This window comes from Mesoplodon bidens, assembly GCF_964165515.1.
Source record: "Mesoplodon bidens genome assembly, chromosome: 16".
Lineage (NCBI taxonomy): Eukaryota > Metazoa > Chordata > Mammalia > Artiodactyla > Ziphiidae > Mesoplodon > Mesoplodon bidens.
This window is the reverse complement of record NC_138173.1, coordinates 45,961,380-46,096,022: the sequence shown is the minus strand read 5'-3', so window position 1 is coordinate 46,096,022 and position 134,643 is coordinate 45,961,380. Positions and strand designations below refer to the sequence as shown.

Genomic DNA, 134,643 nt, shown 5'->3' with positions numbered 1-134,643 from the left:
AAAATAAAATAAATTTTTTAAATAGATAAATAAATAATAAAAAGAAAAAAAAAGTGTGGTACTCCCCCAAGTGTGTCAATGTCACCGCTGATGGATGGGGCTATCAGGGTGCTGACCAACTTGCTGAGTCTTAGCAGAAGTGCCGCTTCATCAGGAGAAATATTAACTTTAATATCTAACACTGGTTCCTTACACATGCATAATCCAATTTAAAGAATTTAATGGGCATGTCTGAGTTAAAATCAAGGACTGACTACATTGAGATTTCATGGTTTACTTTCCTCCCTCCATGCTTGATTTAGCAAATTAGTGACCTTAGAATTGAGAGTATGTCTGCCATCTCTTTTCTACCTTACATAGTGAATTAATTTTTTAAGGCTTAAATAAAAGTTCAAAAGGAATGGTTTTGAAGTTGATTTCTTTGAAGATATGTGAGAATTTGAAGACTCCTTTCTTCTAGATTGTGTTTAAACCTCTTAGTACGGCAGGACCTGGGTCTCTGGTTCTAGCAATCTTCGCGAGGCTCAGGTGATTTTACTGTGTCTAGTGTTTCAATTTGTAATCTTTTACGGTGAGATATAGTACTGGGGGAGACTAGTTAGACCACAGAAAGATCACCATGAGTTTAAAGCCTGTTTATTTCCATCTGTTAGAGAATCAGATTTTGCTTTTGTTGTATACAGAGTTAGAGCCAGGCTTATTGTTCTGAGAGGAGGATGACGTCATTTCTCTGCTGACTGCAGTAATTGTTCAGGAATGTATTGATATGGTTTTCTATAGCTGAATTTATAAGTGTTTTGTAAATGGCAGAGGTGTACAAGGGCATCTTTGCCTAGACAGGCCTTTGCACCCATGGGAAATCTCTGCTTTTCTTTCTCTCCTGGTCCCTGAGTTGTGCACAAACTCTTTTCCCCCTTCCTTTACCATTTCTTAAGCCCTGTGATCCGATGTCCTGGGATTTATCAGTCAGCATTTAGTTACAGATAACAGAACACTCTTTCACTGGTTTTAGCAGAAAGGGATTTACCATAAAAAATTAGGTTCTTATAGAACTTCTGGAAGGGCTGGAGGGGCAGGGTCTAGGCTAAGCCCCCCAGGGATGAGCTCTAGTTCAGAGCTGACTTGGCCAGGGAATTGCTGTAAAGCAAGAGGAGAAAAAGTTAAGCTCTTGGTCAAAGCTTTTCCCATGAGTTTGTCATTGATTAAATATATGGATCAACATCATTGCTTTACTATGGTAACGCTGGGGAAAAAACGGACCTATCTCTTAGGTAGTACAACATGGTCCATAGACCTGTAGCATCAGATCCCTGGGAGCTTGCCACAAATGCAAAATCTTGGGGCTCCACCCCCATCCCTACTGAGTTAGAAGCTCTGGGGTAGCCCAAGAATCTTGCTTAACAAGTCCTCCAGGTGATTCTGATGCAAGGGTGACCCACTGTCCTGGTTTCCCTGGGACTACTGAAAGGATTCTTGGGACACAGGACTTGTATTGCTAAAACTTGAAGAGCCCTGGGCAAGCCAGGACAAACTGGTCACCTCAGATGCAGCTCAGATTTGGGAACTACATCTTAGGCCATCTATGGAGCCGCTTGTAGGCAGGGAATGGGGAGGGTGTTTGTGAGTCATAGATATGAGGCACAATATTATTGAAGCAACGTGACAGCGAAATTCTGCTCTCTCAAAATAACTTCAGTTGAAGCAGCAAAACGCTCATTTGTCACTCCTTTTCAGACACAATTGAAGAAAGGTGTCAAAATTCTGAGCTGAATGACTTCCGAGTGTGAGATCTGACAAACTGAGAACGTGTGTGTTGCAGATAAATTTTCTCAAGTCATACACTCCTTTTCCTATAACTGAGCTTAATTTTCATCTCAGGTCCCCATTCTGCCTGATGGCAGACTGTAATCCTCGCCATTCTGAAGAAAACTTAGTCAAATCAGAGTTTTCTCATTCAAAGCAGGTGGTTTTTTTGCAGTCAGTTCATGGTTTTCTCCACCACCCCCCATTATCTGGATTAGGTCTAAATTACGGGGAGCATTCACAGAGCCACAGTGTTGAAGGAGGGGGAGGCATCTGTCCCTGCCGGCATCTAGAGAGATGTACCTCATCCCTGCAGGAAATTTCTAGGACATCTGGGTTCTCCATGTGGTCTCTGGTGGTTGGTCCAGGAAGTTCACCCTGCATCCCTCTCATCTCAATCTCAAAGCCTCTTCAGGCCTGTGGGCCTCTCTCGGCTGTTCCTCCCCTCATCAGCCAGTCCAAAGGATGCTTATCTCATCTGGGGTGAGAAAATTTGCTCTTGTATAACCCTATTCTCGATATTTATGGTTTCAACTTTACACCTTGAGTTCTTCAGGAATGTGGCAGAGATTGCTATTTGCAACATATTCATTCTCCCTTTCTACTTCCCTAACACAGTATTGATTTTATTTAGATCAGTTTTGTGCCCTACAAAAGATTATATTTTCTAGGCTCCCTTGCAGCTAAGCATGACCATGTGACTAAATTATGGCAAATGAAATGTAAGTCTAAGTGTTGTGTGGGACTTCTAAAATGGCCATGTAAGTGAGTTGACTCAATGGGAAGGGATACTCTTTGCCTTTCCCTAGTTCCTATTTCTTCAGATGTGGATATAATGGTTGGAGCTCTAGCAACCGTCTTGTACCAGGAGGTAATCTTGCAACTGCAAGGAACAAGGACTAGGAGGGAACTGAAATATAGAGGAAGTCTGAGGATCTGATGACAATACCAGCTTTACACTACCAGACTGCTTTCATAAGAAAGAAATAAACTTCTATATTTACTATATTTATGCCTTTTCCATTTTTGTTTTTCTGTTTTCTGTTTCACGCAGCTTAACTAACTCTAACAAGGGATTTGGCTTTTGTTCTTGAAAACCCTTTTCTCTCAAGCTACTTTCTCTGTCATTCATTTCAAAGGTCTACATTGAAACTTAAAAGCGAAAATTGGATTCCCTTTGTTTCTTTGCATTTATATTGTAACAACCCTTTCCATGAGGAGGACATCTTCCTGCTGCCTGAAGGAGTAGAGAGAAAGAAGCAAATGTTAATGCTTCCAAATGTTATTATCTTCACACATGAAATTTATCCAAACTGTCACCATGTCTCGGATTAAAGCCTGTAATTTAGAGCTTTACAGATCTAAGAGAAAACACAGAGAGAAATGAAAGATTTTCAATAAATTTGACGAGGTCCAAAATTTTCTCAATAAATTTGACAATGTCCAGCTCTACAGGAGTTTGTTTGAAAACAGTGGCTGCAGATGGCATACTCTGATCTGTCACTCCCAGCCGCTGCTACTCAAGCCTAAGAGTTCTCCCCTCAACAGTTGAGGAGTCAACATCTGTATCATATTTCTCTGTATCTCCTGCTGAATTTCACAGTGAGCCCTTAGTTCACATTTCCTTATTGATCTGGGGCTTGTCAGTTTGCCCCTTTGATGAGTGGCACAGATAACCAACCTCATGAATAACTGCAGCTCCTCTGTGTTGACGAATGTAGCAAATATTCTATTCCTTCTTAAGGAAGTAATGGTTATTCAACCATGGTTAACTAAATTCAGTTTCCTGAAATAGATATGTATCACAGGGCATGTCTATCATTCTTAATTTTATTTTTCTGCAAGGTTGTGATGAATTTGGTTACCTAAGTTGATGGAATGGATGCTGATATAGCTCTGGAATCTAGAGAAATAGAATTAATTCCAGTAAATATTCAGTTTGTATTAGAACATAGTAAAATAAAAGTAAAGATATTTATGTTTCATCTCCAAGATTATATTCCCCCTTTGAAGGTCTACTCCCCTTCCTTTTTCAGATATTTATATGACCTAACTTCAAGTTTTACAGTATCAATTTACATGAATTAACTTGATTCTTTGATCATGCACCAGCAGCACGACCATGTAGACAAGGAGGCCCTGTGACATTTTTTCAGGACAGTCTTGATTTTTGTTTAATTATTTTGTACTCCACCCCATTCCACAAAGAATACGACACCACTCACAAGAGCGTACACAATACTACCAATAAAATTCAAATACAGAATCAGGACCAAGGGAAATCAAGATCAGAACAAAGAAAACTAAAACATATAAAACCCAGGAATCTGAGCCAGCAATTGTCCCATTTGTCTTTGAGCTTCCGGAAAGCCAAAGCAAAAGAGAAGGCACAGTAAGTCACATAATTCTCATTATTAGAAAAAAGGAAGCAGACAACTTCCTCAGGAGGTGCATATTTTGTCCTGGAACCAAATTCTCAGAGAAATTTATCTTTTTATTTATTTATTTATTTATTTATTGACTGCATTGGGTCTTCATTGCTGCGCAGGCTTTCTCTAGTTGTGGCGAGCAGGGGTTACTCTTCATTGCAGCGTGAGGGCTTCTCATTTTGGTGGCTTCTCTTTTTTTTTAATTTTTTTTTATTTTTTTTTATTTTTTGCTTTATAACATTAATCAGTTATACATATACATATGTTCCCATATCCCCTCCCGTCACAAAGCACCGAGCTGATCTCCCTGTGCTATGCGGCTGCTTCCCACTAGCTATCTACCTTACGTTTGGTAGTGTATATATGTCCATGCCGCTCTTTCACTTTGTCACAGCTTACCCTTCCCCCTCCCCATATCCTCAAGTCCATTCTCTAGTAGGTCTGTGTCTTTATTCCTGTCTTACCCCTATGTTCTTCATGACATTTTTTTTCTTAAATTCCATATATATGTGTCAGCATGCAGTATTTGTCTTTCTCTTTCTGACTTACTTCACTCTGTATGACAGACCCTAGGTCCATCCACCTCATTACAAATAGCTCAATTTCATTTCTTTTTATGGCTGAGTAATATTCCATTGTATATATGTGCCACATCTTCTTTACCCATTCATCCTATGATGGACACTTAGGTTGTTAAGTTGTGGAGCACAGGCTCTAGGCACTCAGGCTTCAGTAGTTGTGGCGCATAGGCTTATTTGCTCTGCGGCATGTGGGATCTTCCCGGACCAGGGCTTGAACCCGTGTCCCCTGCATCGGCAGGTGGATTCTTAATCACTGCGCCACCAGGGAAGCCCTGAGAAATTTTTCTTCTGGGACTTTATAAGGGGCCCCAAGTCGCACGGTGGACAAAATCCTCAACAATATTCACAAAGTAGCAAATTGTTTGTGACTCATTTTGTTTTACTTTAAAACAAAGCTGAGAAAATAACAGTTAAAATTCTGTGAATGACCTCTCAAATTGATATTCTAGGGAACAATGTTCTGAGAATATTAGTATGAGTGTAACTTAAAAAAAATGTGCCCTATGCTCAATTAAGTTTAGGAACTACTGAGTTAATCAAAGTCAAGCAGATTTCTTTGTTGCAGGATTTCTCACAAGCTTTGAGGCGTAGATGTGCATTGTGGTTCTCAAAAAAAAAAAAAAAAAAAGGACTACACAATGCAGTGGCTCTTATTTTACCACGGAAGCTTTTCTTCTGAGATTCACCTAAGAATAATCCCCAAGTTCTGTGACACATAGTTTGGAAAGGATGAGCCATGGTAAACTGATAGAAATACAATGATGCAAGGGTAGGGCAGCTGCTTTTTTGATTAAGAGCATGTGCATTGGTGTTGGGTAGATTTGGGTACAGATCCTGTCTCTGACACCTACTGGTTGCATGACTTTGAAAAAGTTACCCAAACTCACTGAGTTTTAGTTTCCCATTTATAAAATGAAGTGCATTAATTAGAGATAGGTTTGGCTACAGGAACAAAAAAATCTCAGAGTTACTGGGGATTTATTTTTCTGATATAAAAAGTCCAGGATTGGTCCATCCAAGAGCCAATGAAGCTATTAATGAATGTTGTCTTGCTCCAGGTTCACTCCGTCTTTCTGCTTTGATGTCCTTAGCATGAAGGTCTCTGTCTTCATGCTTATTGCCTCATGGTTGCAAAATGGCTGCTGTACCCTCATTCTCAAACCAGCATTTCAGTCACGAAAGAGGAAAGGGATGTAAATTACTTTTGAGTAGCCATTCTACAGGGTCAGCCATAAGGAAATAATAAAAGACTCTCCCTCAAAGAATTATTTTGAGAATTAAGTGAGATAATGAGTATAGAGTGCTTACATAGTGCCTGGAACTAGTTAGTGCTCAATAAACATCAGTTATTAATATTCATATATAGCTTTGGATTCAGTGTGATACAACTCTAGCAATTAGAGTTGTGAGAAGACTGAAGAACACATTCTTCAGCCAGTGACCAGGGACCATCTCTTTTCTCAGTGGGGCTTAATTAGAAGCAAAAGATCAGACTGACACTATCTCTTCTTATAAGGCTCTGGAATACTGGCAGGTAGAGATGCTGTCTGAGAGCAGGTACTCTAGGAACTAGACAAGCAGGAGGAAAGCTGGCATCCTATTGTACAAACAAGGAACCTACCAGGACTCTCCTTGAGATGAGACCCATCCATCTTTAAATAGAGGCATGCTATGGGGTTCCTAGGTCAGAATTTGATTAGGAAGCGATTTTGATGACAAAGCTTGGTCAAGTCCAATAAATATCTATAGCACAGTATGTAGTCAGGATGATTTGGGGACGTCTCAATTCTAAATGTTCTGTCCCATTGTCAGACCATGGATATAATGATGAATCCTGACTTTTGGGTCACAAAATAAAGTAACTGTATACAGAGATAACATTTTGAAATATTAACTAACAAATACGTATTGAGCATTTACCGTGAACCCAGTATTGTCTCACGGTCATGGGGAACTGATTAACACTTTTTTGAGCCATTTTGGGAAATATTGGGATAAATACAGTACATATTAGGAGAAATTCATTGGCAATTAGAGGGAAAAGAAAGAAAAGTATTACAAAAATAGCTTAACTTGGGGCCAAACATTGTCATAGGTAATGAAATTCAGGCTAGTATGGTGATGAGGAGGAAGAGGGTGATGACATTGATCATAGCTGAGGCTTAATCAGCACCTATTATGTTCCAGACACTATTCTAAGTGCTTTGCAGACCATATGTCATCAATTCTAAATATGCAATTTTTCTCATATTTTTAACATCGATGGCTCGCTTGGAGTTTCCACCACCAGCATTTCATCTTCACATCAAATGTATGATGTGGATTTGCACTATTATTATTCTCATCCCATGGAGGCAGAAACAGGCGTAGCATGATAGCAACATAACTGGTAACTGGGGAGCTGGGATTTGAACAGACATCCATCCTCCTCCTGAGCCCAAACTCTTAGACCGTACTCTATGACATAAAATATATACTTTTATGGGCATAGCTTTTATAAGACAATTTTAACCTCTTTGTCTTAAAAAATACAAATCAGGGATTTATTTCTCATGAAATGAACATTGCTCCTCTGAGAGACACAGTCTGGACTAAATAACCCATGTTCCCTTCATCTACGTGATTTTTCTTCATCGTAGTACCTAATAACTACATCCTTTAAAAAGGGGGAGGGAGGGCTTCCCTGGTGGCGCAGTGGTTGAGAATCTGCCTGCCGATGCAGGAGACACGGGTTTGTGCCCCGGTTCAGGAAGATCCCATATGCCGTGGAGCGGCTTGGCCCGTGAGCCATGGCCACTGAGCCTGCACATCCAGAGCCTGTGCTCCGCAACGGGAGAGGCCACAACAGTGAGAGGCCCGCATACGGCAAAAAAAAAAAAAAAAAAAAAAAAAAAAAAAGGCGGGGGGGGAGGGAAAGCAATGCAACGATGAGTCATCCCCTGTGCTAGGCTGGCTCCTCATTCTTTGGTGCTGAGAGGAAAAAGATCTTTTTTTTTTTTTTTTTTTTAAATGTTGGCCGTATTCCCGGTGCTGTACAATATATCCTTGTAACTTATTTATTGTGCATAGAATTTATACCTCTTTTTTTTCTTTTAAGAAGATGTTGGGGGTAGGAGTTTATTAATTAATTAATTTATTTTTGCTGTGTTGGGTCTTCGTTTCTGTGCGAGGGCTTTCTCTAGTTGGGGCAAGCGGGGGCCACTCTTCATCGCGGTGCGCGGGCCTCTCACTATCGTGGCCTCTCCTATTGCGGAGCACAGGCTCCAGACGCGCAGGCTCAGTAGTTGTGGCTCACGGGCCTAGTCGCTCTGCGGCATGTGGGATCCTCACAGAGCAGGGCTCGAACCTGTGTCCCCTGCATTAGCAGGCAGACTCTCAACCACTGCACCACCAGGGAAGCCCAGGAAAAAGATCTGACCCAGAATCACCAACATGTTTGACTCTCAGATCAACTGATGTCCAACAAAGTTTCTACGGGGTTATTACAAAAACAGTGGGTGGGGCCACGTTCCACGTGACCTGATTTACCTCAAGCATTGGACTGTCCCCTTTCTTTCCACCTCTCTCTCCAGACCCACTCTTCCTTACTCCTCTGCCCTTTGAATTCCTTGTCCCTACCGCCCTCCGCTTGTCCAGGTTTTTTCCCAGCATCTTGAGTTCATTGCCAGAGAAGGTCACATTGAGCCCTCAAAGACGTATGTATCGTGGAGCATGAGTCATGCTCTAGCTTGCAAGGGCTTTTGTTGCTTCCTGGTGGCCGGGGTGGCAGCATCTTCCTTCACAGCTTTCACATCAAGACATTTAGGGAGCAATTGCAGGGCTGTTTCCACTTAGGTGGACAAAACAGCAGCTTAGAGCAATAAGGAATAGCTGGACTATTTCGGATAAATTATCTTTTCCTAAAATGAAAGAATAAAAGTTACCTTGTTCTACTTGGTATTTTCAAATATTGTTTTGTTCTTTAAAGTTGTAAACTTCCTACTGATAGCCACCATCGGAGAACAAGCAAATCAAAAAGTACATGGAACAGAAAATCCAAGTAATTTGTGGTATCTAAAAACACCTCAAAAGAATGTTGTTAGATATTTAATCTAAAATATGGATTCTATAGGATGGTGCCACATATAGAATGTTCAACAGAGTGTGTTCTATGAAGCTGAGTCCCTTACAATAAAGTAAGTACCCAGATCACTTCACAAACAAGCAAAAGAACATCTCTAACATGAATAGACTTGTTCCCGAAGCTACAGAAGTAAAACTGAGGCGTTCAGGGCAGAGAGGGATTACACTGGTTTAAGAGGATTAAGAAATTTTCATTGAGGAATGAGGTAGCACTGGAACGGACCCTCAGAAGATGAATAAGATTCCAAAAGCAGTGGAGAGGGATGCTCCAGTGGAGACGTGGGCCAAGGGCAGAAGTGTGATAGGCATTCAGAGGGCTGCAAGCAGCCTAGTTGGAGGCCTAAAATATGTGCAAGTTGGTCAGAGCTGCAGAGACAGGGAGGGCTCTGAAAACCAGCCAGACTCAGAAATTAGTTAAGTCAGGCAATGAGAGCTACTGGAAATTTAGAGTAGGGACTGTTCAGATTTAATTAATGTTTATTGAGTGTCTCCATTTTACAGGTGAGGCAAATGAGCTTCAGACAGATGAAATGACTTGCCCACAATCGAACGGACTGCAAGCGGCAGACACAGAATTGTACCAAGGTCCCTCGACTCAGTACTCCCAGCAGACCCCAGCCACACCCCTGGGACATTCAATGTGCCGAGGTAAGCAGGACTGGAGTGAGCGAGACGGAAGCCAGGGGCGCCACCTGAGAGAAAATGAGGGCTGTTTCCTCTGCATTCATCCACTGAGTCACTCCCAAAAAGAAAGCATCTCACACATAAGATCATCTCCCATCTTCCCAATGAGAAGATGAAGAAAGATTTTCTCTTTTTTTTTTTTTTGTGGTACACAGGCTTCTCACTGTTGTGGCCTCTCCCATTGCGGAGCACAGGCTCTGGACGCACAGGCTCAGTGGCCATGGCTCACGGGCCCAGCCGCTCCGCGGCACGTGGGATCTTCCTGGACCAGGGCATGAACCCATGTCCCCTGCATCAGCAGGCAGACTCTCAACCACTGCGCCATCAGGGAAGCCCAAAGGTTTTCTGATCTGCATGTAGAAACTGACTGAAGATGATGGAAGGAGCCAGATGTTCAAGCAACTATTTAGTCAGCTAGTTTTATTAGAGTCCAAATCTTGAGGGCAGCAAGTGCTCTGATCAGATTTGCATTTTTGAAAGATAATTTTGTCAGCAGTGTGGAATCTGGATTAGAGGCAAAGTGGGAGGCAGAGAGGTGAGGAGACTTGGGCAGAAATCCAGATTTGGTGGCTTGGGGCTAAGGAGGTGGCTGTGAGACTGAGAGTAGAAAAGACAGATGTGAGAGGCAGGTGGGAAGTGTATGAAACCGAATTTGACAACAGAGGGAGAGGGAATAGTCTAAGGTAACTCCAGAGTTTCTGATTTGAGCAGTTTGGTGAAGAGTCAGCCATTGATTGCCAGACGCAAGGCACACTGATGAGGACACATTTATAGAACTAGGAAATGGTATTAGGAAGGGGGAGATCAAAACAAAAGGATGGGGGGCTTCCCTGGTGGCGCAGTGGTTGAGAGTCCGCCTGCCGATGCAGGGGACATGGGTTCGTGCCCCGGTCCGGGAAGATCCCACATGCCGCGGAGCGGCTAGGTCCGTGAGCCATGGCCGCTGGGCCTGCGCGTCCGGAGCCTGTGCTCCACAACGGGAGAGGCCACAACAGTGAGAGGCCTGCGTACTGCAAAAAAAAAAAAAAACACCTAGGAACCCAACCTAAGGAGGTAAAAGACCTGTATTCAGAAAACTATAAGACACTGATGAAAGAATTCAAATCTGACACAAACAGATTGAGAAATATACCATGTTGTTGGTTTGGAAGAATCAATATTGTGAAAATGACTATAATACCCAAAGCAATCTACAGATTCAGTGCAATCCCTATCAAATTACCAATGGCATTTTTTACAGAACTAGAACAAAAGGTATTAAAATTTGTATGGAGACACAAAAGACCCCAAATAGCCAAAGCAATCTTGAGGGAAAACAATGGAGCTGGAGGAATCAGACTCCCTGACTTCATACTATACTACAAAAGCTACAGTAATCAAGACAATATGGTACTGGCACAAAAACAGAAACAGATCAATGGAACAAGATAGAAAGCCCAGAGATAAACCCACGCACCTATGGTCAACTAATCTATGACAAAGGAGGCAAGGATATACAGTGGAGAAAAGACAGTCTCTGCAATAAGTGGTGCTGGGAAAACTGGACAGCTACATGTAAAAGAATGAAATTAGAACACTCCCTAACATCATACACAAAAATAAACTCAAAATGGATTAAAGACCCAAATGTAACGCCAGACACTATAAAACTCTTCGAGGAAAACATAGGAAGAACACTCTTTGACATAAACCACAGCAAGATCTTTTTTGACCCACCTCCTAGAGAAATGGAAATAAAAACAAAAATAAACAAATGGGAACTAATGAAACCTAAAAGCTTTTGCACAGCAAAGGAAACCATAAACAAGACCAAAAGACAACCCTCAGAATGGGAGAAAATATTTGCAAACGAATCAATGGTCAAAGGATTAATCTCCAAAATATATAAACAGCCCATGAAGCTCAATATTAAAAAAACAAACAACCCAATCCAAAAATGGGCAGAAGCTCTAAATAGACATTTCTCCAAAGAAGACACACAGATGGCCAAGAGGCACATGAAAAGCTTCTCAACATCACTAATTATTAGAGAAAAGCAAATCAAAACTGCAATGAAGTATCACCTCACACCAGTTAGAATGGGCATCATCAGAAAATCTACAAACAATAAATGCTGGAGAGGGTGTGGAGAAAAGGGAACCCTCTTGCACTGTTGGTGGGAATGTAAATTGATACAGCCACTATGGAGAACAGTGTGGAGGTTCTTTAAAAAACTAAAAATAGAATTACCATTTGACCCAGCAATCCCACTACTGGTCATATACCCATAGAAAACCATAATTCCAAAAGACACATGCACCCCAATATTAATTGCAGCTCTATTTACAATAGCCAGGCTGTGGAAGCAACCTAAATGCCCATCGACAGACAAATGTATAAAAAAGATTTGGTACATATATAGAATGGAATATTAGCCATAAAAAGGAACGAAATTGGGTCATTTGTAGAGACGTAGAGACATGGATGGACCTAGAGACTGTCATACACAGTGAAGTAAGTCAGAAAGAGAAAAACAAATATGTATATTAACACATATATGTGGAATCTAGAAAAATGGTACAGATGAACCGGTTTGCAGGGCAGAAATAGAGACACAGATGTAGAGAACAAACATATGGACACCAAGGGGGGAAAGCGGTGGGGGTGGTGGTGGTGGTGGTGTGATGAACTGGGAGATTGGGATTGACATATATATGCTAATATATATAAAATCGATAACAAATAAGAACCTGCTGTATAAAAAAATAAAATTCCAAAAAAAAGAAGTTAGCCTTGATTTTGCTCAAGAAGTAGTAGGTGAACTGTCCCTTTTCTTCTTTTAGAGTTCTCAAAGCTGTTTTAGAAGGATCTTTTCTTTTAAAGGATTAATTTTCTGTGCTCATTCAAGTGATATATTTGAATATACATATTTAGTTGAATCTTTCCTGGTTGTGACAGCCAGGGAGAAAGCTGGGATGTCTTAAGAACAGACAGAACCAAACAGGTCTGCACAGGATCTGCAGGGGTGTTGCCAGCTTTGTCCAATATGCTGGAATGGGGCATTCTGTCTTTCTAGAGAACAGCATCACACATTTGATGCCAGCGGCTGGACATTATTAGTGCCAAGGAAAACTGTGGAAACCCCAAATCCATGGCTGTATCACTCCTCACACGGGACTCCTTTACATCTAAAATCATGTCTCACTTGCTAGTTACCAATCTGGGGATGACTACCCTCCGGAGAACTTACCAATGAAAGCTCAGACAAGTTTAAAGGGACAGCATAAAGTTTCCAGAACCCAAAACTAACGAAGCAAGCTTTCTTTCTCTGCATTATCCTGGGTCAGTTCTTCTGCCCAGAGTAAAGCACAGGCTCCTTAGGAAGATTTCTTGAAGATGGTTGCTGTCTTCATCTCATGATGCCCAAGGTACATTTTGTATTGGATAAGAAGTATTTATTTTGGGCTTCCCTGGTGGCGCAGTGGTTGAGAATCTGCCTGCCAATGCAGGGGACACGGGTTCGAGCCTTGGTCTGGGAAGATCCCACATGCCGCAGAGCAACTAGGCCCGTGAGCCAAAACTACTGAGCCTGCGTGTCTGGAGCCTGTGCTCCACAACAAGAGAGGCCGCGATAGTGCGCGGCCCACGCACCGCGATGAAGAGTGGCCCCCGCTCGCCGCAACTAGAGAAAGCCCTCGCACAGAAACGAAGGTCCAACAAAAGAAGTACTTACTTGGGAAAAAGGTACATTTGTGGTTCACGAGAAGAAACAAAGTACTTAAGTAAGGAGCCAGCTCTCTGGTACATTTACCTTTAAGAGCTGAATTTTATATGTCAGGCCTTGCCCATGTCCTGGAATTTTCAGGGCTGGATAACAGTTCAACAGTAAACAACCTTGTGTTTATCCTCATATGCTGGGCACTGTGCTAAGAGCTTTACATGTATCAATACATCCTTACTAAATCCTCCTGCTATCACTGAGACAGGTTGGGACCTGAAACATGGGACCTGGGACCATTTGCTGCAGTGCTTGCACCTGAACAAACGTCTGCTGGAGCAACAAAATACCGAGAAACTATAAGGGACTAAAAATAACTGCGTGCATGCTCAGTTGGGATAAATTATGAACAACAAGATACAAAACGACCAAAGACTTGACTGCCACTTCTGAGGAGCTGGGAGCAAAAGCAGGGGACTGTGCATGCACCCTGTATACAGCACCACCAAGGAGGGGGTGGGCAGACCACCTAAGCTGCCCCTCCCACTGACCAACCAATCAGCTCCCATCCTCACCCCATTTAAGGGACCAGCTCGCCCCCCCCACACTTCAGGGAGGAAGCAGGGGAACCTGTTACTTGTTCTGGCTCCACCCTGCTGAAGCAGGAGCCCCAGTAAAGCCTGGCCTGAATTTCTTGTCTGGTCTCTTATCAATTTCTATTGTTTAAGGAGGCCAAGAACCCTGGTCAGTAACACCATGAGATACTCTTAGCTTCATTTTATAAACAGGCAAACAGAAACATGAAGAGCGTAAATGACTTACCCAAGGTCATAAACCTAGTAAGCGGTGAAACCAGGATCCAAATCCAGGGAGTCTGATTTAAGACCCTCTCAGAGAGTTTTGGAGACACTTAATTCTGTCTGTGATCTGCTAAGGCGCTGGTTCTAAATTCTAAATGCGCATTAGAACCCTCTTGGGAGTTTTGAAACGCCTTGATATATTGGTTGCACCCTAGACCAATTAAATCAGAATCTCTGGGGGAGGGAACAGGCCTGAATAGTCGTTAAAGCTTCCCAGGTGATTCCAATGTGCAGCCATATTGCAAACCGTCAGTGCTAAGCAATCATAATTCTTTCCACCTGCTAATTTTTTTTTTCCACTAGAAACTAATTCTATTCCATTTCATCCCTTTCTATAAGACACAGTGCTGCCCTTTCTCCTGGGGGACCCAGCTAGCCCAGGCCTTCATCTTCCTATTCTAGAACAAAGAGGAAGGAGTGATTACTATGATAGATCTATAATACTTAGGTTTGCAATACGTTTTAGAAAGACCCCCAAATTTACTAGTATTACCTTCAGAGGAATTTTAATATTGTGGCACAACCAAAAGATGGCTACTGCCTTTGCTGCTGTTAAGAAAAAAGTTTAAAAGAAACAAAGATGAAATTTCACAGATTTGTATCCAGGGTGCTCTCACTGATCCTGGCATGAACACGGACAACTTGGAGGTGCTGAGACACCGATGCTATAAAAAGGGCTGTGAAGTCACTTGCCATCCATCATGACAGGAAGATTAACACATTCTAGGTACTTACTCATGGTGCAGTGGCCAGAGCAGGGGTTTTCCCAGACAGGCAGACATAGGTTCAAATCCCAGCTCTGCCGTTTAGTAGCTGCGTGGCCTCTGATCTTCTAGTCTCCATTCCTTTTATCTGTAAAGGGGGGCTAACAAGGCTCATGTGGCGGGGCAGCTTTATTGATTACAGATCGTGTGTGTGACACACCAAGCACTGTACCTGGCACAGGGCCGTGATTATTATTACGTGGCACACAGTATGTTATCTACATGTGTTATCTCACTTAATCCTCACAACACACTCTCAGAAAGATGCTATTATTTCCCCTGAGAGGCTCCACCATTTGCCCCAGGGCACAAAGCTGTTAGATGCCAGGTTAGGATTTGTCTCCTGCACCTGAAGCCTGTCTTCTCTGCTTTTCCTGGCTGTCTGGCTGCAGCCCCTTGTTTCAGAGGCCATCCCATGGTTGATTTATCTATTAGAACAGAGGGAGACTTTCTCTGGATAATAAAATTTAAAAAGCAAACAAATTCAGCCACCTCGCTGGCACACGGTGATGTTATGAAAACAGCTATTTGGATCAGAAAGGGCAATATTATTTTCCTTTTAACATGAAGTCCTACCTGGAGAAGGTCTAGTTAAGAAATTAAAACTGCAATGCTCACTCTGGCAATACGTGCCCAGACTTAGCTCTCTGCTGGGTTGCAATCTGGGTGATCCATTGTCTGATAATGTCAGGATCATTTCACTGTTCCATATTCCCAAGAGAATTAAGTATATGTCCCTTCTGATGCTGGCTTTTATGGTCTTCCATCGGGGTGGACTTAAGGAACAATTTGAAGTACTTTAAGGAGAATTAAATATTGCTGAAGTAGTTTAGCAACTCACAGCAAGGCAGGCTGGTAAACGTGGCCCAGCTGAGAGAGCCACCCGCCCTGTCAAAAAACCCAAACAAGTTTTTTCACTTCGTCTTATACTAACTTACCGAGAACCTTGTTGATCAAAAAAAAAAAAAAAAAAAAAACTTAGGAATCACATTGGTTTGTCCCTTCTCTTCATTTCCTACAACCAATCCATGAGCAAATCTTAATGTTTCTATTTCCAAAATGTACTCAGCATCCATCCACTTCTACCCATCTTCACAGCCATTATTCTGTTCCCTATATCTCTCCCCAGGGCTGCTGCGGTGGCCTCCTAAATGGCCCCTGCTTCCATTCCTGCCTCCCTCCAATCCATCCTCCTGTTAACATTTTTTTTTTCAGCATTCATCACCACCTTAACTTATCGTAATAATTTCTTTATGTCGTTATTGTCTGTTTTCTCCACTAGAACACCAGCTCCACGAGGGCAGGGTACAAGTCTATTTTATTCCTCACCATATTCTACCTTCTGACACATTGAACTTCTTGATAAATACATATGGAGTAAGTGAAAGGGGAAGTGAATATAGAATGTTAACCATTAAATCATGTTTGTAGTTTGCCTACACAGAAAATTCTCCTGAGATTGACTTTCCAGAATGTGGAATGGGGTAAAAGGACCTTCTATATTTTGATGACTCCTAAAAAGAACATGAAAACAATATATTGGGAACACAGTTTGGAGCAGGGGTTGCAAACACAAATGTCTCAGGGCTCCAGCAGGTAACAAATGGGGAGGCTGCTGTGTGTCAGCCAAAGTGAGTAGCGGGGGCCCTCATGAGCTGGAGACCCCCAACTTCGGCTAACACTACCTCATCAGCTCCGGCTTACTGTATGTGAGTGACAACAAGGGCCCAAGGATGAAAGATCTTCCACTTTCTCAAAGAATCACAAAATGACAAAGGTTTGGGAAAGTGTAGTTTTGTGCACAGTAAAGGCCTGGACAGTGATTAGGAGAATGTCCAGATCTGGAGTTTAGGACAGAAACCTATCCTGGCTATAAAATTAAGATTACACTGCAGAGCAGTTCACACCATACACTATACCCCAGCGTCTAAGCCAGGCCCCTAGTTATTAAGTTCACTGTCAAATTCAGGATATACAACCGTGACTGGCCAGACTCCAAAACTCTCAGCATCTGCACGGTGCCTGACACAGGGCTGGCATTTAATGTTTACTGAATAAATATACAATCCATGGAAGGAAGGAAGGAAGGAAGGAAGGAAGGGACGGACATTGCCCACTTGTGTCTGAGGAATAACCGAGTTGGCAGGTACAGAGGCCAAGTATCTGAATTTTTAACCTTCTCTGGACTATGATAGATAAACACACACCATCAGACTACCTATTTCTGCTAAACATGGAGTTTATTGGTATCATTCGGTACAACTTTAGTCCTACCTTTCCCAAGTCCAGGCATGTTAACAGTCCTTTAAAAATCATGCTACATTACTTCGGAGGAAAATACTTCCACCTTAACATGTCTAAAGAAATGCTAGAAGATTTTATTCCTACCGATTTTGTTTTGTTTACTGCCTCCGCTACAGATGTCTAACACAGTGCATGTGGATCTAATGTCCATGTGAACGCACACCAACTGGTTACTGACTTTTTAAAGCGATTCCCTTAAATAACACAGTCCTGGGCTGTGCAGAGAGGCCAAAGGGAGGTCAACATGTTCCAGATTTTCTCCTTCTTGTGAGCCTGGTCTTTGATTAACAACTGCAAATGGCCTTACTGGAGAGAAAAAGCACTCAAGAACACAAGCAAAGGGAAGTGGAAAGCTGGAAAAATGCAATGTCTGCTGAGCCTTGAGGACTCCGAGGTGACCACTACCACGATATTATGGTTCAGAAGCTGACGTGGACCCTGGCCCGGGGGGATGCTGAAGGCAGATGGGAGAGAAATGGGTGTGACTGTATCACAGAGGCCCTCCCTGGGACACACCATGGGTGTTGGTGGGGTTAGTTTGTGTAAAATTGGATCTGAATCCGTCTCATCCTGAGCTAAGGAAACAAGAGTAACAGAGAGTTTTCCTGTTTCTTGATTCCTCATACATGTCGGTTTAGAGTTGGGTGAAAGCCAACTTTTAAGTGAACACGGTAAGCTTTGTGATGGTGGTATATCAAAAAGGAAGAATGAAGGAATAAGCCTGTCTGAAACAGTGCACAGGAGCATGGCCAGGAGAGCTCAGAACCGACTGTGACGCTTTCAGCCAGGAACCCACCCCTTCTACTCTTCCGTTTCCTAAACTGGCCCGTGCTTTTGCTTGCCACTTTTCCATCAGACCACACTGCAGCAGTTGCAAGGGGCAAACTGAACATACATTTGCAGTTTATTACCCTATGGGAGTACTCTGTCAATACATTTACGTGATAAATAGGAGGCTGAGAACATCCCAACAGGCTAAGACAGTCTCCCAAGGCACTCAGCAGCGTTCCCACACAGCAAGGGCCACCCACGTCTTCAAGGTTCCGCGACGGGGTCCAGGATGTGAAGGGCACCAGAGAAGCCCCTCTGCCCTTCAACTGGCTGAACACTCTGCTAGTTGACGCAGTTCTTTGTGATTCTTCGACTTCTGTCCACCTGTCGGATGCTGTCTGCGACGTTAATGGTGACTTCTTTTCCAGACGTCCGCTTAGCGTCTCTTTTAGCCTGTTAAAAAGTTTAAACACAGTGAAGTGAGTTACTAGGAAATATCCAAAGGTCCTGACATTTGCATTAATCTCTTGAAATTGTTACACACACACACACACACACACACACACACACACACACAGATGCAGGAAGAACGACCCACAAGGACACATGCACATATACGCCTTTTCATAGGCTGCTCTGTTGAATCTCTAAGACCAAGCTAGTGCAGAGCTTGGCATAGAAATGCTCGGTAAAGCACCGTTGAATGAATGGATGAATGAACTGGCGAAGGTCCATCAAAGGGCAGTGTGATTCCATATATGAGTCAGCACACGGTATTTGTTTTTCTCTTTCTGACGTACTTCACTCTGTATGACAGACTCTAGGTCCATCCACCTCACTACAAATAACTCAATTTCGTTTCTTTGTATGGCTGAGTAATATTCCATTGTATCTATGTGCCACACCTTCTTTATCAGGAATAGAGAGGTAGACATAGAAAATGGACGTGAGGACACGGGGTGGGAGGGCGAAGCGGGGTGAAGTGAGCGTAGCATCGATATATATACACACTATGGAACGTAAAACAGATGGCCGGTGGGAAGCAGCCGCAGAGCACAGGGAGATCAGCTCGCTGCTCTGTGACCGCCTGGAGGGGTGGGGTAGGGAGGGTGGGAGGGAGGGAGACGCAAGAGGGAGGGGATATGGGGACGTGTGTATGCATACGGCTGGTTCGCTTTGTTGTGCAACAGAAACTAACACGGTATTGTGAAGCAATTATACTCCAATAAAAATCTATTTAAAAAAAGGGCAATGTGAGAGGTTTCACAGCTGGCTTTGGTAGAGCAGCTAAGGGTTTGAGCTTTGGAGTCAGACAGACTTTGGTGTGAACACTGACTATATAATTTCACTGTGGGTAAGTTTTTTCTAACCTCTCTAACCCTTAGACGAGTTTCCTCATCCGTAAGATGGAGGATAATAATAGTACCTAACGCATAATGTTATTATAAGGATTACCTAAGGTCATGAATGTAAAGTACTTAGCACAATGCCTGTCATTAACTAAAAATGAGGGGAAAAAAGACTTGACAAGTATAATAAGTAAAAAGTAGGATATATTATCCATTTCTTTTTTTCAATTTTTTTTTTTTCAATTTTTTTTTGCAGTACGCGGGCCTCTCACTGCTGTGGCCTCTCCCTTTGCGGAGCACAGGCTCCGGATGCGCAGGCTCAGCGGCCATGGCTCACGGGCCCAGCCGCTCCGCGGCATGTGGGAGCTTCCCGGACTGGGGCACGAACCCGTGTCCCCTGCATCGGCAGGCAGACTCTCAACCACTGCGCCACCAGGGAAGCCCTTCAATTTTTTTATTGAATGAAAGATTCTTTTAATTCCATAGTGCCTTGCAATTTTCAGAAGTTTCACACACATGATTTCATGTAATCCCATAATAACCCTTTTTTCCCCCAACCTTATATTGCCCCTCCCTCCTTACCCCCCCAACTGGTAACCGCTAGTTTGTTCTCTAAATCTGTAGATTATCCACTTATAAGTGAAGATAAGTGAGGAAAGTCCAGAATCTATATTAAATACCAAAGTATTAACTAAATTGCAGGTTCTTCAAGCATACGTGCACAATCCTCCCATTCCCCCTCAAGAGAAGACAGCTGGACCACTGGGGAGTCATTCTGTGCCCGTTCCACTCAGTGATATGTGCTCGGAGTGAGCCTGAGACTGGCCTCACGAGTTGTCTCCATCAGGGATGGACAGAGATGTGTGCCCCCAGCCCCACTCCAGGAAGGCCCTCTGCCCAGCTGCAGGGGGTGCAGCAGGCAAATAGCCTCCAGCTGTCCCTTCGGGGTTGGCTCAGGTGCAGAGAGACCCCTCACCCAGGGCCTTCCCTTCCTAGGTGGCCCAATGCAGGGGTACAAACGCCTGGCCATTTGACCCAAAGCTGGACAGCTCTGACCTGCCATTTAGCTTCAGAGCTTCGATGGGGTGGGGTCAGCCCAGGCTGTGGGCCGGCCTGCATTGTGGCTCCACTTCTCCCTCTGCCCGCTCCTGCTTCCGGCCCTCCCTCCCGCAGTGTTGACAGGGCACTTCCCAAAGAACATCTCATATAATGACATCTCAGAGTCAGCTTCCTGGAAAACAGTCAGTCTCAGATCTGTGGGAGCATCTCCCACAGGGTGAGCATCTCCCCATTCTGGATATGAGTCTAGTGTTGATAGATGCAGATTTTTCATACAGCATGGTCCCTGCACATATGCACATAAGCCAAGTGTCAATACTTCATCTGTAGTGCATCCCAAGAAATGGTGATCTATCACACCACTGGAGAAAAATAAATTGCTCTGTTGTATTTATTAGCAAATGATATGCAGGTTTCTAACAGGGCACATATATCCTGTGTAGTAGCCACTGCTGATGCCCCTTTCACATTCTGTTTACTTGGCTGGTGAAACCATCCCTCAGGTGCTTTGAGTTTTGGCTGCTAACCACTCAGAGCTGCACCTATTTTTTTTTTTTTTTTTTTTTTGCGGTATGCGGGCCTCTCACTGTTGTGGTCTTTTCCGCTGCGGAGCACAGGCCCCGGACGCGCAGGCCCAGCGGCCATGGCTCACGGGCCCAGCCGCTCCGCGGCATGTGGGATCTTCCCGGATGGAGGCACGAACCCGCGTCCCCTGCATCGGCAGGTGGACTCCCAACCACTGCGCCACCAGGGAAGCCCTGCACCCTTCTTTTGAGACTTGCCCTCATCTGATCAGAGTCACCTCATCCAGAAATACCAAAGAGGTTATACCCTAATTTCCAGAGACAATCTAAAGCTAATGCCTGATTATTGGGAATATAAAAGCTGGTCCTCACAGGGAGATCAGATCGGTGTTTTGTGACCGCCTGGAGGGGTGGGATAGGGAGGGTGGGAGGGAGGGAGACGCAAGAGGGAAGGGATATGGGAACAGATGTATATGTATGGCTGATTCACTTTGTTGTAAAGCAGAAACTAATACACCATTGTGAAGCAATTATACTCCAATAAAGTTGTAAAAAATATTTAAAAATAAATAAATAAAAGCTGGTCCTTTTGCCTCAAGGGGGTATAAATCTATGATGCCATTCATGCTCTGGAGTTCCCTTTGGGATCAGGCTGAGGCTACACTACAGCTGTTCAGTTGAGCTCACATATTTGCTGAACTCGGTCCTCTGCCCTACCCTGTGTCCCACTACCTTAAGGGTTTCTTTCACCTGAGACTATGCTTTCACTCACTTGCTTGCACAAGAATCCTCATCTCAGGCTCTGCTTCCAGGGACCCTGACCTAAGATAACACTCTATGGGTAATTTGAGGAATGTTTAAGGATCATTTTGACTATATGCAACTTTAGCCTTATCCATTGATTTCATGAGATAGTATTTCATTGTTTTCCTCTTCAAGTTCCCAGTGCCTAGCACAGTCTGAGACCTAAGAGGCCCTCCATTTAACTTTGGTTGAATAAACGGATGAATGAATGAATAAACACCATGCATTTCTTTTTTTTTTTTTTTGCGGTACGCGGGCCTCTCACTGTTGTGGCGTCTCCTGTTGCGGAGCACAGGCTCCGGACGCGCAGGCTCAGCGGCCATGGCTCACAGGCCCAGCCGCTCCGCAGCATGTGGGATCTTCCCGGACCGGGGCACAAACCCGTGTCCCCTGCATCGGCAGGCGGACTCTCAACCACTGCTCCACCAGGGAAGCCCATGCATTTCTTTATGTACCCCTGCTTTAACAATCAGAAGTCAATGCTGTCTAAGGACTTAGTCTTAATGCTCAGCTCCTCCAAGCCTGAACCGGCACTAGGGCCTAGCAGTGACTTTCATGGGTTTATTTCCTCCTAAAAGCAGAGAACTCATAAAGTCCCATAACCAATTTTGTTTCTGAAAGAAAACGGTGGCAATTATGAGGCTAATTCCATCTGATTTCCATTTCGGGTGTTATTGCATAAAAGCTTCGAGGACTGGGACATGGAATAGAGACACAGAGGCCTTATTTGAAATGAGCCAAGTTGAGGGCAGCATTCCCCTCAAACCGGTGGGCAGTAAGAGAGCTTTCCAGAATGGAAATGTAAACTTTCTGAACTGCATAGCTGCTTTTCTTTAGAGTTACTGGCGAGATTTCACAAGAAGTTATGAAAGATTCTACACAGAAGGCACTCTGCTCGAAGTTCCAGTCTGCCTTCATAAGCTTAAAAGTTCAAGCAGACATTCAATAGTTGGACGATGCTTAATTTTTCAGCCTGTTTAAGAATCAAAGGCTACAAAATAGTCATTCCCAGAACAGCCAGAGAATATGTATGGTTTGCATCTCAAGTATAGTGGGGCAATCTCTTAAATCTGTGTAGCAAAAGCCTGACAATGGAGATGTTCAGAGGACAAGCTTCGGGGCCAGGCAGACCTGGATTTGGCACAAGGCTTTGCCATCAGTTAGCTGCATGAGACATTGCTTTAACCTCTGAATCTCAGTTTCCTTATCCAAAAGTGGGAATAATGCCTACTTCTTAGTGGGTTTGTTTGTTTGTTTGTTTGTTTCTGGTGGGGAGAGAATTAAGCATGTCACTTAGCATTAATAGGGTGATCAACTTCTGGCTTGCCCAAGACTGTCCCGTTTTCAAACGGAAAGTCCCACATTCCAGGAACCGCCTCAGGCCCCTGAAAACCAGGACAGTTAGTTGCCCCAATTATACAGCTTTTGACGTTAATTGTATTCGCAAAATAATGTCAGTCAAACATACCAAATTTAAATCAAAAACTTTCTTGTTCTACTGAAACCATGACTAATGCTACGACTACTTCTAAATACCAATAATAATAATAACTCTACAAGATCCACATTTGGATAAAGAACAAACTGGAGTTCTGTATTCTAATGATGGGCACAGAAGGTTCCAAGCCATAAACAAATCCACTTTCAAATAATTACACTGTATTTAATTTGGCAAATTAAACAATCAGAACAACAATGCATTGACTTGAAAGTGTTTTATAAACGAGAAACTTCCGAGTCTGAGACCTCAGAGAGGCACCCATCCTTTTTAAAGCAGCACGATTATCTAGGAGGGTGGTAGTTGCTGAAATCTAGTCACAGCTTGGAAACCTCAGATTTGAAGCCCAAATGAGAGGGACAAAGATGAATGAGAAAGAGAACCACAATGCCAGATAGTTTCTCTAGAAGTTCCAAGAAAGAAGTTGCTTTGCCCTCCTCTGAAAAAACAGCTATATAGATACACGGAACAATTACACCATTTGTACCTCTGGGACTATGACATTTTGTATGACATAGATATTTTCCCCTGTGATGTGGTTTTTAGCCAGCCAAAGCTTTTAATTTAACAGCCAACCCTCTTTATTCAATGACAGGAAAAGAAAATGTGTCCCTATTGCAACTACTGGCTTAAAAAAAAATCTTATACTTCCCAACTCAATGCTGAGAGAAGCCTATTTAGTACCTTTTCCTTTTGCAGCTGTCTGCTAATTTCACTTCTGAAATTCTTGTTTTGTGAGTTTTATCACCGTTGATTTTTGTTAATGGGCCACACTCTTGTTTCTCACCTGGTTTTACAGCTTTTCTATTCTTCCCTTGCCTCATTGTAACTTCTGCAGGTTTAGAATCATAGAGTTTAGTCCTCTTGATACTGCCTCTTTAATTAGAAGTCATTTATTTGCTGCCATTTCTCAAAGGTAACCAGACTGACTGTGATAACTTCCTGGCAGATGGACGCGTTTCTCTTGGGGTTTAGAAGTCAACAGCCCAGCTCACTCTCGTGGAAGGAGGCCCGGACCCAAGAGGGCAGCTAAGTCAGCTCACCTTTTCTCATTTTCTCCCAAATGGAAAGAGCGATGTTCTCTGCTTTAATCTGACTGCACAATATACCTAACACAGGCCTGCACCAACCTTTTCACAGTTCCTTTTAGACAACAAAGAAAAAAGGCTTACTTGAGTTCATGATTTATCAGACACCAATTTTCTGCATAACTAGTATTTTTTAATTATAGAAATGATACACAATTATGGTAAAAGAAATTCAAAGAGTAGAGAAAAAGCACAGTGAGAAGTAACACTTGTTCCCATGCTCTGGCCACGCTGTGTTTTCCCCAGAGGTAATCACGGCCAGTCATTTCCTAGGGAGCGTTGCGGGGATTTTCTAAGCAGACACAGTATGGGGCCGCCTTATTCTCTCTCCCGGTATTCTGTGCTTTCTTCTTGGCCTTTAACCAGACTTTGGATTATATATTTATTTGCTTGTTTACTTGCTTATTTCTACATCTTCATCAGATTAAAACTTCAAGGACGGAGGGACCCAGTCTGTTGTGTTCACCACAGTGTCCTCAGCATCTAACTTAGCACTCATCACATAATAGACCTCTGACAAATAATTTGATGAAGAACATGTGTGTGAAGATACATCTTCAGAAAGAAAGAGAAAAAAATCCTGGGGAACAGAACCTATCCGCATTGCCCTGCCTAAACATTCTAGAACTTTCCTAGGATTTCAATCATGCTCGTGATTGATTGTTCCTTGCACCATCCCTGAGACACGGCCAGGAAGGCAGTTGTGTTCACTTTTCCCGAGGAGGCAACTGAAGTCACTCAGGCTAAAGCAATTTGCTTGAGGCCAATGTCAGCAGAGGTGGTGAGTTGAACTAAAGATGGTGGGAGGCTGGACGTGGGCTGTGGGCCTCACACCCAGCCTCCCACAACTGCCAGTGCTCACACAAAATTCTCCACCATTTTGCTTCCGGAAATAAGAAGGAAGATCATGAGGTTTAGAGGCAGACAGATCTGGGTTTGAACTCCAACACAGCCAAGTCACTACTCCCTCTGCCACGCTGGCCAACTACTTAACCTTCCGGAGCCGGTTTTCCCAGCTGGGGAATGACGCTACTTACCACTCAGAGCTGTGAGGGTTAAAGAGGATGCCATCTATACAGGGTGTCTGGCTCACAGCAGACACTGACAATGTTAGTTCCTTCCTCTCTGCCTTCCTAAAAGATTAAAGCCTGAGCCTTGTCAGCTGCAACTCAAGACATTTTTCTTCTTTTCAGTCAAGTCCTATTAAAAGGAGACACACAATAACAGACTTCGAGCTGTTCCCAAATTCCATCAATTTATTTGCTGCTGCTTTATTGGCATTAGAGAGGTCATTCAGGAAACATTTGATCTTAGCAACTCCACCAAGGGCCAGGATGCTAGCCTCCAGAAGCAGGGATCAGACTATGCCTCGGGCAAAACTCTCAAGAACTCCCCACACCTCAAGCAAATCCTGTGCAGACCACAGCCACTTGTACGAATTCAGGCTAACTCAGTCTAGGGGTTTTTATTTATCAGGTATCGGACGCCAAAGGGAGCTGTTGCTTTCCAACTTAAACCTCAGATAGATCAAACAATAGGAGGGCAGTAGAACCTGCTTTAGAAGAGCAGTTGGGCTCCAACAGAACAGTCATCAATCACTAAAGGTGGGGAAGGGGGTGAGTGGGGCGTGGAGCCATGGGAAGTTTTTCTAATCTTTCTTTTTTGGCTGCGTCCAAAAAAAAAAAGTTGTGGCATGCGGGAATCTTCGTTGAGGCCTGTAGGATCTTTCGCTGCGACACATGGGCTCTTCGCTGCAGTGCACGGGCTTCTCTCTAGTTGTGGCGCCCGGGCTCCAGGGTGCATGGGCTCAATAGTTTGTGGCACTCAGGCACTCTAGTTGAGGTGCAAGCTCAGTAGTTGTGGCGTGCGGGCTTAGTTGCCCCAGGGCATGTGGGATCTTAGTTCTCTGACCAGGGATGGAACCCGCAGGTGGATTCTTAACCACTGGACCACCAGGGAAGTCCCAATTTTTCTGATCTTAATGAAGTCCTAGGCCGACCTCATTCAAGCAGCAATCAGTGAGTACATACTAGGTGCACACCCCTGAAGCAGGCTCCGGGGGCAAGGGAAGAGTACAAAGAAGAAGGTCTCTGCCCTGAGAGTCTTCTAATCGAATTGGGTTTTCTGCAGACCCTCAGGTGAATACTGAGTTTTCCAATTCTTCGTCTACATAAGGTAACAGCTGATATACAGATGCATTGTGGAAATCACCATACACACACACACAAACGCATCCCTATGCTGCTACATTGCTTCCTTTCCCCAGGCTTAAACTAGAATATGCATCAAAGTGTCCTTCTAAGAGGTTTCCCTCTCTGGTTGTCCTCAATGGCTTCTTTTTTTCGCTCTCCTTTTAATGTCATGTTTTTGTTTCCCTAGGAGAAACTCATATTTACCTTCCAAACTCTCCTCACGGATCTCGTATTACCACCAACCAGGAGAAATTCTGGGCTGGTCCCATCCTCCTTTCTGGATTAGGCCTCCCTCTTTGGTCACATCCACGTCTCTGAGGCTTCACCTACCTTTCCTGGACCACACCAAGCCTTGCTGACAGTCAGACACTGGAGGGGGTGAGGGGGAGGGGTGGGCAGGAGGCGCAGAAGGACGAGGCTACTTAGCTGAGAATCAGTCCAGGCATCAGCTAATTTCTTTGGCAAGGTCCGGCCACTTTGCCAAGAGTAATAAAGCAACTAAAAAAGATGCAACTTCTGAAGACGTGAAGGCTCACTGGGAGGCCAGCCACAGACTCAGAGCTTCGTCTGCCCCGAGCTACATCCACCATCCAATTTTCTACCTTAGCTGAACACTTGAGGCGATACCTCTGGAGAAGAAATACAAGAGTCCTAAGCCTGAAGAAACGGCACATTCACGGTGGAGAGTAAATGTCTGGAGGCAGCCCAGAGTTCCTGAGCAATTAATTAGGAGAGAACAAGCAGCTACAGAGCTTCACCTTGCGTTGTTTGTTGAGCTCAGGGAAGGCTGGGGGAGGAGAGAGTCGATGATTTATCAGATGCTGCACAGTCAGAAAGGTCCCAAGTGACTGGAGCAAATCAAGGTTTACTAGAGAAAGAGCGCCCCACGGAGACAGTTCCAATTTGTAAGACATCATTTTTGCCACAATCTTTCTGCCAGTTAGCACCTATTAACACTGGGCATGAGACAGGGGCCAGAGGGAGTTGAAAGAAGAAGATGTGGTTTGTTTGGTGAGACAGAGTGGAGAAGGGCCCCGAACGCCGCTGCTCCCAGCTGCTCACAGGCATCAGCAACGTCAGCTGCCCCTCGTGGCCCTTTGGAAAGTGATCTGAACCGTGGACCACATCTATGTTGAGTAGTTGCTATCCCCTTCCAGGGGCCTTTTCTTTCCTTCGCAGCACCATCTCAAATCTATCTTCATTTATTCTGTATTATCTGCCTCCCCAGGCTCAGCGCCATTAAAATTGGCAGCTGCTGGCTTTGCAGGAGCAAAGGGTGTGTACTGAGAAGACTGCAGAAAACAGGGAGACTAAGCACGGTGGAACCAGATGACAGGCAGCATCAAAAAGGACAGACAGGGCTTCCCTGGTGGCGCAGTGGTTGAGAGTCCGCCTGCCGATGCAGGGGACGCGGGTTCGTGCCCCGGTCCGGGAAGATCCCACATGCCGCGGAGCAGCTGGGCCCGTGAGCCATGGCCGCTGAGCCTGCGCGTCCGGAGCCTGTGCTCCGCAACGGGAGAGGCCACAGCACTGAGAGGCCCGCGTACCGCAAAAAAAAAAAAAAGGACAGGCAGAGATACCTGGATTCCGAGAAGTAGCACCACATTGCTCAACTCCAAAGGCAGCATCTGCATTGCAGGCTGTGACTGTCCTGTGCACACAATGCAAAGGAGTGGTAGAAGCTGCTTCCTGAAGTTGTACAACAGAGGCCTGAATAGAAGACCCTACAGGGTCCCCGTGGTTTCACTGAGCACCTACCATGCACAACATCCTGAGCTGGGCACATGCTCCAGAACCTGGGAGCGTTCGAGGCACACGCTGCTGCTCTATCACGTGCCCATTCGTCCCAGCCCTGGTCCACCACCTTCACCTGGCTGGCCCTCCCCGTTCCTTCTCCTGCTCTCAGATATGGCTCCTCTTCCCCCAGAAAGCTTTCTCTGACATCCAGGTTATTCATTCAATCCCTTGACAGACTTTTGTTGCTCCTCTGCTAAGTGCCAGGCACTGTACTGAGCACACAAGAGGTGCCCCTCCTGGGGGCTCCCTCAGCATCACATGACCCCCTGTATAACAGCACTTACCACACTGTGTTATAATAGTGTATTCACTGCTATGTCTCTTCTACTATACTGTGAACTCCTTGAGACCAAGGACTCTATTTTATTAAACTGTGCCTTTCTAGAACATCAAAAAAGAAAAACAATTGGCAACTGCTTCAGAGCAAAGGGCACGTGTGCCTGTTCCACTCTTGGATCCTTGGCATCAGAACAGTGCCTGGCACCCCAATGGCACTCAGTGGATGAACATCAGATGAAGGAATCCAAAGAGTGCTTATAGGACCTGATGAGGAAATTTTCCCGGCCCAGTGACTGGACAAACTTGGTCTATAAATCTGAACGGGAACACTGTGTAGACACATGCATGAGGATGCATGTTTTATGAAGAGGTTCTTCTGGAGAAGGAAAGCTTTCTAAAAAGTGCCCAAGAACCATCAGCCGGTGGCCCGATGGTGTCCAGGGGAACGCGGTGAGGTGCTAATAGTTCATCTTGAGGGAGCAAAGGCAGGTCAGAAGAGGTGAGCCACACAGTGCCTGAGCCAGGCACAGAAAACGCAGGAAGCTCTAACCTGGAGTACGGAACAAGCTAGGGAGAGACAGTATGTCAAAGGCCCTGGACGCAATAGGAAGAAAATTATTTTCCTTAGGCAGATTCTAGGCAGCTGAGATCTGTGTTGGCGCGAGATAGCTCTGCTGACAGAAGCTTCAATCAGAGGTTGACTTATCTTGTAAGCTGCCACCTTAAGTAGAAACCTTTGCCTTTGAGGAAGTCAGGATGCCTGGTGGCTGGTGAGGTCTCAGGACAGGAAGACCCCTGATGCATTTCAGCAATTGTCTGAATGCTTAAAACTGAAGCTATCCGCTCCCTGATCTTATTTTGGAAATACTTACAACACAGCATTGTTCACTGAATCGTGAAAACAAAATTTCACAATTTTGTTTTGTGGCCAGCTTATCAGTGTGTGACATCTGCCCCCTGGTGCTGTGTTGGTCAGGTGCGTGGTCCTCACTCCCCTGCGACACAGTTTTCACTGTGGCCGGAGCCCGGGGTGGGCTGGCTCCACCCGGCCCCATTTTAACTACCACACAAGCTCCTAGAGTGCATGCGTGTGTGGTGTGTGGAGAGCTTGCCTGAGCTGCCTAAGTCTCCATTCTTATCTGTGAACTGGAGACAAAAATATCAACACTGTAGAGTCATTGTGAGGATCCAGTGAGATAATACAAGGAAGTGCTTAGCACCCTAGGCGGCACCTAGAAGGCTGCCCTCACGGGCCTAAGAAAGACAGGGCTAAGCACGACTTACTGGCCTTAAACTCTTATGGTCCATAACTGGAACTTATCTGCTGCCGGTTAGCATGTAAAGTGGTATAACCACTTCGGAAAACTGTGTCAGTATCTATTAAAGTCAAATATATCCCCATCCTATGAGCCAGGAATTCTACTCCTGGGTAGATACCCCAGAGAAGTGAATGTCCACCAAAGGGTACAAGAATGCTAACAGCTATATTGTTCACAATAGCCCCAAACTGGAAACAACCCAAATGTCCTTCAAGTAGAAGGGTTAAATTGTGGTATATTCATTTAATGAAATATACATAACAATGAAAATGAGGAAATGTTTGCAACTCACAACAACATGGATGATTCTCACTAGCAGAATGTTGAACAAAAGAAGCTGGACACAAAAGAGAAAATACTGTATGATGCCATCTATAAAAGTCAAACATAAACAAAAGTGGTCTATAATGCTAGATGTCAGAACAGTGGTTATATTGTTGGGGTGTGGATAGTGACTGGCACATCCAAGCACCTCACCGGGGTGAGGGGCACACAGGGGATTTTTTTTTTTTTTTTTTTTTTTGCGGTACGCGGGCCTCTCAGTGCTGTGGCCTCTCCCGTTGCGGAGCACAGGCTCCGGACGCGCAGGCTCAGTGGCCATGGCTCACGGGCCCAGCCGCTCCGCGGCATGTGGGATCTTCCCGGACCGGGGCGCGAACCCGTGTCCCCTGCATCGGCATGCGGACTCCCAACCACTGCGCCACCAGGGAAGCCCCACACAGGGGATATTTGGAGTGTTCTGTGTCTCCATATGGAAGATGGTTACATGGGTGTGTCACCTTATTAAAATTTATTGAACTTATGACAGACTTGTACATTTTTCTATATATATGTTATATGTGATAGATTGCACTATTGCCCCTAATCCTTTGCTGTCTCTCTACTGGGGACAGAGTACACTTCCTTGTCCTACTGATGTTGGGTTTGGCCAATAGGAGGTTAGATGGTATGGTGTGAGCAGAGACATGAAATGTGTTTGCCCTCTTGGGTTTCTGCCATAGCCATGGTAATATACCTCAGAGAGCTGCTGCTCTTTTAGCCTGATTCACAGAATAAAACACACAGAACAGACTGAGCTAGATCTGGAGCCTGAAGTCAGGCCTAGCCATTCAAATTGTGGCTGATTGTGAGGAGAAAAAGATGGTTGTTTTAAGCCACTGAATGTTGATTTGCTTTGTCATGCAGGATTATTGTGGCATTAGCTGACTAATACATTATTCTCTGACAAAAAAGTACTTTAAGATCTCTACGCTCCACTTTTCTAATAGTCACCTGTTTCAATTTAAAGTTACCAACACCCATCTCTAGCACTTATATGACCTATTCATGTCATCAGTCAAGTGTATCTCAGTTTCCTTGTCTCTGAAATGGGATGATGCTTACTTTACATGCTCTTGGGAGGATTCAATGAGCCAGTAGAACTAAAAGCACTTTGTAAATTGCAGAACACAACTTTAAAGTGATGGATGATGGAAGTGAGGTTGGAAAGCAAGCATGTGACAGGCAAAGCCACTTCCTCCCATTCATGGAATATCTTGGCTCAAAAGGTGAGGGCACAGTGTGGGGAGGAGGTTAGGGTACAAAAGTCAGGGCCTGCCCTAGAGCAATGACCAAGCTTCTGAGCATAGTTCTGTGGGGCCCAGACTGCCTTGGGAGATGGCAATGTTGCTTGGGCCTCTAGAAGACCAGCTTATGCAGACAAAGCAGGCAACACAGGACACCAGGAAGGCCACTGCTGCCCTCAGATCTACTCCCCACCCATGACCTTCTACATGTCTGAGGAGCCACCATCAGTGTTTCCTTTAATTGGTTGTGGTGCTGGGTGCCTTACTGCCTTTGTCACGGCACCTCTCAGTTCACAAAGAACAGGCCCATCTGTTCTCTCATCTTGGTACTATTTCCATTGTGTGGATAAAAAACCTGAGACTCTGGGAGACTGAGTGATTCCCGCAAAGCTACTTACTTCATTGAATTTGCAACAGGTTTTCTGACCAAAGCTTAGAAAGGGAACTCACTGATGTGGGCAAGAATTCCATCATTAGATAACCCAGTTGGATCCTCAGAAAATAGACGGCGCTGGCCTGAGGGACAGGACCAGTAAGTCTTGACAGGGGAGAGGGGAAAAATGGATTTGGAGTATTGGGTAAAGTAGTGGACTTTGACGGTGGGAGCTAGAGGGGATGGGGGAGATGAGGAAGTGAGAGGGAGGAACGGCAGACCGCTGCGCTGGTCTGCCAAGGAGCGGTCAGGGGCAGCAGGAGAGAAGAGAAAGCAGCAGGCAGGATGCCAGCGAGGTCCAGGCACTCCGTAGCCCTGCGTCATCTCCAACAGCAGCAGTGTGGGGTGAGGCTGTCACCACATTCTGCAACAAGAACCCCCTTGCAGACCCTCCCACTGCCCACCTGGTTGGAGGGTGTGAGGTACAACACCGGGTTTGTCCCCTACCACGCCGGTCTTCTTCCCTGCCAACCCCTGAGATGGCCAACTGCCTGGCCTGAGACTCGTTCCCGTAGCCAGTACAGACCTCACTATCAAGATGCTGAGAGCTGCGACAGCAACGGAGGTCCTTGAACAAAGCTGTACTTAAACAAACACACACTTCCTTCAGAGCGCAAATATCAAGGAGCCGTTTCCGCTGATTCAACAAAACACAGCAACCCTCAAGGCAGGGGGTGGGAGGTGGAGCCTTGCTATTTTCTTTGCAACACTTCTCACACGGCGGGGGGGTGGGGTGGAGAATTTCCCTCGGCGAGTTGAGCTGCCACTGCTCCTTCCCTGGGTGCTCTCTCAGCTTAGCTCTGCCCTGAAGCAACCTTCTCCCCCCGTCTCCGGTCCCAAGTCTGTTCTGTGGCTGCGACCTACCTCTGTGGTCCGGAGGCCATTCTGTTTCTGGGTCAGGGGGCCTGAGCTGAGGCCCTGGGGATTTGGGCACTGGGTCCCACAGCTCATCTTCTTTTCTGGGTTGGATATTCCACTTGGGGCTGTCGATCGGGGCACACTGTTGGAGGCCACGCCATCTTCCAGCCCACCTGGGGGAGGGAAGCAGAGGACGCGACTAGAGTCTTGCACAAAAGCAGTTACTGAAAACAGTCTCCAAGAGTGTGGGAAAAAAGACAGCCAAGGAGAAGAAAAAAAGTCAAGCAGAAATCCCACCATGCAGAGCTACCATTTTCTATAAGAACATGTGTGGTGTTTTTTGTTTTTTTTTTTTTTACAAAAATGAGACTTTAAAATAATTTTGTAACCTGAAATTTCTACTTAATAATACATCAATGACATTTTTCCATACCCGTAAATATTCTGCCATATGATTTTTCACATACTTACTCTGTCATTGTATGGATGTGTCACCATTTAACTAAACCCCTCTAATTGGATATCTGTTTTCACTATTTCATATCAAATGTTACTGTGATGAAACTCCTTGGGGTTAAAGCTTTATTCTTAATTACTTCCTTAGGATAAATTCCTAGAAGTGGGTTACCGGTTTGAAGGTTATATATCGTTTTTTACATAATTCCACCTCAAGGTATTGGACTGAGCATGTATTCCTTCCATGAAATGCCAAGAAATGATAGAATGAAGTTTAAATATAGCCTCATTGAAAAGCAAGAGGAGGGAATTCCCTGGCAGTCCAGTGGTTAGGACTCTGCACTTACAATGCCAAGGGCACGGGTTCACCCCTGGTCTGGTCAAGGAACTGAGATCCCACAAGCCATGTGGCATGGCCAAAAAAAAAAAAAAAAGAAAGAAAAGCAAGAGGAGGACTACAGAGAGAAATTCATGGATAAAGAGTATCTGATTGAAAAGATAAAAGGCAGCCCAGGGAGCATGAGGGCGAGTGCCAAGTGGGAGACGAGAAGCCAGCAGAGGCTCTGTCATGGCCACAGGGAGGCCAAGGGCAGCCAGGTAGGTCATTCTACTCCTCCACCAGCTGAGGCCAGTCAGCAATGACGGAGCAGTCTGTCAGGGTAGGACATTGTGATATAAAAAGAAATATATATTTGGTCTTTGTCCCCAGTTCCTGGCATAGAGTTCCTAAAACTCTTGTCATTTCCTGAGTAACAGGGGTGACGGCAGCATCTTTTGTTACATTTGGTATTTGCTCGCACTTCATGACACAGAGCTCCCAAATTCCTTGGAATTTCATGAGTGATAGGACAGAGAGGAGCCCTATTTGGTATAACAAGGCAGCTCCTGGTGGCCCCTAGATAGCTTCAGATGGGGGCTGGTTGCCAGGAAGACCTAACCTTGATTAGGAGCTTGGAACTTTCAGCCCCACCTTCCAACCTCTGGGGAGGGGAGAGGGGCTGGAGATTGAGTTAGTAACTGATGATGCCTCATGATGAAACCTCCATAAAAATCCCTAAGTGACAACGTTTGGGGGAGCTTCCAGGTGTGCTGGGAGGGTGGCACACGCCAACTCCACAGCATCAGAAGCTTGTCAGAAGCTCCTGCACTTGGAACTCTTTTGGAGTTCTATGTACCTCTTTATCTGGCTGTTCATTTGTATCATTTATAATATCTTTTTTTTTAAATTTATTTAATTAATTTATTTATGGCTGTGTTGGGTCTTTGTTTCTGTGCGAGGGCTTTCTCTAGTTGTGGCAAGCGGGGGCCACTCTTCATTGCGGTGCGCGGGCCTCTCACTATTTTGGCCCCTCTTGTTGCGGAGCACAGGCTCCAGACGCGCAGGCTCAGTAATTGTGGCTCACGGGCCCAGTTGCTCCGTGGCATGTGGGATCTTCCCAGACCAGGGCTCCAACCCGTGTCCCCTGCATTGGCAGGCAGATTCTCAACCACTGCGCCACCAGGGAAGCCCCTATAATATCTTTTACAATAATCTGGTATACATAAGTAAAGTGTTCCTGAGTTCTGTGAGTCATTCTAGCATATTACTGAACCTGAGGAGGGGGTATGAGAACCCTGATTTATAGCCAGCTGGTCAGAAGTACAGGTGGCAGCCTGGGACTTGCAACTGGTGTCTGAAGTGGGGGAGAGGCAGTCTTGGGGGACTGGGCCCTTAACCTGTGGGTCTGTGCTAACCCCAGGTAGTTAGTGTCAGAATTGAATTGAGTAGTAGGACACCCAGTTGGTGTCTGGAGAGTTGGAGAATTGGTTGATTTGGGGGATAAAAACCCACACATTTGGTGTCAGAAGTATAGTGAGTAGAAACAGCACAGAGAGGGCCTTGGCTCAGAGAGAAGGGCAGGGCTCTCAGGGGCTAGTGACACGTGAGAGAAAGAGAAAAGTCATGCCGAGAGGGCTGGCTTTCTGAAAACAGTCCCAGTGGAGTAAGGCAATAGTTGTTTCCAACCTTGCCTTCCAAGCTGGCTTCTTAAATAGATGCAGCTGATGTTCTAACAGGAAATTTCAGTGACAGAAATCGGTACAAAAATAAGAATATACAAACAGTTGGAGAAGGTCAACACCAAAAAAGAGAGACAACAAACTCTATAATGGAGACCTCAAAGGAAATGGAATTAATACAGGATGTAGCACAGAATTTTAAGTAAGTGTATTTAATCTGCTCAGGAAAATAAGGGAAGATAATACGAGGACAAGAGTGACCAAAAAGGTTCCATTAGAAATATTTGGAATAATAGTTTCGGTTTTTTGAAAATTTATTTATTTTTGGCTGTGTTGGGTCTTCGTTGCCGCGCGTGGGCTTTCTCTAGTTGCGGGGAGTGGAGGCTACTCTTCATTGTGGTGCGCCGGCTTCTCATTGCGGTGGCTTCTCTTGTTGCAGAGCACGGGCTCTAGGTGCGCAGCCTTCAGTAGTTGTGGCTTGTGGGCTCTAGAGCACAGGCTCAGTAGTTGTGGCGCACGGGCTTAGTTGCTCCGCGGCATGTGGGATCTTCCCGGACCAGGGATTGAACCTGTGTCCCCTGTATCGGCAGGCAGATTCTTAACCACTGCGCCACCAGAGAAGTCCCTGAAATAACAGTTTTAACTGTTGAAATGAATTTTAAAAACTCAATAGAGAAGCTGAATAGCAGGACAGGCACAGTGAAAGAGCAATTTGGTGAACTGGAAGAGCAAGCCAAGGAATTCTCCTGGAAGGGGTAAGTGAACGTAAGAAAAACACATTAAGAAACACAGAATAGAAATCCAGAAATTACAACCTTAATCTAAGAGGAGTTCCAGAATGAAGGAGCAGAAAAAAACTGAGCAGAAGCAATACTCACAGAAATAATACTAAGTATTTCTCAGAACTGAAGAAAGACATGAAAGCCCAAATTGAAATAGCCTACCAAGGGAATGTAAATTGGTGCTGCCATTACGAAAAATAGTACGGCGGTTCCTCAAAAAACTAAAAATAGAGTTGCCAGGTGATCCAGCAATCCCAATGTTGGGCATATACCCAGACAAAACTATAATTCAAAAAGATACATGCACTCTTACGTTCACAGCGGCACTATTTATAATAGCCAAGACATGGAAACAACCTAAATGTCCATCGACAGATGAATAGATAAAGAAGATGTGACATATATATATATACAGTGGGATGTCACTCAGCCATAAAAAAGAATGAAATAATGGCAACATGGATGGACCTAGAGATTATCATACTTAGTGAAGTCAGAAAGAGAAAGACAAATATCATACGATATCACTTATATGTGGAATCTAAAACACCCCACAAGTGAACGTATCTATGAAACAGAAACCGACTCACAGACATAGAGAACGGTCATGTGATTGCCAAGGGGGGGGAGAGGTGGGGGAAGGAAGGATTGGGAGTTTGGGATTAGCAGATGCAAACTAGTATATATAGAATAGATAAACAACAAGGTCCTACTCTATAGCACAGGGAACTATATTCAACATCCTGTGATAAACCATAATGGAAAAGAATATGAAAAAGAATATATATGTATAATTGAGTCATTTTGCTGTACAGAAGAAATAAACACAACATTGTAAAGCAACTATACTTCAATAAAATTTTAAAAATATATATGAAATAGCCTACCAAGCACTTGGCAGGACAAATAAAAAGAAAAACGCAACCCAGACAGATCTTAGTGAAATTTCAGAATGTCATTGATAACAAGAAAAGTTTCAGAAGAGGGGAAAAAATCAAGAATGAGATTGACATCAGGCTTTTCATCAGCAACTAACAGATGTAAGGAAACTATGCAACAATGTCTTCAAGATTTCAAAAGATACACACATTTTAAAGTCTTTTGCAATTCATTGCCAGATTTATCTCTATAAGTCTTTCTCCAATCACCCTACTGCCCTTCTGCTAACAGTATATGAAATGGCAATGTTCCCCAAACCCTCACAAACACTGAACGTTTTCTTGCTTCTTATCTTTGCCAATTTAAGAGGCAAAATAAATGATCTCATTGCTTTGGTTTATACTTCGTGATTTACCAGAGATATTATTTATGTGCCTGTTGACTAATTGCGTGTATGTGTTTTTTAACTGTCAAGTCATTTATCTTACTTTTGGGGTGTTAGCCTAGGTTTGCTTTCAGTGAAACTTAAGGAAAACAAACAAAATCCTTTCCCAGAGTGTTGAGAAATTATTTGCCTTGAGGCAGGCACAGTGTATCTGACATACTAAGGGAGGGAGGAGCAGAACTGATGGGGCTGTAGTCCCAACGCAGCTGAGGGGGTAATGATCCAAAGGACACACGTGTCCACATGTCACCCACCTGCTCTGCCAAGTGCAGGCTCTCGACCATGGCCATGGGATAGAAAGCAGAATTCAAAGCACTGTAAGTCACAATAGAAGATGCCTGGTCCAAAGTTTCCTGACTGGCATGCACTGATTAAGTTCCAGATGTGCAGAGAAATGGATTCCTTCAGCTGGGCTCGCCCCAAATCTTTGTGCCCCTCTTCCTCCACCAGCTGGCAGCCTGCCCCCCTTCTCTTCCCATCCTCCCACCATCCTGTATCAACAGTGCCTCAAATGCATGTGTATAGACACCCCAGCACACATACTCAATCTCCATCCCCACTGCTCCTGCAAACAGCTGTCCCTTGGCCTAGGGGAGTGCAAACCCAGAGAATGAATCAGGTGAAGAGGCCCATGAAGACCCTGGAAGCAGGTCTGGTGTGATTTGTGCTGGTAATTCCAGGGTCCTGGCACCCACAGAAGAGTCTAAAACAGAGCTTTGGGACTTCCCTAGTGGTCCAGTGGTTAGGACTCAGCGTCTTCACTGCTGTGGGCCCCGGTTCAGTCCCTGCTCTGGGAACTAAGACCCCGCAAGCCATGCAGCATGGCATGCATAGATAGATAGATAGATAGATAGATAGATAGATAGATAGATAGATAAATATAAATAAAATAGAGCTTCTCACTGTGGTCCAGGCAAAGTGTTGTTACTGGTCTGCTGTGGGATAAGTATAAAAACTGAACACAGGCATTTGGAGGTATCTATGGCAATCTGACATTGCTGGAACACCCAAGATTGAACTTGTCTGATCGAAGAGGGTATAAGACCAGTACCAGTGCTGTCAAACTCACATGGTGAGTCACAAGTGCTGTGAGCTGTATATTAATCACGCACATAGGATCACTTATTTGTCTGTGATGGACTGGGGGGAACAAGGCAACTGGTTCTGAAGGAGGGATGGAGGCTTTGGTAGGTATGATCCCTTGGCCCCTGGACTGGATAACTTGCCCTGTATGGAAGGGTGGAGCCTGGGGGCGGTGGGCAGAAAGGCGGGTCTCTAAAGCACAAGACCAAGGCAGATACCTTGCTTACCTAAGTGTAGGGTGCTTCCTGCCCTTGGGGCTGCTGAGTGGGATTCAACATTGGCCAGTACTGCCTTGACTGTTTACCGCAAGGGGCCATATGGATGTTACCATTTTCTCTGTGGGTCATAACTTGGTACCTGGGTTGAGGGCAGGTAAGAGGCCCTACTGAGCCATCCACTGAATGCACCATGGTGCTTCCAGCTTGCATCCAGATGACCCCCACTTTGTCCCACCCTAAGACACTTCAAGATGCAAACCTGACCCCAGTCCTCCCCTTGCCCATGGCCAGGCCCCTAAGGGGGTTAGAGGACATGGAACAGAGCTCCCTTCCCCCTTCCCCCACAAGATAACCCAGTTGTTGACCCAGGAGGAAGGTGACAAGGCAGGAAGGGGAGGCCGAGGGCAGCAGGGGCCAAGAGCAGACGGTGGAGAACACATCGAGGGAAGCAGAGAGGCGACGGGAAGTGGGACCAGGCACGATTTAGAGCTCCAAGCCCCTGGCACACGTGCCATTGTTCCATAGTATTTCACATACAAAACACAAATTCGAAGACAAAATTATTAAGAATTTCAAGATGGCGACTGCAGAGCATTAAATCCTAAGCACAGGCCCCTTCTGAGCCCGGCAGGCCCTGTGGGGCTGCACTGGTTGCACACCCATGAAGCCAGTCCTGACAACACTTAAAAGAGATCAAGGCAGAGCTGCTGTGGCTGAAGTACAAAGAGGCAGTCCTTCCCTCTAAGCAGTCCAGTTATTCCCTGGGCATCTCTACTGAGCCTCAGGGCTTCTAGAAACACCGCTGGAAAGTCACTCATTTGGTCTAGTGTTTTCAGTTTTCATTGGTAACTGAACAAAAGTTAGAACTCTGTTTCATTTTTTTTTAATATTAATTTTTATTGGAGTATAGTTGTTTTACAATGTTGTGTTAGTTTCTGCTGTACACCAAAGTGAATCAGCTATACGTATACATATATCCCCTCTTTTTTGGATTTCCTTCCCATTTAGGTCACCACAGAGCACTGAGTTCCCTGTGCTGTACAGTAGGTTCTCATTAGTTACCTATTTTATACATAGTAGTGTATATATGTCAATCCCCATCTCCCAATTCATCTCCCTCCCCACCTTGGTATCCATACATTTGTTCTCTACGCCTGTGTCTCTATTTCTGCTTGGCAAATAAAGAACTCTGGTTTCTTAATCCCCAATCTAGGGACTTCCTCATTGATTAAATGGGAAGAACAATGCCTACTTCACGGGCTGTTTTAAGGATTAAACAAGACAATATATATTAAGGTTCTAACGTGTTTGGCACATACATTGTACTTATTATTACTTATGGTCCAACACCAGCTGCCTTGTCTCCTCATGGCATCTCGCTCCATTAGCCATATTAGTTACTTTCTTGATTTATGAGTCACACAATCAGGCCCTGTGAAGTGCTAAAAGACTGGCCCACTGAGGCTGATACACAAGCAGGAAAGCTCTGGCCATAAGCAGGGAGACAGGGCCAGGCTTGGGGCTGGCATTGCCAGTGAGCAGGCTCATCTGCTCAGTGTGGTCAAGAGTTCACTGCAGGGGGTCAGGAATATGGGGTCATTTACTGTTAGTTCTGCCTGCAATAAATCAGGTGGTTTTGCTGCATGGATTTAATTTGACTTGTATTTTCTAGTTCCAAAAATAATAAACTCAGTATTAGAAAACCTGTAAACTACAAAAGCACACAAAGGAAGAATAATTTTTACCTCATCATGCAAAGATAACAAGGAGGTGATGTCCTTCTGACAGATGCTATTGGTGCCCCCGCCAAGGTTCACTTACCTGACCCTTGCACGCATCCCCCAGCTGTGGTGGATGCTGGTGGCTGATAGCTCATGCCTGCCCTCTTCTCCTAAAGCTTGTCCTTGGCCAAAGGAGGCCCCCTCACGGGCAGAGGCTTGGCTGATTATGTCAGGTACAGCCCATGGCCGATAAGTGTCTAAAAGTGTGTGGGTGGGATAGGTGGGGGAAAGGTGTGTATACAACAGCCCAGCCCCCTTGCCCCTGAGCAGGACAATTTATACAAAGCAACTTTTCTCCAGAGCAACTCAGGGGATCAGGCCGGGGCTAGACTGATCCTGAAACTGCATCTTTGCCCAGCTCCCGCCCCTGGCCCATCCTGCTTCCCTTGTTCCCTCCCTCACACGGTTCTCCTCCAAGGAGCATCTCCAGGAGTCACTCGCATAAAATCCCCATGTCGGGCTCTGCTTCTAGAGAACCAAACCTAAGACAGCATATATACCCTGCACGCTGGATATGTTCTGTCTGCCGCTCCACACTCACTCTCCCCTCCTCTTCACCCTGCTCCAGGTCCCAGAACACTGACTTGAAAGCACCATATTAACAGGCTCCCTTGCCCACTGGCTTCTAGTTGGGTTTGCCAGTGGGCATCACTAGCTACTGAGGTGGAGGCTCTTCAGCAGCATTCTGAGGTCGGGTCTTTATTTTCCTAGCTCCCTCCCGGCAGGGTTTCCACTGGTGCACCGTGTCCTCTATACACTCCTCCACCAGAAAAGGGTAGAGAACCAAGAAAATCCAGGGAGGTTGTGCCATTATGAGGTTCCTGAAGGTTTCAAGGAGAGCTCAGAGGGGTGGTGGGAAGAGAGGACAGATGGTAAGTTCTTGAGTAGGGAGGTACAGATGCTGTATCAGTCAGAGTGCATAGCTGCAAGCAACAAAAATTGACACCAGTGAATTAAAGTAGAAAAGTGACTCATTTAAATGATCTGAGGTGCTCAAAGAACACCTGAAAGGGCTAGAGGCTGAGACACAGAGGCTATCAATCAAGGAACAATGTCCCAAATCCTTCTATGGAGCTTGTCCCACCAACACCTGGACCCTGGCAACTCACCTCAGCATTGCTGCCACACTTATATTGAAACATTGTTGTTGCTTTTCTGAAATTCAAGTTTAATTGGGTGTCCTGAATTTTATCTGGCAACCCTACTGGGTGCCAAGTGCCCCAGACTGGGGGACATTGTTGTGAAAGTTGCATTGTACTAGACCGCGATCTCCATCTGCATCTCTACTCCACACCACCCCTCTCACACCTAGTGCGTGGAGGAGTGACCCTTATTTTATAGGAGAGAAAAACTGAAGTTTAACTCAGGTTACGTATATTTCCAAAGTTTGTGGTCTTAGTAAGTATTCACATTTCCTTTGAGGAAAAACTCCCAAGCAGGCAGTTCTCAAATTTTAGTGTGCATGAGAGCCACCTGAAGTGTCTTTTAAAATACAGATCCTTACATCTAATCCCCAGAACTCCTGATTCAGTAGGGGCCCAGGAACATGCATTTTAACAAGCTCTTTCCATCCTTCCTCACCTCCAGTGATTCTGAAGCAGGGAATTCTAAAGACTACACTTTTAGGCTCCTGACATAGAGATCAACACTCCTACTGGTTTTGAAGGTTGCCTGAAAAATGTCCATCTCTATTTCTCTCCACAGTGGTAGTAAATTGAGGGACACTTGTGTGCCCCTAGGGTATGTCTTTTTTGGACACCCTTCACAAAATGTTCATTCCACCCAGAAGACAAGCCAAATCACTGAGTTTGCCAAAAGATGGCAAACAGCTGTGTCCAAAGCTTGATGACAAATTGCAGCCAAGGACTTCTTGCCAGTTTCTTGCTATTTTGGAAATGGAGCTGGGAGAGGGGCAGAGCGTAGAAGTTAAAGGTGACAGCCAGAAGCCACGTGGGGAGCAGGACAAGGGGCAACTCCTGCTTAGCCCTCAGTGACGGTGATCACAGATTTCAAAGTCACGGAAACCACCTGCAGGTCATTCCCTCAACGATCAAAATCCAAAGTATAAGTCATTAGCAGTCTGTTTGGGAAGAATCTCCTAAAGTCACATCAGATAAAATTCTGGCTCATCAAACACTATCTGGGCTCAGGCTCGGAACACATAGGTGATGGTAATTCTGTGTGAACTGAGTTATAAATTAAATAAACTGCAACTACCCAGCCACTTACCGAGAATCCATTTCCTCATTTTTCAAAATGAACTAGAATAGGAAGGTGTCTGTCATTTCTTCAATCTGATGGGTAATTTTTGAACATACATAATGTGTAAGAGGCTTATATGAAACTTTTTGTATGGCTAGTATATGAAAATCCTTAAAAATGGTGAGCAACCCTTACCTTTACTGTCAATTGATTTTGGGCAAGGGTGCCAAAGCAATTCAATGGGGAAAGAACTGTTTTCTTCAAGTGTGTAGGATAACTGAATATCTACACGCAAAAGATTGAAATTGGAACCCCACCTCGCAATATATACAAAAGTTAACCCAAAGTGGATCAGAGAATTGCCAAACGTAATTGCTTAAACTATTAAACACTTAAAAGAAAACATAGGCGTAAATTTTCACGGCCTTGGATTAGGCAATGGTTGCTTAAAAATGACCCCAAGAGCACAAGCAACAAGAACATAAAGTAGATAAATTGCAGATCATCAAAATTTAAAACTTTTGTACTCCAGAGGGCACCATGAGTAATGTGAGATGAGAGTTCGCAGAACAGGAGAACAATTTTTGAAATTATGTATCTGGTGAGGGATTCTTACTCCCCCAAACCCATACAACTCAACAATAAAAAGACAAGTAACCCAATTAAAACACAGGCAAAGGGGGTGAATAGACATTTCTCCAAAAAAGATATGCAAATAGTTAACAAGCACATGAAAATATGTTCAACAGCACTAGCTATCAGGAAGATACAAATCAAAATCACAATGAGGTATCACTTCACAACCACTGGAAGGGCTACCAAAAAAGACAGATAAGTGTTCATGAAGATGTGGAGAAGTTGGAACCCTCATACACTGCTGGTGGGAATGTAAAATGGTGCAGCCACTTTAGAAATCAGCCTGGCAGATCCTTCAAGGATTAGACCTAGATACCATACGACCCTGAAATTCCACTCCTAAGTATATACCCAAGAGAAATGAAGACCTACATCCACACAAAGACGTGCACATGAATGTTCATAGCAGCATTATTCATAATAGACAAAAAGTTGAAATACCCTAAATATCCACCAATTGACGGATGGATAAATAAAATAGGTATATACCTACAGTAGACTATTATTTAGCAGCAAACAAAATGAAATACTGATACATGCTGCAACACTGGTAAACCTTGAAAACATTATGCTAAGTGAAAGAAGCCAGTTACAGAAGGCCACATATGGTATGATTCCATTTACATGAAACTTTCAGAAAGAGGCAAATCTATAGACAGAAACGTAAATTAGTGGTTGCCTGGAGCTGGGGTGGTTGGGTGCGGGGGATGAGGAGCGACTGTTAATAGACACAGGATTTCTTTTTAAGGTGATGAAAATGTCCTAAAATTGTGGGGATGGTTTCAGAGCTCTGAGACTATACGAAAAACCATTTAATTGTACACTTGAAATAGGTCAATTGTATGGTATGTGAATTACAGCTCAATGAAGCTGTAATTTAAAAAATGGTGAGCAACACATTTTGGAATGTTATACTGTCTAGAGAGAATGAAGCACATTTGGATTTGAACAGCGATAGTCAACACATTTTGGAATGTTATACTGTCTAGAGAGAATGAAGCACATTTGGATTTGAACAGCGATAGTCAGGGAGAGGGATGGACACCTGCAGTACTAGCCTCACAATCCCCAAAGGTCATGGGTCCTGACTAGGAGGGCACTGGAGATGAATCACCAGCCTGTTACATCTACCCCTGGCTGTGGGGCTTGGTGGTGGAAATGGCTCCGCCACCGTGGTACCCAGCAGCGTGCAAGAAAGACGCCTGCTGAGAGCAACAGCTGGAATGGAAAGGACCACGAGAAGGAAGGAAAGTCCCATCTGTCCTTGGTGAAATCAGGCCTGAATTCTTCTCTCCCCAAAGAGACACCCAGGAGACAGCAAACAAGCTAGAGAACTGGGAGGCAGCCCAAAAGGAAAACTCAGAACCTCACTTTTCTTCTCCCTACTGATGCCCTTACAACCTGTCAGTCTTACCCTCCCCTCTCTCTTTGATTCCCTCAGTGGCACCTCCCTTCCTGTGGCTTCCACCTCTGCTCTGAGATCACTACAGAGCAGATTCTCCATGGTGGGTGCGGGCCGTATCTCTGCGTTAGTTACCGTGTAGCTGTCTCGACTCTAATGAAAACTCAGTTCTCCCGCCCATCAAAGATCTTATTGCTTTTCTCTTCTGACTTACTTCACTCTGTATGACAGACTCTAGGTCCGTATATGTATAGCTGATTCACTGTTATAAAGCAGAAGCTAACACACCATTGTAAAGCAATTATACTCCAAAAAAGATGTTAAAAAAAAAAAGATCGTTTCTAAGGTAGGCAATACTGCTATGTCCATAACAATACCTTATGCTTTGCTGAAGCTTTCCTCCCAAATTGCGCAAAACACTTCCCTGATGTCCTTCCCTGTCCTCTTTGTCTTTCCTTGAATAATTCTCTCTTTTTTGGTGGCTACAAGGTTACAGGTTATTTTTGTTTGTATCAAAGAAATATTTTTTTAATTGAAGTATAGTTGAAGTACAATATTATAAAAGTTACAGGTATATTGAATAATTATCTTAGACTTTAAAAATGTCTACGTTGTGTATTAGTTTGCTAGGGCTGCCACAACAAAGTACCACAGGCTGGGTGGTTTAAACAACAGAAATTTATTCTCTCACAGCTCTGGAGGCTAGAAGTCCTAGATCAAGGTGTCAACAAGGCTGGTTTCTTCTTCTTTTTTTTTTTTAACATCTTTATTGGAGTATATGCTTCACAATGTTGTGTCAGTTTCTGCTTTATAACAAAGTGAATCAGCTATACATATACATATATCCCCATATCCTCTCCCTCTTGTGTCTCCCTCCCACCCTCCCTATCCCACCCCTCTAGGTGGTCACAAAGCACCGAGCTGATCTCCCTGTGCTATGCGGCTGCTTCCCACTAGCTATCTATTTTACATTTGGAAGTGTATATATGTCCATGCCACTCTCACTTCGTCCCAGCTTACCCTTCCCCCTCCCCGTGTCCTCAAGTCCATTTTCTACGTCTGTGTCTTTATTCCTGTCCTGTCCCTAGGTTCTTCAGAAGCTTTTTTTTTTTTTTCAGATTCCACATATATGTGTTAGCATACAGTATTTGTTTTTCTTTTTCTGACTTACTCTGTATGACAGATGCTAGGTCCATCCACCTCACTACAAATAACTCAATTTCGTTCCTTTTTAAGGGCTGGTTTCTTCTTAGATCTCTCTCCTCGGCTTGTAGATGGCTGTCTTCTCCCTGTGTCATCCCTTTGTCTATCTGTATCCTAATCACCTATTCTTTTTTTTTTTTTTTTTTTTTTTGCGGTACGCGGGCCTCTCACTGTCGTGGCCTCTCCCGCTGCGGAGCACAGGCTCCGGACGCGCAGGCTCAGCGGCCATGGCTCACGGGCCCAGCCGCTCCGCGGCATGTGGGATCTTCCCGGACCGGGGCACGAACCCGTGTCCCCTGCATCGGCAGGCGGACTCTCAACCACTGCGCCACCAGGGAAGCCCTAATCACCTATTCTTAGAAGGACACCAGTCATACTGGATTGAGACCCAGCCAAATGACCTAATTTTACCTTAATTACTCCTTTAAAGGGTCTATCTCCAAATCTAATCACATTCTGAGGGTACTGGTTGTTATATCAATATCCCAATTTTGAGGGGACACAGTTCAGCCTGTAACACCTTGCTTTTCCTTTTATAATGTTTCTATTTTGCTGATATAAGAAATAGATGTTTCACGTAGAAAATTTGACTATATTGGTAAGAAAAATATAAGAAAATGAAAATTATTCATAATCCCACCAACCAGGGATAGCTGTTAGTTGTTTTTCCTACTATGTCCTCAAACATTTTTCACTGCATTGACACACATAGTTTTTAAGACATGAGATTATACCCTAAGCCTGTTCCATTTTCCCCCTTATCTATCACACCATTTCTACTCAGGCTCATTCCTCCTTCATCTGCTTCTTCTTCTTCATAGATCACTTATTCTTCTATCATCCGTCTTTCAATTATCCCAACATTTGAAAAATATTTATTCAGTGCCTACTATGTGCCAGGCACTATGCTGGGTGCTGGGCTTATACCTGCGACTGATAGTCCAGTAGGGCTGCAGTCTCTCAGCTCAATCCTCCCCCCACCCACCTTCCTTTTCCTCCTGCCTCTCCCGGTCTCTTCTAAGTCCCTGAGTTCCACACCAGAGAGGATCCCGAGGACGGAGGGAAAGACTGAATTCTCACTGACGGGAGAAGGAAGACAAGAATTTGAACTGGTGTTGACACAATTCTCTGTGAGAGATGGAGGGCGAGGTAAGGCAGAGGACACTTAAAAGACAATAAATCAGATCCATTGTGTATCTGACTCTGCCTTCCTCATCCACGTGGTCCAGTCTGGAGCCCACCTTCTTACTCAAGCTGAAACTGCCTCTCCAGTGAACTGTTCAACCGCAGGCACCTTGACAAGCGGTGTCCTTCCCATGGAACACTCTCTCAGGGAGATGCACTGATGCCTCAGGATAAGGGCCCGCGAGTCGGGTGGGAGGAGGACGCTCCTCCAGTGACTGGGGAATTCCTTGGCCACGGCCCTGCCCCTCGTGATCCCATTTCTTGGTAAGTAAGCTTGAATGGGGAGGCTTACTTTGATCTTTTTTTCTTACCTCATTTCCTTATGTGTCCAGACAGGCATCCTGCTTGTGGCCTGGCTTCTTTCCACAAAGTCTGCAGATCTAATCAGTCAGGGATTTAAAAACACCTGGGGGGCTTACACCTCACACTGCTCCAAAAGTGGCTGGCTTCATGCGAGTCTTCATGGCCTGCTCTAGACTCCTGTTTAGTCAGTGAAACTTGTCCTCAGGGAAAAAGTCTTCCAACGCAATTTTCTTTTTGCCTTGGTTCAATCACTTTTGGGGTGGTTAGCCCTTTAAGGAAGTGGCAGCTGGTTTCCTGTTTTTTGTTTTAAACTCCTTGACATTTTCTAAGTTTAGTACAACCAGCTTCTTCAGCAGGCTCTTTCCTGGCCAGCTGTAGCTGGTACTAAATTGTTCTCTTAGGTGGACATTAGAAATTTCGTGATAAAGCCTTACTAGATGTAAGAAGTATATTTCGGTCAATCAGAATTAGGAGATTTAGGTCAATTAAATCGAAATTTTAATTCTTGAACATTTAAAATCATCCAAAGCAATCTATCAGTCCTCTAGCATCTCTGAGTGCCTCCCCTGTGCCTACTGGCACTGGGGCTGTCCTTAGGGGATATAAAAGACTTGCCTGCCTGGATCCTTCCTGCTTCTGTAATTTAATTGGAAATTTAATAGCTTATTTAAGAATTACTGGAAAATAGAGCCATGCAAACTTTAAATAACAAGGTATCATTTCTTACCCATCAGAGTGGCAAAAGTTAAGAAGTCTGATAATATTAAATGTTGAAAGGGTGTCAGTGAATGAGTTCTCTCATATTTATTACTGGTGGGAGGGCAAACGGAACTATATATTTTGGAGGACAATTGGTAGAACCTACACAAGTGTACAATGTGTGCACATCATGACTCAGCAATTTCAGTTGTCAGTATCTACTGCAGAAAACCACTTACCAGAGGCCTGTCAAGGATGTTCTTTACACCCCCATAACAGCGAAAAATGGAATCAACGTAGCCATTCATCAGTTGGATAATTACTAAATTAACTGTGTTTTATCTATACTGTGGAATTCTATACAATAATTTAAAAGCATACAGATTTATGTAGCTAGAAGTCCAGTATATAATAATGAATGGAATAAAGCAAGTAGAGGATAAATATGTACAAATGACAGCTTCTGCGTAGGAAAGAAAAAACTATATTACATACTGTGTTATTATTATTTTTTTGCATAATGATACATACACATATAGATGTGTATAAATATATCTATCTCTATATATATGTGTGTGTGTGTGTGTGCATGTGTGTGTGTCGTGTGTATACACCCAACAAACTGATAACAATGTTTGTCTCTAGGGAAAAGACAGGGGACCAAGATCAGAGGGTGGTTATGGGGACTTATCTATTACAGTTCTACTTTTTAAATATATTACTTGTGAAATAAAAATGATTAAAAAAAAATAGAGCTAGGTCATATTCTGTCTTTTCTCCTTGGTAACAGCTTTGGACCCACCCAGAATATTTGGCTATTTGGCTGTCTGTTTATTTATTGGTTGTGCTGCTCAGCTTGCAGGATCTCAGTTCCCCCACCAGGGCCTGAACCTGGGCCACGGCAGTGAAAGCACTGAATCCTAACCACTAGACCACCAGGGAACTCCCAGAATATTTGGCTATTTAACTGTTAGTTGTTAGATTACATTTAATCATCAAATATGCTATAAAAAATGGTAATCAAATATAACGACGCCCAAGAACAAGGACGATACACAAAAATTACTGCATTGCTATTAGCCTATTCTATAAAGGCAGTTCAACCACTTTAAAATCAAGGGGTGAGGGACTTTCCTGGTGGTCCAGTGGTTAAGAATCCACCTTCCAATGCAGGGGATGTGGGTTCAGTCCCTGGATGGGGAACTAAAATCCCACATGCTGCGGGGCAATTAAGCCCGCGCTCTAAAGCCGGCGAGCAGCAACAAAGATCCCATTTGCCGCAACTAAGACCTGACGTGGCCAAATAAATAAATTTTTAAAAAATATTAAATAAATAAATAAATTAAATAAAATCAAGGGATGAGATGTCTGACTCTCTGTGGGGCAGTCCGACGGTTCACTGAGGCACCCTAACAGTAAATGTGGATAGAGCAAATTATAGTTGTTGGTTAAGAGCCTGGGGATTACTCATGTGATTGAGTTCAGATGTGGTTAATCCTCACAGGAGAGCGGATTCTTGGGCAGTGTTTAAAAGGAAAGACTGGGCGGTTTGGGCATGAAGGGTAATAGAAGAAATGAAACAAAATTCACATTTGTGGGCTCCCAGCAAGTGCCAGCCCCATGCTCAGAGCTAAAGATATAAAGATGGAAAGACTCCTGAAATCACTGCTAGCTAAGAGCACAGGTCTGGAATTTGATTCCCAGCTCCACTATCACACCAAGCTTCAGAGTAGGTGTTATGATCCTCCCCCCATCCTTTTTTTTTTCCAGAAGAGGAAACTGAAGTTCAAGGAGGTTAAGTAACCTGCTTGAGGTCAATACCAGGCTTCTACCCAACGTCAGTCAGACTCTAGAACCTTTGCTTTCACATGCATTTGTGTTTACTCACATCATTTAAGAAAATCTACAACGAATCATATTCTCCCTTTTCAGGGCTAGGCAATAACAAGGAGATGTATGGTGCCATCGAAATAAATGAAAGGCTTTTTGTTTGTTGTTTTATAGATAATCCACAGCTCAGAGAGGTCTTACTCCTCCAGTGTGGAGCAGGTCTTTGGAATACTTCAGAGCCCAAGTAACTTGCCAGCAGGATCAAGGTCACACTGAAGCACAGACAGCCAGGAGATGAGTATATTTAATTAAACCACCTTTGTGCATTTTCTACCCGTCGGACCCCTGATATTGTCCTCCTGCCAGGTGCTGAGCCCTCTGGTCCCCCATGGAAAATTCAGCGTCTACTCACTAACACTCATTTTCTACGCTCAGCACCTCCCGTTTCAGGGATGCAGCCAGTTGGCCTTGGACAATATCTATTCCAGGTGGGAACATGACTACCTGCTTGGGGATGGAAAATAATTCCAGGGACGCTCACAAAGCCAGGGTGTTTCAGGCATCTGGTGATCCAAGCAAGAGGACAGAGAGAAGCAACCAAACAAGGAGGAGAAGGGATGGTGGCCTGTGGATTCCATTCCTCACCAGGCAGCCAGAACAATCTTTTAGAACCACGAGTCTAATCCCGGCCTACCCCTCCACTGACTTCTCACTGCCTTTAGGCGAAAGACCCCAATCCCTACACGCCCACAAGGCTCTTGGTGAGTTCTCCTGCCTCCTTGGGCTTCACGGCTTCATGTTTGCTATGCTCCTGCCCTGTTGTATGCAAAAGGTGTCTCACCCCCTATACACACTCTCCCTTCTACCCACAATGCTCTTCCCTCGGCCTGGCTGATTCTCTGTCTCAACCTGAGCGTCACTTCCTCAGGGGGCCTTCCCAGACTCCTCCCTCACACTGACTCGGGTTCCCCTGTTTCCCTCCCAAAGCGCCCTGTACGTCTTTGAAGCATTCATCACTGTTGGAATTTTTTGTTCCAGACCTGCCTGCCCCACTAGTGTGGTTGCTCCACGAAGCCAAGGACCATGCCTATCTTGTTCATGACCGGGCCTGGCATGTATAGGCATTCGAGAAATGTCTGTTGGAAGAGCGGCGAACCACTGAGCAGGTTGCCAGAGCTGGTATCATCACTCAGGAAGAAGCTGCCATATAGACCTCTGTGTATTCCGTGTTTTCTCCCTTGATGTACTGAACAGCCGAAATTCCAAAGGAAGCAAGTGCAAACGTGCAACATGCCAGCAGTTCCAACGACTGTGGAGGTGTCAGGGAGTAGAGGAAAGAGCTCACATAAACAGTATCGTCAGCCCCCCGGAGAGATGTGTCAGATGCTGCCAGCCACTCACCCCACACTCCTCTTCAGGTTACTGTGACGCCCAGGGGCTCCCAAGGCTGCCGTCTTTCTAGGATCTGGGGCTGCGTGCAAACCCAAAGGCAGTACTGTAGGTCTCCCCAGATTCCATTTGCCCTTTGGGGGCTCGTGCTGCAGGAAGGAGGGATGGCTTCCCCTTATCATGAAATGTCACAGCCCTCTGGCAAAAGCAGTTCTCCCACAACCTCAGCCCAGTAAGGTGACCCGGTACCCACCTACAGGAAGGGCTGGTGACCAGACTGGGCAATGCTGCCTGGGGGCTGGCGACGGTACAGGCGAGAGGTGAGTCACACCGGCCTTTCCTTTCCCCTCTCTACAGATGGCTGCCTCACTGCTGAGAAGGGGAGTTTTGATGGTGGGGCCTGGGAAAGGTGCCAAGGGCCTGACCCCTGGGCCTTTTGAGTCCAGGCAGGAAGGTCTACAGGGCCAGCTTTGTACAGAAGAAGAAGAACCCCCCAGCCTCCAAAGTGCCCCCTCTTTTCCACCGATGCTTGAAATTCCTTACCCAGGGGACAGTGTCTTTCATACTATGATTAGTGCTAAGGTTTAAATTTTAGTTCCAGGAGAGAGAGCATGGTAACTTAAATTCCCCTCTCTCCACCTCTCCCAATCTTTTAAAAGCAGAGAGGACTCCTGCATGCTAGAATGACCTCACGGCTTGCTTCTGAGTTGAAGAATCCCGGTAATTAACGGGTAGAAAGGAAATCAAAGAACAAGGAGACATTAAGTTGATTTACTTATTAGGGTCTAGGCGGAGAAGGAGCAAGAAGCAGAAAAGCCATGTCAGGGACAGAGAGAGGAAGGAGAGAGGTTTACGGAGAAGGGAGCCACTGCCTGGTTTGTAAAAAAATGTCTGAGTCAGAGGATTTCAAAGAGGTTTTGTTGGGCTTCCCTGGTGGCGCAGTGGTTGAGAGTCCGCCTGCCGATGCAGGGGATGCGGGTTCGTGCCCCAGTCCGGGAAGATGCCACATGCCGCGGAGCGGCTGGGCCCGTGAGCCATGGCTGCTGAGCTTGTGCGTCCGGAGCCTGTGCTCCGCAACGGGAGAGGCCACAACAGTGAGAGGCCCGCGTACCGCAAAAAAAAAAAAAAGACGTTTTGTTGTGCATCAAAAGTAAGCTCCTTCCAAAATCCTGCCATTTGTGACAACATGGATGAACCTGGAGGGCATTTTGCTTAGTGAAATAAGCCAGACAGAGAAAGGCAAATACTGCATGGTATCACTTATATGTGGAATCTTAACAATAATAACAAAGAGTTAAACTCATGGAAATAGAGAGTAGAAAAGTGGTTACCAGGGGCTGAAGATGGGGGAAATAGGGAGAGGTTGGTAAAAGGGTACAAACTTTCAGCTGTAAGATGAATCAGGTCTGAGGATCTAATGTTATAACATGGTGACTGTTATAATCACCGTATAATACTATATGGGTGGGTAATAGTATTATAGTGGGTGATAATACCATATTGTATAATTGAAATTTGCTAAGAGTAGAACTTAAGTGATGGGTATGTGTTAATTAATTCGATGGGGGGAAATTCTTTCACAATGTACACATGTATCAAGTCATGTTGTACACTTTTAATATCTTACAGTGTTATTTGTCAATTATACCTCGGCAAAGCTGGAAAAAATAAAAAACTCCCTCTTTTGTGATACTTTTCTTGTAAGATAGAGCAGGACTTGAACTGCTTTTTTTCCCTTCATTCCGTATCTCTGAATCTGCCTCCATTTTGAGACTGAACTTCTTGGGGCCCTAAGTGCCTGTGAGCTGAATGACTTAAGTTCATAGTCATTCAGCAACCGTCACTGGTGGCCTGCTGGCTGTACGACCAGGACACGCGTGCTACAGTGGGGCAGCATTGGAGCCAGGCAGGCCTGGGTTCAAATCCCATCTCTGCCCCTTACAAGCTGTGTGACCTTTCTAAAGTGACTTAATAATAACATTCACCATTTTTTTTCCTTTTTTGGCCTACCAAGTATCAAACTCTCTGCTATAACTATTTCCATTTTACAGACTAGGACACTGCCTCGGAGAAGCCACGAAACTTGCTCAAAGACAAGCAGCCTGCCAATGGCGGAACCAAGACTCAATACTCAGATCTGTGTGACTCCAAAGACATCTTGTTCCCATCTTCTGTCTCTGTCATTGCCCCACTACTTAGCATCACTAAGCCTCAATTTCCTTGGGTCAAGGATGAGAATTATGATATCTGCATCAAAGATTGGTGATCAAAGGGAAAAAGGGTAGGCGAGCCTCGCTCTGGGCCTGGCACACAATCAGGGTTGATTTCTCAAATTCCCACCCCCAGGCACAACAAGAGCTGATATCAGATCTTTTCTTAAGAATAAAGGGATGCGAGGGTACTAGGTGGGTGAAAGAAAATGGAGAAAAGAGATGGGGGGGAAAGAGTATTATCAAAGATCAACGTGGCAATTCTACAACTTTGTCCCAGAACCAGTCAGGGCACAGCAACTCCTAAAGGGTGTACGACCCAGAGACTACAGGGACCCAGGAAGCCCATCAAGAGGTCAGAAGGTTGAGCTAAGGCAGGAGCCCCAGATTACAGAGCTGGCTGGTTCATTAAGGTCTCTTTACTATATGTTATCAGAGGGCTGATATGTGACACATGTGACAGGGATAAAAGGTAAAACACAGTATCCACAAGCCCTCACTGGGCCTCACCTTCTTTAGAAGGACAGATCATTTGGTGTGTGGCCAGCTATGGGCCTTTGTTGTGCTGAAGAGAAATGCACAGAGCCAGAGAAAACAGGCCATGGACCAGCGGTTCATGAATATTTACTGCACTTTTCCGAGGTGCCAGGCTCTGCTCTAGGGCTGGGACTCAGCAGTGAAGGAGGGAGAGAGTCAGTCCTTGCCCTTTGGTGGAGATATTCAGGATGCAGGCAAGAAAGATGTCCAAGAGGTATTGTTGGTGGCAAAGTACAAAAATAGGCCAAAGAGAGGCAGAGGCCAAATCATGGGTGGTCACGGGTACCCTGTCAAGGAGTTTGGACAGTGTCCTGCGGGCAATGGCAGCCTGAGAACAGTGTGGAGGATCCACTTGAAGGGCTTGAGCCTGGAGGCAGGGAGTCCAACAAGGAGAGCCTTGCCTTTGGGGCTCTGCCCCCTTCTGGAGACGCCCTTAGCCCTCTGAATGCATTTTTTTTTTTTTTAAGTTTATTTATTTATTTTTTTAATTAGTTTCTGCTTTATAACAAAGTGAATCAGTCATACATATACATCTGTTCCCACATCCCTTCCCTCATGCATCTCCCTCCCTCCCACCCTCCCCATCCCACCCCTCCAGGCGGTCACAAAGCACCGAGCTGATCTCCCTGTGCTCTGCGGCTGCTTCCCACTATCTATCTACCTTACGTTTGGTAGTGTATACACGTCCATGCCTCTCTTTCGCCTTGTCACAGCCCACCCTTCCCCCTCCCCATATCCTCAAGTCCATTCTCAAGTAGGTCTGCGTCTTCATTCCCGTTTTGCCCCTAGGTTCTTCATGACATTTTTTTTTTTAAATTCCGTATATATGTGTTAGCATACGGTATTTGTCTTTCTCTTTCTGACTAACTTCACTCTGTATGACAGACTCTAGGTCTATCCACCTCATTACAAATAGCTCAGTTTCGTTTCTTTTTATGGCTGAGTAATATTCCATTGTATATATGTGCCACATCTTCTTTATCCATTCATCCAATGATGGACACTTAGGTTGTTTCCAGCTCCGGGCTATTGTGAATAGAGCTGCAATGAACATTTTGGTACATGTCTCTTTTTGAATTATGGTTTTCTCAGGGTATATGCCCAGTAGTGGGATTGCTGGGTCATATGGTAGTTCTATTTGTAGTTTTTTAAGGAACCTCCATACCGTTCTCCATAGTGGCTGTACCAATTCACATTCCCACCAGCAGTGCAAGAGTGTTCCCTTTTCTCCACACCCTCTCCAGCATTTATTGTTTCTAGATTTCTCTTTTTTTTTTTTTTTAATTAGTTTCTGCTTTATAACAAAGTGAATCAGTCATACATATACATCTGCTCCCACATCCCTTCCCTCATGCATCTCCCTGAATGCATTTTTAAGGTGATTATCTTCCCAGCTGGAGTCACCAAATTGGAAACCACTCTCAGAAGGCTGCGACTGGTAATTATGCCACTTCAGAAAGATGCCTTTTGCCAAAATACACACCTGACAAGTGCAACTGAACATTTAGAAAGAAAGGGGCAGAAAAGGAAAACAACAGTAAATTAATTAGGATAATCAACTGTAACCACAGTCTAGATGAAAAGGTTTTCAGTAACAATTTCAAAAGGACACAGCCAGAATGGACAGGATTAAGCTTCACAAGCCATTTTCTACAGCTCACTATGAATGTTTAAGTAGTTGGTGAGATCTAAAATCCCTCTGTAGCAGTCACATAAGACAGATACCGTGAGATTTCTATCAGAAGCAGAAATAAAAACTCCAGTGGGGCTGCTTTGATTTTGTATTTCTAAAATGCACTAATTGGCTCTTATACCCCCAGTTCCTGTCTCTGACCTTTCCCTGGATAGTTTTAAAAGCAGGTTTAAGCTTAATTTTTTCTTCTTTGAAGTCAAGTTCAAGCTTCCCACCCTCAACAAGTTCCTGCAAGGTTCCAGGAGTAGGTGCAGTTGGCTTTGCTGTAAATCATATTACCGTTCTCGATATTTACAGAAGGAGGTGGCTCTTCCAATGGAAGGGTTTGACCCACATTATCTGTAAAGTCAGTGACCTGCTTGTGTGACCTGATTCCATCCCAAATGCATGGATTCCATTTTGAAACAGGTTCTGCTGAGTTTGGTATAACAGAACCAAGGGATGTGAAGCCTGAGAAGAATCAAAATCCCTTCTAGGGATTTTCTTCATTGTAGAACAATAGCAAAACTGATTTTTCTTCAAGTTTCCCAAAGTATCTGGATCAGACCTCAGGAACATACCAGAAGTTAGGTAGCCCTGTGGGAAAACTTCATGAGCCCAAGGTCATGCAGGGACTTAGACAGATGCAGTCCTGGGACTGGCATACTCAGGCCACTACTGACTGCTGGCTCTGTTGTTGTTGTCCAAAAAAATCAGCACATGGTGGCTCATACTTCACTGAGAAGATGGCTACTCTAAAAATCCTTTCCGGGGTGGAGCCTGAGCAGGGTGGCAGGGTGCCAAGGCCCGAGCCATGGGACCCGATCGAAGGCGGCGCCGAGGCCGCTGGGCCCCAGGCAGGCCGCCCTAGCCGCTGCCACGGGCATCAAATTTTTAGAAGTTATCAAACCTTTCTGTGCAGTTCTAACCGGAAATTCAGAAACCTGAAAGGAAAATCCAGTTTAGAGAGAAGGTACTGTGGACTGCTATAACCTTCTTCATCTTCTTACTATGTTGTCAGATGCCACTATTTGGAATCATGTCATCACATTCTGCAGATCCTTTCTTCTGGATGAGAGTTATTCTTGCATCCAACAGAGGAACTTTAATGGAATTGGGTATCTCCCCAATTGTAACATCTGGTTTGACTATGCAGTTGTTAGCAGAAGCCGAAATCACTGAAGTTGGAGATACACACAAAGATAGAGCCCTATTACACACAAAGATAGAGCCCTATTCCATGGAGCCCAGACACGTGAGCATCAACACAATTAAAGAGCGCTTTCCAAATTGGAGAAAAAACAAAAAAAATCTTTTCCCCGCTCTGTTATAATATATTCCTCTCTCAGAGACTACATCCATCTTCACCTTCAATTTCAACTTCATCTTCAACTGAGTTAAACTTCAAGTTAACTCACATCTGATACCCAACCCCCTGCTACCAGTTCACCTCAACCAGTACCTGCTGAACCCAGTACATGCCAGACACGTTACCAGACTCTGGTGCCTCACAGAGACATAGTTACAGTCTTCACCCAACAGGTATTCACACTGAGTGAGAAAGTCAGATATAGAAATCACTGCAGTCCTTATATATCAAGTCATCCTTGTGCTCCAGTCTCGAAATGACATCAGACTGAAGGAAACCACGTTCAACGCTCCTAAATTATTAGAAAATAATCTAAATCCTTTACTTGCTTTTCTTAGAGATAAACAAAAGGAGTTCCAGTCATAATCCACTGCAACACTTTATAATATCCCTATATCCTTGAATTAGTAATTTGGAAAACCAAATTATGGGCATAGTGGAAATATGAGGAAAAGTTCAACGACATGGAAGATGATGGATTAAAGAGGATGAGACTGGAGGAAGGAAACTTGGTTAGGACTGTTACACTCTCTGGAGCCAGGAGGGGATGAGGACTTCAACTCAAACAGTGGGGTGGGGAGTGGGTTGAATGGGATGGATTCAAAAGACAGTTAGTGGAAACAAGAGGGTGAGATTCAGGAGGAGATGCCCACGGTCCTGCAGAACCAGCTGCAGTCCAACTTTTCTACGTGGAAGTCCCTCAGGTCACGTTAGACTTGGCGTATGCAAAGGGAGCTTACCATATTACCTTCGATCCAGTTCCCTTCCTGACTCTCTCATGTATGTCAGTTATGCCATGAATTTTCTATTTCTAGCCTCTGGTCTTAAAAGCTTGTGAGTTATTTCCTTTCTCTTTTTCTTCTTCCCTATAATCAAGTCTGACACTAAGCTTTGTCATTTCTTTCTTTTATGCATCTTTCCAAATAGCTCTTTATTCTCCTTTTGCTCCCATTGGAGAGGTCGGGCTCACCTCTCCTCTAGATTACTGCAATAGCTGACAGCTGGCCTCCTTGAGTCCAGTCTCTCTCCACCATCCAGAACATCTATATCATGACAGAAAGACGAATCTTCCCAAAGCCTGGCTTTCCCCCTCATACCATATTGCCGCACTGCATCAGATCCAAACACCTCTGCCCTGCTCTAAAGAGCTCCATCGTGTGGGCTCATTGTCATAACACAGCTTTGTTCTAACTACATACCTTACCCTCCAGGCAGGCTGGCGTCCTTATATTCCCTAGAAGTGCCAGGCTCACGCCCACCTCGTTAACTCTGCTCAGGGTGATCTCTTCCCTGCAGGGCTCTCCTTCCCTCCCTCACCTTTCCAACCTGGTGAGGGACGACACGGACCAGGGCTTGCTCAACAACATCCCCACCTGTCATCAACATCCCCCCGTTCAGCACTAAATGATGCCTTGTTTATTCCAAGTGCCAAGGTATTCTCTCCCTAGCTAGGATGTTCATTCCCTAGGGAACAAAGTCTGTCACTTTGCCCAGTTACTTCCGCTAATCTAAGAAGAAAAAAGATCTCAAGGGAGCTTTGGCATTTTAGTTTTTGCTCTCATTTTAAGAAAAAAAACCACTATGCTTTTCTTAAATAAAGCATGGGAAATATAACAATAATTTTGGAACAAATTTGCACACAATTTGTTCTCTAATTCATTTTTAATTATTAAATTACATATTTTATTTAAAATGAAACTATAACATAGGTTTAAGTCTTATAACCTCTTAGAAAACATGAATATCACCATCTCTACAAACTATAGTGGATATAGTCCATTTTTTTTCATCAGAATTTTTAATGGTCCCAAAAAGAATCAGAAGGGAGTTTCTATTTATAGAGAGCCTATTAAATGTCAGGTACTGACTAGTTGCTTTCTTTTAAGCCTCCTTACTATACTGAGACAGGTACAAAGGCAGTTTTTTCTTTAAAATTGACTTTTATTTAAAAGATATGCTTAAAAATAGCGCTTGGGTATGAAGTTGAAGAAATGCAGTTTAAAGTCTAATGGAAATTAAAAGTACTTCAATTGCCACATTTTTTAGAAAATTAATTAATTTCTTTCTTTTTGGCTGCATTGGGTCTTCGTTGCTGCGCACAGGCTCTCTCCAGTTGCGGTGAGAAGGGGCCAGCCCCCACCCCCCACGGTGCATAGGCCTCTCCCTGCAGTGGCCTCTCCTGCTGCGGAGCACGGGCCTCAGTAGTTGTGGCATGTAGGATCAGTAGTTGTGGTGCACGGGCTTAGCTGCTCCGCAGCATGTGGGATCTTCCCAGACCAGGGCTCGAACCCGTGTCCCCTGAATTGGCAGGCAGACTCCCAACCACTGCACCACCAGGGAAGCCCCAACTGCCACATTTTGACTTTTCAAAGAAAATAATGAAACATTGTTTTAGAAAGTTGCCTAATAAAATAAAGATGTGAGATTTCACAAGAAGTTTTAAGAAAAAAAATTTTAAAGCATGAATAAATTAAGATATAGAAAAATATAAGTGTTCATCACAGTTGAATACATTGTGGCATATTATCAAGCAAATATCAAACAAAGTGTTTATACATTTCATGTATTGAAAGGTTGAGGCAGGGGAGGGTGTGTCAAATGAGGGGACTCTATAAAGAGTATAACCGGAGGAACATGCAGGCAATATTTCCTTTCCATCAGAGGTTCCTTTAAACTCCTTGCACCTTCCCAGAACCCATGCTCCCCACACCGTGCAGTCCAGTTTGCTTAAGCATAAAATTATCAATCCTTTCGCATTTTAAAATGATATATTCTTCATTAGAGATTCTCTCCCTGATCTCCATAGTAATCCCACAGCCCCTTTGATAGAACCTAAGATTCTAAACCACTGCAGTCAGCTTGTCCTCCATGGCTACAGTATCTTTTTCCCAGTAACCTCACCCTCCCACCTTTTGACTGGGTCATCTGAGTTGGAGCATGTGACCAAGGGCAAAGCCAATCAACACTGCATTCTCAGGGACCATGGGATTGGCTCAGGAGTATCACATGACCCAAGCCAGAAACTCTCAGAATCTCTGCAGGAGCTAATAGAAGAGGCTCTCTTTCCCACTGGACTTGAATCTGGGAGCTTTGAGGTGGGGCTGTGGCAGTGCGAGGGAAGACCCTTTCTGAGAATGGAGCCCACACAGAATAAGGGGCTTGAGAGACAGAAAGGGAGACATGGGGTCCCTGACATCATGTAAGCCTTGAACCCAGTCTCACCGCAAGGCAGTCCCCTATACCTGGCCTTTCTGTTACCTGAGCCAATTCCCGTCCCTTTTTTGCTTAGAGTTTTATCTTGGTGGATATTGATCTGTTTGTTTATTACTTGCCACCAAAAGAATCCTAACTGACTCACGGGGTAGATCTTCAATAGCACTCATCCAAGTTCTGTTCTGAGTTGACTGGACATCAACTCACAAAAGATTGTCTCAAGTTTGAGCTTAAGCTGGGACCGGCACTGGAGTTCAGACATGTCAGGACCAACTGGTGGGAGATAGCAGCATATTTGCATTAGCCTCCCCAAAATAACTCACCCTAAGGGACGAGGAGTCAGGCCCAGCAGGCCTCACCCAGTAAGGAGAAGAGCCCAGCCTCAAGGTCAGAGGGGAGGAGCAGCTTTAAAGAGAATCAGCCTTTAGCCCTGAGATCTGTCTTCTGCCCACAACCTGACCCAAGGGAGCATAAGCAAAAATTCAGAAAGCTGCTTGTCAAAAATTTGTCTAAGTCATAGGGTACAAACAACACCACTGGGGGACCCCGCTAAGCTTACAGCATAGCACAGAAATGGGAGAGAAGTCTTCCTTCCTACTTGATAATATAACTCTGCTCATTCTGGACATGCCGGGTCTAAAGCAGGGTTTCTCAGCCTCAGCGCTATTGACATTTGGGGATGGATAATTCTTTGCTGGGGTGACTGTCCTGAGCATTGCAGGAGGTTTGGCAGCCCCCTGGCCTCTATTCACTAAATGCCTACAGCACCACCCCTGAGTTGTGACAACCCAAAATGTCTCCAGACCTTGCCAAATGTCCCCTAGGGGGCAAAACTGCCTAGTTGAGAACCTCTTCTTTAGAGTCTTAGTGGTTGTGGCCATAACTAAGGGGGACTTCAGTGCCCACTGGAAGTGGCGGTGATGCCCAGTCGCAAAAATAAAGGTACTTGGAAGATATGCCAGCAGCCGGGATATGGGTGTGGGGAGTGAGGACAGCAAGTGAGGGGGCAGTTTCTAAAACAGAAAAAAAAAATCCCAAAAAGCAAAAACAGCACCCCAGGCTAGCAGAACGGCAGCTGGCCAGTCCCACCTTGGGGACACCCTGAAATACTTTGGGAGACTGCAAAGGGCTAGGGGACCGCGAGAACAAGTAAGCAGTGGTGAGAAACAGTGAAACATGCTCTTTGTTTTTCCTGTGAGCTCCTGAGGCCAGTGAGACCTGAGGATCTTTGGATTAAACCTGGAAAATCCCATAACTTTGAACCATACCAAATAGTTTTGGCTCAAGATGACCCACTACTATTCTCTTGGTCACAAGTCAATTTACCCACAGCCAAAGGGGAATAAATTCCAGACTCTATTTCTGGGGTGTGGACATTCCAGTATGTGCACTGGCAGAGAGAACGCAAGAAGGTGTTTCCTAGGCAAATTTAATCAAGAGTCTCCAGGGCAGCAGGGAGATTAGCTTGGGTGAAGAGGAGGCATTGAGACAGAAAACAATCCCTGGGCAATGGAAGTGGAGCTTGGTGACAAGAAGCAAGGCCCCTTGGAATTTTCAAAAGGAACCAGATTCATTGACTCACCACATTTTCCTTGGCCTCTTATGTCTGATGCTGAGGTGCTATAGTGTCATGGGAATTGGCTTTACTGTCAGACAGAGCTGGAGTCCAAGCCCTTCAACATCATCTATTTGTTAAATGATCTTGAGCAATTTACTTCTCTAAGTGTCAATTTCCTCACCTAATAAAGCAGCTAGAGCAGGCCTGACACTAGGGCAGGTGCCTTACGACATGCTAGCTGACTTTCCCCAAAGGGAAGCAGGAGGTGACTCCTGGACATTTCTTCAGTGGACAGTGATCACTGGGTGCTGTTACTTGATGGACCCTGTGGGGGAATCACAGGCCAATACGGCTTGGTCCCTGCCCTGAAGGGGCTTGACATCTCATTCTTCAATCCCACTGAACAAACATTTAAATTATGTGCAAGTATAGAACTGGGCATGTGGGCTACAGTGAGTGCTAACACAAGACCCTGGCAACAAGCAGAGGAAAGAAAAGAGGACTCATATAAAAAGGAAATGGAGGGTGGGACCCACTCTCCAGGCATGTAGTAAGTGGGGAAGGAGACAAAGTAGTGAACCCAAGCTTCCCACAAGTGTCCACTCCCATGGTGCCTTGTATTTCAAGTTCAAAGCCCTTCACACACTTGTGACTATTTTATTAATGGCTTGGCTACTGTTTGTCTCCAGTGTTAGAGAATACGCCCCCTGAGGACAGGGACTGTGTCTAACTTGCTCTACACTATACTCTTAGCACCAGCACTTAGAAGATACTCAGAAATAGTGTACATCTTGATATGATACTATGCATAGAAAATCCTTAAAAAGCCCCTGGAAAACTACTACAGCTCATCAATGAATTCAGTAAAGCTGCAGAATACAAAATTAATACACAAATATCTGTTGCCTTTCTACACACTAACAATGAACTATCAGAAAGAGAAATTAAGGAAACAATCCCATTCACCATCACATCAAAAAGAATAAAATACCTAGAAATAAACCTACCTAAGAAGGTAAAAGACCTGTACTCAAAAAACTATAAGACAATGATGAAAGAAATTGAAAATGACACAAACAAATGGAAAAATACACCATGTTCTTGGATTAGAAGAATTAATATTGTTAAAATAACCATACTACCCCAGGCAATCTACAGATTCAATATAATCCCTATCAAAGTACCAACAGCATTTTTAACAGAACTAGAACAAATAATTTTAAAATTTGAATGGAAACACAAAAGATGAATAGCCAAAACAATCTTGAGAAAGAACAAACCTGGAAGAATCACACTCCCTGACCTCAAACTATACTACAAAGCTACAGTAAGCAAAAACAGTATGGTAATTAAAACTCCTAGAAGAGAACATAGGCAAAACATTCTTTGACATAAATCATACCAATGTTTTCTTAGGTCAGTCTCCCAAAGCAATAGAAATAAAAGCAAAAATAAACAAATGGGACCTAATCAAACTTACAAGCTTTTGCACAGCAAAGGAAACCAAAAACAAAAGGAAAAGACAACCTATGGATTGGGAGAAAATATTTGCAAACAATGTGACCAAAAAGGGCTTAATTTCCAAAATATACAAACAGCTCATACAACTCAATAACAAAAAAACCCAAATAACCCAGTCGAAAAATGGGCAGAGGGGCTTCCCTGGTGGTGCAATGGTTAAGAATCCGCCTGTCAATGCAGGGGACACGGGTTTGACCCTTGGTCCAGGAAGATCCCACATGCCCCGGAGCAACTAAGCCCATGTGCCACAACTACTGAGCCTGCACTCTAGAGCCCGCAAGCCACAACTACTGAGCCCGTGCACCTAGAGGCTGTGCTTAGCAACAAGAGAAGCTACCACAATGAGAAGCCTGTGCACCGCAACAAAGAGTAGCCCCCACTCACTGCAACTAGAGAAAGCCCACGGGCAGCAACAAAGACCCAATGCAGCCAAAAATAAATACATAAATAAATAAGTAATGGGGAAAAAAAAGAAAAGAAAAATGGGAAGAAGACCTAAATAGACATTTCTCCAAAGAAGACATAAAGATGGCCAATTGGTACATGAAAAGATGCTCATCATTGGTAATTATTAGAGAAATGTGAATCAAAACTACAAGGAGGTACCACCTCACGTGGGTCAGAATGGCCATCATTAAAAAGTCTACAAATAACAAATGTTGGAGAGGGTATGGAGAAAAGGGAACCCTCTTACACTTCGGTGGGAATGTAAATTGGTGCATCTATTATGGAAAACAGTATGGAGGTTCCTCAAAAAAATTAAAAATAGAGCTGCCAGATGATCCAGCAATCCTGGTCCTGGGCACATACCCAGACAAAACTATAATTTGAAAAGATACATTCACCCCTATGTTCACAGCAGCATTATTTATAATAGCCAAGACATGGAAACAACCTAAATGTTTACTGACAGATGAATGGCTAAAAAAGATGCAGTATGGGAATCCCCTGGAGGTCCAGTGGTTAGGGCTCCACACTTCCACTGCAGGGGGCATGGGTTTGATCCCTGGTTAGAGACCTAAGATCCCACAAGCCACATAGTGCAGCAAAAAAAAAAAAAAAGAAGAAGAAGAAGGCGGGGCATACACACACACACACACACACACAATGGAATATTAGCCATAAAAAATGAAATAATGCCATTTGCAGCAATATGGATGGACATAGAGATTATCATACTTAGTGAAGTAAGTCAGAAAGAGAAAGGCAAATACCATATGATATCACCTACATGTGGAATCTAAAATACAACACAAATGAACATATCTATGAAACAGAAACAGACTCACAGACATAGAGGGCAAACTTGTGCTTGCCAAGGGGGAGGGGTGGTGGGGAAGGGAAGGACTGGGAGTTTGGGACTAGCAGATAGATGCAAACTAGTATGTATAGGATGGATAAACAACAAGGTCCTACTGTATAGCACAGGGAACTATATTCAATATCCTGTGACAAAAAATAATGGAAAAGACTACGAAAAAGAATATATATATATATATATATATATATATATATATATATATATAACTGAATCATTTTGCTGTACAGCAGAAATTAACACAACATTGTAAATCAACTATAGTTCAATAAAAATTTTTTTAAGAAGTACGGTACTGGCACAAAAACAGTCACACAGATCAATGGAACAGGATAGAGAGCCCAGAAATAAACCCACACACTTATGGTCAATTAATCTCTCACAAAGGAGGCAAGAATATACAACAGAGAAAAGACAGTCTCTTCAATAAGTGGTGCTGGGGAAACTGGACAGCTACATGTAAAAGAATGAAATTATTATAGAACATTCTCTAACACCATATACAAAAACAGTCTCAAAATGGATTAAAGACCTAAATATAAGACCAGAAACCATAAAACTCCTAGAGAAAAACATAGGCAGAACACTGACATAAATCATAGCAATATTTTTCTGGATCTGTCTCCAGATCCAGCAAAGGAAATAAAAGCAAAATAAACAAATGGGTCCTAATTAACCTTAAAAGCTTTTGCAAAGCAAAGGAAATCATCGACAGAATGAAAAGACAACCTATTGAATGGGAGAAAATATTTGCAAATGATATGACCCATAAGGGGTTAATATCCAAAACATATAAACAGCTTATACAATTCAACATAAAAAAAACCAAAATCCTCAACTGAAAAATGGACAGAAGACCTGAACAGACATTTTTCCAAAGAGGAAATGCAGATGGTCAACAGGCATATGAAAAGATGGTCAACACCACTAATCGACAGGGAAATGCAAATCCAAACCACAAAGAGGTATCACTTCACACTTGTCAGAACGGCTATCACCAAAAAGAACACAAATAACAAATGTTGGCAAGGAGGTGGAGAAAAGGAAACCATCGTACACTGCTGGTGGGAATGTAAATTGGTGTAGCCACTGTGGAAAACAGTATGGAGGTTTCTCAAAAAACTAAAAATAGGACTTCCCTCGTGGCGCAGTGGTTAAGAATCCGCTGGCCAATGCAGGGGACACGGGTTCGAGCCCTGGTCCGGGAAGATCCCACATGCCACGGAGCAACTAAGCCCGTGCGCCACAACTACTGAGCCTGCGCTCTAGAGCCCGTGAGCCACAACTACTGAGCCTGCATGCCACAACTACCGAAGCCCGGGAGCCTAGAGCCCATGCTCCACAAGAGAAGCCACTGCAACGAGAAGCCCGCACACCGCAATGAAGAGCAGCCCCCACTCGCTGCAACTAGAGAAAGCCCGTGCACAGCAACGAAGACCCAACACAGTAGAAATTAAATTTTAAAAAAATAAATAAAAATTAAAAAATAGGGGCTTCCCTGGTGGCGCAGTGGTTGAGAGTCCACCTGCCGATGCAGGGGACACGGGTTCGTGCCCCGGTCCGGGAGGATCCCACATGCCGTGGAGCGGCTGGGCCCGTGAGCCATGGTCGCTGAGCCTGCGCATCCGGAGCCTGTGCTCCGCAACGGGAGAGGCCACAACAGTGAGAGGCCCGCGTAGAGAAAAAAAAAAAAAAATTAAAAAATAAATGGGGCTTCCCTGGTGGCGCAGTGGTTAAGAATCCGCCTGACAGTGCAGGGGACACGGGTTCAAGCCCTGGTCTGGGAAGATCCCACATGCCACGGAGGAACGAACCCCGTGAGCCACAACTACTGAGCCCGCGCGCCTAGAGCCCGTGCTCCGCAACAAGAGAAGCCACTGCAATGAGAAGCCCGCAAACGGCAATGAAAAGCAGCCCCCCCTCGCCGCAACTAGAGAAAGCCTACACACAGCAATGAAGACCCAACACAGAAGAAATAAAATAAATAAATAAATAAATAAAAATTAAAAAATAAATGGGGCTTCCCTGCTGACGCAGTGGTTAAGAATCCGCCTGACAATGCAGGGGACACGGGTTCAAGCCCTGGTCTGGGAAGATCCCACATACCACGGAGGACCGAATATCGTGAGCCACAACTACTGAGCCCGCGCGCCTAGAGCCCGTGCTCCGCAACAAGAGAAGCCACTGCAATGAGAAGCCCACGCACCACAACGAAGAGTAGCCCCCACTAGCGGCAACTAGAGAAAAGCCCGCGTGCAGCAACAAAGACCCAATGCAGCCAAAAATAAACTAAATAAAAAATTTTTAAAAACACCAAAAAACAATTAAAAATAAAAAGAGAACGAGGATATGACCCAGCAATTCCACTCCTGGGTATATATCCGAAAAAAACAAAAACACTAATTCAAAAAGATACATGCACCCCAATGTTCATAGCTGCATTTACAATTGCTAAGATATGGAAGCAACCTAACTATCCATCAACAGATGAATGGATAAAGATGTGGTATATATATATACAATGCAATACTACTCAGCCACAAAAAAGAATGAAATTTTGCCATTTGCAGCAACATGAATGGACTTGGAGGGCATCACGCTAAGTAAAATAAATCAGAGAGAGAAAGACTTATATGTGGAATCTAAAGAATACAACAAGCTAGTAAATATAACAAAAAAGAGATAGACTCAGAGATATAGAAAACAAACTAGCGGTTACCAGTGGGGAGAGGTAATAAATATAGGGGATTAAGAGGTACTGTTATATACAAAATAAGCTACAAAGACATATTGTTCAATACAGGGAATATAGCCAATATTATATAATAACCATAAATGGAGTGTAACCTTTAAAAATTGCGAATCACTATATTGTATACCTGGAACATATAATATTGTACATCAACTACACTTCAATTAAAACCAAAAGGAAACAGTGTACATCTTGAATTCCAAACAGCACATTTTCGTTTCTGATATTAGAGTATATTTTTAAATTGATGCCATATTTTATCTTCTCAGTGTTTTCCCCTCTTAAAAGCTGTTAAGCTGATCTCACAACCTGCAGAGTTCTTAGAATTGCAGAAAGGTGTTTCCTAGCTAACTGAACAATGCAAGCAGGGAGTGGTAAACTGCTCCAATCTCCTCTCCTCCCTTCAGAGGTGAGGGATGGGTTTCCATTCCCGTTCTAGTGCCCCCCAAAATTCAGCGATTGAGTTGCTCCACCATTCAACCATTTCTAAGAAAGACATTGTTTCCCACAGGTGAATTTGGGAAGGAGAAACAAACAAACACAAATTTAAGGCAGGTGCACCTAATAAAATAGACCTCTAGGTAAGCACATATGGTACCTTTGGAATTGCAATATCAAGCTATTGCTTGGAGGTTAAGATGTGTTCCATGGAAACACAGCTCACCTTCAAGAACAGAGTCCCAGCACTGGAAGGATGCACACCTGGCTCTTGGTAAAAGGCACACTGGTTTCTGTTTTCCCAGACCACGTATGAGGCATTAATGCAGGCCAGCTGGGTTGAGAAGCCCTGGCATAAACTAAAGTATAATGCTTTATTAGGGGAAAAGATAGTCTCTTAAGTAAATGATGTTGGGAAAACTGGATATCCACATGCAAAAGAATGAAACCAGACCCCTGTCTTATACCACTCACAAAAATTCGAAATGGATTAAAGCCTTCAGTGTAAGACCTAAAACTGTAAAACTCCTAGAAGAAAATACAGAAGGAAAGCTCCTTGACACGAGTCTTAGTGATGATTTTTTGCATTTGACAGAAAAAGCACAAGCAGTAAAAGCAAAAATAAAGAAGTGAGACTACATCAAGCTAAAATTCTTCTGCACAGTGAAGGAAACCATCAGCAAAATGAAAAGGCAACCTACAGAATGAGAGAAAATATTTGCAAATCATGTATCTGACAAGGGGTTAATATCTAAAATATATAAGGAATTCACATAACTCAACAGAAAAAACAAACAACCCAATTTGAAAATGGGCAGAAGATCTAAATAGACATGTTTCCAAAAAAGATATACAAATGGCCAACAGGTAAATGAAAAGGTGCTCAACATCACTAATTATCAGGGAAATGCAAATCAAAACCACAATGAGATATCACCTCACACCTGTCAGAATGGCCATTATTTAAGAAAAAGAGAGAAATAAATGTTGGCAAGGATGGAGAAAAAGGGAACACATGTGCACTGTTGGTGGGAATATAAATTGGTGCAGCCATTATGGAAAACAGTATGGAGGTTCCTCAAAAAAACTAAAACTAGAACTATCCTATTATCTAACAATTCCACTTATGGGTATATTTGAAGGAAATTAAATCACTATCTTGAAGAGATATCTGCACCCCCTGTTCATTGAAGCATTATTCACAATAGCCAAGATATGGAAACAGCCTAAATGTCCATTGGTGGATGAACGGATAAAAAATATATAGTATGGGGGCTTCCCTGGTGGCGCAGTGGTTGAGAGTCCGCCTGCTGATGCAGGGGACACGGGTTCGTGCCCCGGTCCGGGAAGATCCCACATGCCGCGGAGCGGCTGGGCCCATGAGCCATGGCCGCTGCCTGCGCGTCTGGAGCCTGTGCTTCGCAACGGGAGAGGCCACAACAGTGAGAGGCCATACCGCAAAACAAACAAACAAACAAACAAACAAAATATATATATATAGTATGTACATATACATACACAATGGAATATTATTCAGCCATAAAAAGAAAAAATTCCTACCATTTGTGACAACATGTATGAGTCTTGAGGGCATTATGCTAAAGGAAGTAAGTCAGACAGAGAAAGACAAATACTGTATGATCTCATTTACATGTAGAATCTTAAAAAAACTGAGCTCATAAAAACAGAGAGTAGATGGGTGGTTGCCCTGGGCGGGCATGGGGAGTGAATGTGGTCAAACTTCCAGTTTTAAGATGAATAAGTTCTGGGGATTTAATGTATCGACACATCTTAACGACTATAGGTAACAATACTGGATTATATACTTGAGAGTTGCTAACAGAGCAGGCCATAAACGTTCTCACCACAAAAAAAAGGTAACTATATGAGGTGATGGATGTGTTAACTTACCTTATTGTGGTAATCACTTTGCAATATACATGCATCAAATCATCATGTTGTGCACCTTAAAATTACATGCTATATGTAAAGTTTATGTTATATGTCACTTATATCTCAATAAAGCTGGAAAAAAATAAAGTATGCTTCATGAGTACCATGGAGGTTAAACCCTTATGTTCAAAAGTACCCTTCAGATATGGATTTTTTCACAAATGCATTAGAAAGGATTAGTATACTTATTATAGTTAAACTTACTACGTTTATTAGTATACTTACTCTATTAGTACAGTGAGTTGAATTGTGTCACCCCCCAAAATTCATATATTGAAGTCCTAATCCCCAGGACCTCAGAATGTGACCTTATTTGGAGGTTGTTGTAGATGTCATTAGTTAACTTAGTTAAGATGAGGTAATTGTCCTAATCCATGATAACTGGTGTCCTTATAAAAAGGAGAAATTTGGACACAAACACACATCGGGAGAAACCATATAAAGGCAGAAGTCAAGCTGATGCTTCTACAAGCCAAGGAACCCTAAAGATTGCCAGCAAACTACCAGGAGCTGAGAGAGGCATGGAACAGGTTCTCCCTCACAGCCCATAGAAGGAACCACCCTGCCGACACTGTGATCTTCGACTTCTAGGCCCCAGAATAGGGAGAGAATACATTCTTGTTGTCTTAAGCCATCCCATCTGTGGTACTTTGTTGCAGCAGCCCTAGAAAACTAACACACTTAGTATCAAAGAGAAAGGACTAGCAGAAATCAGAGCTGGTGACAGGTGACTGAATCCTTTCTCGAATGGCCCTGCTTGGGGGAGGAAAGATACATGGTATCAACAGACTCCAGTTTACAAACCCCCCAGGATCACTCACTGAGGTGTCTTTGGTCACAAGTTTCATCACTTAACTTTGAGGCCTGGGATAGAGCCCCACATGTTACTCTCAAGCACCAGTGTCTTTTTTTTTTTTTTTATAGGAAGGAATTAAGCTCACACAGGAACAAGGAAAGGTATTTATAAACTTCAGATTTTGATAAATTAAGTGTACACATTACAACTTTAGGATAACCACTAGAATAGAAAAGAGATTTCAAAAATTCCAAACTAGAATGGGGGAAAACATCAGAAAGGAGAAAAACAACAACAATCCAGAAGCTGAAAACAGAGGGAAAAAAGTAGAAATTTGGGAGAAGAAAATTTGAAGAATCTCCTTGGTCCATTGCTCAGCAGAAGTAGGAGGCACAATGCTCCCCTGAGAGGAAGGGGCCAGTGATGGGAATGGGGGTCTGCAGGGCGGTGAAGGTTTGGAGGGTCAATGAAAGGAATGAGACGAGGCCAATCTAGATTGAGTCAAATGGTCGACTTGCAGTCATCAGGGCCTGGCTGAGGATTAAAATCACGGTTTTGCACGACAGCCAATTAGCTATAAAAGACCAAATCAGGCAGAAAGTTGCTTGGTGAGTACAGAACAGAGCACAAAGAATGAGAAGCTTTTGAGGCTATTCCAGCCAGGCTTTGGAGTGCTGAAGCCCAGGACAGGAAGATTGCTATACTCTCTGTCATGACACTTGTGCCCTCTCTTTACAGAGGGCTGGATAAAAAACTGAGACATTCTTATGACACAGATCCTGCTTTGATCAGACTCCAAAGGTAGCCCTACAATCAGGCAAGTTATAAATCAACAAAGTAAACGACAGCCCTCTGTGCTCTAGTCCAGATAGGTCTCCCGAGCCTGCCCCCCGCCCCCCATGGCCTGTTGTCTGCAGTCGAATAGTCACCAATTCTCCTTGGATGAGTCACTGCTTCTGGTTGCCCCTCTCATCTACGTTAAGTGGATTCTCCTTGGCTTCAAGTTCAGAGGTGACTTCTTACTGTGTTTTTGTCCATCAACCCCACATATACTTATATTTTGAAGCCTCTGGGCCTGTTTGGGAGGAGCAAAGGGTAGCAGAAGGCAGCATGGACTGGAGGACATACAGACTGAATTCCACAGTCACCAGCTGTGTGACTAAACCTCTGTGAGCCAGCATTTTCTCACTTGTAAATTAGGGCTTGAATGTTGACAGGTTAAATGAGATAATTTATAAAGCACCTACTTTACTGTCTGACACACAAAAGACACTCAATGAATGGCAGATCTCAAGGTTTCGAGCACAACTCTGACTGGGGACATGGTGTGGCAGGCAGAAATAATGCCCCTCCACACACATCACAAATGTCTGCTCTTAACCCCCAGAACCTGTAACTGTATTAGGTTACATGGCAAAGGGGAATTAAGGTTGCAGATGTAATTAAGGTTGCTAATTCCAATTAAGGTTGCTATTTTAAGCTGACTTTAAAATAGATTATCCTGGATTATCCAGTGTAATCACAAGAGTCCTTCAAAGTAGAAGAGGGAGGCAAAAGAATAAGACTCAAAGGGTGACCTGGCTCCAAAAGGAAGGCCTGGAGAGATGCAATTTCGCTCGTTGGCTTTGTGGAGGAAGAGGCCATAAACCAAGAAGTGTGAGCAGCCTCTAGAAGCCAGAGCAAGGACATGAATTCTCCCCTCGAGCATCCAGAAAGGAAAGCAGCCCTGCAGACACCTTAGCCCAGTGAGACCGCATCAGGCTTCTAGCCTACAGACTGGAAGGTAATAAATCGTGTTGGTTAAGCCACTACATTTGTGGTAATTTGTTACAACAGCAACAGGAAACTAATATACCTCGCATCATGGAAGTTTTCCCCTCCTGCTTTCAGGGACCACACATGGGAATTCAGTGAGCACCTAACAGTGCTCCGCAAACGTAGGTATTCCAACGACACAACCATGACTTCTATGCCTGGGACCAACTTGAGTCATTATACACCTAGGTTAGTGGGGCAGTATGCAGCAGGGGTGATGGGACTGGGTAGGTACAGTACTCACCCCAAGCTCTGTGTTGGAAAAGTACTGACCACTGCTAGTGATTCTGTGGCAGCTGTACTGAAGCCTAAATGGTCCACCTACTGCAGGGACCTCCTGACACCTGGGGCAGGGTGGCTCTCCCACTGGTCCCTGTTTTCTAGTTTACTTCTCTCTGGACCCTGTAGTGAGTCACGAGGAAGGACAGAAGATCTTGAAGGATGCTGACGTTGGAAGCCTCTTCCTTAAACTGCTACTGTGGTGAACTTGACGCCCTGCATCTAAAATATCTTGGAAGCAGACCCTGTGCCAGCCAGGCCTGGATTCTGCCAAGATTTTGGGGAGGTTAGCATTCAAACCCCAGTTCCAGAGGCCGTATCTTCCCCGTGGCCAAGCGCGTGAGCCCTGGTGCAGGCAGCCTGGAAGACCCGGATTCAGGTTCCCATGCAGCCAGCTCGCTAAGGACCGACGAGGACTAGCAACAACGAGCCACTGGCACTGCTGGGTTCTGAGCACCGTGCGGTTGCTTCCTCTGCCTTGGGCTCCACTGTCTTCCGTTCTCCATCTTGGAACTGTGTTCCTCCCACTAGCCCACTCTGTCCTACCTTTGCCCTTATCTCTTAGCCATAAATCTGCTCCTTTCTCTCCCTTGTTCTTCGCAGCTCCCCAGTTCCGCATCCCCCTCTCTTATCATTCTCTCCTGGGCTGCCAGGAATCCCAGGACCTGGCCTGGGCCTCACATTCTCTCTGGCTGGGAGCAATAACTCAGGGCTCCAGCAGTGGGTACAGCCACCCCTCCTTGATCAGGAACTGGGAATTCTAGTCCTCATTACGCATCCCTAAGTCCTGAGAGCCTAAGGCCACCATGACTCTCCACTACCCCCAACCACCTCAGTACCATTTCCAGTACATCAGCACATAACTGACGCTCACAAAGTTGTAATGACTACACAGTGACTGGCTCAAATCCATTTTGGAACAAGAGAGAGCTTAACGGAATGCACTCTGCCAGGAACTAGCTGTCTGCCTTTAGAGAAGCCATCTCCACTCACAGCTGGAAAAGGAGGAGGTTGGACCAGACCTAGGGAATGTCTGAGGCACCTGTTCTGCTAAAAGTCTGTGACTCTTGGTAGAGCTCATGGTGCTTCTGTCCAGCACAGTGACCATGTAATTGGTAGTTTTATTTGTGAAGAACAATTACCCAAAAGCTGGAAGAGATGATAAATGTCATCTCTGCTAGGAACACTTCCTAACAAGCTCACCTAAAGGTCTTCAGGCTCCATGGACCCTGAGAGTCTAATACCGTGGTTCTTAACCAAGATGACGTTACCTGCTAAAGACATCTGGAGACGTTTTGGTTGTCAAATGGGGGGCAGCTACTGGCATCTAGTGGGTAGAGGTCAGGGATACTGCTAAATGTCCTACAATGCACCGGACAGCCTCCCACAAGAAAGAATTTTCCAGGCCCAAAATGTCAATAGCGTTGAGGTTGAGAAACCCTGTTCTAGAGTATGCAACTTTGTTCGCACATTTGGTCATGACCCAAATATTTTATAATTATGGGAACTGATAATGTGTTTCTTTTCACTTGCTAGAGAGGATAACCCCAAAGACTATGGGTTTTTTTCTTTTTTGCCCCATAGGATATAACGAGTTTTATATTTAATTTAGTAACTTTATTTCTGCTTCCTTCTTTCCACTGCCTATTAAAAAGAAAATAAGTGTCTCATATTTTTTTCTGAGCTATATTTTGTTTTTAAATTAAACTTTTTATTTGTGTAGATTCACATACAGTTGTAAGAAATAATGCAGAGAGCTCTGTGTGTCCTTTACCAGTTTCACACAGAACTATATACAAGACCCCATTCAGGGTGCTGACATGGGTACAATCCATCCATCTTACTCAGATTTCCCCAGCTGTGCTTGTATTCATTTGTGCATCTGTATTTAGTGCCATCCAGTTTCACACATATGTAGGTTCATGTAGCCATCACCACGGTCAAGATACAGAACAGTTTCATCACCACAAGGATCCCTGTTGCCCTTTTGATAACCACACCCGCATATTCTCTTTTGACCTGGCTTTATCATCCTGCTATGACCCTTATTCATGAGTCAAAGAGTGACACCTGCTCACTATCTGTATGAGAATTAAGGTTTTAACATTTTGAGAAATACACTTTGACATATTCCTTTGCCATTACAAAATTACCCTACTAAGTAGCAGCTCCAGGCTGAGCTCTGATGACAATGGTAGACCAGATGGTTCCTAATTTCTCCACCACTGAGTATACTAATGAAAAGCATCACTCTATGTGTCAGGAACACAGAATGACCATAAGAAAGCTACTTCTCTTCTCTGTGGTTCAGTTTCTTCTTCTGAAAAATGGGAACAATAATAGCTCCTATTTCAAAAAGTTCATGGAGAATTCAACAAGTTAATACATACAAAGCATTTGGAATATTGTGTGGCACATAATAAATTCTCAATAAATTTTAGTTACGGTACGTTCTCTCATTTAACACCCACAACTACCCTACTAGGTAAGTGCTCTTATTATCCCAGGACAACAGATAAGAAAACCAGGGCTCAGAAAGTTCAAGTAACTTTCCCAGAGTCTTAATCTAGTAAGAGACAAAGTCAGGATTAGAACTCTGGACTCTGTGACTCCAAGTATCACCTTTGCCCTACTCACTTTGTGGGAATATTAGGCAGCTGTTCGCAGAGTAAAAACCAGAAACTCAGGTTCCAGAGGAACACAGGTTGTTGAGGAGGTGGGGAATTTTGCATGGGATAGGTGGCTATCAAAAGAAACTGAAATTCTGAGATCCAAATATCCCCACCACCTTATTTCTAGAGTTTGAGGACTATCCATCTGAACAACAGAAACCCAAAGGAAAACCTTTGTAAAATGAGTAAAAGAATATTTTGCCTAAACTTTCTTCCCACACAAGGCTTGGAAACACATGGGGAAAAGAAACCAGTACTCATCAGCTGAAACTCATTCAAGCCTAGCAAAGGGACAGTAGTCAGTAGAAAGGGAGGACAGGGTCCCAGAGCCTCCACCCTCAAAAAACAAGTTTTTGATCCACAATTCTTCCTTTGAAATATTGATTTACACTGAGGCATAATGAGAAACTTCCTGGATCATGACTTAAGCAAGATAAAACCCCAGCCAATTGGTAGCCTAGGAAATAAAAGCCCACAGTTGGAAAAGGCTGGAAGGAAACCAATCATAAGCAGAGACTGAACCATCCTCACCAGCCCCTCCCATCTCAACTTCTTTGGAGCTGAGACAGCACAGGGCAGAGGTTCCCAATGCTGGGTCACAGGGATGAGACCCCCAGTGTGCTGCACGATGAGAAAAATGAGTAACTGAAGAGGGTAAAACAGTCTGCCACATTCTGACCGGCTCTGTCCTGTAAAATTGCGTGCATGGAGATGGAAGTGGGGAAGCCTCCTTCAGCAGTGGTTCCCATATTTTTAAAATGATCTGAAAAACTTGGGGGAATCATGGCTAGCTGCCATCTAATGTTAATCCTTTGGTTTTGCCTTAGTAACAGAATCTTGGTTTTTAGCTTGGCATGTTGCCACTCAGCTGAAAGACTTTTCCCAGCTTCCCTTGCAGCTAGATGTGGTCATGTGACTAAGTTCTGGCCAATAAGATATAAGTGATATAGGATACTACCAGGAAGTTTCCTTAAAGGAAAGAGGCAGGTCCTTCTCCTTTCTCTTCCCCATCTTGATATCTGGAATGTGAATGTTATGCCTGGACCATAAGTTTAAAGGCCACCTGAGCATGGCAAGGCAGTAAGCTCATGGCAGAGCAGTGAGCTAGAGGAAGCCTGGGTTCCTGAGGACTTTAAGAGCTGCCATACTGGCCCTGGAGGGAAATAAACATTCATCTTGTTTTAAATCACTACTTTTCAGGTTTCTTCTTCACAATTAAACCTAAGCCTAATTGATACAGGTAACAAAACAGGGTTTTGGACTTTTTATTTTGCTAAATAAAGCTTGAAAAAATCAAACTACTATGTACCATCACACTAAGAAATATCAGGATAAAGAACTGTCTTTTCAATTGACTAATTTTTTCATTCGCTCAATAAACAGTGAACATTTACTACGTGGCAGACACCGTACTAGGGGCTAAGGATACAGCAGTGACCATATGAAGAAGACATGGCCCCTACCCTTGTAGGGCTAACACTTCAGTGACACTGAAAATCTCACTAAACTGGCTCTCTTTCTCGTTTTGCTGCAAGCCAATGATAACTTGGTCAGGACTGATACTGGTCCATATGCCATATTTGGGAACCACTGCTCAGGTGGGTTATGGTAAAGTCTGCAAATTCAAGTATATATTAAGCATTGCCTATAGCCTGAAAAAATGCTATGTCTCACATGTTAACTACTGTTTTCCAAATGTAGGTGAACTCAAAAAAGGAAATTCATTTAAAAGCATTACTGAATTCATAATAGCTTTCTGTCAATTGGGGGGGGCAATTTTTCTCAATTTTTACAAAATTAAAAATTTTTTTTTTTTTTTTTGCTGTATGCGGGCCTCTCACTGTTGTGGCCTCTCCCGTCGCGGAGCACAGGCTCTGGACGTGCAGGCTCAGCGGCCATGGCTCACGGGCCCAGCTGCTCCGCGGCATGTGGGATCTTCCCAGACCGGGGCACGAACCCGTGTCCCCTGCATCAGCAGGCGGACTCTCAACAACTGCGCCACCAGGGAAGCACCCCAAAATTCTTTTAATTAATTTTAAAAAAATTATTTTTAAAATATTTATTTATTTATTATTTATTTATTTATTTATTTATTTTGGCTGCATTGGGTCTTCGTTGCTGATCGCGGGCTTTCTCTAGTTGTGGTGAGCAGGGGCTACTCTTTGTTGCGGTGCGCGGGCTTCTCATTGCAGTGGCTTCTCTTGTTGCGGAGCATGGGCTCTAGGCGTGCGGGCTTCAGTAGTTGTGGCACACAGGCTCAGTAGTTGTGGCTCGTGGGCTCTAGAGCACAGCTGTGGCACATGGGCTTAGTTGCCCCATGGCATGTGGGATCTTCCCGGACCAGGGCTCGAACCTGTGTCCCCTGCATTGGCTGGCGGATTCTTAACCACAGTGCCACCAGGGAAGTCCCCAGACAATTATTTTAAAGGCAGTCTAGAAAAGTCTGCTGGAACTATACACTGTCCCATGCAGATGCAGAAGCAGACAAGGACAGGGGCAGGGGTTAGAACAGGGACAGAAGCAGAGCAGAAGTCCAAAGAGACAGTAAGGACAGCAAAACTGGATTTAAAGGAAAGCCTAGTCGTTCACACTTAAAAGAATCCTGGAGTAACAATTCCAAGATAAAGCAGCTGCAGCAAAGTTGAGGCAGAACCCAAACTGGGGTGCTACATAATGACAATTTTATAGTGTTCAGGAAAAATTAAGACATATACTAAATGAAACTTCCAGATAACAAATGGTGTAGAGAACAAATTCCTGTTTCAGGGAAAATCACCTTCTGTTTCTCAAAGCACATTTCATTTCTAAGAACACAAAGTTACATAACAATATTCATCTGTGTTAGTTTCTGGGGGCTGCCGTTAACAAAGTACCACAAACTGGGTGGCTTAAAATAACAGAAATTTATTTTCTCACAGTTCTGGAGGCTGGAAGTCTGAAATGAAGATGTTGGCAGAGTTGGTTCTTTCTGGAGGTGCTGAGAGAGAGTCTGTTCTATGCCTTTCTCCTGGCTTCTGGTGGCTGCTGGCAATTCTTGGTGTTCCTTGGTTGGTAAATGCATCACTCCAACCTCTGCCTCTGTCTTCACATGGTGTTCTCTATGTGTCTGTGTCCAAATTTCCTTCTTATAAAGACATTAGTCATTGGATTAGGGTTTACCTTAATCCAGTATAACATCATCTTAACTTGACTACATCTGCAAAGACTCTATTACCACATAAGATCAAATTCAGAGGTTAGGGTCACTGGGCGGGGAGGGGGGCGGGCAGCGGTTAGGACTTGAACAAATCTTTCCGGGAGACACAATTCTATCCACTACCTCATCCAATACAAAACTGCCAGAACCATCAAATCCCTTTTCTCTACTATAACCAAGGTTTTATTTTTTTTTAAGCAGGCTCATTGAACTCCAATTTTTAAATGGAAAATTTTATAATTGCAAATGCAGTTAGCTCTATTCTACTCCCAAGTCCCACTAAAACAAATGTAAGGAATTTTTTTAATGGAATAAACCCACAAGGACGAAGAGAAGAGGAGAGAAAACATAATACAAAATTTTGGAAGCTGGAAAGGAGATGAGCATGTGGTTACTGGCTTAGCCGTCTAAGAAAGATGAATCCTAAGCAGAAGATGGGAAAGCTGAGGAGCATGAACATGGTTCATATCCTTTAATTAGAGACAGGAATTAGAGACAATGGAGACTTTTGGAAGTGGGAGAGAAGGAATTTGTGGGAAATCAGGTTAAGAAGCAGTTAGAATCCCAGGTTCTCTCCCCAACATAGTAGATCTCAATGACTGACCCTCCTCCACCCTGAAGGAGGTTGTAGTGTTATTTTCTGGTGAAAATTTCTGGACTGAGGATCACTTAGAACAATGGTGGTCAGGGCTATTAAACTGAAAATAGGAAGCATGAGACACCAGACTTCTTCCCCAACTCAAACAGGCAGATACCCTCCATGCAGGAAATTGCAAGAATCTGCCCAGTGGAATCTGATCACCCCCTCCTTTCAAAAAGGCCTAAAAATACAAACATCAAGAGTTCTTCAATGGAATGACCCAGCCAGATACTCCACAGTGAAAAGGACAGACTTCAAGCCCCAACTTTGTGCATGGAGCTTCCAAAATCTTAGTGGTCTCTCCTTATATATGAGCAAACAGCCAAGGGCTGAAAACTTCCAAATGAACAACAGGCAGAAAAACAAACAAGGGAAAAATAAACGGGAAGAAACGAAGACTATAGGGGAAACAACCTAATTAAAATCATCACCAAAAAGCTACTGCATGTAAAAAATGAGAATGGATGCTACAAAAAAGGAACATGCAGAAAACCGAGAGGTTTTAGAAATTAAAAATAAGGTAGGAAAAATGAAAATTCCACAGAAAAGTAGGAAAATAATGTTGAGGAAATCTCCCAAAAAGTAGAGCAAAAAACCAAAGAGAATCTTCTAATTTCATTCTTTCACATGTAGCTGTCCAGTTTTCCCAGCACCACTTATTGAAGAGACTGTCTTTTTTCCATTGTATATTCTTACCTCCTTTGTTGTAAATTAACTGACTGTAAGTGCATGGGTTTATTTCTGGGCTTCCTATCCTGTTCCATTGATCTGTGCATCTGTTTTTGTCCTCTAACACCATAAACAAAATAGACTCAAAATGGATTAAAGACCTAAATGTAAGACCAGATACTATAAAACTCCTAGAGAAAAACACAGGCAGAACACTCTTTGACATAAATTGCAGCAATATTTTTTTGGGTCCATCTCCTAAAGTAAAGGAAATAAAAGCAAAAGTAAACAAACGGGATCTAATTAAACTTAAACGCTTTTGCACAGCAAAGGAAACCACTGACAAAAAGAAAAGACAGCTTACTAAAGGGGAGAAAATTTTTGCATATGATATGACTGAGAGGGATTACTTTCCAAAATATACAAAGAGTTCATACAGCTCAATATAAAAAACACCCGGTTAAAAATGGGCAGAAGACCTGAATGGACATTTTTCCAAAGAGGAAATGTGATGGCAAACAGGCATATGAGATTCTCAGCATCATTAATCATCAGGGAAATATAAATTAAAACCACAATGAGATATCTCTTCTACACCTGTCAGAATGCCTATCATCAAAAATAACACAAATGACAAATGTTGGCAATGATCTGGGGAAAAGGAAACCACCGTACACTGTTGATGGGAATGTCAATCGGTGCAGCCACTGTGGAAAACTGTATGGCGGTTTCTCAAAAAACTAAAAATAGAACTACCATATGACCCAGCAATTCCACTCCTGGGTATATATCTGAAAAAAACAAAAACACTAATTCAAAAAGATACATGCACCCCAACTTTCATAGCAGCACTATTTACAATAGCTAAGACATGGAAGCAACCTAAGTGTCCATTGACAGATGAATGGATAAAGAAGCTGTGGTATATATATATACAATGGAATGCTACTCAGCCATAAAAAAGAATGAAATTTTGCCATCTGCAGCAACAGGAATAGACTTGGAGGGCATCATGCTGAGTGAAATAAGTGAGACAGAGAAAGACAAATATTGTATGATATCACTTATATGTGGAATCTAAAAATTACAACTAGCTAGTACATATAACAAAAAAGAAACAGACTCACAGATATAGAGAACAAACTAGTGGTTACCACTGGGGGTGGAATATCAGGTTGGGGGAATGGGAGGTACAAACTATTGGATGTAAGATAGGCTGCAAGGATGTATTGTGCAACGTGGGTAATTTAGTCAATATTTTGTAATGACTGTAAATGACTGTATCCTTTAAAAATTGTATAAAAAATTAAAAATTAAAAAAACCCAATGGAAAAATAAAACAAAACAGAAAAACCCCAAAGAGATGTAAACTAGGAAAGAAAAGATAAGAAAAATAGAGGACCAGTCTATGAGAAAAAATAACTTGAGAAAATGTTTCCATAATTGAAAGCTCTTAGGTTCCAGATTTTTTTTTTTTTTTTTCCGGTACACGAGCCTCTCACTGTTGTGGCCTCTCCTGTTGCGGAGCACAGGCTCCGGACGCGCAGGCTCAGCGGCCATGGCTCACGGGCCCAGCCGCTCCATGGCATGTGGGATCTTCCCGGACCGGGGCACGAACCTGTGTCCCCTGTATCGGCAGGCAGACTCTTAACCACTGCGCCACCAGGGAAGCCCCCAGATTTTTAAAAGAGTCTCGCAGGAGGGAGGAAAGAGTATGCAGGGGGATAGGGGCAGGGTGGGGAGGGTAGGGATGGGGGAGGACGCCAAATTTCATACAAATGATCACAAATCAGAATGACATCAGATTTCTCAACAGCAACTTCAGAACCTAAGGAACGTGATTTCCATCCAAAACTTTTGTATCCAGCCAAGCTATCAATTAAATAGAGAAGGCATAAAGAGATGTTTGAAATGCAAGGTCTCAAAAAACATTACCTCCCTGTAAATCAACTATACTTCAATAAAAATCAATCATTAATTAAAAAAAAAGTTACCTCCCACATAGGAAGGTACTTGAAGATGTTTTGGGCCAAAATAAAAGAAGCAACCAAGAAAGAAGACACAGGATCCAGGAATTCAACACAAAAGAGAGGTCAAGGGGATCCTCAGATTAATGGTGAAGGCAGATTCTGAACCAAGAGCTGTGCCACTCACCTGGAGAGCAGCTAGCCCAGGACTGCAGCAGGTCAGAAAGTTCCAAGGGCAATTTCTTCAAAAAGAAAAAAACTGAAATAATTCCTAATGTGCTTGAACATGTTGAAAGGAGATTTGCACAACCGGAGGACAGTTTAATGTGAATCAGTGATGAGTTCAAATTAAAAAAAAAAAAAAAATTCTTAGTGCAGCAAAAAAAAAATAGTGTGAAAGGAAAAGTAATCACAGTATATTACATGGTTCAGCTGAAACAGTGTTAACAAAATGTATCAGTAGAAACAGTGAACACTGATCTAACCAAACTATGTACAACTATGTTGGGAGTGGTGCAGGTGGGGGTGAAAGAGAGAAATCCTCACCTTCAATGTGGATAATTAACAGATCAGGCCTTAAACTGAAACATCAAGACAAGATCTGCATATTATTTAGAGACAAGTAAATACCAAGAGAATCAGTTGAAAGAGGTAAAAATAATGTCCCCTTGGGAATTGAAAAACTAGGAAGTTGTAACAGGGGGCTGTTGATTTTCATAACAAGCCTTACAGAAATCATTGACTCTGAAGTATGTGCATGGATAACTGAAAAATATTTTTTAATTTTTAAATTTAAATTTAAAAATTTTAAATTTTGGATCAAGTTACTCTCCTGGTCATAACAATTACAAGGCTTCTCACTGCTGTTCGGGTGACATCTCAGATCCTTATTACGGCGGACAGGGCTCTGTGTGATCCAGCCCTGCCTACTCCTCTCACTCACTGCTCTCAAGATGCTCCAACTGCGCTGCACTGGCTGGAGGCCTGCCCCAGGCCTTTGCACATGCTGTTCCTTTTGCTAAAAATGTTCCCATGTCAACCCAAACCTGGTGAATCCCAAGCCCTCTTCAGTTTTTTGTTTTTTGTTTTTTTTTAAAGGGCGTATGGGTTTTGTTTTTTTTTAAAGAAGATGTTGGGGGTAGGAGTTTATTAATTAATTAATTAATTTTTGCTGTGTTGGGTCTTCATTTCTGCGCGAGGGCTTTCTCCAGTTGTGGCAAGCGAGGGCCACTCTTAACTGCGGTGCACGGGCCCCTCACTATCACGGCCTCTCGTTGCGGAGCACAGGCTCCAGACGCGCAGGCTCAGTAGTTGTGGCCCACGGGCCCAGTTGCTCCGCAGCATGTGGGATTCTCCCAGATCAGGGCTCGAACCCTTGTCCCCTGCACTAGCAGGCAGACTCTCAACCACTGCGCCACCAGGGAAGCCCCCTCTTCAGTTTTTAACACAAACGTCGATACCTCAGAGGAGTCTTAGCCGACCCTTAGATTAGGGTACATTTCTGAGTTTTATTTTCCCATAGTACCTGGCTCCTCCTGTAGCACTTACAATGACTGTAATTCATTAGCTGTGTGAATCAGTTAATCTGCCTCTTCTTCTACCTGTGTTTTCCAACACAACAGCCACTAGCTACAATGAGCTATGTAAATTTAAATTGACATTAAAGAATATTAAAAATTCAGCTGCACTAGTCCCATTCCAAATGACCCATAGCTGTCGCTAATGTATCAGACAATGCAGACACAGAACCTTCCATCATCACAGGAAGTTCTATTGGACAGAGTTGCTCTGACTGTAAACTCCACAAGGGCTCTTCATAGATCTATCCTGAGTGCTTAGGACCATGTCTTGCACTTCGTCAGGGCTCCCTAAATAACTGTTGAATAAATTAATTCATTCATTTTTTAGGGTAAAAAGTAGGGACACTTCGATGACCAGGAGGATGTCAATATTTGGTTCACCTTAGTCTCAAGCCCTTCAGTAATGTCTATTTCTATATCATCCCAATAGCAAAACCTGCACCAAAGAAAATTAAAACTTAGGTAACAAAATAAATAAATATTCATGACATCATTTGAGGCATAATTGTGGAGTCAAGTGATTCATAAAGGCAAAAGGACTACATTGCATCCAGAACTAGATTCTCGCTTTGTCTTATGAACCAACCATTCGAATTAACCTGTAAGACATGTATTTTCAGAGTCCCTTTGGATGTAAGCATCCTAATGTATCTGTGACTGTAGTTAGCTAAGTCACTTTGGGCATTGTGGAGTATAAATCCACTTTAGATGCTGTATTCAGCATTATACACAGAGAAAGAGATTAAATAGATATGATTTTCTCTTAAGAGGATTATTACCAGGGTTTCAAAGATGCCCAAGCACCTCATTAATGGTTAATGTGTTCATTGGGTTTGAACAAATTCAACAAACCAGAGACACATTCAAATATATTTATCTGAATAAACCACTCTGGAGATTTAAAAACTAAAATTGGATCTTTCTGGATAACAATAAATCACTAGCTCCCTCTCCCCAACCTGCTGGCTATGGGAGAACCTGCTTGCCAGTGTCCTGCCCATATTCCAAAACATGGAATCTGTCTTCAGGTGCTCCCCTGCGACAACATCTTCATTTCAAGCCCTGATTCAAGGAGGTCCCTGGCAACAAAGAAAGTATTCCTGAGGCCTGAAAAAAACAGTCTGGGAAAGCAGGGCTCTCTCTTCAGTGATGAATATGTAGTTTCTACCTCATTTTTTATCTGCCTCCCTCACCTCTTGTTATCTCACTCTCTGAACAAAAACCACAGGGTAGCCCTGAGCGTTTCAGGAGCAGAGACTGGTGGAAACAAGTGCTTCTGTAATTACAGAAGCAAGTGGATTCTAAGAACCAAGCATGACACGGAGTGGCAGAAGTTTAAATTCTGGGTCCCTAAAGGAACTTGTGAAAAGATGACCTCCTCTCCCAAGATATATCTGTGTCCTGTACCCACAATGTGTGTCGTTTCAGGGAAAAAACAATGGCGGCCCTACTCGGACGACAGTTAGAACTAGGACCTCTGAAGTTGAAATTGTATAACCTAGAGGAGGGAAGGACATGGGGAGGTGCACAGGGGGACAAAGCCACAGCCGTAATGAATGATGGCTAGTGTTTACTGAGCACTGCTGAGAGCTGAGTCTTTGACATACATTACACCACTCGATCCTCCCCATGACATTCTGGGGGTGCGTTGTATTACTTTTTAAAAGTGGCATAAAGAAAGTAAATGCTGTGTGGCCTCATCTGCAAAGTGGGTGTAACCTGACCTCACAGGGTTGCTACAAATATTCAGTGAGTTTTGTTATGTGGTTAGAACAGTATCTGGCCCAAAGTAAATAAAATACACAAGTATTTGTTATATAAAAACAAGTAGGGACTTCCCTGGCAGACCAGTGGTTAGGACTCTGTGCTTCCAGTGATGGGAGCCCGGGTTCGATCCCTGGTTGGGGAACTAAGATCCCGCAAGCCGCACAGCACGGCCAAAACAAAAAAAAGTAAATCCCTATTTTAAGGATCACAGATTTTAAAAATGCTTTCTGGGGGCTTCCCTGGTGGCACAGTGGTTGAGAGTCCGCCTGCCGATGCAGAGAACACGGGTTCATGCCCCGGTCCGGGAAGATCCCACATGCTGCAGAGCGGCTGGGCCCGTCAGCCATGGCCGCTGAGCCTGCACGTCCACAGCCTGTGCTCCGCAACGGGAGAGGCCACAACAGTGAGAGGCCCGCGTACCGCTAAAGAAAAAAAAATAAAAATTAAAAAATTTAAAAAATTTAAAAAATAAAAATAAAAATGCTTTCTAGTTTGGGTCCTGTGGCTGACAAGCTGTGGGACTTCAGGCAAGGCCCTGAAGCTCACAGGTCTTGATTATCTCGTAAAGACTTCAGGACTTGTGCTTAACGATTATGTGGATCCCTTTCAGCTCTAAGCTTTTTCTGATGAGTACAATTTCTTTGTAACTCTTCCTTCACCTTACTCCCCTGTCCTCATGATCTAGCGGTCTTAACAGGTGCAGAGAGGGGGAGTATGGAAAGGCACGGGGACGTTTTGGATCGTCTTGATGATGAGAACCACACTGCAATTTGGTGGCAGGGTCAAGGGATGCTTAATGGTTATGACTGCATACAGCAGCCCCACCCCAAATGCCAATGGTTTCCCTATGGAAAACCCAACCAACTTCAGAATGTTGGTAGAAATCTTGATGCAATTCATAGAAAAGCAAAGGGAAGTTTTTCTGTCAAAGCAATGGAACCACACGGCCATGCAGCCACACAGCCATATGGCAAAGTGGCTGGCCAGCCATGCAGCTGTGCAAATTGTGGCCGGATAGCTATGCTTCCATATACTCATGGAGCTAAACAACTGCACAGCCATGGAATCATGCAGTTATGTGGTCATGTAGCAAAGCAGTCATGAGGTCACTGCAGCACACAGTTATGTGACTGTGCAACCACATAGCTAAATGCCCATGGAGCCGTGCCCGAAACCCCACTGTGTTACAGCCAAGCAACGACCCAACATCTTCTTCAAATGCAAGAGAGAACAACAAACTGGTGTTTGCCTATCTTGTCAATCTCAGAAAACATTAATGGAGCTCCTATTTCTCAGACAATGAGCAGAACAAAATTTCTGCCCCCAGGAAGCCCTCATTCCTGCAGAAGGACGGACCTGTGCACATGCACCCAAGGCTGACCAGAGAGCAGTGGAAATAATGATTAGAAGAAAAAGAAGAAAAATAGGGAAGTAGAGAAACAGATTGGTTCTACCTGGGGAGAACCTAGGGCGGTTAGGAGGTTTTGCAGAGGGCATGGCTTTGGGGTTGGATTTGTGCGATGAGCAAATGTGAAGGTAAAATGTTCCATCTGAGCGAGCAAGACTAAAGACATAAAGAAGAAAGGAAAGGGCAGGCCTAGGAAGCAGTGAGGGTCAAGAGTGTGGAGCTGGTAGGGATAGAAGGTTCAAGCCAGAGGCCCAAGGGCCTAGAAGGCCATGCTGAAAATGTTCATCATTTGTCCAGTGGGAAACAGGGCTCATGAAACATTTGGGGGTCTGAGTGACAGGATCACATCCATGCTCCAGAAAGATCTTGGCAGGAGTGCGAGGAATGACTGAAGAAAGGAAAGGTCAGAAGTAAACGCGAGGCTCAGAGCCTCCATGGGGGTAATCCCAGCCCTGCTTCCCACTGCCCCGGGAACGAAGTCCACACTCCTGCCCGTCACCCACAAGGTGCTACTACATATTCCATCCCTACACACATCCTCTCCTACTATCCCCCTCTCTCAGTTGCCTCCAATCACTGTGGCCTCATTCTGTGCCTCCATCACATCAAGCTCATTCCAGCCTCAGGGCCTTTGCACTTGCTGGTGGCTGTCCAGGAGCACGCTGGCCCCTAATGTTCACAAGGCCAGCCCTGCTTTTCACTCACAGTTTAACTCACATACCACTTCCTCAAAAAGGCCTACCCCGACCACACAATCTGTTAGCCCTCACCCTATCCCAAGCTCTATTTATTTCATTACCTGAGTTTTTTTCATGGTGCTTACAAATATCTGAAATTACTCTGGTGATTTACTTCTCTGCCCATCACCATTACACCCAACCTGAATGTAAGCTCCAAAAGCAGAGCCTTGTCTGTCTCGTTCACTGCTACAATATCTAAAACAGTGCCTCCTACCGCCCACAGTGGGTGCTGAAGAATATTCGTGGAAAGGAAGGAAGGAAGGGAGAAAAGAAGGTTGTTCACTGGCTGAGAAATCCCAAAAATTCAGCTGAGCCTGTGGATTAGGGAGAGACAAGTATGGGGCAACGAGAGAGGAGGGGGATGCCTGCCTCGCCATCAGGATGCCCCACATGCAGGAAGGTCAATGGGAGGCTGTTCAAAGGTAAGCATTAAGGAGGCCCTGAGCTAGGGCACTGGTCCTGGGGCCTGAAAACAACTATTCATTCCAAGAGACATTTCAGACACAGTCTGTGGGATTTGGTGCCACATCAGATGTGCAGAAAAAGAGAGAGAATGATGGGAATAAAACAAAAATAACTTTGAAGACTTGCACCCAATCAGAGGATGACTGTGGTAAACTGAGAGGGAACGCACAGTAGGAGGGGCAGGTGTGTGGAAGAAGAGGTGAATTTGGTTTTGGGAAAACTGAATTTGAGGCACCTGGTTGGCAGCAGCCAGATAGATGTCTTTCGAGCAGTTGGAAATGTGATGATTCCCCAGCAGTGAACATGCTGAATGAGGAAAGGGAGCCAGGACAGGGCATGAAGAGCCACATACCTACCTATGGGAGGGGGGTGAGGGGAAACCAGGAAAGAGGAACCAAAAAGGGAGAATGAGGCAGAGAAGATGTAATCAGAGGTAGAAGGGAAACTCACCGGTGGCGGGGGCGGGAAAACGCACCAGCAGCGGGGGTGGGGTGGGTGGGACACGACTCAGGGAGAAGGTTGATTTCCAAAGTGGGGAGGAGGGTGTGGGCAGAGGACATTAGCCAGATCAAGGCAGTGCTGAAAGCTGCAGAGAGGTCAAGGGCAATGAGCACTGACTCTGCATTTACGATATCGCTCTTTGGGAGAAGAGCTTCAGTGGATTCGCAGGCACAGAAATCTCCTGTAACGCGATCTACCGTGTGTGCAGGAACCTGGACCCATCTGCGTCACCCCTGTGAGACTTGGGGAAAAAGGGAACTGATGAAAATGCTAACTCGCACGAGGCTTGCTGCGCCATACTGATCAAGTCCTTTGTTTCTGACCCAGGAGTCTCATGTCTTACCAGCTTCCAAGACACTGTCACAGGCCAACTTGTCAGGTAAAATCTCAGACCCTTAACGGTTCTTCAAACTGCCAGGCTCTTCTAGAACCCTGCTGTTCTTTCATCAATTTCCTCCCTTTGAATCTGGGCAGGTTTGTGACTCACTTGTAAGCAATCGAAGGCAGGAGAAATGACACCACGTGACTTCCAAGGCTAGGTCACGAGAGGTAATACAGCTTCTGCCTTTTTAGCTGGGACACGTGCTGGAGCTCGGAGTAGTTATGTAAACAGTCTGACTGCTCCGAGGTCACCATGCTGTGAGGAAGCCCAAACTAGCTCATGCAGAAAGACCATATGGAGAAGCCCTGGGACTGTACTCATAAGGAAAGATGCCCAGCCAGCCCCAGCTGCTCCACTTGAGAGCTAAATCCCAACAATTTCATTCACCAAATAACTTTAGGGACTTTTTGCTCTTCAAAATATCTCAGTCATCCTCAAAGGATGAAGATTCCCAACTACTGAATATGGTCAAAAGAAGAGGCCTAGGGATGTAAACAGATTGTATACACCTAGGAAAAAGGCAATTTGCCCATAATCATATGAAGAGACAGTGACCTCACTCACAGTGATGCACATTAAAACTAAGTGACAATTTCTTACCCATTAAAGTGACAAAAACCCCCTAAATTGGACAATATACTCCGTTGGCAAGGCTATGGGACAACAGGCACTCTCAGACACTGCTGATGGGAATGCAACATAGTACAAGTGCTGTGGAGGGGAATTTGGCAGTTCCTGCTTGCATTCAGCCTTTGGCCTAGTCATCCCACTTTTAAGAATCTACTTAAAGATACACTGGCAAAAGTGAGAAAACACATGGACAAAAGTCTAGAAACAACCCCAATGAACTATGACATATCCACACAATTGAGCAATATGTAGTTATGAAAAGAAATGAGAAATTTATCTATATACTGCTCTGAAGTGATCTCTGGAATATACTAAGTGAAAAGGCCAACATACAGAAAAAACAGAGGGTATAGTATGCTACTTTTTATCTTTAAAAGGGAGCATGTGAATGTATGTGTATGTGTGTGTTGTGTGTGTGTGTGTGTGTGTATGTATATACTGTATAAATATATGAAAAAATAACCAAAACTAGAGGAGGACAAAGGGAACAGAGTAGATGGGGCAGAAATAAAACTTAGACTTCCTAAATGTAGCTTGTTTTGTAGATTTGTCATTGGATCCATGTAAATTTTTTACCTAAATATAAAACAAAATTAAACTGAAGTTTTAAAAAGCAACAATTTGGCCACAAAATGAAACAAATAGCCTACCTCTATGGCAAGTTGATAGCTTAACGATACAGCAAGAAATCATTTCAAGTTACTGTAAAACATAGCAATCTAACTGTATATTTCTATTGTACTACACCTTAAGGACAAAACCCCATAAAAATCTAAAAATATTTTCAGTAACATATTGTTAGATATATAAAAAGTAAATAAGTACTTCTAATGTTGTTAGGAACCAAGATTTTCAGCACCTAAAAAAAAAGAACAAATACAAAAATAAAAAAAGTAAGAAAAGGGCTTCCCTGCTGGCGCAGTGGTTGAGAGTCCGCCTGCCAATGCAGGGGACACAGGTTCGTGTCCTGGTCCAGGAAGATCCCACATGTTGTGGAGCGGCTGGGCCTGTGAGCCATGGCCACTGAGCCTGCGTGTCCAGAGGCTGTGCTCCGCAACGGGAGAGGCCACAACAGTGAGAGGCCCGTGTACCACAAAAAAAAAATTTACCTTAAATGTAAATGGATTAAATGCTCCAACCAAAAGACACAGACTGGCTGAAAGGATACAGAAGGAAGACCCATATATATGCTGTCTACAAGAGACCCACTTCAGACCTAGGGACACATACAGACTGAAAGTGAGGGGATGGAAAAAGATATTCCATGCAAATGGAAATCAAAAGAAAGCTGGAGTAGCAATACTCATATCAGACAAAATAGGCTTTAAAATAAAGACTGTTACAAGAGACAAAGAAGGACACTACATAATGTTCAAGGGATCAATCCAAGAAGAAGATGTAACACTTGTAAATATTTATGCACCCAGCATAGGAGCACCTCAATATATAAGGCAAATGCTAACAGCCATGAAAGGGGACATCGACAGTAGCACAATCATAGTAGGGGACTTTAACACCCCACCTTCACCAATGGACAGATCAACCAGAAGGAAAATGAATAAGGAAACACAAGCTTTAAATGATACATTAAACAAGATGGACTTAATTGATACTTATAGGACATCCCATCCAATCACAACAGAATACACTTTCTTCTCAAGTGCTCATGGAACATTCTCTAGGACAGATCATATCTTGGCTCACAAATCAAGCCTTGGGAAATTTAAGAAACTTTAAATCATATCAGGTATCTTTTCCGACCACAATGCTATGAGACTAGATATCAATTACAGGAAAAAATCTTTAAAAAATACAAACACATGGAGGCTAAACAATATACTACTAAATAACCAAGAGATCACTGAAGAAATCAAAGAGGAAATCAAAATATACCTAGAGACAAATGACAATGAAAACACAACAGTCCAAAACCTATGGGACACAGCAAAAGCAGTTCTAAGAGGGCAGTTTATAGCAATACAATCCTATCTCAAGAAACATCTCAAATAAACAACGTAACTTTACACCTAAAGCAATGAGAGAAGGAAGAACAACAACAACAAAAAAAACCCAAAGTTAGCAGAAGGAAAGAAATCATAAAGATCAGATCAGAAATAAAGGAAAAAGAAATGAAGAAAACAATAGCAAAGTTCAATAAAACTAAAAGCTGGTTCTTTGAGAAGGTAAAAAAATTGATAAACCACTAGCCAGACTCATCAAGAAAAAAAGGGAGAAGACTCAAATCAACAGAATTAGAAATGAAAAAGGAGAAGTAACAACTGACACTGCAGAAATACAAAGAATCATGAGGGATTACTACAAGCAACTATATGCCAATAAAATGGGCAACCTGGAAGAAATGGACAAATTCTTAGTAAAGCACAACCTTCCAAGACTGAACCAGGAAGAAATAGAAAATATAAGCAGACCAATCACAAGCACTGAAATGGAAACTGTGATTAAAAATCTTCCAACAAACAACAGCCCAGGACTAGATGGCTTCACAGGCAAATTCTATGAAACATTTAGGGAAGAGCTAACACCTAGCCTTCTCAAACTCTTCCAAAATATAGCAGAGGGAGGAACACTCCCAAACTCATTCTACGAGGCCACCATCACTCTGATACCAAAACCAGACAAAGATGTCACAAAGAAAGAAAACTACAGGCCAATATCACAGATGAACATAGATGCAAAAATCCTTAACAAAATACTAGCAAACAGAATCCAACAGCACATTAAAAGGATCATACACCATGATCAAGTGGGGTTTATCCCAGGAATGCAAGAATTCTTCAATATATGCAAATCAATCAACGTGATACACCATATTAACAAATTGAATGAGAAAAACCATATGATCATCTCAACAGATGAGGAGAAAGCTTCTGACAAAATTCAACACCGATTTATGATAAAAACCCTGCAGAAAGTAGGCATAGAGGGAACTTTCCTCGACATAATGAAGGCCATATATGACAAACGCACAGCCAACATCATCCTGAATGGTGAAAAACTGAAACCATTTCCACTAAGATCAGGAACAAGACAAAGTTGCCCACTCTTATTTATTCAGAGAAGAAAAAGAAATAAAAGGAATCCAAATTGGAAAAGAAGTAAAGTTGTCACTGTTTGCAGATGACATGATACTATACGTAGAGAATCCTAAAGATGCTACCAGAAAACTACTAGAGCTAATCAACAAATTTGGTAAAGTAGCAGGATAAAAAATTAATGCATAGAAATCTCTTGTATTCCTATACACGATGAAAATTCTGAAAGTGAAATTAAGAAAACACTCCCATTTACCATTGCAACAAAAAGAATAAAATATCTAGGAATAAACCTACCTAAGGAGACAAAAGAACTGTATGCAGCAAATTATGACACTGATGAAAGAAATTAAAGATGATACAAATAGATGGAGAGATATACCATGTTCTTGGATTGGAAGAATCAACACTGTGAAAATGACTCTACTACCCAAAGCAATCTACAGATTCAATGCAATCCCTATCAAACTACCACTGGCATTTTTCACAGAACTAGAACAAAAAATTTCACAATTTGTATGGAAACACAAAAGACCCCGAATAGCCAAAGCAATCTTGAGAGAGAAAAACGGAGCTGGAGGAATCAGGCTCCCTGACTTCAGACTATACTACAAAGCTACAATAATCAAGACAATATGGTACTGGCACAAAAACAGAAATATAGATCAATGGAACAGGATAGAAAGCCCAGAGATAAACCCACGCACATATGGTCACCTTATCTTTGATAAAGGAGGCAAGAACCTATAGTGGAGAAAAGACAGCCTCTTCAATAAGTGGTACTGGGAAAACTGGATAGCTACATGTAAAGGAATGAAATTAGGGCTTCCCTGGTGGCACAGTGGTTGAGAGTCCGCCTGCTGATGCAGGGGACACAGGTTCGTGCCCCAGTCCAGGAAGATCCCATATGCCGCGGAGTGGCTGGGCCCGTGAGCCATGGCTGCTGAGCCTGTGCGTCTGGAGCCTGTGCTCCGCAATGGGAGAGGCCACAACAGTGAGAGGCCTGCGTACAGCAAAAAAAAAAAAAAAAAAGAATGAAATTAGAACACTCCCTACACCATACACAAAAATAAACTCAAAATGGATTAAACACCTAAATGTAAGGCCAGACGCCATCAAATTCTTAGAGGAAAACATAGGCAGAACACTCTATGACATAAATCACAGCAAGATCCTTTCTGACCCACCTCCTAGAGAAATGGAAATAAAAACAAAAATAAACAAATAGGACCTAATGAAACTTAAAAGCTTTTGCACAGCAAAGGAAACCATAAACAAGATGAAAAGACAACCCTCAGAATGGGAGAAAATATTTGCAAATGAAGCAGCTGACAAAGGATTAATCTCCAAAACATACAAGCAACTCATGCAGCTCAACATCAAAAAAACAAACAGCCACTCATTTATGTATCTTTTCCTATGGCTGCTTTGGTGCTAAAAACAGCAAAGTTGAGTAGTTGCAACAGAGGTCAGTGGCCCATGTAGCCTGAAATATTTACCATCCGGGCCTTTACAGAAAAGGTCTGCCAGGCTCTGATCTAGGACCTCCCTTGTCTACGAGAGGTCCGAGCATCACTTGAGAGCTTGTTAGAAATGCAGAATCTTGGCTCCACCACAGACAGAGGGAATGCCTCTCAGTGTTGACCTAAAGAAGCTGTTAAAAATGCAGGAGTTCCGGCTCCACCCATCTACCATATTTGAAGCCCCAGGTTTGGGGTGCAGGCTTTATTTTAGGTTTCCCAAGAGAACCTGATGTGCAGCCCTTGGGCAAAGTACCTCACCTCCCTGACTTCCCCCAATCTGTAAAATGGGGGTAACAGAATGAGATACTGAATACGCAAGTCCTGGCACGTGGTGGGCACTCAGTTAACAGAAGCCACGCTCACGAGGCAGTGGCTATGCTCCTTAGTGTTGGCACACACATCACTTATCTCCCCAGCAAGCAAATCTGAACCTGGCTGCTATGAAGACTGTCCTTGAAAAGTGACTCTTGGACATAATAATTTATGGACGCCTTGTTGTCAAACATGACGGTTGTTCATGGAGGTGTTTAAACCTGAATCGTCCCTGCTGTGAAGGGCACTGGCCATCGCCACTTCCCTTGTAACTGCTGCTGTGCTGTGCCCTGTTGTTATGGTGACCAGTTTCCCAAACAGCCCTGCTATTTTCTACAAATCCTTTCGGTTTCCCACGCCCTCAAGTCCACCAGACCTAGAGACAATAGCACGGTGGTTTGTTTTAAACTTTCACAGGAAATACTGTCACAACTCTTTAAATTAGACAACTGGCTGTCTGCTGCTTCTCCAGCAGAAGCCCCCAGCCCGGGTTATCAGAGCGACCCTGCACAGTGGACCTGCACAAATGTTCCCACTAATTGGAAATCGGTACCACGGAGGATCAGCTGGCACATCCGTTTCTGGCTGGCATTAACTTTGCAAGAAAATGAAGCGGAAAACAAGGAAATGTCCACCACGCGTCACGTGTACGCAGTACAGAGTCTGATGTCAAAAGACCACTTTAAAAGATATCAGTTCGGGCTACTGCTGCAGTATTTCTGAAATTAGTTCAATATTGGCACATGTAACTTTTTCAGCAAATATTCACCTTTATGAATTCACTTGACACATGGGAAAGCTAAAAACACACAATTATTATTATTATATATTTTTATTACAGCAAAATCTTAATACTAGTAATTATGTTGTCTTGGTTTCTGGCAGACCTAAGCCCCTCCCCTCTCTACTTCCTTTTCTCCTTTCCCCTGACTCCTGCTACTCTTCTCTCCTCTGACATGGTCTTCGGATGAAAGGTACATGCACCTGCCTGCAGCCTACCCAATATTTGTTCTCCCCGTTTTTTCTTTGCAAAAGGACCCGTTACTTTTAGGGGGTCATGAGCCCAGCTAAAAGTCTTGACTTCCTAGGCTCTTGAAGCCTGTGATAGCCATGTAACATGGTTCTGGCCAGTGTGACATGCGAGCAAAGTTTACTGGATGCTGGGAAAGCTATTCTTTTACAGATTGAAAAGAAAACTTAGGTGGAATGCTTCTTTCTACCTTTCCCCCTTCTTCCTATCTAAAGTAAGATGCCACAGCAACTTGCAACTATGAGGATGAAATCCACACAACAAGGATGGCAAAACAATAAGCTCAAAGAGCCTGGGTCCTTGATAGCGGCCTTGAGCAGCGTGGCTACCAATCTCCAGACTTTTTGTTAAGTGCAGGAAAAAAACGGATGGCCTCAGCTATTGTTACAACAAGGAACAACCTCATCAGTGGACCTAGAATCCAAACAGGCAGGTCTGAGGAGAGAGGATGGCTAAAGATGTTTAAAAATGCTGAGGTGGCAAGAAGGATATACAATAGGTGATTGGAGGAAAAGATGGGAGAATTCACAGAAAGTCTTCCATTTTTTTAGCGTCCAGAGGGCAAGAACAGAATAATATCGGGAGTATTACATGGGGACTAAGACAGCATATTAATAAGGAACTAACAGAACTGCTGAGAACTGGTAAGGACACTGAGGTTCTAGGCATGAATCACTACTGGATGCAATGGTCAACATTCATGACTTTCAACAGCAATGCCAAGCAACTCAGAAACAGAGGAGGGGTGACCCCAGGTTTGCGATTGGTGAGATGAGTCCAGGGGGAGATTGAAGAGGCGGGGGATCCTGGGTGCCAGGATGGGCAGCACTGAAACACTATGCCCTTATTCTGCTTTATTACCTTTAAGGAAGAGGAACCAGTGAAGAAGATAATGGAAAAGAAATACAATGCTGGTCTTAGTACATGTGAGATAAAAGTAGCTATGTCGAAGGAACATCCTCAGCAACAGCAACCAGGGGATCCAGAGGAGGATTTGCAGGAAGAGCTCGTGCAAGAGGTGGGGACCAGCACAGTGGTTATGGGAAAGTATCCAGGTGAGGTGGTCATCAAAAGAGCTGCAAACCATACTAAATTGTTCCATTTGCAACTTATCCCCAACAGGTGGTGGAGCAGTATTTTCCAAATTGAAGATTCACTTAAAGGTGGCCCCTGCCACCTGCTGACAGCAGTTCAAACTAAATTTATTGTATCAAGTTCCCGAACTGGAAGTATGATGCTGGGTCCCTCTGGACTTTAATTCTGAGTTCTCATTAAAAGAAATTTGCTTTCATTGCTTTATTTCTTAATTGCTATGCTTCAGAATCAATTTGTGTTTTATGCCCCACCCCACCCCCAGTATGGTAGAGCAAGTCTTGTGTGAAAAGCCCAGTGTGACCGTGTCATGATGTAGTAGGGTCTTACTGGTTTTTAAATAAATCCTTTTGTATAAAAAGAAGAAAGAAACACTGTGCCCTTCATACTTGTGAGTACCTGAATTCTGCAATGACTCCCATCTTACAATGTGGAAACTGAAGCCCAGAAAAGCTAAGAAACTTGCTCAAGGTCACACAGCTGGTAAATGTCTGTTGTTAAAGTCTAATTCCTTAACCACTGAACTGTACTATCTCCAAGCAAAATAACAAGGAAGATGATGATGATGATGATGATGATGATGAAGAGAAAAGTTAGGACATTGGTCACATGAGAAGGAGATTGTAAACAGAGAGATCAGATCTGGCTGAGTGGTCCCGTAGGTGTGGCTGTCTGACAGCTGTGGGTGCAGTGGCTTGGAGGAAAAGGTCTAGAGGCTCTGGGTTGGACTTCCAGGCTGAAGGGCATCTAGCTAGGAGCCGCTGACTCAGCCTTGCCCAAATGCCCATTAAAATGCCTATGAAGATAGAAAAAGACCAGAACTCACAACATTACCCAAAGTAAAGGACTAATGGACAACCTAATCCCGGAATCTGGGAAAAATTGGCACTTTCGTAAAGCAGACAGAGCTAGATTAAGGAAAATCTACTCAGGCTTCTGGCTTTGCTTCATTACACAGAAGCCACATGGCAAGATGTAGGCAGACACTCCATATCTATTCTGTCTGACACAGAGACCCAGAGCTGCAGTGTATGGGGTTGTAGCAACCCCAACGCTGGGCAGCTAACCTGCACGACCTCATGGGCATTCGAGACTCAGACAGAGAGCTGGTACACACATACACACACACACACACACACACACGCACACACACACACACACACCCCATGTTTCTACATCCATAAAGCAACTCTAAACCCCAGCAAACATCTAGGCAGAATATAAAACAGCATCCTCAGCCCGAGCCAATTGTGGGGGGTGGAAGGGAGGTGAAAGGGGGAGGTGGAGGCGTTACACACAATGGACTCACACTACGTATTAGCCTAGTATATAACTTACCTGAATTCAACTATGTTTGCTTAGTACTGAAAGAAAACAGGGAGAAAAATCCCTTCGCTGATCCACGGTCTTTGCCCCCTGCTCTTCCCCCATTCAAACTAGACTTTGGCTGCCACCACCTCTAAATATTTTCCTGAACACAAAGAAACAAAAGTTATTTTTCTTGGCCTTTGAGCTTCCAAGCAACTTGAGGGATATTTTTCCCATGCCCCTTCAAACTTTAAACATAAACCCTACAGAAGATACAATGTGCACCATATACACCTAGATGCAGGTCCTTAAGGGCAAAACCTAAATGTTACAGAGGCGTTATTTCCTTCTGTGTGCTTCTCTGCACTTTCTAGATTTTCTTGAGGAGCACCCATTTCATTTGAAACCAGAAAAAAATCTTATTCTGCCCAAAGACTATTCCATCTTTAACGAGCCCATCAGGTGAGTGGGATGCAGGTGATTTTCTGAGCAGCCCCGGCAGCCCTGCTTGGGGACACTCAGCACACGCAGGGGGTGGCATTAGTGTCACAGAGCTGCATGTGTCTCTTCAAAGACTCCTGTCATCATCCTTGAGAACGCTGGCAGGAGGCTCCCACTCCAAGTGGCTCATATTTTCAAAAAAGCCAAACCAGATGGGGTGGAGGAGGGCCCTAAATTTGTGCTTAGTCGTTAGCACTGCCCTGCATTTAGAAACTAGAGAACTGGATTCTGAGCTGGGTGCTTCCACTTCCTGGATGGGTGACCCCGCTCAATCTCTTTTATTATTAGTATTGTTATTTCTTAAATTTTATCATAGTTGATTTACAGTGCTGTGTTTAAACCACTCAATCTCTGTGTTTAAACCACTCAATCTCTTAATCTCACTGAACCTCATTTCCTCATCTGGTAGATGGTGATAGCAATGATTTCTGAGGTTATTTTAGAGAGTTATGTAAGCTAACATCCCAAGAGAAAAATTCTCACCTATAGTAGATGCTCAATAAATGGTATTTGAATATAAATGACAAGGAAAGAGACCCAATCTCTGAAGGAAGTGTGAGGTAGTGACCACAGAAATCCTCTCTCTTATTATTTCCAAATGTTCAGTGTCTGTGCTCATAAATACATGTTTATTAGTCTTCTGTAGCTGCTGTGACAAAGTACCACAAACCAGTTGGCTTAACAGAAATGTATCGTCTCACAGTTCCAGAGGATAGAAGTCTGAGATCAAGGTGCTGGTGGGGTTGGTTCCTTCTGAGGGCTGTGAGGGAGAATCTGTTTCATGCCTCTCCTGTAGCTTCTGCTGCTTGGCTGGCCATCTTTGGCCTTCCTTGGCCGTTCAATCTCTGCGTTCATCTTCACATGGCATTCTCCCTGAGTGTCTGTCTGTCTGTGTGTTCACATTTCCCTTTTCATATGGACACCAGTCACATTATATTAGAGTCCACTGTAATGACCTCATTTTAACTTGATTACCTCTGTAAGTACCCTATCTCCAAAAAATGTCACATTCTAGAAAAGAACATAGGCAAAACGTTCTGACATAAATCACACTAATGCTTTCTTAGGTAAGTCTCCCCAGGCAATAGAAATAAAAATAAACAAATGGGCCTTATCAAACTTATAAGTTTTTGCTTATATAAAATGAAAGGTTTTGCATAAACAAAATGAAAAAACAGCCTATGGACTGGGAAAAAAATATTTGCAAACAATGAGACCGACAAGGGCATAATTTCCAAAATATACAAAGAGCTCATACAACTCAATAACAAAAAAGCAAACAACCCAATAAAAAAAATGGGCAAAAGACCTAAATAGACATTTCTCCAAAGAAGACATACAGATGGCCAACAGACACGTGAAAAGATGCTCATCATTGCTAATCATTAGAGAAATGCAAATCAAAACCACAGTGAGGTACCACCTCACACCCGTCAGAATGGCCATCGTTAAAAAGTCTACAAATAACAAACGCTGGAGAGGTTATGGAGAAAAGGGAACCCTCTTGCACTGTTGGTGGGAATGTAAATTGGTGCAGCCACTATGGAGAACAGTATGGAGGTTCCTTAAAACACTAAAAATAGAGTTGCCATATGATCCAGCAATCTCACTCCTGGGCATATATTCAGAGAAAACTCTAATTTGAAAAGATACATGCACCCCCATGTTCATAGCAGCACTATTTACAATAGCCAAGACATGGAAACAACCTAAATGTCCATCAACAGATGAATAAAGAGAGAAGACGTGGCACATATATGCAATGGAATACTACTCAGCCGTAAAAAAGAATGAAATAATGCCACTTGCAGCAACATGGATGAACCTAGAGATTATCATACCAAGTGAAGTAAGTCAGGAGAAAGGCAAATACCATATGATATCACTTATACGTGGAATCTAAAATGTGACACAAATGAACTTATTTGCAAAAGTGAAACAGACTCATAGACATAGAAAAGAAACTTATGGTTACCAAAGGGGAAAGAGGGTGGGGGAAGGATAAATTAGGAGTTTGAGATTATCAGATACAAACTACTATATACAAAATAAACAACAAGGTCCTTCTGTATAGCACAGGGAACTATATTCACTATCCTGTAATAAACCACAATGGAAAAGAATATGAAAAATAATATGCATATATATGTATAACTGAATCACTTTGCTATATACCAGAAATTAATACAACATTGTAAATCGCATTCAATAAAAATAAAATAAAAACCAAAAAATGTCACATTCTGGAGGTTAGGACTTCGACATACACACTTGGTGGGACACAGTTCAACCCACAGCAACAGTCTGAAAGAGCTTTATCTCTGGAGAGAAGGAGGCAGATGGGCGGGGGGGCAGAGTGGGAGGGGAGCACGTGAGGAAGTGAACTCTGCTGCTGGCTGAGCTGGAAGGGGCTGGACCACAATGTGGCTCAGGGTTCACCCACTCAGTCTCCTCTACAGATGGAAACAAAGGTGGCACTGGGACCAGCCAGAGAGCCTCTGTAGGAGTCCTGGCAGGGTCAAATAGTCTTCTGAGAGGGGCTAGAGACCACGGGCCTGACACAGAAGGGCTCCTGGGATGAAAGCCCAGGCACCATGAGTAAGGAACAACAGGCTCAGACTCCCGGCTTCACTAAAGGACAGAATGGTCTTACCTGCGGGAAGGGGCTGAGGGTCACAGGTGCACAGATCCCAGGCTGGAGGCAGGACCTCCAGGGGCTGGGGGGTTGTTGAGTGCACAAAAAGACTCCCTGCTGATTGAGAGGGGACTCTCTTCCTTACAGTGGGGCCCAAGCCTGGAGCCTTAAATTCATTTCTGACCAGAGCCAGAATAGCTTTATCTAGTGTCCAATGAAGACACGGTTCACTGGACTAATGTCCAAGACAAGATCATCTAAGATAGGACTCAGGTAAGAGAGTACAAGACAGACAGACAAAACTCACCTGCCTAGCTGGATCATTCACCCACCTAGGTACTTTCACAGTCATTCAGCACACATGGGGTAGATGCCAGGCACGCAAATGCCAATCACACAGTCCGCAACCTGGCAGAGCTCACAGGCTAACCCGAGACACAGACGGGAACAAGCCTGGCGGTGCAGTGTGACCGCTGCTCTCACTGGGCTGGACAAAGCACCTGGAGAGCCTGGGGCAGGACGGGTGACTGCTCAAGAGACCAGGGCCATGAGAGGTGAGACTTCCTAGATGTGGATGAACTGCCCGGGTTTGCTGCCACCTGTTTCTTGAAGTGATTTCTGCAAAACCGCCCTTATAACAAAGGGGCTTGTGTTTGGCAAAGGGGGCGTAGAGAGGTGGGGATGTTTTCTTACTATACAACCCATCAGGTAGACAAGAACCTGAAAAGGATGAGCAGATGGAACTTTTGAGGAAAGAAAACATCATCTCTGGGCACTGCAGGAAGAACGAAATGGACACAGAGCAGTTTTAGGAGATGTATTCATTCAAGAGAGATCGCTTGAGGTCCTACTATAGCCAGGCCCAGCGTTAGGCACAGGACTACAATGGCCAGTGGGAAGACACCTTACCTAACTAATGGAGCAAGTCATTCCCACGGGGGAAGACCTTAGTCAGTACTTGTTTGAATATCTTGTCATAACCTATAATGGAAAAGAATCTGAAAAATTACATATATACATATATATATATATAATCACTTTGCTGTACACTTAAAGCTAACACAACATTGTAAATTAACTATACTTCAATTTAAAAAATTGTTTGAAAATATAACCAAGTGGTAACAGGTATACAGAGAGAGCTGGGGGAAGCAGGGAGGCTTATCCACCAGGAAGCCCCTGGTGGGTTCTGCACAGGTGCCCTCACTCAAGAAGGGAATGAGGGTAACCGGCTGTGCAAGTCTGCAGGAGCAGTCCTGCTGCCTTCTGCAGGGAAGCCTCCTGCAGGGGTCTGTACACACTGGCCCCTCCCCAGGCAAAATGAACTACTCAGTCCTCTGCACTCCCCCAGCACCCTTCCTTCATGCTGTTCCAGTGTGCACCATGCTGACCTGAAGTGTGTCCACCTGTGTCCCCTATACTATTAAGTTCTTCAGGTCGAGGAACATCTTTGTGCCAGCGGTATACTGAATAAACAAACGAGCAAATAAATGTCCTTTATCTTTAGACTTCCAACATAGGGCAACGAAGACCTAGACTATTGTCTTCATGGCACTATCCAAATGAGTCAAGGTCAGTAAGTTCAAACATTAAACTAAAACCAACAAGATTAGCTTTAACAAGAAGAAATATAAAAATCCCAAATTTGGGATATGGAAATCAATAGTACAAATGTAGGATTCATTAGGGGAAAAAATTCACTCATTCCACAAACATTTATTGAGTGTCACCTATATTCTAGACACTGTTCCAGGTGCTGGGTATGTAGAGTGAAAACCAGACAATGTCACTGATGTCACAGAACTTAAATGTGACTAGAAAGAAAGATCTAAGGGTTTTAACTAATTGCAAGCTTCGTGTGAGTCATCAAGGTAATATGGCAACAACAACAGCAGGAAAACAAACAAATCCTAACCTGGTTTTACCTGCATCGGGAAAGGGTCAGTGTCCACATCATAACAGACCTCATATTTCCTTCTGCTGTTCAGCTGATGTCAGCAGCTTGGAGGTAACCATAGGTCCCCTTGTATCAAGAGGGACTTTGACAAATCAAACGGTGCATTTGTAGGAATATGGTCAGTCCCACAGAAGTCTGAGAAATGACAGAAGGAATTGCATGTGTTTGGCCTGGCGGACCAATGGTGAGAAAAAATACAACAGCAATCTTCAAACGTTGAAGGAACGATCTATGTGAGACCAGGTGGAAATTACAAGGCAGCAGGAAGAGTTTCTTGCAAGGGAAACTGCTCCACAACGGTATGGGTAGACCTCCTTCCCTAGGGAAGAGATATCCCTTCCTCAGAGATGCTGCAGAAGAAAACTGTGCTGAGACCAGACTAGACTGCCAAGAGACCACACTAGACTTGGAGTTCCATCCACTGTCAAATCAAGAATTCTACAGTTGATCCCCCCATTCATCAGGAAGGCAGGATTTAGGAGTGTGGGCTTTGGATTCAGAAAAAGCTGGATTCGAGTCTTGGATCGGGAAAAGTTACTGCACACTCTAAGCCTCATTCCCTCACTTGCAGAAGAAGGATGGCAATAGTTCTACCTCATCCCCCCTCGTGAGGATTAAGAGAGATGATTTACATAAAGTGCCACTAAGTACAGCGCCTGGCCCTTGGTAAGATATCACTAAATGGTAGCTAATGGTAATATTAAGTGCTCTTCATTTCACCTGACATAGTTCAATTGATTTAGATAAATCATTTTGCTGTGAGTCTAATTCTGCAACCTTCCATCGTGCATTCACTAAAGCACTTAGAGCAATTTAAAACTATAAAGTAGAAGCATTTTAGAGAAATTTGAAATGTTTTATTCTCTAGAGACATTAGAAAAATACTAACAGTAGAAAAGGGGAGGGACCTGCCAATGCAGGGGACACAGGTTTGATCCCTGGTCCAGGAAGATCCCACATGCTATGGAGCAACTAAGCCCGTGCGCCACAACTACTGAGCCCACGTGCCACAACTACTGAAGCCCACGCACCTAGAGCCCGTGCTCCGCAACAAGAGAAGCCACCGCAAGGGGAAGCTCACGCACCACAACGAAGAGTAGCCCCTGCTTGCAACTAGAGAAAGCCCGTGCGCATCAATGAAGACCCAACCCAATGCAGCCAAAAAGAAAAAAATCTATAGACTATCTAAAATAGTCTATGTCCTAGGGATCTTTAAGGCTGTAATTTAAGGGACTCGTGATTAAACTGAGGTGAAGCCAGGACGTTATTCATGTATGGAATGGCTGGGCTAGGCTGGGGCAGAGCAACCTCAGAGACCCCCTTTCTCCACAGGAGACCCCCTCAGACCACAGAGGTCAAAATCAATCCAGCAAACCGATTTTATGAGAACGAAATCACACCAGACCAATTTAATTTCCTCCTGTGACAGAGAGACAGGCTTCGATGACACAGAGAAGCAACGGATATCAGATACTGCGGCTTCAGTTAGGTCTTTAATTCCAGCCTACGTAATAGCCAAATCTAAACATCGAATTCTGCTGGCAAGTGGAGGTGGTCCCCAAACACAGAGATCAAAGGCTCAGGATCACGTAAGGATCCTGTAAGTAAGGAGAAGAAGGAAAGAAACTCTCTCCTTTGTGGAACTGGCAGAAAAACATGCCTCCTTCCTGCGGTGAAATGCAGAATTCATTCAACAAATACCAAACACTTGTCATGTGACGTGACCTCTATCTGGACTGGACTAAGAGAAACAGAAATGAGGTTTACAAGCAGATGTGCTTAAATAGGGCTTTTTGGTAGATATGGGTGTGGAGTTGAGGTTGAGGGGTGGTGGCGCTACAGAAGAAATGGCATCTTTGAGCTGGGCCAGGGGTTTCAATGGGGTAGGGCAAAGCTGGGGGCACTTGTTAAAGAAAAGCTGTGGGCTCAGAAAGACACTTGGAGGAATCTAGGTTAAACTGATTCAAGTGGGAAAACATCAGCAGCAAGGGATGCAAGGCAGAGCAAAGGGGGAGGGAATCTAGGAAGAGCTGACAGGGGAGGGTAGGTTTAAACAGAGAGCCTACTCATTCAAGAAAATCCCAGCCGGGGGCTCCACAGTGCAACTGGCTAAGCACAAGATATAAAGATGCATTAGTCCACTCCCTGCCCTCAGAGCTCCTGAGGCTGGGATGGCTAGAAGAAAAGTGGCTTCAATTTGCTACTAAAGGAGAGTGACCAGGGGCCCAGAAAGAAAGGACTCTTGAGGACTGAGGGAGCTGGGGGTAAGAACTGTGAAAGGACTGGGAGGCTGTGCAGTGCAGACTGGGGCAACTTAACTGAATCCCATCTGCCTTCAACAGATGACCTTCAGAGAGCCTCTCCAGCTCTAGAGTTCTAGTCATGAAGCCCTTAGTGATGATTTTACAATCTGAATTACCCTAAATCCAGCTTTTCCTTTTGTCCCCCCATCAGAAAATAGTTGATGGAAACAGGAAAAAGTGGCATTCTGGCTTCTTATCACCACACAGTCACTGCGGGCCAGTGGGTGCCCCCCAGAAGACTGGAACTGAATTCACAGGTGGTGCACTGGCAGCAGGTGGATGAGGCTGGGGGAGCAGGAGGGAAGAAAAAAATAAAGGATGCTGGCTAATCTCGCAGGGTGGCTGAAACCCAGGAGAACTGTCGCTTTCTCCGATGACCCACTCTGACCAAAGATGACCAGTTGCTAGTCTGAAAAATCCACAAGAATCAAGAAGGCATTTTTCTAAAGGCTCTAAAGGGAATGCCAGTGGATTTCCAGGGACGGCTTGAGTCCATCTTGATCTTCAGAAATGTTCCTCTCCTCTGAGGCTGATGGAAATTTCTAGGGAATTGAAATGATCCTGCCCATCTAAGTGTCTTGCCAATTTCAGGGCGCTGTTCTGAGACTGGAGCTGAGCCCTTCCTGTGAATGATTCAGGTCTTCAGGACCACTTGCCTGGCAGGGCTGTCCCATGTTTGGTCAGGTACCACGAATGAGCATGCTTGTCCCAGACCCCCCCCTGTTGCGGGAACCAGATCTCATGATACATGATGGGACATGACTCAGGATGGCAGAGTAATAAATGAATAAGCATTGGAAACAAATAAATATGTACATATTTAGCCATCCCATAATAACTCTCTCACATTCGTACACATGTACACACACACACACACACCATATACTTCTAGTCGCCAAGGCAACCATTCCCTGAAGCTGTACTTTGTTCTTTTCCACGTTAGATATTTTTAACCTTATTTCCTTGGAGTGCAGCTCTGGTCTTTTTGAGTGTCTCCTGAGAGGTACCATACCTCCTCAGGAAATGTTGTTACATCTAACATTTACCAGGTCTATTTTGAAGGCTCATGTCTTATCCTCATTCTGACACTGAATTCAGCCAACACCATTTGAAAGCCCACTGAAAGCATCAGCAATACGAAATAACCATTATGATTGCTACTGTGAGTCAGAAGAATTAGAGACAAATGAAGTATTATGCCTTGCACAATTTTCACTGATGGTTCTCGCTTTAAAAAAAAAAAATCACAAAGTTCATGTGGAAAAGGACCCAGCTTGGTCCTAAAAGATGGAGACAGAGTCTCAGGATTAAAGTGACAGCTCTCATTTAGGAGGCAGGAATTTAGGACTACTGATGTGTTAGGAGTACTTGATATTTCTCTCCTCCTCCTTATAATATATGCAATTGTTCAAATTAACCTCGTTTTCTATTTTAGATTTCAATATTCAAAAATGCCAGCAACATAAAGGGAAATAGTTAAAACATTCTTATACAAATACTGATCTGGCTTCCGACAACATCCATGTAATAAGCAGTGAGGTTTTTTCCGTTTAACGTCACTAACAAGTTTATGATTAAAGGTCAGTCTGTGGCAACAGTCTGTTTTCATCTCTACGCTACAATTATTACTGTCTGCTTTAAGAGAAAAAACAAAATCTGATTTGCGACTGGTCCAGGAAGTTCTTTGCATAGCCTTCTATCAGATTTCTGCCAGAATGGTAAGAGTATTTAATTTATAGTCGTAATCCGCTTTCATGACCTGCCTCATATAAAGCATCGAGGCACCGTGGGGTAGAGAGGAAGTCCTTGCGATGAAACAACTGCTTGAAAAGTAAGCTGAAGTGCAGAACTAGTGATGGGGCAGCCGTTGTTTATTTTGCCCTGAACTACGATTTTGGTTTTCAAAACCCGAGACACGGGAGAAAAGGGGGAAGCCACGAGGAAGAAACCACCCAGGTAATCTGGGCCAGTCTGTAAATCAAGGGAGAGAGGGGCCCGGCGGCCAGTGGATGGAGTGGCCTGGCTGGGGTGCCCAGGCGGCCAGAGGAGGAAACGGGCCAAAATCCAGCGGAGGCGAGTCCAAGCGGGCGAGAAGCCTGGGTGGGCGGCGGGATAGGTGTGCGAGCCGCGCGGGCTGTCCTCCCACCCAACCCGTCCCCGGCCAATGAGCAGGCACGGGCGGAGGCCAAGAGGTGCGGGGTTTCCGCGAGGCCCAGGGGATTAGCTCAGCCTTTTGTAGGGGTCTCTGGTTGGCCCTGCTCCCTCGGCCTGGGTCGGTCAGTCTGTCAGCAGACAGGTGCTGTCTCCCGCCTCCTCCCGCGGCCCCAACACCACCAACACCATTCCGCACAGAATTCTCTGGGGGACTGGGCTGCCCCGGCGCCCCGCGTCCCTCCCGCTTCCCCCTCCCGTGCCCAGCCTCCCAGCGCTGGGGGTCTGCGGGAGCCAGGCGCACTCACCTGCGTGCAGGCCGCCCGCCTCGGGGCCGCTGTCCGGGGTGGCGTTGCTGGGCGACGCGTCCGAGTCGGTGTACGTGAGCCATGTGGACTCCGTCTCGCGAGTCCAGCTCTCGTAGTAGCGGGGCTCGATGGCATCCGCCCGGCTCCCGCCGCAGCCCATCCTCCCGCGCTGCTGGCGCGCCCAGCGGCCGCTCGGTTCGCGGTTCTAGCGGCGGCTCAGCCCCGGCGGCGCAGCCCGGGCCGGCGAGGAGGCGGCGGCGGCGGCAGCGGCGGCGGCGGCATCGCGTCCCTCGACCCGCCCGCGCCTCAGCCACGCGCCCAGCTCCCGCGGCGCCAGCCGCCCCCTCCGCCGCGCCGGCTTCCCGCGCTCCCCTCCTCTCCTCCTCCTCCAAGGCCCTCCCCTTCCCCACCTCTCCTCCCCCACCTCCCCTCGCTCTTGCTGCCCTACCCCCAACCCCGTGCCAAGTCAAACGCTGCCCCGCCTGCTCCCTCGGTGCGCCCCAGCCGGACGTGGGACGCAAGAGCGGCGGCCTGAGAATAGGAGGAGGGCGGTATGGGGGTGGGTGGATTCCGCAAGGGGTTCAGTCTCGCCGGCTAGTGTTACCCCTTTATTTATCCGTCTCTCCCAACCGCCCTCCCTCCCTCCCTTTCTTCCTTCCACCTTCGTTCCATTCATCCATTCTGGGGGCTTTGGAAGGTACCCCAAGCTTTCTGGCCACTTGTTCAAAACCAGTGGAGCTGGTGACAGCCCAGAAACAGGGGAGGAACTATTGCTACTAAGAATTAAGGAGCAGTCAGACCCCCTGCCTGTCCTAGTTGGTTTGAGGAGCAGAGAGGAGGGCCTATAATTTCTGAGAGAGCTGGGCTGGACTCTCTGTCACTAACACCATTTCCAGTTCTGTGACTTCGAACTTTGTTCTCAAGAAAGCAAAAGAGGATCAGGAATCGCAGGGCAGCCGGAACACTCTCTCTGGATGGGGCTGGGAGCTGTGGCTGGCTTCCCTCCAAACCCACTGAGGGCCTTGATATTCCAGGTGCACACTCAGCTCTGCGTGCTCCACGTGCGCACACTTAGAGCTCAGACTTGGCTAAGCCAAAGAATTCGCCTGTCCCAAAGGAGCCAGGACACGTGGTAAAAGAAGGAAACTGCCTTAAAGAGACAGCTAAGAAAGAAGGGTTGAAAGAATAAATCCTCAATGACGAGGCTCTGTCAGAATGTCACAGTGTTGAGCAAGTATTGTTTTCATTCATTCAAGATTATATATACATTTTTAATTGAAATATATTTGATGTACAATACTGTGTTAGTTTCAGGTGTACTACATAGTATTTGACATTAGTATTCATTATGTAATGATCACCATGATAATTCTAGTAACATCTGTCCCCATAAAGTTATTACAATATTATTGACCATATTCCTTATTCTGTACATTACATCCACGTGGCTTATTTATTATATAACTGAAAGTTTGTACCTCTTAATCCCCTTCACCTATCTCACCCACCTTCCCACCTTCCTCCCTTCTGGCAACCATTCTTTTGTTCTCTGTACCTATGAGTCTGTTTTCAGATTGTTTTGTTTGTTTGGTTTGGTTTTTAGGTTCCACATATAAGTGATATCATACAGTATTTGTCTTTCTCTGTCTGACTTATTTCACTTACCACAATACTCTCTAGATCCATCGACGTTGTTGCAAATGGCAAGGTTTCATTTCTTTTTTAATGGCTGAGTAATATTCCATTGTCTATATACCACATCTTCTTTATCCATTTATCTGTTGATGGACACTTACATTGCTTCCATATCTTGGGTATTGTAAATAATGCTGCAATGAACACTGGGGTACGTATATCTTTTCAAATGAGTAGTTTTGTTTTCTTCTGGTAAATACCCAGAAGTAAAATTGCTGGATCATATGGTAGTTCTACTTTTAATTTTTTGAGGAAACTTCATACTGTTTTCCATAGTGGCTTTACCAACTTACATTTCCACCAACAGTTCCTGAGGGTTCCCTTTTCTCCACATCCTCACCAACACTTGTTATTTGTTGTCTTTCTGATGATAGCTGTTCTGGCAGATATGAGGTGGTATCATTGTGGGTTTGATTTGCATTTACCTGATGATTAGTGACGTTGAGCATCTTTTCATATGCCTGTTGGCCATCTGTTTGTCTTCTTTGGAAAAATGTCTATTCAGATCCTCTGCCCATTTTAAAATTAAAAAATTTTTTTTTTTAATGTTAAGTTCTCTGCATATCTTGGATATTGGAATTGTTTGCAAATATCTTCTCCTGTTCAGTAGATTGCCTTTTTATTTTGTTGGTAGTTTCCTTTGCTGTGCAAAAGCTTTTTAATTTTATGTAGTCCCATTTGTTTATTTTTGCGTTTTTTTCCCTTGCTGAGGAGACAGATCCAAAAAAACATTGCTAAGACCAATGTCAAAGAGCACACTGCCTATGTTTTCTTCTAGGAGTTTTATGGTTTCAGGTCTTACATTTAAGTCTTTAATTCATTTCGAGTTTATTTTTGTATATGATTTGAGAAAGTAGTCCAGTTTCATTCTTTTGCATCCAGCTGTCCAGTTTTCCCAACACTATTTATTGAAGAAACTGTCTTTTCCCCATTTTCTGTTCCTGGCTTCTTTGTCATAGATTAATTGACCATATAAGCATGGGTTTATTTCTGGGCTCTCTAGTCTGTTTCACTGATCTATGGGTCTACTTTGTGTCAGTACCATACAGTTTTGATTACTGTAGCTTTGTAGTATAGTTTGAAATCAGGGAGCATGATACTTCCAGCTTTGTTCTTTCTCAAGATTGTTTTGGCTATTGGGGTCTTTTGTGTTTCCATACAACTTTTAGAATTATTTGTTCTAGCTCTGTGAAAAATGCCATTGGTATTTTGATAGGGATTGCATTGAATCTGTAGATTGCCTTGCAGAGTACGATCATTTTAACAATATTAATTCTTCCAAACCATGAGTGCAGTATATCTTTCCATTTATTTGTGTCATCTTCAATTTCTTTCATCAATGTCTAGTTTTCCAAGTCTTTTACCTCTTTGATTAGAATCATCCCTAAGTATTTTGTTCTTTTTGATACAATTGTATATGGGATTATTCTCCTAATTTCTCTCCAGGTAAGTCTCTTTAGGCCTGAATGCCAACCCTCAGCAAGGACTCCACTGCTCCAGATTCAGCAGAGCAAACCAGAACTGTAGCCCCTACCCTCCCTCTGGAGGATGTTAAAGCAGCTTCCACTGAGCACCCCTCCCAGTCCCCAGTCTTGGCTAGCTGACAGGTCCTCATTATTCTACAATTTTGTAGAATTCTGTAATTTTGTCGTAAAGGAAGAGCTTGAGGTTAGCGCCCCAAAGGACAAAATCTGATACCATTCGCTGCATCTGGGTAAAAAAAGTCAGCAAGTGCCAGCTGACGTGGGCCCATTCATGCATCTCTCACCTTTGAAGAATGACTCCATGCCCTGGGGGAAACGTACAATGCACCTGGACTTCAGGTGATGCAGACAGATGGGGTAAACGTGACAACCAGGGTGGAAACAAGAAAGGGAAACTGAAATATCAATATTAAAATGGCAAAAGGGGAAATGAGTTTTTGACTTGGTTGAGGAGGTTAGAAAATGTGAAAAAGGGAATTTTGGAAAAGAAAAGTAAATATGATACCACAAAACATTTATATAGGAAATGAAATTTAAATGTGAAATGAAACACTGTAAATTCTCCCTCCACTAATCTTTAAACCAAATAATTCTCATGAGAAGAGAGGTCTGCTCCTTCGAGTTAATTCTAAAGAAATTCAGCAAGTTCTTTCAGTAACTTCAAAATCTATCTCAGTGCCTGAATTAATGTCCCGTGGCACTTTATCATACCCCGAATAAAAACCCGGGACAAAGCAGTTGTGGATATTTCCGAGTTTCTGATTTCATTATGCTTCCTTTCTGTGTAGCACTGCTCATTAGTAAGATGTAAGGAATAACCAGTTTGCTCTCTCACAAGGAATATGAGCCACATTCTACTGGAAATGGCCTGGAGAGGAAAATCTGGTGATGACGAGGTGGACGGGTGAGTTTTTTAATTGTCAGAACAACTTCAAATTGTAGATTGTGATAGTTGGAAAAGAGGGGTACTGAATTAGAGGTGAGAATAGATCCAGAAAGGCGTATTCACACAGGACTAATTCCAAAGAGAATTCTGAAAACCCAGAGAAGGTCTTGATAAAATATCCACATAGCATTACATATTCTTAAGAACCTTTAGAGTCATCATTATCTGTCTTCTAACATTGTACTGGCTGAATTAATAATATCGTCCTCTGCACTTCCTCTTCACCTAGAATGAGGAAAGGTTCGGCAGATAATCTGATGAAAAGAGAAGAACTGAAATAGAAGGAATACAGTTTGGCTGATGCTTTTGAACAAAGGTTGCTAGTTTACAATGTCAGGAGCCCAGAGCCACGGGGCTTGCGTTTCTAAGGCAAAGCTCAAGATGTGGAACAGAATGTTCTCCTCACCTCTGACCGTGGCCTGGAAAATGGAGGCAACTTGTTTCCTGGGGCTCTTGAAGGTTCTCAGAAATGTTCACATAGCACAGAGTAGGCTAGATAATTGAGATTCTTTCTCTGAAAGAAAAGAAAGCACTTTCAGACCATTTTTGTTTGCTGTTTGCTTAATCATATGACAGTTAACCTGGACTTCTGATCACTAAAGAGAGGTGGTGTGTCTTATTCATTTCCCTTTGCAAAGAGTTGCTTGCCTCTTCAGGCAGAGCAAATAAAAATGAGTCCCAGGCAAGTGAAAAAATACAAATTGATTTTCATATTTATTACACTTCTCCTTCAGGCGAGGCAGACCGTTAACTAGACCTAAGTATAAAGTTAGATCACACCACAGCAGAGCTCAGGGCAGCAGATGGCAACTTTTATTCATTTCCCAGGTGAGGGGAAAAGGACCACAGTCATTTACACTGTCAATGCCATTTCGGTGGTGGCTGTTGGGATTGATGCCTTCATCAGATAAGGAATAGATCTAGAGGAGAGGGCGTGAGACCCTGGGAAGTCAGGCCATCTCTCAATCCTGTCCCCATAAAATTAATGTAGAAATGAGGCTCAGTTTGCTTTCTGCTAGTCTTCAGTCAGCAGAAAAGTAATTGCCTTATCCTAAATGAAAAACATGACTTCCTGATTATAGTAAATAGGGGAAGGAAAAAAAAAGAGCAGGACAGACAATCAGGTCTTTCATTTGTAATAATCCAGTGAAAGCGCTGCCTTGGCTGAGAGCTGGCAGCTCAGGAGCTGATGAAAAGAAGCCGAGAGAGCCCATGGGGCATTTTGAAGGCGGAATTTGTCCAGATGCGTGAAGCTCCCGGTGCACTGTCCATTAGGGAGGTTCACCCGACTCTGCCTGTGTTGGGGGGTAGGTAAACCAAGGATTTAGAATGTTTTGTGCATTTTCCCCCTCAAACAAACCTGTGTTCAAATTTTGGCTCTGACACTTACTAACTGTGAGACCACAAGCATGTTTCTGTGCCTTGGTCTCATTTATGACATGGAAATAAGCACGGTACCTGCCTCACAGTGTTGTTGGAAAGAGGGCATGGTGCTTGGAAAGTTCTGAACACAAGTCCCAACACAGAGCAAGTCTTCAGTAGATGGCAGCTATGATTTTAATCCTTAAAAATGTTTTATTCTTGTCACTGTTGTTCCTTGACCGACTGGGACAGCCGGGTCTTCTTTCTGTCCAGTTGTTGACATTGCTGGGCTGCCTGGACCTGCTCTCTCACAGTGTCCTTAAAGCCCTGGCATCCTCAGAGCAAGACAAAGAGTGGGGACAAGCTAAGTTAACCCCCAATGGGACTCTGAAAGTACAGAGGCCCCTCTCCCTTTCTTGGTGTCTCCACTTCTCCAGACAGGCAGAGAGCTCATAGACAGGTACAAGTTTCTGCCCAGAGGCAGCTGCCTCTTGCACCCAGAGGTGACCATGGAAACTGACCGGGCCTACTGGCTGGTGTCCATCCCCGCAAGAACACCTTTCTGATAGACGGTGGATCAGATGGCCCTTGGCTGCACACGGACGGCTTCCAGGCTGGAACAGGTATACTCGGGGGAACAGCAGTCCTTCACCCAGCTCCTGTGACTAATGATAGCCAACATTTACAGAGAACTTATATGTCCCAGTCTCTGTATAATAAGCACTTTGAACATGGACTATCTCATTTACTCTTCACAGCAACATTAAGAGGTAGGTGCCATTAAAAGCCCCATTGTCATGATGAGAACACTGAGACATAGGGGGGCTAAGTGACTTATCCAATGTCAACCATAACACCAAAGCCAAGAGTTAAACCCAGGTCTTTATGACCAAAGTCCATGCACTCACTGATCACAATGCTGATCTCCCACTTGAGAGCTGTTCACCTGGGCTGGCGACCTGCAAACATCTAAGTAGCTGCGTATGTCATGGCTCCAGGGTGGAGAGCCTGCAAGGGCTTCTCCAAGGGCAACCCCACTGGGGGAAAGCTATGTGTGTTCTCCTACTGTTCACAGGAGAAAAATGAAGATTAAAAAGGCCGTGGGAGAAATTTTCCAGTTCTAAGCAGTATCTATGCTGTGAGTAATCCTATCTAGGATTGAGAAAAATAGAACAGTTACTGGAAATAGGGTGAAAAATACGCCTTCCACAGTTTAGAACTCCCTCATAAACAACCATGAGACCAAATCCAGGAACAAGCCACAAATATGAGAGCGATGATTTGATTTTGTTTATTATCTATGTTGCATAGGGTGTTATCCTGGCAGCGCTGGGGAGAAATGAGCTAGCAAAAAATTATGTGCGGGCTGGAAGAATGTTTGAATTATCTGCATTAATTGATTTTACCTCCTGCTAGATTCTTTCATAAGGCTGAATGAATTGATGTGAATTTCAGGTTCTCAGCTACCATCAAGCAACTCACTTACGAATCTCAGAGAATTGCTGCTATCACACAGGCCAGAAAGCAGGTGTTTTCACTCTTAGCAAAGCATCTCAAATAAGAATAGAACTTCAGGATTTTTTTAGGTGCATTTACTAATAAGCCCCATACAGAAAGAACAGTGTATTTCTTTTGGTCCCTCCAGCATGTATGCAGATATTTTAGGGGGGAAAGGCAGGGCCTGGAGTGATTACAGAGTTTTTGAAAAGCAGGTGATTGTGGTGGGGAACAGTGTAAAGCTAAATTGTTCAAATATATCTAAATCTATCTAGACATAGGCTTGGGTGGCTCTATTTGCTTGAGAGGCTGAGAAGCCTCTTGGGAGGATGATGTGGGGAAAGCAAGCTGGCTCAAAGAGCAAGGTCTTTGCTATCAGAAAGAGGGATGATTCCTAGTGCTTCCCAGTGCTGGTATTAAGAGTCACCTCTTGCCCTCCTCATGCCCCAGGTCTCCCAAACTCCCCTCCTCTGTGAACTTGTGTCCAAATCCTATAGAAAGGAGGAGGCTGTAAGCAAAACTAGACAATAGTTTCACTCAAAAGATGTTTGCTGTTAGGGCATAGAGTTCCCTCCCTTGCACTCCACCAACCAGATGAAACATACACAAAACTAGGAGAGATATGTGCTTTGGCACCTCTAGGGCTCCAATGTCCTGGCGGGAGACTTGGTACCCAGAAGAAGTAGATGCACCCAGAGAAATAACAGGTGCCCAGTAGAAAAACCATGGTGTCTGCTGTAGACCATGGTAAGAAGTTTGGATGTTGTTTTAAGAGCAATGCAAAGTATTTTTATCAGAGGAGAGAATAACCTTTGGATTTTAAAAGATCACCTGTGTGGAGGACAGATTTTAGAGAGCCAAGATAAAAAGTAGGGAGACGAGTTTGGACAGTTTTGCAAGAGTCAAGGCAAGAGATGATAGTGGCTTATAGACTAAGGTGGTAGCAAAGAGGATGGAGAAGATAGATCAATTTGAGACATTACAGAGGAAGAGTCAAGAAAGCTGGCTGGTGCTTTGGATGTCCGGGTAAGGAAGAGGGAGAAAACAAGAACGACTCTTTGATTTCTGTTTGTATATTTGGGTAGATGTGGAAGACTGTAACAGGAAAGAAACTTTGTATTCTATTACAAGTTAATCACTAAAGGGATGTTGCCTATGAACTTAAATTATACTTAATAGCCCATCTCTGGGAACCCTGCCTCCCAGATAATGAGCATTAAGCTAAAATACCTTTGTTTAGCTCACAGGAAACACTCTGGCCAGTCCTACCACGAATGGCTGCATGAAGGAAGAAATTAATACATTCCCTCCGGAGTCTGGCTGGAACCAGGACTTTACTCCCTCCCCTTTTAGTGTGAAAGAAGCCTGAATTCTAACTCGGGGAAGATGGTTCTTTGGGATATTAGTCTACCATCTTCTTAGTCTGCTGGCTTTCCAAATAAAGTCTCTATTCCTTGCCCCAACAGCTCATCTCTCAATTTATTGGCCTGTCGTGCAATGAGCAGTATGAGCTTGAACTTGGTAACAAGACTTGATGAGGAATAAAGTTAGAGAAAAATATCAGGAATTCTGCTTTGCAAATCAATAAAATTATCGATGTAAAAGGAGACATTACAACTGACATCACAGAAAAACAAAGGATCATATGAATAATTATATATCAACAAACTGGACGACCTAGAAGAATTGGAAAAATTCTTAGAACTATACAACCTACCAAGACTGAGTCAGGAAGAAATAGAAAATCTGAATAGACCAATTACTAGTAAATAGATTGAATCAGTAATCAAAAATCTCCCAATGAAAGAGTTCCGTTTTGGCTCCTTTGAACTTAAACATGCTTGGGAGATAAATAGGCAACTGTGACCATATGTGTGTGGGTTTATCCCTGGGCTTCTATCCTGTTCAGTTGATCTATATTTCTGTTTTTATGTCAGTACCATACTGTCTTGATTACTTACTGTAGTTCTGTAATATAGTCTGAAGTCCAGGAGCCTGATTCCTCCAGCTCCATTTTTCTTTCTCAAGATTGCTTTGGCTATTCAGGGTCTTCTGTGTTTCCATACAAATTGTGAAATTTTTTGTTCTAGTTCTGTGAAAAATGCCATTGGTAGTTTGATCGGGATTGCATTGAATCTGTAGATTGCTTTGGGTAGTAGTCATTTTCACAATGTTGATTCTTCCAGTCCAAGAACGTGGTATATCTCTCCATGTGTTTGTGTCATCTTTAATTTCTTTCATCAGCATCTTATAGTTTTCTGCATACAGGTCTTTTGTCTCCTTAGGTAGGTTTATTCCTGGTATTTTTTTCTTTTTGTTGCAATGGTAAATGGGAGTGTTCCTTAATTTCTCCTTCAGATTTTTCATCATTAGTGTACAGGAATGCAAGAGATTTCTGTGCATTAATTTTGTATCCTGCTACTCTACCAAATTCATTGATTAGCTCCAGTAGTTGTCTAGTAGCATCTTTAAGGTTCTCTATGTATAGTATCATGTCATCTGAAAACAGTGACAGCTTTACTTCTTCTTTTCCAATTTGGATTCCTTTTATTTCTTTTTCTTCTCTGATTGCTGTGGCTAAGACTTCCAAAATTATGTTGAATAATAGTGGTGAGAGTGGACAACCTTGTCTTGTTCCTTATCTTAGAGGAAATGGTTTCAGTTTTTCACCATTGAGAATGATGTTGGCTGTAAGTTTGTCATATATGGCCTTTATTATGTTGAGGAAAGTTCCCTCTATGCCCACTTTCTGGAGAGTTTTTGTCATAAATGGGTGTTGAATTTTGTTGAAAGCTTTTTCTGCATCTATTGAGATTATCATATGGTATTTATCCTTCATTTTCTTAATATGGTGTATCACATTGATTGATTTGCGTATACTGAAGAATCCTTGGATTCCTGGGATAAACCCCACTTGATCATGGTGTATGATACTTTAAATGTGCTGTTGGATTCTGTTTGCTAGTATTTTGTTAAGGATTTTTGCATCTATGTTCCTCAGAAATATTGACCTGTAGTTTTCTTTTTTTGTAGTATCTTTGTCTGGTTTTGGTATCAGGGTGATGGTGGCCATGTTCTTGAATTGGAAGAATCAATATCGTGAAAATGACTATACTACCCAAAGCAAGCTACAGATTCAATGCAATCCCTATTAAATTACCAATGACATTTTTTACAGAACTAGAACAAAAAATCTTAAAATTTGTATGGAGACACAAAAGACCCCAAATGGCCACAGCAGTCTTGAGGGGAAAAAAATGGAGCTGGAGGAATCAGACTCCCTGACTTCAGACTATACTACAAAGCTACAGTAATCAAGACAATATAGTACTGGCACAAAAACAGAAATATATATCAATGGAACAGGATAGAAAGCCCAGAGATAAACCCACGTACGTATGGTCAACTAATCTATGACAAAGGAGGCAAGGATATACAATGGAGAAAAGACAGTCTCTTCAATAAGTGGTGCTGGGAAAACTGGACAGCTACATGTAAAAGAATGAAATTAGAACACTCCCTAACATCATACACAAAAATAAACTCAAAATGGATTAGAGACCTAAATGGACACTATAAAACTCTTAGAGGAAAACATAGGAAGAACACTCTTTGACATAAATCACAGCAAGATCTTTTTTGATCCACCTCCTAGAGTAATGGAAATAAAAACAAAAATAAACAAATGGGACCTAGTGACACTTAAAAGCTTTTGCAAAGCAAAGGAAACTACAAGCAAGACGAAAAGGCAACCCTCAGAATGGGAGAAAATATTTGCAAACCAATCATTGGACAAAAGATTAATCTCCAAAATATATAAACAGCTCATGCAGCTCAATATTAAAAAAAAACAACCCAATCCAAAAATGGGCAGAAGACCTAAATAGAGATTTCTCCAAAGAAGACATACAGATAGCCAAGAAGCATATGAAAAGCTGCTCAACATCACTAATTATTAGAGAAATGAAAATCAAAACTACAATAAGGTATCACCTCACACCAGTTAGAATGGGCATCATCAGAAAATCTACAAACAACAAATGCTGGAGAGGGTGTGGAGAAAAGGGAACCCTCTTGCACTGTTGGTGGGAATGTAAATTGATACAGCCACTATGGAGAACAGTATGGAAGTTCTTTAAAAAACTAAAAATAGAATTACCATTTGACCCAGTAATCCCACTACTGGGCATATACCCAGAGAAAACCATAATTCCAAAAGACACATGCATCCCAATGTTCATTGCAGCACTATTTACAATAGCCAGGTCATGGAAGCAACCTAAATGCCCATCGACAGACAAATGGATAAAGAAGATGTGGTACATATATACAATGGCATATTACTCAGCCATAAAAAGGAACGAAATTGGGTCATTTGTAGCGACGTGGATGAATCTAGAGATTGTCATACAGTGAAGTAAGTCAGAAAGAGAAAAACAAATATCGTATATTAACGCATATATGTGGAACCTAGAAAAATGGTACAGATGAACCGGTTTGCAGGGCAGAAATTGAGACACAGATGTAGAGAACAAACGTAGGGACACCAAGGGTGGGAAAGTGGCGGGGGGTGGTGGTGGTGTGATGAATTAGGAGATTGGGATTGACATATATACACTAATATGTATAAAATGGATTACTAATAAGAACCTGCTGTATAAAAAAATAAATAAAATAAAAAATTTTTAAATTAGAAAAATAAAAGATTTATTAGGAAAAATAAAAATATAAAAGAATCAACAACAATGAATCAACAAGATAAAACAGAATTCCAATCTAAAAGAAGAAAAAAAAAAAAAGCCTTGGCTATGGGGGTGGAGTCTAGGTGGCGGGGTGGAACTTAGGCAGGTGCGGTGTTTGGGGTGCTGGACCTAGGCGGGTGGGGAGTGATGTTTGAGTGTGGGGCGGGGCCTAAGCGGGGCGACGTTCAAGCGTGGGGCAGGGCCTCTGCTTAGGACCTGCGCAGAAGGGGGTAGGCAGCACGTGGAAAGGAGGGCCTCTGGAGTGTGGGGCTCCCGAGTTTGGAGGTAGGGCCCTGAGTGAGGGTGTCTGGGTGGGGTTTAGGTCCCTCTCGTTGGAGGGGTTCTCCGAGTGTAGAGGTGGGGCCCTGGGTGGGGTTTAGGGGTGGGGCTCGGGCTCTGCGCAGCAAGAGGGGGGCTCCGAGGGCAGAGGATTAGGCCCAGGAGCCCAACAGGCTTCCCGGTGCCTAAGTGGACAGGGAAAGCACTGGCCTCGTTCCCTTCCGTTCCTTCGTGCCCCTCCCCCACCGTCTCCCCCAGGGTCTCCCCCGTCACCGCTGGACCCCTAACCGTGGGTGGGTCCCGCTGGGTATAGGAACTCCTCCCCTCCCCCAGCCACCCCTCAGGGGTGCCGGTCCAGGAGGTCCGGCCTTTACTTTTGCTCCCCCTTCCCTCCCTCCCACTCCCTCAGGACCCGCGCGGCTGGACCTCCTCGGTGGGCAGAGGATCAGGCCCGGGATCTCAGCAGGTTCCTGGGGGTCCAAGTGGGCGGGGAAACCTGGCCACGCTCCCTTTTGATCCTCTGCCCTCCCAGTGGTTCCCCAATTTCCCCCTCCGGGCGTGGGATCCCTTCCCCTCCCCCAGCCGCCCCTCAGGGGCGCCAGTCCCGTCCTGCCTCCACTTTTCCCCCTTCACTCCCCCCACGCCCCATGTCCTACCTGGTCGCTGGGGGTTCCTCCCGTCCCCCTAGGTGTCCGTGGTCCCCCACCAGTGCCTGGTAGGTGCCCTAGTTGTGAGGAGACGCGCATTCCGCGTCCTCCTAGTGCGCCATCTTGACTCCGCCCCTCCAGTCGTTTTTGAGAAAGTAAATCCTGAGTTCTCATCACAAGGAAAAATGTTTTTTTCTATTTCTTTAATGTTGTATCTATATGAGATGATGGATGTTCACCAAACTTATTGTGATAATTGTTTCATGATATATGTAAGTCAAATCATTATGCTGTACACCTTAAACGTATACAGTGCTGTGTATCAATGACATCTCAATAAAATTGGAAGAAAAAAATTCTGAAGAAGTTATTATTTTTGTCTAGATTTTTAAAATTCCCAACAATCGATTAAATGTTAGAATAAAGGCAGTTTCACTTACAAGCTCTCGAAGTTTTACCTGTCATACACTCTTCTCAAGAAGGAGAAAACAAAAACAGGAAAGATGAAGAGTTTGAATTCAGGCCCTAAGAAAAAGATGAAGAGAATCCCTACGATGACAGGGAAGGGACCTCCCAGGAGACAGTGCTCCACCAGGTCTGAAGGGTAGACTGGAAAGGATCTAAACTGGCAAAGGTCTGAAGTCTCTGGAAGAGATTTCTTCAAGAGGATAGAATTGATAGCAAAATCTAAACATTTTGAGGGGAGAGTTAAAGAACAACAGTTTGGAGTGAAACTGCTGATAAGTACATAGAAAGCTAAACGAAGAAAGTTATTCCTAAGGAAAATGAAAAGTTGTATAAGAAAAAGTAGACTTACTACATGGCTCTGTTCTCAATATCACTATGTAATCGATAAACACTGATTATCAAACTAAACAAAATTGTAATGTAACTATATGGGCAGGGTCCACGTGTGTGCTGTGGGAAGAGAAAAGAATGGAGTTAAAGTCTCATCTTCTCTAAGGGAAGGTCAGTAGATACTGCTTAAAACTGAGGGATCAAGAAGTAGCAAAATACTAGCTAGCATTTTTTGAAAAAACCAGAGTTAAATGCCAAAAAACAAAAAAAGTCAGCTAAAAGAGTTATAAGTAGTTGTCTGTGATAGAGGAAGCAGAATAGGGGACTACTGTTTTTCACAAGTCTTGTAGAACTACTTGACTCTTTAAAATACATCTGTGGGGACTTCCCTGGTCGCGCAGTGGTTAAGAATCCGCCTGCCAATGCAGGGGACATGGGTTCGATCCCTGGTCTGGGAAGATCCCACATGCCGCGGAGCAACTAAGCCCACATGCCACAACTACTGAGCCTGCGCTCTAGAGCCTGTGAGCCACAACTACTGAGCCCGTGTGCTGCAGCTACTGAAGCCCACGTGCCTAGAGCCCGTGCTCTGCAACAAGAGAAGCCACCACAACGAGAAGCCCGTGCACCTGAACGAAGACTAGCCCTCGCTCGCCGCAACTAGAGAAAGCCTGCGCACGGCGACGAAGACCCAATGCAGCATAAATAAATAAATAAATATTACAATAAAATACGTCTGTGAATCACCTTGATAAAAATAGAAACCAAATAAAAACAGGTAAGTGGGAAGTGAAGAGGTGACAGTGGCAGGTACAGACAAATGTTTGAAGATATTTGGTTCGAAAGGGGAATAGAAAGTGGGATAGGGTAGCTTGGGTCAAGGGTGGGTTTTTTAAAGATGGGAAATAGAGCACATTTGAGATGAGGATTATCTCCCTGGGAGGGAAAGATTGATGGTGCTGCAGAGGGAGGATTCCAAAGGGAGCAAAGTCCCCAAGAAGATTAGAGGCATGGGATCCAAAACCACGGGGTAGGGGTGAACTTTGAGATGGAAGGAACAGGAACACCTCCTTCACGGAAACGAGAGGGGAGAAAAAGATAGATGCAGACGCAAATAGAACCATAGGGTTTGCCACGACCCTGCTTCTCATCTTGTCAGGCCTCAACGAGACACCCAGAGCGGAACACAATGCAGTACACTGGCAGTTATCTGAGAAGTAGCACACAAACTATAACCAGGCGTGTTCCTTCAACTCTCCTACGGTGTAGAGTGCCAAGCTGCCTGTACTTGATGAATAACTCTCACAATGAATGGGTTACCCTTTTAACTCACAGAAATAAGAACATCTACATTTGAAAATAAAAAGACTTTCACTGCTAATATGTTGGATTCAACCTTCTGGTAGGCCCTCCCAGCAACCTCCTGCTGCAAGACAACTACATCGTAGGTAAAGCATACTTACAAATGCAATGTTGGGCTTGTAGGAAATGGGGGACATTGCCAAGGGACCCCCTCCCCACAAAAAGGAGCACACTATAAGCGGAAGTTCAAGCAAGGAGGAACAGAATTGCCACGGAGCAAATGATATCAGCAGTGTGGTGATCCAGACACTAACCCTTGGGCCAGCGGCAAGGAGGGGGAGCCGAGATAGAACCTTCCATTAAGCCAGCATTCGGGAAGAGGTCTAAGTGGTTCCAAGTTGGCAGTGCCCTGGCTCTTGGCAAAAGCAGGTGCAAACCTTCCCTGCAGAGCACACCTCCAGTTTAAGCCTGGAAGCGTTCCCTAGATGTAGCTCTAACAAATATGGACAAACACTCAGGGATCAACAGGCCTACCAACAGGGCAACGACACCGTGAGTCACAGGTAACATTTTAAAGAAAAGATAGGAAAGGGAGATGAAAAAACCAATTTCCCAAGCCCGCCCTTTGGAACACATGTACCACTATCACCTGAGTGCTCACTAACATGCACTTTCTCAGCTCCCTTCCAAACCTACTGAGTCTGGGCTCTGGGGGTTGAGCCTGGGAATCTGCATTAACACTCACTCCCCACAGAGAGAAAACCAGACAGCTGATCACACAGACTCAGCTTTTCCTCCCACAATCATATTCCCGTAACCTTTCCTGTCCACTCCAGATGTGAACGCAGCAGGCCCAACCAAAGGCTAAAGCAAAAAAACAACAACAAAGGCTACAGCAGAACTAAGAAAATAGCTAAACAAGGTAGCACCCCTAGTGCTGCCAAGACATAGGGACCAGCCTGGCTTGGGTGCTGTCTGCCTCCTGTCAGAGCAGAGTATGGCCCTACCTGTCCAGCCCCTGAGCCCTGGAAACATTGCTGTGCTGGACTCCTGGTCACACTTCAGTAACTGCAGAGCACAGGATACTGTGGTTGAAGATGATGGGAAGTGGGGGCGAGAATAATTACTAATGTTATAATAGCTTAATGTAGACTGTGTTCATCGGGAATTTAGAAGTGCTTAAAGAATCCCTGAGGTGGGCTGTCGGGAGACTCTTTGCAGGCAGGACCAAGGAGGGGCTGGGAGAAGAACTCACTCTTAAGGAAGAGAGAGTCAGGCATAAGCTGGGTCCAAAGACAATGAGCCCATTTCACATAGAAGAGTTGATCTGGGTACAGCAGAGGCTGATTCTAATTTACCAGGGCCAATCTCCAGTGGCCCTTATTCTAGAGAGTACTGGAAAAACTAAAGAGCAAAAATGCAAACAAAAGCGCCGCTCTGAAGTTTTGTAGCTTAAGAAGCATGGGACAGGTTAAGAGGAAAATGGAAAATCCCTCGCGGGGAAATTGGCAGTGACACCAATAGCCAGCCAAAGTTGAATGGCTACTATGTGCCTGGCAGGGTGGAGTGTTACAACAGTCCTATCTGGCAGGCATTACTGTTATTATTTTACAGATGAGAAAACCGAGTTCAGAGAGGTTGAATAATTTGTGCAGTATCACACAGCAATAAATTATGGAGCCAAACTCAAACCCAGGACGGCTCAACTTCATAGGCCATATTCTTAAATTTTTTTTCTGATATGATTAAGTAGGTGATTTAATTTCATGGGTTAAGATTTAGAAGAGTTATTAGAATTATTACACTGAGAATTCCTTCTCTCACCACTGCCACCAGTCACCCAGCTCCCCTCCTCATAGACAACCAATGTCATTAGATGACGTGTGATATTCCCAAGATATTTTATGGATTTCATTTTGCTATATAAGCAATAGATTATACATACCGTTCTGAACCTCCCACTTTTCCCTTGGGAACATGTCCTGTGGACCCGTCCGTGGCGGTACGTAAAGAACTTCCTTGCTCTGTTTCCAGCTGCAGGGTTTACTGCTGTGTGGAGGCACCATGGCTCTGTTTACAGTCTGCAGCAATAGACGTAACCACGTTTCCATTCGTGGCGTAGCCAAGCAGCCGATGCACTTTATTCTGAGCAAATTCCACTCCCTCAGGACGGATCTTGAGGCCCTCCCGTGACAGGCTCCTTTAGCTGCAAGACACGTCAGCACTCTCAGGTCGCCTTGACCAGTGGGGATTTATTGTAAAGACACGAGCAAGAAAGGAAATGGAAACAGCTGGAGAAGCCGGAGGCCCAGCAGCCCCGCCCAGGCACCCTTGCCCCCTCCGCTGGGAGGTGCGCCAGGAGCTACCCTTCCTCTGCCGCTAAGGCTCCCAGCCCTCGGCATCACTGGGCTCCCTCTGGTGCACCTGGGTCCAGACCTCCACACAGGAGAGGGCAGGGTCTCCAGCGCCAGGCCCCCGGGCAGGCTTGGGGAGCTGCTGGCCAGTCAGCTGCCCCAGGAGCACAGCGCACCCCCTATCCCCACCCCAGGTGTAGCCAGGCTGACGGGGTCAAGTGGGAGAGCATGAGTAGCCAGTGCATAAGGATCCATTTCCTCAGAATGGGCTTGGGACCCCTTGCTCAGAGCAAGAGAGACTCCTTGGTGGCACCCCCTGCCTGGGAATCCCAGAAGTGTTCAGGAGGAATTTGCGTGGGCTGCAAGTCCTGTTGAGTGAGTGAGGCCAGAGTCACAGTCCCTCTTGAAGTTACCTCGTTTTGAGACCCAGGCTGATTCAGTCTATGGGGAAAAACCTGATCGCATGGAACCACTTATCAGGCTTTCTAGCTTAAAAAACAATTTGACGAACCTTAACTCACCAAAGTCTCCTGAGGTAGGCATTATCGGTAGCATTCCCATTTTACAGATAAGAAAACCGAGGCTTAGAGAGGTTGCCCAAGATTGCACAGCCAGTAAACAAGACAGAGCTGAGACTCAAACCCAGGTCTTCTGACTCCAGTTTCCCTCCTTCTGATTCCTCATCCAGACAAGCCTTTTTGCCATCTCTCCTTCCCCTGCTCACCTCCTGAATGTCGACACTCCCCACGGTTCTCTCTCAGGCCTTCCATTTCTCCCCTTTCTCCATATGCTCTCAGGTTATTCTCATTTACTTCCTTCCCTTGGTCTAATTCCAAAAGCTTGATGGCCCCGGTTTCTCTCTCCAGCCCAGACCTTTCTCCTGAGTTCCATACCTTTATATCTACTATCCTACTAGACACCCACACGTGGCTGCCCAAGTTACCTCCAGTGCAGTGTTTCTAAAATGAAACTCACTGTCTTTCTCTTTCAATGGCTCCTCCTTCTGTGTTCGCTGTCTCAGGAGCAGTAGCTTCTACTTCTGAAGCATCGACCATGTGCCAGTCACTTTATACTGCCAAGATAGTATCATCCCACTTCACGGGTGAAGAAACCAAGGCTGAAAGGTATGAGCTTACTTGCACAAACTGTAATACGAAGTAGTTGACAGAGCCAGGATGCAAACTGAGCTCTATTCTGCATTGCTCCCACTGGGCTAGGCTGTCAGGTAACTGTAGGGCCACAGCTGTTCACTCTGTTAAACAAGCCAGAAGTCATGGGTCATCTTCCCACCTGCCCCAACCCCAGCTTCTCACCCTAACAGCTGCTCCAGAGCCAAGTCCATCCCCAGTTCTACGTCCTAAATGTTTCTCAAGTTGTCATGCCTTCCCTCCATTCCTCCATGACTAATCCACTCCCGTAAGTCCGCCCCTAAATGATTTCTCCCCCATTACTGAAATAGCTTGCTAGTTTGCCTAGCTAGTAACTAGTTTGTCTCTACCAACACCCCCCACTTCAAATCCCGTCTCCCTGAGAATGGGTTTCCTAAAATACACCTGATTATTGCCCCTAAGAGCCTCCAAAGGCTTCCTATTACCTTGAGGATGAAACCCCAACTCCCTGTTCCTGCCACAGCCTGTCCATTCAGGGTCTCTACAAATGCCCATGGCGTCATTAATAGAAATGGCTTTATCTCTTGGAGGTTTCCACTAAGCCAATATGCATACACCCTCATCACACATTGCACTGAACCCAGCCATCTATACTGTATTCCAATGAACTACAGAATAATGCTGCATGAGAGCCATTTGTATGCAAAACAGAGAAAGGCTGAAATATGGAGGAACTACTGACAAGTCTACAGTAATTTATCATGCTATTATTTGCAATAGAGTGTGTTTATGTTGTCTTGGGTACCATGTAATTTCATTTTGTGACAGTTTAGCCAATTAGACCCAGGATGGCAGGATGTGAGTGTTGCTGAATGATTTATTACTCCACACCTCAGGGAGAAGTGCACTTCATAAACTATCCAGAACTGTTCAAGAGAGAGCATGATTTGCGCTCTGCAGGCAAAGCATTCTGTGGTATGCACACTAAAATATTAAAGGCTCAGAAAAACGCAGCAATGGAGAAAGTAGAGCAATTTTGTTCTCAGGAATTTTGTTCACAGTTTTCTCTCTGCACATCTATCTAGTAATATCTCCTGAAAGCATTTTCCCTCCACAGATGTTTGGGGGAAGCACTGGAATGGAATGCAGACACCCTCAAGGCTTCTGGAATTTCACCTACTCTGATGTCAGGATGCAAGTGCAGACCTGCCAGTCTCTGCCTGCAACAGCTCTGGTTAACTCCCGCTGGTCCTTCAAGGTTTGGTTCGGGTGTCACTTCCTCCTAGAAGCCATCAGACACACACACACACACACACACACACACACATTTGTGACATGTAATCATACGTGATCCCATAACACCCCTCTCTCATAACGCTTCTCTGTATTTTCTATTGGTTGATAGAAGAAAATTCAGCTCAGACTAGAACCTGAGGAGAACGTACAGGCTCAGGCATCCTGACTGCAGCAGCTTCTACCTAAACCCTTTGGGTTCAAGTTCAGCAGGAAAGCAGGCTCCCTCAGCGGGCCCACCTCATCAGTCACATGTCCACTCACTGCGTGTGGGGAAATTAGTTCAGGATTGTTAATACCTGTGGCCTGGACCAGAGGTGCCACCTCTGAAGTTGAGAGGAAGCAGCCTCTCAGGTACGGGATGGTTTCCAAGAGAAAAGGTGGAGAAGGGAGGATATGAGATGGCCCTGGACTACCAGTGCACAGCCCAGAGCAAACACAGCCAGAGTTCTGTTTACTTACCAATCTCCCCTGGCTGACTGAACTCCGGGAAGGTGGTCCAGGTCTCAACTCCATATCCAGCCCCAGCACCTTACCTGGCATATGTTGTTTGGAAAGAATGATAAAACGGGGACACAAAATGTTCAAAGCAAGACTCCTACCTTGAAAGAGTTTATGGTCTAGTCCAAGAGTTAGTGTTCGTACAGTAAAAATCAATGAACCGTGACAGGATGACAGGATATAAGTGCCAAATGAGTGACTGGGATATTGTCAGACAGAGGACAGAGGAAGGGGACCACAGAAACCTGCCGCCGAAGCCCTACTCTCACTAGCTCCCAGGCCTCAGGAGGAGATTCAGGCAAGCTACCCCTGCAGGGGCCTGCATCCAGGTGGTTGGCTTGCCCCTGCAGAACTCCTGGGAACCGGGTTTTCCAACCTCAGTCTTTGAAATTCTTGGCTTTGAAATCTGAAACCCTAGGCCTCTCCTATTGCTAACTCAAGATTCAAGCTAAATAAAATTAATGAAAGAGAACAATGGTTTCTAGCACCCCCTATTTAATAATTGTTTAACACATGTCCCCATGTGAATGTGTTTAGCCACAATAAAGAGCGGGCTCTGCTGATCCTTTTATTCCCAGGAAAGGAGGTTCTAAGGTTACTTTATCTAACCAGAAGCGCTTTGTTAAGAGAGTAAAATTCAGTATGATATGAACAGAAAAACACCTTGAGTCTGACCACTGCTTCTTTAAGCAACTGCTGTCAAGTTCCCTCTCCCTGGATAAATTCCAAGAAAAGTCCCATAGATTTTCCAGTCATTCTATTTATTAATGAATAGTCTCCTTTTTCGAGTATTGCAAAGTCCAGTTCAGTCTACCTCAAAGCTATAACCCCACATCCAGTTTACAATTCAGGCCTGACTCAGGCTAAGAAACTCAAAATAAAGGAGGAGGAACATGGTGGACTTCTCCCCAGTCCCTCACCTTGCTCAAATCCTCTTCTGATCCCTCCAGACTTGGAGCAGAGACGGGGGGCAGGGAATGCCAGGAGAGTGCTTGATCAGTGCGGGCATCTGGAACCAGTGCCTGGGTGTGTCCTGCCCGGACGCTTACTCGTTCCCATGGGGAGCTTCTGCAGACCCCCCCCCACCGGAGATCCCGCTGTGAGGACGCGCTGGACACAGGTGCTGCTCCTCAAGCTGCCCACTTACAAGGGCTCCCAGCCCTGGCTTCTGCCACCCACCCCACCCTGAGTCACTCTGCTGGGGTCACCTTGCCTTGCAGATGGTCCTTTGGGGCAGAGTCCCTTTCAAGGCAACTCAGCGTCAGCTCTCTTCTGAGGGTCCCCCCGCCGCCATGGAAACTCCCCTCCTGAGCCCTGCGGTCCTGCGTGCAGCTCACTGCAATGCACCCCTTTCCTGGGCCCGCCACCCTAGGCCACTCCAACCGGGCTCTGTATCAGTGGCTCAAGTATCAGTCCCTTTGGCCCTCCAACTCTGGAGGGCACCTGTCGAGCTCTCTGTGGGCGTCTTGAAGCCTCCGAGTTTCACTAGGCTTCTTGTGGAGACGGGGGGTGGGGGTGTGGGGTGGGCGGGGATAGAGACAGGGGTGTGAGGGGAGAAGCCCCATTCCGGCACAGCTCTCACTCTGGAGAACTCCTCCCTGCCTGTCTCTTGCTGGGTCCCCCAGCCTCATCTTACTTAGTCTCCAGGCAGGTGATGGGCTAGGGGTCTCCACACTGATCTCATCATCTCTTAGTGAGGCCTAAATAAGCAGCATCCTATTTTTCTTTGTCTTTGGGGGTCTCTGCTGAAACTCTGGACCAGCAGGACTAGTTAGTTGCATGTGACACCCTGGTGCAGGATTCACAGCAGGCTTTCAAACGCTTCTGCTGCTCCGACCCCAAGAGATGGACAGGCCAAGCTCGTCATGAACACCCTCCCGTGTCATAGGTGAGCAAAGTGGAAATGTGAGTTACACAGCTACAAGCGGAGGGAGGGTGAGGCTGAACCCAGCCCCTGTGACTCGATCTGCACGCTCTTTCCGTGGCAAGAGGCCAGCGTGTGGGGCTGGAAGGATCCCCCAGTGGCCACCTGGGGGCAGTCACCAGCATGCTGGTCACTGCAGCCCACAGCCCAGGCAGGGGGGGGACTGTGGAGGCCCTCTCCTCACTCATCACCTCCGGCCACGTCGGCCTTCTGACCTTTCCCCAGCCACACCAAGCTCTTTCTCCTGCTAGGGCTCCTGTATTAGCTGCCTAGGGCTACCGGAGCAAAGTACCACAAACTGGATGCTAACACAACCGAAATGTATTCTCTCATGGTTCTGGAGGCTAGAAGTCGGAAATTAGGTGTTGGCAGGATTGGTTTGTTCTGATGCTCTGAGGCTGAACCTGTTGCGTGCCTCCCTCCTCTCCGGTGATGGCCAGAAATCCTTGGTGTTCCTTGGTTTGTAGGTGCATCACTCAAATCTCTGCTCCGTTACTTTCTTCCCCCACACGCTCATGCAAGCCCACACTTAAGACAGATGGAAATCTGATGAATGTACAAAGGCCTCTAAAAATCTCTCTAGGCTCCCAATCTGATATCTGCCGGCTCCATGATGTCCATTTTGAAACACTGAATTACAATTCAGGCCCATCTTCCTCTGCCTGACCCTTAACTGAGGGTGGTAACCCAGTCAGAGAAGGGCGATGTCCCTGCCTTCGCCTAGCAGGAGCAATGGGTCATGTGACCGAGAGAGAGGCGTGTTCTCTCTCTACATTGCGTAAACACCGACAAGAGTTAGGTGATCTTCCTACACCCTGCACTGCCTTGTTCGGAAGAAGGATTTGACTTACCCAAATACAAAACCTGACAGGTGTTTCTCCCAAAGGAATCCGTGGGGAGGAGCTGGAGTGACTTTTCTTTTTATTTAAAGAAATGTAATATTTAAAGAGAGAGTTCTATTCCCCCTCCTTGGGGAAGGGAGCCCTTAATTTTCCCATCAAGTTTGACACGTGTGAATCACAGCCCTTTCCTTCCTATAAAGGCATCATGATTCCTCACCAGCCCTACTAGCTGTGGGCTGCGCTTTCTTCTTCTGACAGGGCAGGCTTTCCCCAGAGAAGAACGCTGGGAACACACCACTCCCAGCTGCGTGTTATTACGAGCCAGGCCCCTGTTTACTTCTTCTCAGAGATCAAGGACGGACTAGGATAACCTTAACGCCTGTTTGAGCTTGTGACGTATTCAGAGGGCTCTGCAGAAGGGCTATGCTCCCATCTTCATACGCACCAGGTCACCTTGGACGAGAAAGCAAACTGCATTTTTTTATTTCAAATTTTGTGCGTGAAGAAAAACATGATTAGTTCTTGAATTAACTTTACTGAAGTATACATTATATACAATTAACTACACCCATTTTATGTATACAGGTTGTTGTGATAAATGGATACACCTGTGCAACCTCCATCCTAATCAAGACGTAGAACATCTCCACCATCCCCCAAAGTTCCCACGTGCCCATCTGCAGTCAGTCTCAGCCACTTCCACCCCAGGAAACCACGGAGCTGCTTTCTATCACCATAGATTAGTTGGCTTATTATAGAATTGCATCTAAGTGGAATCACGTAGTATATACTCTTCCGTGTCTGGCTTCTCTAGCTCAGTATAATGTTTTTGAGACTCACTAAGGTTTTTGCATGTATCAGCCATTTATTTATTCTAATGGCTCAGTAGTGTCCCACAGTATGGATAGATCACAATTGTCTTATCTACTCACCTGTTGATAGGCGTTTGGGCTCTTTCCAGGTTTTGGCTATCATGAATAAAACTGCTATGAGCATGAATGTACAAGTCATTCTGTGGAAATATGCACTCATTTTTCTCACACACCTACTTAGAAGTGGATCAAACTGCTTTTCTAAAAATTCATCAAATGTGATGAAGCAGACCATGATGAGGAATTTGGGGGAAATCTGAACATTGCAAGTGATTTATAAAAGAAATTATAATAGTGTAATACAGTGAAAATCCAAATGATGTGGGCTCCTGTAGGATGGGTGATATGGCAGCAGGTACGGAGAGTCCTGGAGTCCAGGGATTTAACAATCCCTTGTTTTTCTCCAGTCTGCATGAGCTTGGACAAGTCCCTTACTTTCTGGAACCATCACAAAATGAATATCTGATCCTTCAGTGAGTTTTAAGATCATCTATTGGAAAACGTTGGATCCTTTGAGAGAACTTTAGCTATAAAAAGCCAAGGTGGTGTACACTGTACTTACAAATATGGACTTAATGCAGGAGGTCAGGCACACAACAGATATATGGTGGGTACTATTGCAAAAATATAACTAAAAACAAAATCTTCTCCCAACCCAGAAATTCTCTCCACAAAGGTAGTGGAGAACAAAATCCGTTTTGTTATTGACTAAGCATTAAACCAGAAGGTGATGCACGGCACAGGCAATCCACCAAGGATTACAGAGGCAGACAGAAATCTCACCTTTTTAGAGAGCCACACAGATACAGCCCACGACATACGTGCTCTCAGGATAAACCATCACTGGTCCTCAGTCAGAGGACTTGACAGGACCATTGGTCACACACAGTTCACCCTAACTTTACCTGGTAATTGGGGTGACCGGTTAGTTAGCTAACTGACTTTATCCAGAGGAAGAACAAACTTCTCCTGCTTCCTGACAGGAGGCTGTTTTGCAATTTAGAGGGAGGGAGGCTCCTGGCCTCCCACCTAAGCTGGAAGACAGGGGACATCTCCCTTGGTGTTTGCATTTCAAAGAGGTGCCCGAGGAAGCCATCCCTGGGTCATAAAAGGGACAAAATGCCAATCTAGTCTTTAAAAGGATTTATGTATCTCTCAAGGAAGGAAGAAAGTACTTACAACGACAAGCTTTCTGAAGTCAGTACTCAAAGAAAAAGGAGGAAAGGGAAATCTCTTCCTTTATTTTCAACAGGGAAGATGGAACTTCTTGTTTTTCATTTGCTTTTGTCCTGACAGTACAGAGTGAATGTTCCTTAGTCATGCATCTCCCAATCTGGGGCCTCAGGGTTTGGGGTGAGCCACCCCAAGGCTCCTACCCCTGCAACCCGACTCACACAATGGCCTCTGTGCTTAGTGTTCTCTTCCGATCTCGTCTTTTCCATCTCTAACTCATTTTTATTCATGAGCTCTCTTCTCCTAAGAAACCACCCTCCTTTTTCCTCCCACTGCTAGCCCAAGGGTCCCTGCAATCCTTCTGAAGCCCCAGAAAAATCCCTGATCGGCCCCTCACCTCCGGAGGCCCCCGGGGGTCAAGGGGGACATAAGCGTCGCAGGGACCCTGGGGCCGGGCACTGTTTCGGTTCCATGAGTCAATCTCTGTGCTGGTCGCAGAGAAATTCACTAGCTCCCAACCCGGCCATGACCTGCACACCCTCTTTCCTGAGCTGATTCCCCTGTTCTGTCTGAAAAGAGACATCTGTGAGCTGCCTGATCCAATTATGGCAGTTGCTTTCTCTCTAAAATGCCACCAATTTCTAAATGGTTTTAACTGAAATCGGGTGGCTTCCCTTTCTAATTAACTCAAGTGGCCTCTTCACTGACGGTGATGGCTAAAATTATACCCCACTTCACTCTGAAAGGACTGTCCAAATCTGGGGAATGTGCAAGGTGACCTTTATATCACCCCTTGTTTATCTGGGCTTGATTGTGCGGAAGAGAAGGAAGGACACTGCTGGGCAGACGTGTAGTTTTACCCCCTTGGCTGCGAGGGCTGCACTGTGACCTACGTGCGTAGTTCCATGCATTTCCAGCCTGCAGAGACTAGCCGACTCAGTCGGTGCAGAGCCAGAGAGTTTGTGTTTGGTGGTGTGTGACACTGCGGGAAGAGGAGGACGGTTGGTACTGTCATCATTTAAAATCACTTCCACCCACTGGGCTGAGTCACTAGAACGTCACTGCCTGGGATTTTGCATCAGTCTCAAAAATATACCTCAGCAGAGCTTTCCACGCTCAGAATTGCACGCCCGTTCCCTCACGCGGGGCCCCTCAAAAGGAAGCCGCGTGGATCTCGCGCACAGCTACGCCCTGTCAAGTGCCTCAACTCTCCCCCTGCATCTTTCTGACGACAGTGTTGCTGCATGTCTGTGCACACTTGACGTGCCAACCTGAGCTCTGAGGGAGGCGGTGCCATCCCCCCACTTCCACACGCAAGAAAACGAAGATTCCAGGAGCCAGAGAGCAGCCGGGGCTGGAATCTTGGGTTTCCTGCCTCCTGGTCTGATCCTGAACCAATAAGAGACGTAAAGGGAACTTTGGGTCTGAAAACATGGACCCTCCCCCCAGCACACACACACACAAAACGGACCTGCAGGGGCCAAATGAAAAGAGACAAAAATCCACTTTGGCTGAAATGATTTGAACACTTGACATTTAGTTTCAGATTTCAAAACAAATGAGACCATTTCCTGTTTTTCTTTCTACCCCACAGTATGATAAATATTCTCTCCCTCCAAGCCCAGAACAAGAGCCTTCCTATAAAGGCTTGGCTGGTTTCCAGGATACTTGTGACTATTCACAAGGAAAAGAAGGATTTCCCAGCAGTAAGTTCTAGTGGTTCAAAGAAAGCAAGCTTGGGGAGAGCCCTGTGTGACTTTGGGCAGTTGACCATGACTCTGTCTCTGGTTACCCACAGTTATTATTATCCCAGGGTTGTTACGAGGATTAAATGACATAATGAATGTAAACCACTTCGTACAGACACTAATTAAACCTTCTATAAGTGTTGATGATAATGATATTATAAATTTTCAATAATTATCTCATGCTACATATCTGACAGATACTAGATACTGTGAATAACGGCTCCAGTCTTACTTTTTCTGAGCACCTTCTATAATGACAGCCCTTTAAGATATCCTTTGTAAAAGATATTTAAGCATGTATCTTAAACTCTACTTCCAATAACGCTACCAAAACAAATCTCCTACAATGCAAACATTTATTTTATGTTTGTCCTATGGGTAACTGGAGCCCCCTACTGTCAGGGGAGCCCTAACTACCTGGTTTGGGGTTTTTTTCCCCATTCAATTCTCAGTCAAACTCCTAGGAACCTTCTAGGAGTCCTGGAAAGGCTCAGGAGGATTGGTGAACCGTGACAACACGTCCCACACTGCTAAGAACATGAGAAAACCAGCCCTCTCCACAGTGACAGGGCATGCTCTCCAA

General features: G+C 44.3%; 1 protein-coding gene across 1 annotated transcript; it reads right to left on the bottom strand.

Moving 5' to 3' along the window:
* Positions 1-17,224: 17,224 nt before the first annotated feature.
* BAALC (BAALC binder of MAP3K1 and KLF4) lies at positions 17,225-107,766 on the bottom strand. Its single transcript, XM_081258193.1, has 3 exons — positions 107,493-107,766; positions 32,787-32,953; positions 17,225-18,468 (listed from the first exon to the last, which is right to left on the bottom strand). Exons 1-3 carry the CDS (start codon positions 107,650-107,652, stop codon positions 18,358-18,360), a joined length of 438 nt encoding a protein of 145 aa, XP_081114319.1. The 5' UTR covers positions 107,653-107,766; the 3' UTR covers positions 17,225-18,357.
* Between the last annotated feature and the right edge of the window lie 26,877 nt (positions 107,767-134,643).

Excerpts from the sequence above, each read along its gene's own strand:
- BAALC (XM_081258193.1), bottom strand. The coding sequence starts at position 107,652 with ATGGGCTGCGGCGGGAGCCGGGCGGATGCCATCGAGCCCCGCTACTAC. Across the intron at positions 32,954-107,492 it reads GGCGGGCGGCCTGCACGCAG|GTGGGCTGGAAGATGGCGTG; the intron begins GTGAGTGCGCCT and ends TCCCTCCCCCAG. Across the intron at positions 18,469-32,786 it reads ATGGCCTCCGGACCACAGAG|GCTAAAAGAGACGCTAAGCG; the intron begins GTAGGTCGCAGC and ends ACTTTTTAACAG.